Source organism: Erpetoichthys calabaricus, chromosome 2, assembly GCF_900747795.2.
Source record: "Erpetoichthys calabaricus chromosome 2, fErpCal1.3, whole genome shotgun sequence".
NCBI lineage: Eukaryota > Metazoa > Chordata > Cladistia > Polypteriformes > Polypteridae > Erpetoichthys > Erpetoichthys calabaricus.
In genome coordinates, this window is record NC_041395.2 from 98949663 (window position 1) to 99093841 (window position 144179).

Sequence of the window (144179 nt, forward strand, 5' to 3'; positions counted from 1 at the left end):
AGGAATCGGTGTAGCATATAGATGATGGCATCCTCCGCTCCCACCTTCTCCTGGTATGCGAACTGCAGAGGGTCGAGGGCGTGTTGGACCTGTGGCCTCAGGTGGTGAAGCAGCAGCCTCTCCATGGTCTTCATCACATCTGACGACAGAGCGACAGGCCAGAAGTCGTTCAGCTCACTAGGACATGATACCTTTGGGACTGGGGTGATGCAAGATGTTTTCCAAAGCCTCGGGACTCTCCCCTGTTCCAGGCTCAGGTTAAAGATGCACTGTAGAAGACTCCCCAGCTCCGATGCACTGACCTTCAGCAGTCATGGCGGTACTCCATCTAGACCCGCTGCTTTGCTGGCACGAAGTCTCTTCAGCTCTCTGCTCACCTGCGCTGCTCTAATTGTGGGTGGGGATGTCTCTCCTATGCTGCTATCAGCAGAAGGATGGGTGGAGGGTGCAGTACTCCGAGGTGAGAGTGGGTTAGGGTGGTCAAACCTGTTAAAGAAGTTTTATCTTACAGACAGACCTAAGTATGTGCGTCTCGGGAACTGCAGGTCTGACATTGTGGTCAGCAACACAGGAGTGCCGCAGGGGACTGTACTTTCTCCGGTCCTGTTCAGCCTATATACATCAGACTTCCAATACAACTTGGAGTGCTGTTACATGCAAAAGTTCGCTGACGACACTGCTATCGTTGGCTGCATCAGGAGTGGGCAGGAGGAGGAGTATAGGAACCTAATCAAGGACTTTGTTAAATGGTGCGACTCAAACCACCTACACCTGAACACCAGCAAAACCAAGGAGCTGGTGGTGGATTTTAGGAGGACCAGGCCCCTCATGGACCCCGTGATCATCAGAGGTGACCGTGTGCAGATTGTGCAGACCTGTAAATACATGGGAGTGCAGTTGGATGATAAATTGGACTGGGCTGCCAATACTGATGCTCTGTGCAAGAGAGGACAGAGCCGACTACCTTAGAAGGCTGGCGTCTTTCAACATCTGCAATAAGATGCTGCAGATGTTCTATTAAACGGTTGTGGCGAGCGCCCTCTTCTACGCGGTGGTGTGCTGGGGAGGCAGCATAAAGAAGAGGGATGCCTCACGCCTGGACAAACTGGTGAGGAAGGCAGGCTCTATTGTTGGCATAGAGCTGGACAGTTGGACACCCGTGGCAGAGCGACGGGTGCTGAGCAGACTCCTCTGTCAATCATGGAGAATCCACTGCATCCACTAAACAGTATCATCTCCAGACAGAGGAGCAGCTTCAGCGACAGAGTGCTGTCAATGTCCTGCTCCACTGACAGACTGAGGAGATCGTTCCTCCCCCACACTATGCGACTCTTCAATTCCACTCGGGTAGGGGTGGGGTAAACGTTAACATTATTCAAAGTTATTGTCTGTTATACCTGCATTTTTATCACTCTTTAATTAATATTATTTTTTATCAATATGCTGCTGCTGGAGTATGTGAATTTCCCCTTGGGATTAATAAAGTATCTATCTACCTATCTATAGGGAACATCGTGATTGCTAATAATGAGTTTAAAAATACCCAAAGGAAGTACATGGAGAACTTGTTGAATGAGGAGAATGAATAACATCATGATGTATGTTGTGAGAAAGTAGAAGGGCTGAGCCGTATGTTCGCAAAAGTTTAGGTAATAAAAATGTTGAAAAACATGAAGACTGGTAAAACAGCAGGCCCATGTAGAGAGATGTTGGAGATGATAAAGACAGTGGAAGGTCTTGGGAGTTGAATGGCAGACAGACATGAACAACATGATTGTGTGTTCAGGGAGAATTCATGAAGATTAGAATTGTGTTCATTCCAATTTGCACAGGGAAAGGTGGGACAATGGAGCTTTTGGAGCAGACAATGAAAGTGGTTAAGAGTCCTGGAAAAAACACTCAGGGACCATGTGAAAGGTAATGAAATGTGGTTTGCTTTCATGTCCAGGAAGGGAACCACAAATTTGACCTTTATTGTCAGGCAAATGTAGAAAAACATCAGGCAAGGGAAAATAAGCTTCATTATACATTTGTAGATCTGGACCAAGCATTTAATAAGATGGTGAGGTGGGCATTGAGAAAGTTAGGAGTGTTGAGTGTGACCTTTGTTTGTAGGAAATGTGTGAGGGGGTGCACAATGCTGATCTATATTATGATTATTAGCAATGAAGTTGTTGTGGGGAATGTAAGGAAGTTCTGTTACTTATTGAGTGCAGATAGAGGTGTGTGGACACAGCACTTGTAATGTAGGTAAGAGGTACATGGAAGAATTTGTGGGAGCTGTCCTCCATTCACGCTTCTAAAAGGAGTTTCTCTGGCACTGAAGGGAAAATTCTGCCCAAATGATTCCCAGGACCATTAGAATGGAGGAGAAGATTTGAGGGGCAATTAGTTAACCTGGGTAAACCTGAAAAATATCAGTTAAATCAATGACGATGATGATAAGAAATCTCTGGTAACGTTATTATCTCCTTCACTCTAAGGTTTTTAGAACAAAGCTTACTTACAATGAAATGTGCTCTTCTCTATCACAGGATTAATTTTCAATCTGCTGTAATAGAAGTTGTATCTGGACAACATTTTGGGATAGCTAAGCTAATACTTAAGTAAATGAGCCTGATGAACTAAATGGTCTCCTCTCATTTGTCAAATTTCTTACTTTCTTAAAGAAAAGGGCGTAGGTTTTGTTTATTTTTTGTGTGTTGTGTATTTTTTTTATTTTCTTAGCCATTTTCCATAGTTCCTCCCCACCAAAAAGTCCCCATTTTGTTTTCTTCGAATAAAAATAAAATTGAAGGCTGGCAGAAGGAGTGCTGGCCATAGTCAAGGGTCGTGGCCGAGGAGCTGTTCGAAGATGCGCCACTTCTACTTGCTGGTAAGGATGGAACAGAGATGGCCACTACTAACTGTTTCTCAATCACTTATGGCTATAGTTTGGGGATCCTTCCTAAGGCATCATAGCATATTAGTAGCCATGGTGAAGAAGTGACCCCTGCCAAGCTATTTCTGATAATGATAAAAGTTTCATGCCCTTAAGCAGAAAACCCAAGGGCAAAATGTCATTACCTCAGCATCTTCAGCATTTAAAAAGGAATCCCAGCATCCTGAAGGTTGAGTACTTGAGTCAATAATAATCTCATGAGTTTCCAGACTAACGCACCCAAGTCCCCGAAAAATTTCTGAAAACAACCAAACACCATATTGACTTCCTAGTGACAGCCTTGCACAAAATTGAACAATAATATATAAAATCATGATCCAAACAGGATGCAAAGCACTTCAGAAACAACAGCCTGGTTTGTAACTTGCAATGTTCATGTAACTCTTTGATTAAGAATTTCCTAAAATTGTCTTAGGGGAAAAAACAGTGTCTTCTGTTTTATATAGAAACAACAGATGGAATGAGGTAATGTTTATTGTTCTTACTTCAACAACCGGGGAAAGTAAGTATGACAGATACACAGAAAATTCCATCTCTCTGTATCTAAAGTGAGAGTAGCAATGGCTTTTCTACAGTAACTGAACCTCCATCACCCATCTAGAGCAGTGTTCATTTTATTCACCAGAGACGTATCAGTCTGATGTACTGTGTATTTGAACTTTGTTACAATAAATTGGTTATCTGAGTAAAAATTTGTACAAAAATGTTAAAGAGTAAGTTTAACTATTAAGAGCAAGTAACTAGAGAAATCAGAAAGTGGTCCTTAGTCCAATAGCTTTAACCGGGATTTCCAGAGAATGTTTGAAAGCAGGAGGGCTGAGACTTACTACTTTGTGGAAAATAAATGTAAACTACATTTTTCAGAAGCCAATTCATTTGTAAAGTGATGCAGAATGAGTTCTTCATTGTGCACTGTGCACACAGCAGACTTTTCAGGAGTAGGAGTAAAAAAGAAGAGAGTCAGAAAAGAGGCGATAAGAAGGGCTGGTATAAACCAAATTTAATGACTATATAAGTTACACTTTCCTGTTTTAAGTGACAATGCACTACAATTGGAAAATAAAGACTAACAAGAAACTTTAGGATTTCTCTTACCATGAGAATGAAAGGGTGCACTTTGCTTTCTAAAATATACCAGCAATTCAAAAAGTACATTAGCAGCTTTGTACAATTGCAAAACTGAGTAAACATTTTATGCATTTTCAAATTTTTTGAGGAAAATTGTAACAGTACCTTTTAGGTAAACTGTAAAACATATCTCAATATTGCCACCTTTTTCAAAATGCTTAAAAAAAGTCTTATGCAAATTTTATGTGGCAATAAAAAGACCTATAATGAAAACAGAATGTTCATACATTTCAATAGGTAACATCATGCAGTGCTACTAGGAGATTGCAGATACTTTTCATCTGGATTTGATAAATGTCATTTCCAACAGATCTTGAAGAAATGATTTGTTGCTTTACCTATAAAATTCCTACATATTGATGTCATCACAGTATAGAATACCTAGTAAACTAAAGGCATTGTGGTGCTTACAGTAAGTCAGATTTATGTTCTTCTAAATGAATTTCCTACAAAAAAAATCACGAAAAGTTTAATTTTCTTTCTTGTGCTTCTCTTAACATCCCCAACCTGAAAACACTAAAAAGTGCAGCTCAACTGGGCTATTATCTAGTGAACTATATATCAGGGATTGCTTCTATACAACATATTTTGGAAAACTATAGTGATGTTAGCTTAGTAAGGAAATAAAATGTATCAAATTGAAAGAGTTTTTGTCATCATTTTTAAAACAAGTATATGATTTTAAAATATGTGTTAGGTTCCACATTATAGATATAACAAAATGAAAATGTCAAAGCTTAAAATTATATATAAAAAAAACAAGTAACACCATATACACTTAAGAGTATTTACAGTATTTTGTGAAAGCTACAATTTGTACAGTGAAACAAGTCAGTTCATATAAAATTAATATTCTCTGTAGAAAATTTTGTATTTCATGAAAGAATTAAATGTACACTTTATAAAAAAAAGTTACAAACAATATTATAAGTTAATGTCAGTGAAAAGATTAAAATAATGAAACTAACATTTAAAAGGGGAAAAATATAGGAACATCACATTCAATGCAACTTGCAGAAGGCAAGTTCTTAAAAAGTCTGTGCAATTACCCTTCACAGTTTTTGTATTGCTTAACAGCACGGGAAAGTTATATTTAAAAGTTTTCAACAATCCTTTTTTTAACAAAGAACTGTTTCAGTCACATATGCAGTCATTCTGCATCTTGTATCAATGTCTAGTCATCTTGCTTCTTTTTGATATACACGTATAAAGGGACGGGACAGAGCAGCTGGCCTGGGTGCAAATATGCCTGTTGTGATTACTACCCCCATGGCATATACAGATTCATTATGTTAATAATGATATTTAAGCAAATCAGATGGACACTAACTGTACTTAATGAGTGTTTGGCTTCACTCACAATGCAGGTGGCAGAAATGTTTCTGTAACCAAGAGTTTGCAAGTAAAATCTGTTGAGCACTAAAACTGGCAGCAACAAAAGGCTTTTATGGTATTCTGTATATTCTCTTCATACTGAGATGGACTGTCATTTTCTGAAGTATCATAAACTTGTTGTCCTGTGAGGCATCATGCTGAAAAAGGTAAAACAAGAGTTAGAATTCTTTTAGCAGAAATACTAATACGTAAAGACTTATAAAACATGAGAAAAGAAAAAAGATAACTAGATATTGGGGCCAAGAATTTTAATATAAAAGAAAATAATAAACATAAGGCATCCGTGTACATGCCTGTGTGTACCCTTTGTTGGTGCAGAATAAAATAATTTATCACATATAACACATACAGTAAATTTAAAATAACTAGCTATAATTACCAGTTGTTACTACTTTGTGCACAAAACAATCTAAAAAATGTCTGCATAAGTTAATAGAATTCATTTATTTTACTGAAATGTAGCCAGGGTGTATGTGTTTTATAGTTTCAATTGTCTAGGTTGTGTCCTTTTGTGTTGTATACTTTACTTAAAACCTTAATGTTCCTCGATTGTCAGATTTGTACTTATTGCTCCCTATTTGTATTTTTGCACTTACATCAGTTTCTTCCTGTTTTTTGTAAACTGTTATTTTAAAAAGTTTTAGTTAAATAGTTTACATAGTACAGATGATACCATTTTATTCAATGTTAAAACTGATAATGATGTTGTGCGATGTATTTCACTACTTTTTTTTTTTTTTTTTTTTTTTTTTTTTTTTTTTAACTAAGAGAATTCTTCACTCTCATGATTTAGTTTAGAATAGTTATGATTAAAAGATTTTTACTTTTGTTGTTGTCATGGGATTCTTATTTTTGTAACATTCTAATAAATTGGTACCTGGATATTTTATAAGTAATCATATTGATTTAACTGCAATTCCATAAGCTAACTGTGTCAGCTTGTTGAATCCATTATCATTTGCAAGATTGTATATATTTTTTTAATTCTTCAGTTTTTATTTAACATGTTTACATATGTATCTGTGATATCAAAAATAGTTATAAATGCTCAAATTTTCATGGCATTATGTAGATTTTCTTGCCTTTTGCTATACAAAATAGGAGACTGCACAGAAAAGTTCTGCAGAAAATGTGGAGGAGTAGAACATATCTAAAGTGCAGAAAGATCAAAATGTATGAAAAATAGTAATGAGGGACATAGTAAAATAGAAACACTTATTATAAAACCATGCAGTTTTGGTCTGGTATTTGTAATGATGAATGGCATCAGATATATTTAGATAGAATAAACATACAAAAAGTCAGTATGCGTACAACAACCCTGCAGGATCATCCTTGGTGTGATCATTACTTGAAAAATCTAATTGATTTCATTTGGATTGCATGTTGTGATTTTATACCACCAGTGAAAAGACATTTAAAGGGTAGGAGAGACTCCTTGACATTTCCTGATGACTGTCTCTATGAGAGGTATACAGTAGGTTTGCAAAAAACAACCTTACAGCATATGCAATTAGTTAAAGACATACATTGCCAAGTCAGCTAGTCACAATAAATTCCTGGCCATTGTAGCCAGTTTGTGCTTCTTTGCTTCTGGCATGTTTCTGAACAGTGTTGGCAATGCAGAGAACCTTGGTTTGCAGAGTATCCCTTTGTGCTAAAGTAGTTCTTTAATATTTTTGTGGTGCTTTTCCTGGACATTATAATATTCATGCTACTAGGAAGATTTTTTGAAGTGGTTGCCACTTGTACTCGCAATCTCATTCTTTCGGTCAACAGGTCATGAGCATAGATGAAAAGAGTGATATAGATTGACTAGCAAACCAACGGTTTTGTGTTTAGACTCCACTCCCATTTCATCATCACAGACTGGTACAGTGCCCGCAGAACAGTCACTGATGCTCCAGTTCACATATCAGTCTCATGATTAACCAAAGTTTTATCAGTGATACTACTGTTCTATAGGCTTCCAAAACATTATAGATGCAAGTGTGAAAACAGAATTACATCACTGAATGTACAAGTAAGTAATTATAAAATAAGATTGCTGTGTATGTCCAGTTGAATTGTATTATCAGTCATTCTAATCCCGGAGCAAGCTCCACGATAGGATTGAGATTTGAAGTAGGGGATGTCCAGTTTTCTTTTTGGTTTCCAAAAGCTCAGCAAATTTTTGAATATAAATATACACTGTAGTAGTTTTGAAGTATGATCTTGTATTTTCAGCTGCATTTCACACCACTCATATTTCTACCAAATACATAACGTTGACATTGCTTTAAGTAAAACATTCACAACATTGAATTTTTACAATCAAACTGAGTAACTGAAAAGAAACCTTTTAACTTGAATAATGCTATCAACAGTTACTGTAATTATTTAATTACTCGGAACCATAACAGTCTGTTATAGACTGTCACAAAATCTTACTTTCTTAAAAGTCAATGCATTACCTTTTTTGAGTTATTACTGATTTATACTTTTTGTACAACTTAAACATTAGTCCTTGTTCATCTGCTAAAAAGACTGCCACTCTAACATTTTTTTACATATTGTATCGACAAATTAAAAAATAAAGCTTCAAACAAGACGATCTGAACTTATATTTTTTTTTTCAAACTATTTATTATACACTATACATCCCATCTTCACGCTTCACACCACATGAGTGTACACATAACTGTGGACTGCCAAAGTCTGTCTTGAGTTAACAAAAAACACTTTTGTTTGTGGAACCAACTGAGCCTCAATTGTAACAATAGGATACTTCATTTGAGACTTATTCAGATAAATTTCGGTTTTGTAAAGGTACTTCATGGAATACTCTTAGTACTGGGTACATGTCATAACTCCAGATTCATGGGGAACAGAATACAGACATTCTTTAGTGATGGATGCAATTAATCAACTTTAGTCATCTGAGAACATTGGCACATTCTTTAGTGCCAATTCCTCTTCCTTTTGAATCTCAGGATAGCATTGTTGCAGAATATATATATATATATATATATATATATATATATGGACAATGCAGATTTAAATTCTTCTTTTTCTTTTTGGGTAAACATGCTACCATGAACTGTGCTTCAAATCAACTACACAGTGTAATAAAAGCACGTGGGATAAAATGTCTTCCTTTAAAGCACACTGCTTGTCTTTTCTATTATGTACCGTTGTTCATCATTGATGAGAGAACTTTAAATAAATATATTCATAACAAAGGCAGTATTTCTATAATATGTGATTTTGGTAAAGATGCCCCACTTCCAAGCTGAACCTAACCACTTAGGCATTGACAGTGAATTTGGTTAATGCTTTAGAAAGAGGATGACCTTGTCTGCCTCACATAGTCCATTGCAAGGTTATTACATTTAACGAAAATTAAAATCAAAACCGACTTTTTCCATGCTCTCATAAATGCTAACAACTAGTTGAAATTGCAATACTCACTGGTTTTCTCTTAAACCTTTCAAATATTATTATGGCCATAATATTGGTAAACACTGTTCTAAACAAATCACTCTGTGGCTTTCAGAACAGGGAGAGAAATTTTTCTAATGTTTAAAAAAAAAAAAAAAAAGTTCATTAAAGTGTGCATGTACTGTATACTTGTGCTTATTATGACCTGTTATTCAATATGCAAAGCATATTAAGTACTTTATTAAAAGGTGTTTAATATCTTTGAATTTTTTATAAAAACATTGCAAACATTTGTCTGTTACATTGGGATGAATTAGATACAGTATGTCTTATCAGGAACAATTTTCAAGATTTTGTAGTCATATTACTTATTCAGTGATCTGGTTGTTTAAATCATTGCTTACTAATGAGCACACAGGTGTTATATAAATTAAATGGTTGAAGTAGCTGATTTATGTCATATGTATTGGTGTCTGTTCTGCGCTGTTAATTAATAATAGTATGCAAATAAGGAAGCAGAAAAAAGAAACAAAAAGAAGATTACAAAATAAACTTTAAAATAATAAAAAAAAAATCTTTCAAAATTTCCTACAAATGCAAATCTCACAGTGCAACACTTTAGAATATCAAGTAAAAGCAGAAAAAGTCTAGCTAATTTAACAATGAGATCAATTCAGTTCAAGACTCTGATTGCAAGACTGGTTGGAATAAAAATGTGCAGCCAAAGCAGTCCCTTAGGACTGAACTTGAAAATCATGGCTTTAAAATTTATCACTCCTTCCTACACTTGAACATAATTACCAAGGATTCAAAATTAAGGCTCTCTCAGAACTACATGTTCTCCTTTGCAAAAAGGAAATCACCTAAAAGATGATTATTTAGAAACCAGTAATGGCGTACTGCACGATAATGTGCAGTGAATACACTTGACTTGAGCATTCATAGTTTTCTTACTCTTTCTCTGTACAATTAGCATTTGTTTACTCAGAGGTTGATGCGCTTGCTGCTTCCTTAGCAGCTCTTCTTTTCTCCACCCTAGCGGCCCACTTCTTCTCTTCTTTCGTCGGCAATTTTTTGCGTTAAAACTGATTAAGTCAGTGTTTGTGTTGCAATTACTTAGTCTGTTTTCCTTAATTTTTCACTTAAGCTGGCACTTAAGTCTTCAATCTGACTCAAGAGTGATTTTTTTTTTTTTTTTTAACCGTTGTAAATACAGGTACAGTAGTCTATCACACTACCATCCTTTTCTAATATTTTTATTTTATTAATTTTCATTGTAATCATTCCATACAAACAGATCAATTTATAACCCAACAAATTTGAAAACAAATCAAACCCCACCCCTGAGAAGGAGAGCTTAGCTAAAGGAAAATTTCTTTAAGCTTTTTAATAAGGCAACATTAGACAAAAGAAGGGGAGAAGTAAATATCTATATAAATAAGAGATGGAGAAGGGAGTTAAATGCAATAATAGTTAATTCTCTTATTCCAAAATAATATTGATTAAATCCTGCCAAGTTTTGAAAAAATTTTGTACAGATCCTCTAACTGAAAATTTGATTTTTTCCAATTTCAAATAATATAAAACATCAGTTTCCCACTGACTTATAAGAGGAGAATTAGGATTCTTCCAATTTAACAAAATAAGTCTGCGTGCCAAGAGTGTAGTGAATGCAATCACCGTTTGTTTGTCCTTCTCCAATTCAAGTCCATCTGGAAGGACACCAAACACAGCTGTTAGTGGGTTAGGAGGGATTGTGATACTAAGGCTGTCTGAGAGGCACTTAAAAATTTTTGTCCAAAATGATGTTAGTTTGGTGCAGGCCCAGAACATGTGACCCAGTGAGGCAGGAGCTTGGTTGCAGCGCTCGCAAGTTGGATCCTGGCCTGGAAACATTTTGGACAGTTTTAAGCGAGACAGATGAGCTCGATATATAATTTTTAGTTGAATAATTCTATGCTTTGCGCATATAGAACTCGAGTGAATTCTCTGCTTTGCTACCTTCCACTCCTTTTCTGATATATTGATTAAGAGATCTTCTTCCCAATGTCCTCTTGGATCTTTGAAAGGTAGGGACTCTAATAAGATTTTATATATTACGGAAATAGTGTTTGATTCCTCGGAATTGAGCAGTATTTTTTCCAGCATTGTGGAGGGTGCAAGGTGGGGGAAATCGGGCAATTTCTGTTTAACAAAATTTCTAATTTGAAGATAGTAAAAGAAATGTGTAGCTGGGAGGTTAAATTTTGAATGTAATTGTTCAAAAGATGTAAATATGTTGTCTATATAAAGATCTCTGAGCATTTTAATCCCAAAACTTTTCCAGGTATTAAAAACTGGATATACTTGCGAAGGTTGAAAGAGGTGGTTCCCTTGCAGAGGTGCCACTGATAAAAGATTTTCCATCTTAAAATGCTTCCTAATTTGGTTCCATATTCTGAGTGAGTAAAGCACAATTGGGTTATTAGTATATTTGCGATAACTTTCATTTATTGGAGAGCAGAGCAGGGAATATAAAGAAGTACTACAGGATTTTACTTCTATTGCAGACCAAGCCTGTGTATGTGCATTTATTTGTGTCCAGGTTTTTATGGCTTGTATGTTTGCTGCCCAGTAATAAAACTGAAAATTAGGTAAAGCCATGCCACCTTCTGCCTGAGGTCTTTGTAGGGTCGCTCTTCGGATACGTGGGTGTTTTGAGTTCCAAATGAATGAGGTTATTATTGAATCTAACTGTTTAAAAAACGATTTATTGATATATATTGAAATGTTTTGAAATAAAAAGAGAAGTTTAGGAAGGATATTCATCTTAACAATGTTAATTCTTCCGGCTAGAGTGAGATGAAGGGTTGACCATCTATGCAAGTCTTGCTTAATTTTTTCCATACAGACGCCAAAATTTTGTTGATAAAGAGCTTTATGTTTACTTGTGATATTTACCCCTAGGTATTTAAACTGATCTGCTATGGTAAAAGGTAGGGTGTCTAATTTAATATTATATGCTTGTGAGTTCACTGGAAAGAGTATACTTTTATTCAGATTAATTCTAAGACCAGATATCTTTTGAAATTCTGTTAGTGCTGTTAAAACAGCAGGGACAGTGTTTTCTGGGTCCGATATATATAAGACCATATCATCTGCATATAGAGAAATTTTCTGTTCCAGTCCTTCTCTGACAATCCCCTTTATCTGATGAGAATTTCGGCAGTGAACCGCCAGTGGTTCAATAGCGATTGCAAACAACAGTGGCGACAAGGGACATCCTTGTCTGGTACCACGTTCTAGTTTAAAGTAGTCTGAGCAAATTTTATTAATACAAACTGAAGCTTCTGGACTGGTATACAGTAGTTTAATCCAAGCACAAATATTCGGGCCAAACCCAAATTTCTCCAATGCAGTGAAAAGGTAATTCCATTCGATCATGTCAAATGCCTTTTCTGCGTCTAATGATAGTAATATCTCTGGGGTGTTTGATTTTGCTGGTGAATATATAACATTAAACAAGCGTCGGAGATTTGAAGATAGATGTCGGCCTTTAATAAATCCAGTTTGATCTTGTGATATTACCGAGGGCAGCACTTTCTCCATCCTTCTAGCTAGGATTTTTGAGAGTATCTTAACATCATTATTCAGGAGTGAAATTGGTCTATATGATGCACATTGTAACAAGTCCTTATTTTGTTTAGGAAAGACGGTGATTAATGCTTGTCGAAATGTTTGAGGTAGTATTTGGTGGTCTTTAGCTTCTGTAAATGTTACCAATAAGAGTGGAGCTAGCTGAGTGGAGAATTTCTTATAAAACTCTACGGGGTAACCATCAGGGCCTGATGATTTCCCGCTTTGTAGTGACTTTATAGCGTCTAGTAATTCTGTTAGCGTTAGAGTGATTTAAGATATGAAGAGATAGGGGGAGTGACGGCGAAGGTGGTAGGGAATGAGAATGGCGCCTGTACGCATCTGCTGCACAGCCCTGCTGGCCGCTGCCAAGAGATTGATTCTACAATAAAATAAAATAACAATAAAAAGGAATAACCTTTGAGGTCAATCATCACCCCAAAAGCAGATAGTAGACTTTATGTAGTATATGTGTACCAAATTTCAGGTCAATAGTTCAAACGGTTTGCAGCTACAGGTGATTTAAAATCCTGGACAGACAGCCACGGTAGCATATTATATAAGAAGATTTAGGCTTCCTTATTTTCTGCACACTTTATTTTGTTGTAGATTTACTTTTAAATGAATAAATGTGCCATTTTTGCCCAGTAGTCCACACTCTAATGATAAAATGAAAACATGTTTTCAAAAATTAAAAATGTATTAAAAGTGAAAAATATGTAATAAAATTATGATAACCTGTTTGATAATGTTACTAGAAAATTTTTAGATGCCCCAACTTTCAAACTAGCTAATAAAAGTCTATAAACAAATCTGAATTTTATACCATATGTACATTTTCTTACTCGCAAATTGTGTCAGTTGTTTTTTTTTAATGTTTGTCAAATGTCAAATTATGGACTGCCACATATATCCAATATAAAAAAAAAAGTTTACTGACTTTAGCTAAGAATAGTAGCATTATGGTTTGCCATTCTAGTTTTGGTTTTGAAAAATATTTAGTTTGGAATGGAACTGATCTGAGATTTACTTCTGAGAGTAGTTTCAATTTATGATCCATGGAATAACTGTCAAATGTACCACACACCCGTAACTGCCTCTGTAATAAGACTTTCTTCAATAAAAGTTGTGTTGAGAATCAGATTTTTCACAAACTCCTTCCTTTCAAGAGAGTTTTCCTCCAAAATTTGCATTTGCAGTAAAAACCTTTCAGATTAGATAAATTGTTAATTATGTTACAGCAATATTCTAGAACTAAAATTAAAAGGCTTCATACATCATGTAATGTGTGAAATCTTGGAATTTACAGTGTAATATATACATACCATAGTCTTTTTTTTAGGTTAGCAAATTTGTGATTGAGGTCAATGTTTTTCACTTGCATTGGGACATCCGGAACAAACCAAGCAGCAATAAATTTGATTACTACTGCTACATGCTGCAAGAGATGAAGAAGTTACATTTAAACTTTAATCTAAAACCAATGACACTTTAATTTATACTACTAGAATTGATTATCAAAATCTGTTCCTTTTGTTTGTAAAATGACACTGAAATACATACTGAACACATTTAAAGAAAAAAATTATTTGTTTTTTATTCTAAATAAAAGTTCCCTTTGTTAAACACAGTTTAACTGCAGTTTTTCCAATGTAAGGGAGGAAGTATCTTACACTACATTTGTGATTTGATAAAAATAAATGTGTGTGCATGAGTGTGTTCCATGATGGACTGGATCCCCCATCCAGGACTGACAATTGCATTGCATTCAGTGTTGCTGGGAAAGGCTTGAACCAGTTTTCAGTATCTAGATTTAGATAGCAGATTAAGGTGTATTTGTATGCATTGTCAACATTGAACTTGAATAAATGAAATTAAAAATATCAAAGCTTTTTGTGTACATAAATACTTTTACAAAAATGACAACATATTGACATTACCTCAAACAGAAGTACAAAAGCGAAACGTGCAGCAAAGATTTCCCAAAACTGAGCAGTCAAAGTAAAGTCTTCTTCACTTCTGTAATCCCTATATCTGAAAAAAAATTAACAGAACAAAATTCCAGCTGTGACAAAACTAAGGAACAGTTTCAATTCAAGCAAAGATATACTGTGTATTTGGTCATTTTCTTCTGTTTTAATTTGAAGATGTAGTGTTTACTAGTAGTGTTTACCAACTATACAAAAAAATGCATCCTTCTAAAATAGAACATTAATAATAACCAATACTTATTGCAACAACAACAACATTCTGAAAAACACTTAATAAAACTTCAGTAATATTTTAATGCAGAAATGTTTTATCGCCATTAAGAAGCCAGGCAGTACAGGTTCTGGAAGACTTTTGATATTATGTGCAGGTGTGTGTGTTTTTTTTTTTTTTTTAAATTCTGCCACATACCTTTACATTAATAACTGGAAGTCTTATTCAGCCATGTTCTTATAATTTCAGAGTTATGCATTGTGCTTTACAAAAAACTGTTTAAAGAAAGTTACTTAGTAATACTTTCTATCTGTTTAAAGTGCAACAAATGAGATAGCCGGCATAGTGCAGGCTCTGATGATGTCTGTCCATTCATAGCTAATTCTTTCTAAACAACTGTGTTATTGTTGACTGTTCTTATTGGTGATATGCCACCAAACATACATACAGTATATATATTATTTATATATATATATATATATATATATATATATATATATATATATATATATATATATATATATATATATATATATACACACACACACACACACATACATACATACATATATATACATACACACATATATATACATACATACATATACTGTATACATATACAGTACTGTGCAAAAGTTTTAGGCAGGTGTGAAAAAATGCTGTAAACAAAGAATACTTTCAGAAATATAAATAATGATTGTTTATTGTTATCAATTTACAAAATGTAAAGTGAGCGAACAAAAGAAAAATTTAAAACAAATCAATAATTGGTGTTACTACCTTTTGCCTTCAAACCAGCATCAATTCTTATAGGTGCACTTGCACAAAGTCAGGGATTTTGTAGGATTATAGTCAGGTGTATGATCAACCAATTATACCAAACAGGTGCCAATGATCATCAATGTCGCACGTAGGTTGAAACACAGTCATTAACTGAAACAGAAACAGCTGTGTAGGAGGCTTAAAACTGGGTGAGGAACAGCCAAACTCTGCTACCAAGGTGAGGTTGTGGAAGACCGTTTCATGTCATGGCAAGAATGAGCACAGCAACAAGACACAAGGTAGTTATACTGCATCAGCAAGGTCTCTCCCAGACAAAGATTTCAAAGCAGACAGGGGTTTTAAGATGTGCTGTTCAAGCTCTTTTGAAGAAGCACAAAGAAACGGACAACGTTGAGGATCGAAGACACAGTGGTCGGCCAAGAAAACTTAGTGCAGCTGATGAAAGACACATCAAGCAAATTACCCTTCGAAATCAGAAGATGTCCAGCAGTGCCATCAGCTCAGAACTGGCAGAAACCAGTGGGACCCAGGTACACCCATCTACTGTTCGGAGAAGTCTGGCCAGAAGTGGTCTTCATGGGAGAGTTATAGCCAAAAAGCCATACCTCCGACGTGGAAACAAGGCCAAGCGACTCAAGTATGCACGAAAACATAGGAAATGGGGTGCAGAAAAATGGCAGCAGGTACTCTGGACTGATGAGTCAAAGTTTGAAATATTTGGCTGTAGCAGAAGGCAGTTTGTTCGTCGAAGGGCTGGAGAGCGGTACAATAATGAGTGTCTGCAGGCAACAGTGAAGCATGGTGGAGGTTCCTTGAACGTTTGGGGCTGCATTTCTGCAAATGGAGTTGGAGATTTGGTCAGGATTAATGGTGTTCTCAATGCTGAGAAATACAGGCAGATACTTATCCATCATGCAATACCATCAGAGAGGCATATGATTGGCCCCAAATTTATTCTGCAGCAGGACAATGACCGCAAACATACAGCCAAAGTCATTAAGAACTATCTTCAGCGTAAAGAAGAACAAGAAGTCCTGGAAGTGATGGTATGGCCCCCACAGAGCCCTGATCTCAACATCATCGAGTATGTCTGGGATTACATGAAGAGACAGAAGGATGTGAGGAAGCCTACATCCACAGAAAATCTGTGGTTAGTTCTCCAAGATGTTTGGAACAACCTACCAGCCGAGTTCCTTCAAAAACTGTGTGCAAGTGTAACTAGAAGAATTGATGCTGTTTTGAAGGCAAAGGGTGGTCACACCAAATATTGATTTGATTTAGATTTCTCTTTTGTTCATTCACTGCATTTTGTTGATTGATGAAAATAAATGATTAACACTTCCATTTTTGAAAGCATTCTTTGTTTACAGCATTTTTTTACACTTTCCTAAAACTTTTGCACAGTACTGTGTATATATACAGTACACACATACACATATATACAGTGCATTTGGAAAGAATTCACAGCGCATCACTTTTTCCACATTTTGTTATGTTACAGCCTTTTTCCAAAATGGATTAAATTAATTTTTTTCCTCAGAATTCTACACACAACACCCCATAATGACAACGTGAAAAAAGTTTACTTGAGGTTTTTGCCAGAGTTGGAAGGAGGAGGACGAAGTGTGGAGGAGGAGTGGTGGTGCCAGAGAAGAGTGTGTTTTAAGTGCTTTATTTGTGTAATGGGGACTGTGTTGTGCCTGTGGGGGTCACGGGTAAGACGTGCCCTACAGGTGAAGAAAATAAAAACTTCTTTTGTTTTATATGTGCATCCGGGTACGAGTCTGTGTCGGGTCAGGCGCCTATATAGCACCTTTTACAATATATATATCTCTCTATTATAAAAGGCTTGGAAGGAGACGATACATGATCTTCTCGGAAGACAATTTGACATCCTGTGAGAGACACTTGAACATCACGCGAGACAAGGCAGTGAGACAAAAGGACAGCTGTTGTTCAGGCTTTTAAATAATATACATATACATATATATATATACATATATATATATATATATATACATATACATATACTACATACATACATACATATACATATATACATATATATATATATATATATATATATACATATATACATATATATATATATATATATATACACATATACATATACTACATACATATACATATATACATATATATATATATATATATATACATATATACATATATATATATATATATATATATATATATATATATATATATATACACATACACACGCATATACTTTATATATATATATATATATACTCTGTGTATTATATATATACATATCACTTATATGTATTAAATATATACATATTAACTTAATTAACTTAACTATACATATTAACTTCATAAAAGTTCTTCCCTTTGTTGTTTACATTTCAAACTAAAGTGTCCTATTTTCTCTGCCATCAAAGTTGTCACTACAATATATTTACAGGGATAAAACCAGTGTTTGAAGTGGGCTGGTACGCACCAATTACAATCATTTAAGAAGCCTTCAAATTATAGTACCGACAGTTATTTCTTCCAATACAACCACTACAGAAAACAACCCCAGAATTAAAAAGTTCAATTCATTGCACCGCCTAAATGTGCAGCCTCTAAACGACACAGCTGCTTGTAATAATTTAAAGTACAACATAATTCAATGTTACAGCTATGTCTGACTATAGCTGGGCCAAAAAAAATATGTATAGAAGCTTGAACCTACAAGTAACGAAAAACATGAAAAGTAATGCTTGAGTGAATGAAATAAACAAATGAAAATCGTAAACATACAATAATAATAATAAAATAGTGAAAACTCCCATTTTTAATATTCTTACTAATTACCCGTTTCAATTAAAAGTTTCCTTTAAAGCTGTGTTTTGTAGGACCATCAACAAGGCTAGTCACTAGGAACAGGAAGAATTGATCAAAGACAGGAATATTTTAGTAATGTGCAAATGTATGGCATTTTCAAGAGTAAGGAGCTCCAGTGAACTAATAATATTAGCCCCTGGTGAAAAAGACTACAAATATTGTGTACAAAGAAGTACTCATTTAGTTACACAGTGATTATGATACATTTGATTAATCAACAGAGCTTTAATTGAGGCCCATTGTCTTTGGAAATGTCTCAGGCAAAGCTCCAAATAACAATGTTCAGAAAAAAATAAAAAGCATTATATTTAATTCTTAAAAGATTATTAAATAACAAAATTAAATTAAGGCCTACCTGCAGTAGGTGAGATTAACAAAATCGGAATTGTTCTGTAGATGTTTTGGGTTCAGATGTTCTAAGTTAACTGTAGACAAGCTGTTTTCAACATACCCAACCATGCAGCTGCAAAAGATATGAAATACAAACCTATTATATGTGTATACCTATATGGAAATGCCTTTCATAAATTAGCCAATTAAAGCTTCATTCTAATATTAAGTATATAATTTAAGAATAACACATAATTAATAAAAAATGCCGCAAGACCCTTATAAATGATTAAATGCTTATGCAAAGCACAACTACAAATTATGATTTATAAATGAGAATTTCTGGTTGAAATAAAACAGAAAAAAATTGTATAAATGGAGATTGTCGGGTCATTACTTAGGCTTATGATTTTTTATTTTTTAGTCAAAATTCTTCATGTTGTATGAAAGATGGCTGCATTGTGGTTCACAAATGGCTGTGCTGGTTTTAGTAATGTAAGAAAGAGTGACAAAAGCTGTCTTAGATACTTGATTACCAAATACATACTGTAACAACACTAACATTAAGATGAAAACACCCCATTAAGAATATTTTAAATTATAAAGTCAATAGTAAAGAAACTTAAAATTTAAAAACATTGCTCTGGATAATTAATAAAAAAGGAAAAACAAGGAGCAGTTCTAAAAATACCATTCTGATATTTGGTCTATAAAAAGAGCCTCTAACTCCCTTTATTCCTGATCAGAACAAACCAGGTATACAGTAGAAGATGGATGGAAAGGATTTTTATAAGATACAGTGATTACTATACATTGATAAAACCAATTAACCATAAAATGTAAATAAGCAAAAGGGACGTTTACTCAATATCTGTGGCGTTTGAATAAGCACAGGGTCCAAATCGATATTTATAGACCAATCGGGGTATAAAGTCAGACGTGATACCAATTACCAATCCATTGCAAATCACTGCCAAAACTCCAATGCCCTCCAGCACCTGTAACCAAATACCTATAATAAACATAAAAATAGTAAATACAAATAAACACTACCAGTCACAAATAAACAAATACAGTAATATAACCACGAATAAATTAATATGCAAGTAAAACTCTTTGAAAGTGATGTGCAAGAATATTTTGAGGTGCAAGAATAAACAAGAAAAATAACTTATTCTTTTCACTACAAATGACAATCTGTAGCTTGAACAAAAAGTTTTATCAAGAACGGTCTATTGAGAAATTCACAGATTTATCTACAGTCAGGCTGTGGTGTATAAATACCTTAGTACATCAGGAATGCACTTTTGCAAGTGAACTGTGACAGAAGCACTAACAAGGTCTACACATGAACACCTTGTTTTCAATGAATGGACAAGTATGTGCAAGGTGCTCATCAAAAAATTTCCTCCAGCGTAGGGCTGTACCTGCTCTGTTTTAGTGTTGGGTACTCCTTCCTGAAATGGTCTAGGACCATTTATTCTCTCAGAGGGCATGATGAATGAAAGGTAATAAAAAGCAATTCTGAGTGATGATTTTCTTCCTATGGTGGAGTATTTCTGTTCTGATGGTAGTGGAATCCCCTATGGCAACATTGTCCTCACCTACAGAACATTATCTGCCAATGAATGGTCTGAAAAGTATCGTGGTGATATGAAGTATGTATAGTACATATATCAAAAACCACATCTTCATGTCATTATGTACACATTAAGAAATTACGGAGTGACACCTGACACTACCTATCATCAAATCACCAAATGATGAAATTTCTCTTTCAAGAATGATTCTGCACTTCTGTATTTAGATTTCAGACACTTGCAGTGTTTATGCCACGACATGATTACTTTTAAATGGGAGTTCATGTTGAAAGATTATATGTAAACTTCCATACCTATATTATTTGTTTTAAGTGGGACCAATCTCCTCTCCAAACGTGTCATTTTGATGGCATCCAGGCGAATCTCAAAAATATTGTTAATCAAAGCCAGGAAAGGTGCCAGTGGAAATGCTGCCACAAATATTGTGGTAAAACTGTACTGGATGACTGCAACACAAAATTTCTTAGTTTACTAGTCCACTGAGTAAAAAATCACAATTTAAAGCTGCAAATCAGTATTGATGAAGTATTTGAAAAATTAAAACAGCTAGATTTGAATATACAGTAGTTATGGATAGATGATTACATAGCCGACATGAAATCTAATTAACCTTTGTAATTATTAAATTATTACTGTTCATAGATAATATACGAAAAATAAAAAAAATGCACCTCTTTAAAATGATCTTTTTTATATTTATACTTATGGCACATGAAAACAAATAATCATTTGTTGATTCTGCTAAGATTTACAATTAGCGTTTCCATTCATATCTAATTTAATCCAGCATAAAATGTGCAAGTAAAGGAATTCTGGATTTGTACACATCTTGTACCTACATAGACAGTTATGGAACACAAACTTCACATTTTTTCATCCTTGTTTTCTCTACCATATTCTCAGTTACCAACAGTTGTAATAACACCAAACACTGAATGGTGCTAGATTGTAAATGAGATATGAATCAACACGGGCACGACTTTAATTTATTATCCCAACTGCCAATGACAAACTTAAAAGCAAAATTTTATTTAGGACTTAACAGAATTACTTCTGCTAATGTCAGATGATGCCAGATTACCTTATTTCATGATTTGGAATGTGTCTGGTTTCATATGTAAAGAATTGTATCCCAACTATAAAGGTTGTGCCAAATTATGTAAGCAAAATACTTAATGTATTAACGGACTTTACAGACATGGTGTGTCTACAAAACAGTTTACCCTTAAAATCCTTGAAACAAGATTGAGGGAAGACATTATGTTTAAAATTACACATAACAAATGGACAGCATCTCTGAAAAGGATAATTCCTTATCGGTTTGTGTTAGACGTGCATTAATACACGTCCATACCCTTAATAAACCTCCCTAACAGAAGACAGGATCTGATTCCACCTGTAAGAAATATATTGGCTCCAGTCTCCTTAAGATGCAAAATTTAGGTTTGTTCTTATTTTAGTTTCAACTGGACATATTTTTACCATATTATAAGAGGTTTACAAATAGACATATTGATTGAACGTCCTTTTCTTATTGCCCTCTTTGGAACAATATTAGATGCTGCCATTCCTGAATGATCATTTTAATGTACATGTTGAGCATCCCTAATCTGACATTCCAAAATGCTCCAAAATCTGAAATGTTTTGAGCCCTGACATGACTCCACAAGCGGAATATTCCAAACCTGACCTCATTTGGTCATGTGGGGCTCTGTTGGTGCCAGTTTGTTATCAACCATCATCACCACCAGACCTATGTGCATTACTGTGTTTTTTGCCAATTCTCTGCGTACAGGAACCTTTTAATCAAAACACATCATAGGTGAAAAATGAAAGTCTGCCATTGTTTGTTGCTGCTGTTGTTAGCCTTAGGTTATGTGTACAAGATATATGTGAAACAGAAATACATTTTTTTGTCTTTAGACTTGTGTCCCATCACCAAGATATCCTATTATGTATATGTAAATATTTCAAAATCCAAAAACATCCAAGATTTGAAATACCTCTGGTCCCAAGCATTTCAGATTAGAAATGCACAATCTGTAGTTGCTTTTCCTAGATTACTAGGTTGCTGGCTAATTTTTACTCAGTTAAATATACTCTACAATACCTTCTATTATGCAGTGGTTCAGGTATGTAAAGACTAATTGAAACTTTAATAAATAAAGGGTTATCAACAAAAATAAAGTGGTTTTAATTTTTTTAGACTTCAGATCTTTGTCTTCTATTTTCTGTTATGTTATTTTGAGGAAATAAGGTTAGGGAATAACTTGCATTATTAACGGAAGAATTAAGCATAGCATCTGTTTATATATTGTACTAGCTGTCCACCGTGGCTCCGTCTGCATAGTAGTGAAACAGAACAGTGAGGAGGGCCCTGCCCGGCTCCATACTCCTGACGTCATGCTTCCCCCTCCCCTTAGTCCACAGCTTCTGTCTTGGATTAGCGAGAATATATCGTTCCTCCAAGCGAACTATGATTGTTAGCGCAATGAGAGAAGTCGCAAAATCAACTGGAATGTTCAAGCAAATTATAGAATAAAAACCCAATCTAAATCCATGAAGTATTTCTCTCAATTGCTAGCTAAGCAGAGATAAGGAATGCCCGAGGCTGGCGGGTGAGTGAGGAGGGCCCCACGCCCATCCCCCTGTATGTCTCTCAGAGTCACGCAAATAAATTGATACCGCAAGCGAACTATGATACACAGCACAATGAGAGAAGTTTTCTATAGTATATAAATCATTATCATCTATTATTACATTTCACCAAAAAAAAAAAAAATCAACAAAAAGATAAGAAAAATTATACAACATACAGACAGTTCTTACCCATCTCCAGGAACTCATTGAACACACTAAAGTAGGAGACATTATTCAAGTAATAATTTCGTAGCCAGTTATCTATCTCTCCATCTTTGTTTTTCTCTGAATGATACTTAATAGAATTAAATTTCATTTTCACCCAGCTGTAGATGTAAAACATATTGAAAAAAGCAAATCATAAGTACAAGTTTAATAAATTGTTCAAAAACAAAATAATGCTACAAGACAATAATTAAAATGTACATTCTTTTAAACAGAATCTTTAACTATTCTACTGAAAAACAACTGAATTACAGTTTATATAATACTGTTTAGATTCCAAATCACACTATGTCATAATTACAGCATATCAGACTTAGTTTTAAAATATATACAATATACCGTAAGATTCCAGTCACTTTTCTAAAGTGTAAAATGAGAACATCCTCAAAATATATATGTAATTCCATCCATTTTCCAACCCGCTAAAGCCGAACACAGGGTCACGGGGGTCTGCTGGAGCCAATCCCAGCCAACACAGGGCACAAGGCAGGAACCAATCCCAGGCAGGGTGCCAACCCACCGCAGGACATACACAAACACATCCACACACCAAGCACACACTAGGGCCAATTTAGATTCGTCAATCCACCTAACCTGCATGTCTTTGGACGATGGGAGGAAACCCACGCAGACACGGGGAGAACATGCAAACTCTACGCAGGGTCCTAACTGCGAGGCAGCAGCGCTACCACTGCGCCACCATGCCGTCCCATATATGTAATTTCGCCTTGTTAACTATGAAAAAATAACTATAATCAGGAGGTTTATTCCATTGAAAATAAGCTGTTAATCAATTAACATTACAACATTTTTTTATACCTTCAGCAAAAAAGTACAATTCAACTGGATGATGAGATAAAGCAATAATGTTTGGTGAAATATATTCCAAGTTGCAATAAGAATGAAAAACCTTCTGAATTAATGTTTTACCTAATATGTAACAAAGCAAAAAAGTTTGGAAATATTCATTAAAGTTCCGATGTATAGTAATATAATTAAAATGTAAAACTCACGGTGATAAAAACTCCACAATATTGCTGAGAGTTTGTTTCAGAATCATAATGATTGCCATCTGGATAAAGAGATCAGTCATACATCCACTGGGATGGCACTGCAAACAAAGAAAAACACAATGGATTTATCAAGAATATTGCTGGGTGAGTTTTTCAAATATACAGCCAAAGAAAGATTTGCTCAAAAAGTTTTTGAACAAAGTTGTATATTTTGGAACAAGACAGCACCACAAAGCATGACACCACTAAAAGGTGGGATAATAGTGAAGAAAAAAAAAGAAAGAAAACACACACACAATCCATTAGCCTGTCTTACCAGCCCATGAATGTACCAATAACATTTTAAAAAACACTCCTTTGACTTTGCAGTTCTTATAACTGATACTCATCACTTACTGATTAAGTTTACTATCAATATTGCAATATAGTGGGTTTACAAAAACAGTTATATGGACAACTGAACCAATTATCAGGCCTCCAGCAAAGACAAATCCTCCACAATGGTCTCAACCACTTTTAAATATGCATTTTGGTATAGAATGTGGATTTTTTTCAAATGATCTAAAGTGCAAGTGCCAATGGCGTTAGAAACAGAGGGCATAATGAAGGAAGATTTTCAAAAAAATCATTTTAGGAACAGTATAGAATTAATTCCTGCTGGGAAACAGCAAACACATTTTTATTTGGTGTTTATTACTTAAAATAAGAGTGCTCTGCTTTACTTAGATTCACTGGTGCTATATTTTATTTTCTTCTTTTTCTTAATAACACATTTTACTGTGTTTTGAATTGCTTTGAATGCTTTGGAAATTGTCTTATACATTTTAAAAATAATTTGTTTTTCAAAATCTATTTTACGTTTTTTTTTCCTTTTTGGACTGTCCCTTGACTTTTTGATGTAGCTTTTGTTAGGACATATATACAATAAACTGACTATGATAAGTGAGATCTGAACTCATGTTTGCCCTCTTAAGAGTCAATATGTGAGTTTTGTTTATCTTATTATGTAACATTTATAGAGAACTGATTGTCTGTGTATGTATAGTATAGCAAGGAAGATGAATATTTATAAAATTTATTTTAAGTGTGGTTTATTGATTATTAGCAGCAAATCCCAATTGAATAGATTGAAAATTCCACATTCAATAATAAAATGTTAGGCAAAAAAATATTTTTTGGAAGTAAGCACTACCATGAAAAAAATACTCTGTCAAAACACTATACAGAAAAATAAAAATTGCACACATTCTTGGACACAATTATTGAATAAATAACTGCTGCTGCTAGAAAGAAACCTCAAAAATGATACATGTCAGCAATACGCACATAAAATCTTGTTAATTAAACTAAATATATACACAAAGAAGTTTTGCACACAGTGCCTCTTCAATAGCTAACAGGCATAAAACAAACAAACAAACATGTTTATATTGGGCATAATGCCTATTTGCTGAACCACCAAGTATTTCAAATAATAATAATTTAAATCAGTGTTTCTCAATGTACTTCTTTATAGCCAGAGGCTTTTTTTGACCACTGAATAATTTGACCAACCAAGGATAGTACTAGGGTGTTTGTAAATTATTGTGGTATTGAACAAAAGTATTGCATTATTTCACAATGATAATGCATGCTGTGGCCTATAAAACTATGAATGCTTGTGCTCTGATAGTCCAGTGACAGATAATGAGTAAGAGGTTAAGTATGTGTGTAGTGACAATAACTGAACAGATGTGGTAGGTATACATTTAATTCTGCATGTTCTGATGGATAAATTTAATCTGTCCAGTTTGGGGTTACAGTAAGCCAACGATTATCGCCACAGCACTGGGTGTAAGGCAAGAAGCAAACAAGGGGATGGTATGCTAGTCCTTTGTAAGGCACAATCACACAGCCATTTCTGTGTGCAATCCAAAAATAGAAACCTATAAATAAAGTTGTTGTTTAGTTTTAATACAGGTATTTGCTATTGATATTCTGAAACAGTATGATTTGGTGATGCAGCAGCCAGTGTTCATATCACAAATCTTTGGAGGCTCGGGTTGGTGATGAAAAAAAGAGGATGGATGTTATTTACCTTACAGTAGACAAAGAACTAAACATATTTTGTTTATTGAGAAGTATTACTGACATACTATCAGTATTCAGTGTTAAAACAGGTAGTCATACACAGTTACACGACTTGTTGATACCAATCAATCCAAAAATGTATAGGGAGAACATGCAAATCCCATTTAAAACCTGAATGTTAGCTCTATGCCTTCACTCTGCCAATGTTAAAACATTAGTACTAAACTTACTAGTTCTTTAACCTGACTAAAAGTAAATGTCTAGAACTTTTACTCAGTTCCAGGTATTTAATTGTAAACTACATGTGTGCTTTATTATTCCCTTAATAGCTATCACTAGATGACTGAAGTATGCGCATGCACAATGTAACCAGCAGCAGCAAGCAATATCTTTGTGAAATATAATCCAATAAGTATTGCAAAATAATGAAATAATTTTGCAAAATAAAGCTATAATTTTTGAATGGCAGGAAAAAGCTTCTGTATATTGTGTAAATTACTGTCTTTTAAGAGAAAATAGAAAAGAAAATCTGCATGGTGATATGGTGTCACAGTGGTGGTGCTACTGCTGCTGCCTTGCAACAAACAGACCGGGGTTCATGTTTCAGGAGGTCACTACATGTTCTCTCCATGTCCACATATTTACTCCCACAGTCCAAAGACATAAAGGTTAGGTGAACTGGCATTGCTAAACTGGCCCAAGTGTGTTTGTGTGAGTGTGCTCACCCTGCGATGGACTGTCACCCTGCCCAGGAATTGTTGTTGCTTTGCACACGATGTTTGCTGGGATAAGGCTCCAGGTTTTCTGCGACAATGCTCTGGATAAGCAGGTTTAGAAGATGAATGGATGGATGAAAAATTTGGTATACAACCAAAACCAATATGTACGGAATTACACCGATAGTTAACACGTGTGTATCTTCAAAGAAGAAGCTGCACATGATCTCTGTGTAACTTCCAAATTACAGGTGTGATCCTAATAATAAGTAATTATGCAATTAAACAACTATACTTCAGTGTCCTTCAGCTGTAAGTTCTGAAACATCATATACTCCACTAATAATGGGGTAGAGAAAAAAATCTGACAAACTTAAAATTGAGCACAACTATTAAAAGCCTTGTATAACACATTTTCATAATTTAGTTCAATGTTGTGCAAGTTCAGCATCTATCTGAAATAGTCAGCCAACCACAGACAGGGTGTCAGTCCATTGTAGTGCTCATTCAATTATACAGTTATACTCCCAGGTGCAAATTTATAATTAACAATTAATCTAACATACACATCTTTGTGATATGGAAGGGAAAATTAGAGCTCCCAACTAAAAAGCTATGCAAGCTCTGCACAGACAGTTAGAAGGATACTAATTCAAAACCAGAAAACTGGATCCAGTGAGGCAGCAGTGCAAAAAGTAACAACACTAAGCATAATAAAATAATTTATTATGATTTTCTACACACTTAAAATCATTTTGTTGGAATATCTGAAGATAGACTGGGTAGCCAACTGGCCTTAGGCCAATTATTTTCTTAAAATGTATGCAACCATTTGTAACTTTTGGCATAAGCCAAAACATTACTTTCTTGATTACATTATCTTATTTTTTTATTATAATACCTTTGCAGCAGTCAAAGCCATTACCATTAAGAAGAGCATTACATCAAGTCTAGGAATATCTAAGTGTGATTATTTTAGTTTTCATAGTTTCTAGCACTTTATTTATACATATAACATGTAATTCACCTCTTCCAGCCGCCACTGCTGAGCAATCTTTACATATTCTTTGGGATGACCATTAATCCTAAATAGACATAAAAGAAAATTATGATGATTATTAAGGCAAAAACAAGGAAAATCATGAGCACAGCAATACTATGGATCTGACTAACCTTCCAAGAAAAAAAGCCACATAGAACAAGGATGAAAACAGGGTGAAGAATTGGAAAGTAAACATCTTCACAGTAAAGCTGCATTCCTTATCTTCAAAGAAAGGATTCCTCTCTGCAAACATAGCCAAGCACATGTAGGTTACAGCTGAACACAAACTTTGTTACAGAAAATGTTAATGACAAAAACCCTGAAAACTGCAACAAATCTAAATCAAATAACTTTACAAAGCGTTTTAAAACATACTAGAAACAGTATACTGTACATATAAAAATGTGTATTTCAGAATTAATTTCAAATGAATATAAAATTTGCTGCAAATGAGATGTGGTGTAAAGTGGCAAGGTTCACATCTGTTTATATGACTGACTATACTTTACAACTGGTTTATATGCTATACACAGTATACTGTATATATAAAATGTATACTTCAGAATTCATTGCAAATTAATATAAAATCAGCTGCGAATAAGATGTGGCGTAAAAGTGGCAAGGTTCACATCTGTTTATATGACAGATTGTACTTTACAACTGGTTTACATACTGTGAGGATTTTACATAAAGAGAAGCAACCATCAAGAAAAGAAGAATAGATGGATGTAGGCCTAATACTTAAATATTTAAAATGCATTAAATATTTAAATTTTAACACTTTAATACTTACATTTAAATTTAAAAATGGAATTTATTAAATTTAAATAATAAACTATACTGCAGTATGTGTAGTATGTATGTATGTATTGTCCATACAAAAATAAATTTACAGGGATTACATATAGCGAGTTGGACAATGGATGGATGGATGGATTACATAAGGAAGCAGTGAGTTTGCACTATATTTACCATTTTAAAGAATTACCAACATACCTATTTTACATAGAAAGATAGCTACCCATCTGTTCACCTAAAAAAAAGAAAATCTAAAAGTTATTTGCATATTTGATATAAAAGGGTAAATTAATCAACAACATAAAATGAAAGTAGTAGCAGAGATTTTAATAAACAGTGCTGAAGTAAATTAATTGTTAAATTTTTACCCATCTATCCCATTGCACCCTGTATACTTAATTTAAAAAAAGAGATCCTTCATTTGTTTTTTAGAACATAAAAACAGTTCTGACAAAAAGGGTAATTCAGTCCAACGTAGCTTATGAATTCCTGTTTAACCACCTTGTGCAAAATACCATCCAGCTGAGTTCTCTAGGTCTACAAAGTACTACTATCTAGTACCCTATATGTCCACGTAACTATGGTTCTCCAAGTCAAGAAACACTTTCAAACATTTGCACAAACTCTTAAACAGCTTGCTTACGAGTAGCTTCTATACACTTCTTGAATGCAGAGAGTGGCAGGTACAACTCCTCTTTAAGTAGTACTTTCCATATATACAATATCCATTGAGTATTCAGATCTAGCTTCCTGTATTTAAAAAGTTGCCTATTAATCTGCATTAGGGGGTGTACAACAGACTTCCATATTAGGCCTTTGTCCTAGCTGCATTTGAGTAGAATCCACATATATTCATTAAAATATCACAGGTCACTTTTCTTTTTTTCCTATTATCATTCAGTTAAAAATAAAGTTCAATATGTAATGAAATGGCTATGCTTAATTTTCTGTTTTACTACTTTGCAGAGAACAATGATACTTTGAATAATGCTGAGCTCCCATCTTCTGGGGTAGCTACATTAACAAGATCCTAGACTACTGTTTTTCTGTATGCTTTCTTCTGTGTGTCACCATCATGGTTAAACACTCAATGAGAATTTGTTAAACAAGACCTGAAGGAAGCGGTCATTATACAAATTATAGATGCTTTCCTTCCCTCCTTTCAGTATACAATATTTAAAATACAAAAGTACACAGAACAGAAACCTTCAGAGATTTGTATACTAAAAGCATATCTGCTTCCTTCATCACCAAAATATTTCTTCCATTACATTCAAATTGAACACTTCTATATAATAAGCTTTCCCTGTTTTATCCATTGTGGAAGCTCTACCATAAAGCACTAATATCGTTTTAAAAAAATCTAATGACTACACCAGTGTTTTCTAAAACAGAACAATACTGGATAATCTGAAACAACACTTCTAATTGATTACAATAGTCGACAGTTAAACTATAGATAGCCCTTTGACCGACCACATTCTTCCAGTTCACAAAACTGTCTAATTAGGTATTATAAGGTACATCCCATATTTGACTTGCACAGTCAAAAATATAACAGAAATTACACCTACTGTACTTGTCAAAAGATGTTTTTTCAAGCAATATCCACCCTCAGAAACATAGGTTCATCCTCTGCCTAAACCTTACTGGACTATAGTTTCAGCATACCTATCAGAAAGCTTCAGAATTATTACAAATCCTCCACAGTTAGTAGTTTGTTTGGGGGTATAGCAGATAGAACACTACAATCTTTGGTGTTACTCTGTAGTCATAACATACGCTACACTATTCTTTTATTTTTCTGCTCAATTGGAAAAATGAAAATCAACGTACCCTAGGGTAATGAAAAAATTATGTTCTATAGCACTTAGTGAGAAGTCAAGCAAAATTACACCTTTTATTGGCTAACTAAAAAGATTACAATATGCAAGCTTTCGAGGCAACTCAGGCCCCTTCTTCACCCCCGAAAGCCTGCATATTGTAATCTTTTATTTGGCCAATAAAGGGTGTAATTTTGCTTGACTTCTCACTAAGTTCTATAGAACATAATTTTTTCATTGCCCTAGGGTACGTTGATTTGCATTTTTCCAATTCAGCAGAAAAATAAAAGAATAGTAAATAATAGAATCCCAGAGAGGGATACACATTTTTCAGGAAGAACAGACAGAACAGAAAAGAAGGTGGGGATGCTGTTGGACAATAAGCCCCATCTTAGTCAGGACAAGTGGTTTTGTCTGAAAAGCATTAAGGAAAGAGGCCTTATTTTAGGAGCGTGTTGTAGACTGCTCAGTTCAGACAATAATTTCAATGTACATCTTTTTTCATAATATTAAAAAGGCAAGTTTACTGGGGGATATAATAGTCATGGGGGACTTTAACTACCTGAATATTAACTTGAATAACCTTGCAAATAGCGGAGCACAAGATCAGGAGTTTTTAAATATAATCAGTGACTATTTTTTAAAGCAGTATGTTAAAGCATGGGGTGAAGCCTGTCTAGATTTAGTATTTTATAATAATCAGGATAGAATTGAGGTGTAAAAGTGATTGAACCACTAGAGTAAAGTGACCATAAAATAGCACAGTTCTCAGTGTTTTGAGTACATACATATATACATATTTTATTTATATGCATTTACATACATACACACACACACACACATTTGCAGAGCACAATGCAATTCATAGCTCTCTGTTATATACCACTTGGTAAAAAGTACTAAAAGCAGTTTTAATGTTTGTGGTCCGATATCTGAACGACAACTGCGATTAATTTTATTACTAAAAATGTTTCGGATACGCCCTCTTTTGGAATAGCACTGACATAACAACTGTACTGCCACACACAGATACTTACCCTTTTATTAAGGTGGAATACAGACACATGCTCACACACACACACACACACATATATTATATATTATATATTATATATATATATATATATATATATATATATATCTTTAATTTTACAAAATAATGTAGTGGTGAATGAAAATATTTGTAAGTATTTGAAAGTATTTGCTTCAGATGTTTTTTTGAAAAAAATGTAAACATCGACAAGAACACTTTGAAATGCCCACATCATAACTTTTCATGGATCTTCGGACCCTGGCACTTAGAAGGTGCTTATTTAGTTTACTTCTGTCAATTTATTTATAAATGTGGATCATTCATCAGAGATGTGATACTAGCAACAGTAATCATGGAGTGCACAAAGTTGTGACACACTCTGGACAAGATTTTCATATGCAATTTGCATTTACTATGTTCCAATAACCAACTTTAAAATAAAACAGAATTATAGTAGAGGTGTACAACAAGAGACATATTATGGCAGAAAAAAAACAGCAAACAATTTTACCTTTGTCATAATAGTAATGGTCAAGTAGTGTACCACTGCCCCTAACATGACAGCTACAGTGTTGGCATTTTCTTTTAGAGGCTTCCATTCACTCTCTGACAGCACTACTGTTGCAAAAACTCGAAACACCACAAGACCCAAGGATAGGCCAATGAAAATAACAATCTGGGATTTAAATTAAAAAAAAAATTGTATAGCATGAAACAATTAGCACATCACTCTAAATGTCAGCATTCACATCTAACAAATAAACATCATTTACCAAACATAGATTTTTATCTCAAGAAAGAAGGAAAGGATTATGATAAAGAAATAGAAATGGATTGATAAGATAATGCATCAAACATAACATTCTCAAATTCAGGGCCATGGAGGCCTGGAGCTGATCAAAACAAAACTTGGCACAAGACAGGAAAAGCGGTGGGCAAGGCAGTAGCCTATCACAAAGCCCACTTGGCCCCATTATCATCTCCCTCCCTGTCCAACAACCCCACCTCTACCAATGCATGATCACACATGCACACACTCCAACACTTACACAGGGGCCAATTAAAAATCACCCATTAAAATATAGTGCAAATCTTTGTAGTAGTATGAAAAAAAAAACCCACACAGACAAAGGACAAAACTGTACATTCCACACAGATATGGGATTCCTTCTCAGGATTCTGATTCCATTAATGAACAGTGCTAGCCAGTGTGTACATGTCCAATAGAATAATACATCACTTACAGATTTAAAAATAGCACTTTCCTAAAATGTATTGCGGGAAGCAGAAGAAACAAACTTCTAAATCATTGTAACAAATTATAAACTAACCTGTAGCCTATTTAGAAATAAATTTAAATTAATAATTTTTTACATTTTTTTGTATCTTTCAGTATCTAATTAATTCAAAAAACACTTCATTGAATCATTACTCCATTGTCATTTCTGAAAAGTTGATACAGGTGCTGTGAATGCTCACCATGACAGAAACAAGAAACATGACAATGATACTAGAAATGTAAGAATGCTGGAATTTTTCAGGCATGACCTGTGGATTGTTGACTATTTCAAGAACAAGATCCTCCTATATATAAATAAAAAAAAATAGAATTAAATTCAGTCATTTCTAATACCACAAGGTGGATATTTTGTATTTCAACAAACAATACTTACAGAAGGGATACAAACTTAAAAGAGAAAATAAGACATCTCTCTTAAAACAGCTAATTGATTTCCCTTTTAGAAAATCTAACATTTTTATTCCTTAAATTGCATACAATAAAATTATTTGTCAAAACTAAACCCATTTAGTGCTTTTAAGTGCCATATTATGTTCTAGGTTTTAAACAAAGATACAAAAATAATAAATCAATCACAAAGAAGTTTATATATATAAAAAAGGTATACATACAGCCTAAAACTAAGGCATACATTAATAATAATGATAACACAAAAAAGTGCCTTTAAAGTTGTGCAACCTAACTTTCAGAACTACAAGTTTCAACCTAACTACAACTCTGGCATAACATAAGCCTTTAGCATCTTCTTGGAAGGCAAAAAAAAAAATAAAAATAGTTCTACCAGGATTATATTCCATTGATGAGGTATACTGTATATGCTGTGTGTTTGTCTGCATGGGCCTATAAAAGGAGCATGTGTTGATGGCAAAGAAGAAACGAGCATATCAATATGCTCAGAACTGAAGCTTGCTCTGCACTTTGATGCAATGTTTCCTGCTGCAGAAAAGAGATGCTCTGGTGGTGTGGATGTTGCTGGAATACATAAAAAGGACTTTGTCAGTTTTGCCAACATTAGATAGTGTGCTGCATTTGTTTTCTCACTATTTCTCCATTTTGCAATCTGCGCAATCAAGTAACATCTCGTCACGTATCAACACCATAAATGTGTTGTGCTTTACTAATAATCATCTGTGCAAAAAATTCTGAGCTTGTGGAAGGTGTAGTTACATGAATTAAACAAATCTTTGATGCAAAGAATTTACTTTGATGATTTTTAGTAGTCAAATTACTCAAGTGTCTCAAGGAATCATTTCAGCCCTAGTGAAAACATGTTAATATTAAATATCAAAAACCGAGATCTCTCATTCATTTTAAGTTTTCAGACCCTTAATTCAATACTTTGTAGAAGCCCCTTTGCCAGAAATTAAAGCTTAGAGCCTTCTTGGATAGGTCTCCATAAACTATGCACACCTGGATTTGGAAGTTTATCCCATTCTTCCTGGCAGATTCCCCCAAGCTCCATTGGACTGGATGGTATGTGACTGTAAACTGAGATCTTCAAGTTTCTCCACCAGTGTTCTATGGGATTGTCTTGGCTTTGACTGGGCCACTCATGGACAATAAGAAACATTGTCTCAAAGTCACTCCAGCATTGTCCTGGCTGTATGCTTCAATCACTTCAGTTTGTATGGACAAATATTTGAAGTGTGTCACTCTAACCTGTGAGGTTCAGTCCTGCATAGTACATGATTTAACTCAAAACTAAGGCCCTAAATTGACACAGCTGAAAATATCTAAAATGTGCAAACCAGCTGACAGGGAGAAACATTACTGCTATGTAAGCAACCTGACAGGGAGATGTGAAGAGACAAATGGAGACAACTCGGGCAAGATATTTAAAAGTGCTGATGTGCTCTTTATTTGTGGTCAATATTTTGGTGTGTGTATATATATATATATATATATATATATATATATATATATATATATATATATATTCAAGGGGCTACAGTCTGCTATTTAGAGTTTCCCTATGAATGAATTCCATGTTTGGCAAATGCATGTTCTTATTTTGGAAACAAAGACCATGAGAATATATAAAGCTCTGGCAACTGCATGGAACATTAGATCTCACCTACAGATGGATGGAAGACATCGCTCTAGCCCATTCCTAACAAACATGTCTCCAGCACTCTCTTGAACCAGGCCAGAGCTGACTGCAGCAACCCCACAACTGCATACATTTTACTAGTAGCTCTCCTTTGAAAATTGTATAATTGTGTGTGCCCAGCCGATATCAAAAGAAGTGGAGTGTAGTTTAAGTGGAGTTTAGTTTCATTTTTCCTTTCTTCATCTTAGAACCGCTGCCATAACACTAGAGAAGGCTATAATATTTTGTAATAAATAAATATATAGACTTTTACTTTAGTAAAAGATGCACTCTGTAACAAACATATTCCCAGGGAGCATGCACCCCTTGCTGGATGCAGTGTGTCACAATTGGAATCCAATCAAGTTTAGAAACATTTCAAGGAAATTTAAAACAACCTGACCACAATCTGTGCCACAGCAAAGGGATTGACTACATTACTAAATAGGAGATTTCAGTTTTTGATTTTTTTTTAATTTGCAAACCCTTTTGAAGACGTTTTTTTTTTTTTTTTGCACTAGAGGAGTAAAAAAAAAAAAAAAAAATACAAAGATTTACTACATACAAAACAATTTCCAATATTAAAAACAATTACTGTGGATTTAGAAAGTTTTCAGACCCCTTAACTTTTTTTTATTTAAATATATTTTTTTCTCTCCAAATCAAGCAACACTAAATACCCTAAAGCAACAAAGCAAAAACAGGATTTTGGACTTTTTTCCCCAAACATATTAAAACATTAAAAATAAAAAAAATGATATATCACATATCACAAGCATTTAGATCCTTGAATCAGAAGCACCATTAGCAGTGATTACAGCTTGGAGTCATCCTGGGTATGACACAACAAGATTTAAACAACTGAATTGGGAGATATTCTGCCATTCTTCTCTTCAGGTCTTCTCAAGCTATGTAAGGTTGGATGGAAACTGTTGGTGAACAGCTATTTTGAGGTCTCTCCAGAGATGTTTGATTGGGTTCAAGTCTGTGCTCTGGCTGGGTGACTCAAGGACATTCCCAGAGTTACAATACAATAACAACTTACTTTTTGTACAGTACTCTTCGCTGAGTGCATTCACAGAGCACAGTGAACAATTCTCAGTTAAAATGCAAGAACTGATACAATGGATTAAACATACTGTAAGTGGAAACCAAAAAAATAAGTCCATTAATTAGTTAATGAACTATGGCCAGTTGACAATGGTGGAGATTAAAATCATACAAAAGAACATCAAAAATAAAGTCACAGTCCTGGAGACCTTGGTCATCTGGCTGCCTACCCACTCCTGGATTTTCTATTGTCAAGTCTGTGCTGGCTGTTTACTCTGATAAGGGAATCTTAACAAATGATGATTGCATTGTTCCTTTAGCCATTATTACTTTTCCATATGCAGGAGAGTAGTGGCACCAAGTGCCACATCCAGATACTCACAACAGAACAGAATTGTCTCTGAACCACTTCTGTGTTGTCTTTGCTTTGTGCATTTATTGTACAGTCATTGTACTGTTGAAAGGTAAACCTTCAGCCCAGTGTGAGGTCCAAAGCACAATAGAGCAGGCTTTCATAAAGTACACTTTTATACTTTGCTCCATTCAGCTTTTGCTTAACCTAATCTAGTCTCCCAGTTCCTGCAACTGAAAAACAATCTCACAGCATGATGCTGCTAACACTATGCTTCAAAGTCGAAATAGTATTGCACAGTGATGAGCAGTGGTTGTTTTTTTCCCTAGACAGGACACTAAAGTTGGTTTCATCAGACCAGAGAATCTTGTTTCTCACACTCCTTTAGGTGGCCATACTGTAAACAGGCCCAAGTGGGCTTAATTGTGTCTTTTACTGAGTAGAGGCTTCTGTCTGGTCACTCTGTCATAAAGCCCATATCGGTGGAGTGTTGCAGTTATGGTTGCCAAACTGAAAAGCTGTCCCATTTCCTCACAGGTTTTCGGTAGCTCATCCAGAGTGACCACTGGGTTCTTGATTACTTCTTTTACCATGGCTTTTCTCCCACAATTTCTTAGTTTGCCTGGGTGGCCAGCTCTAGGAGGTGTTGTGGTTGTTCCAAACATATTTCATTTAAGAATTATGAAGGCCACTCTGCACTTGAGAACCGTCAGTGCTGCAGGAATTTTTGTAGCCTTCCCCTGATCTGTGCTTTGACACAATCTTGTCCCTATGCTCTGTGGGAAATTCCTTCAACCTTATGGCTTGGTTTTTGCTCTGATACAAATCATGAATCATGTCACCTATCTGAAGGGGAAGGAGCCTGAGCTAGTGCGCGAGGTTGAGAGGTTCTGGCTAGATATAGTCGGGATCACCTCAACGCACAGCCTGGACTCTGGAACCAGTCTCCTTGAGAGGGGCTGGACTCTTTACCACTCCGGAGTTGCCCCTGGTGAGAGGCGCCGAGCGGTTGTGGGCATACTTTTTGCCCCCCGACTTGGAGCCTATTTATTGGGGTTCACCCCGGTAGATGAGAAGGTAGCCTCCCTCCGCCTTCGGGTGGGGGGACGGGTCCTAACTGTTGTTTGTGCATTTGCGCCGAACAGCAGTCTGGAGTATCCACCCTTTTTGGAGTCCCTTGAGGGGGTGCTAGAGGGTGCACCTGCTGGGGACTCCCTCGTTCTGCTGGGAGACTTCAATGCTCACGTGGGCAATGACAGTGAGACCTGGAAGGGCGTGACTGGGAGGAATGCCCCCCCCCCCCCCGATCTGAACCTGAGTGATGTTTTGTTATTGGACTTCTGTGCTCATCACGGATTGTCCATAACAAACACCATGTTCAGGCATTGGGGTGTCCATATGTGCACCTGGCACCAGGACACCCTACGCCTCGGTTCGATGATCAACTTAGTGGTCGTGTCGTTGGACTTGTGGCCACATGTCCTGGACACTCGGGCAAAGAGAGGAGCGGAGCTGTCAACTGATCACCACCTGGTGGTTAGTTGGCTTCAGTGGTGGGGGAGGATGCCGGTCAGGCCTGGTAGGCCCAAACGTATTGTGAAGGTCTGCTGGGAATGTCTGTCAGTGTCCTCTGTCAGAAGTAGCTTCAACTCCCACCTCCAGCAGAACTTCGACCACGTCCCGAGGGAGGTGGGGGACATTGAGTCTGAATGGGCCATGTTCCGTGCCTCTATTGTTGAGGCGGCTAACCGGAGCTGTGGCCATAAGGTGGTCAGTGCCTGTCATGGCGGCAATCCCCAAACCCGTTGGTGGACACCAGCGGTGAGGGATGCCGTCAAGCTGCAGGAGTCCTACAGGACCCTTTTGTCCTGTGGGACTCCAGAGGCAGCTAACAGGTACCGGCAGGCCAAGCAGAATACAGCTTCGGTGGTTGCTGAGGCAAAAACTCGGGCGTCGGGAGGAGTTTGAGGAGGCCATGGAGAACGACTTCCGGACGGATTCGAGGAGATTCTGGTCCACCATCTGGCATCTCAGGAGGGGGAAGCAGTGCAGTGTCAACACTGTATATGGTGGGGATGGTGCACTCTTGACCTCGACTCGGAACGTTGTGGGTTGATGGGGGGAGTACTTCGAAGACCTCCTCAATCCCATTAACATGTCTTCCAATAAGGAAGCCGAGCCTGGGTAGTTGGAGGTGGGCTCTCCCATCTCTGGGACTGAGGTCACCAAGGTGGTCAAAAAACTCCTTGGTGGCAGAGCCCCGGGGATGAATGAGATACACCCAGAGTTCCTCAAGGCGCTGGATGTTGTAGGACTGTCTTGGTTGGCACACGTCTGCAACATCCCATGGACATCGGAGACAGTGCCTCTGGATTGGCAGACCGGGGTGGTGGTCCCCATCTTTAAGAAGGGGGACCGGAGGGTGTGTTCCAACTACAGAGGGATCACACTCCTCAGCCTCCCTGGAAAAGTCATTTTGGGGGGTCCTGGAGAGAAGGGTCCATCAGGTAGTCGAACTTCGGATTCAGGAGGAACAGTGTGGTTTTCGTTCTAGTTTCGGAACAGTGGACAAGCTCTACACCCTTGGCAGAGTCCTGGAGGGTGCATGGGAGTTTGCCCAACCAGTCTACATGAGTTTTGTGGACGTGGAAAAGGTGTTCGACCGTGTCTGTCAGGGAATCCTGTGGGGGGGTGCTCCAGGAGTACGGAGTACCAGACCCCCTGATAAGGGCTGTTCGGTCCCTGTATAACTGGTGTCAGAGCTTGGTCCGCATTGCCGGCAGTAAGTCGAACCTGTTTCCGGTGAGAGTTGGATTGTCACTGATTCTGTTCATAACTTTTAAGGACAAAATTTCTAGGCGCAGCCAGGGCGTTGTGGGGGTCCGGTTTGGTGGGCTCAGGATTGGGTCACTGCTTTTTGAAGATGATGTTGTCCTGTTTGCTTCATCAGGCAGTGATCTTCAGCTCTCTCTGGATTGGTTCACAGCCAAGTGTGAAGCAGCTGGGATAGGAATCAGCACCTCCAAATCCAAGACCATGTTCCTCAGCTGGAAAAGGGTGGGGTGCCCTCTCAGGATTGGGAGTGAGATACTGCCCCAAGTGGAGGAGTTCACAAGTGAGGGAAGAATAGAGCTGGAGATCGACAGGCGTATTGGTGCGGCGTCCGCAGTGATGCGGGCTCTGCATTGGTCTGTCGTTGTGAAAAAGGAGTTGTGCCAAAAGGCAAAGCTCTCAATTTACCAGTTGATCTATATTTCTACCCTCACCTATGGTCATGAGCTATGGGTAGTGACCGAAAGAATGAGAGGAGTTCTGAAATGTGTTTCCTCTCCAGGGCGTCTGGGCTTTCCCTTAAAGGTAGGGTGAGAAGCTCGGTCATCCAGGAGGAGCTCAGAGTAGAGCCACTGCTCCTCTGCATCGAGAGGAGTCAGATGAGGTGGCTCGGGCATCTAATCAGGATGCCTCCCTGGTGAGGTGTTCCAGGCACGTCTAACCGGGAGGAGGCCCCAGGGAAGACCCAGGACACACTGGAGGGACTGTCTCTCGGCTGGCCTGGGAACGCCTCGGAATTCCCATGGAAGAGCTAGTAGAAGTGGCCAGGGAGAGGGAAGTCTGGGCATCTCTGCTCAAGCTGCGGCCCTTGCGACCCGATCTCGGATAATCGGAAGAGGTTGGATGGATGGATGGACAAATCATGAACTGTGTGACCTTATATAGTCAAGTGTGTTCCTTTCCTAATCATGTCCACATATGAATACTTGTGTCAATGTGATATTTTAGATTTTGTTTTTAATACATTTTCAAGATTTCTGAAGTTTTGTTTTTGTTTTGTCATTCTGTGATATTGAGTGTTGCTTGATTTAGAGCAAATGCATTTAAATGGTTTTATTACATGGCTTTAACATAGCAAACTGTTAATAAGCAAAAGGATCTGAATACTTTCTGAATCCACTCTATGTACTAAATAAAGTATAACAAGTCTAAGGATAGTAAATAATTTTATAATTCTACTAGCTCACTCAGGCAATACTAGGTAAATTATTGATTTCAGAGTAAGCTGTATCAGTCATTACCAGTAGAGCTCAAAGTGTATAAAAGTTAAATTTCACACCATTGAAATTGCATAGGGAAGCAATAATAAGCCAAAATTGGACAAAAATATAAATGCATCAGACAGTTTAATCTATGATACAGAAGCACAGCATGGCAAAATAGCACTTGGGTAAAATATAATTTTTGTTGAAAGGGGTGTATTTTAGCTACTAAATTTAAATTTCCCTAGAATAATAAAATAAGGGATAACGCGGTTTTATCCTGGAAAAAATTGTAGTTGAGATCAGTACAGTTGCAGTCCTGTTTGATGCATGGATGCAAGGGAGCCCATTTTCTGGATGATCATAAAATGTTAGTTGATACACCACTTGAGACCAGGGTCAAAAAACATAGACAGCTTAGTCTATTAAGTCAGTGTAAAGCCTTGAGCATAGAAAACATTTAATTATACTACTAAGGGGGTTCTATACAGCTTAGAAAACGTAATTAACTTGTCTTTATCAATCAACAGACACAATAAACAAACAATGAGAAAGGCTAATAGGATGTTTGTCAATGGAGCATATCTAGCGCATATAAAACACAAGAAGACATTTAAGCATGAGTACGAGTGTGTGTGTGTGTGTGTGTGCGTGCATGTGTGTGTGTGCGTGTCTGTACTTGCCACATGTGAAATACCACATTTAGTTTTGGTGTCAAGGTTACAAAAAGGACTTCAACATGAGTTAGAATAGATCATTTAATTTTAGAATGGTAATATATTTCTTTGAGGGCATAACTTGTGTAGAATACTGGCAGCATCTCTTCCAAGAGCTACAAGTGCGGACACCAGGCAATAATTGTGGGTGATATTTACTCTGGTTGGTTCTAACCATCCATCCATTTTATAGCCATCCAGGGCAGGGTTGCAGGGCAGCTGGAGCCTATGCCAGTAATCATCAAACACAAGCCCAGAAAATTGCCTGGAGTGGGCATCACTCTAAACATTCTAAACAGAGGAATAATGATTTAGAAGTTGATCATCTTTTGGTAAAAATTCATCATTTTATGCTCATGGACATTGATAAACCAATGTGTTACCCTTAATTTTCAAAAAGGACACTATGACAAGATTAAGGCAAGAAATGGCAGAAGCAAAATAGATGTCACTTTTAGAAATTTTAGCCCTCACACTGTGTGCAAACTTCAGCAATTAAAGCTCAGATAATGAAAGGTGATTGTTGGTTTTATTCTGTGGAAATCCTTCAGTTGCTGAAAGATATAGATCAACATATTTGAACTCACAACTTCCAGAACTTGGGTTCAATTTGCACTGGCCATGGTCTGCCTGGTGTTTTCTCCGGAAACTCCAGTTTTCATGTTATGATTTTGGTGACTTGAAGTTGTACCAATACGAGAGAGTGTGAGTAAGTACATGAAGCTGACCTGAAATAGACAGCCGTCCCATCTAGGGGTGGTTCCTGGTTTGCAGCTGGTGGTGCTCCAGCTACTCATTACTACTCTATTATGGAAAGTTCAGGTTCATAAAAATGAGAGACAGATGGGTATGTGAGTGCAGTAAAATTAGAAAAAGCCAAAAACAAATAAAATAAGTTTAATAACAATTCAATTTTATTTTACAGGTAGAGACTTTTTAATAATGACTATAGAAAACACAAACTCGGGTGCTGAATTTAGAAATACTGTGATTTCCAGGCACTGGAAATCTCACATGTGGTTATGATTTGAAAGACTTATGCTGGTGATTATTGGAGACTGTTGACTGCAATTAGTCTGTTACACAGCAGCTCAACTATAGTCTTAGACGTAGACTTGTAGGAGCTGTGTCAGGAATTCCCAACACCCATTTGTGTTTCTTAATCAAATGCCAAGCCAAGCATTCTGGTTAATAATGATCTCATTTAATCATGTGATATTTTTGGAGGTATGTCGTCAAATAAGAAATTCCCAACTCTGTGTTATTCTCTTTTCTTTCAGAAAATCAGAAAAATGTTCAGTAAATTCAGTAAATTATTATATCCTTTCATTTCTCTCTTATTTACTCCTAAATATTGTATTCATACAACTACTGCACAGAATGAAAAACACACATAAATGTCAGTGTAGCTGCTTTACTGTGGGATCCCTTATTATTTAAACCTAACGTTTCTTACATTCTACCCTTTTTGGTTAATTCCAGTTTTCTGCCCACAGAGAATTTAATCCTTATTAAAGCAGATCATTTAAAACTACTGTTATTCAGAACAGGTATAGTTTGGAAGGATGTGGGTATGAAAATTTTGGTATGACTAAAGAAAAAGTTGTGTTAAAGGTGCGTTAACACTTCTTCATTAAAATTTGTCATCACTTTACATAAATTATTCCAGACTCTTCCTTTACCTTTATTATCTCTAGGTGCCTTCATTTAAAAGATACAATTTCAATTTTATTTTTATATGACATTGTGTTCTGATATGAATATTCCAGTTGAGGTTTTATAATTGTAGAATATTTCATGAGCAAAAACAGTTTGTGAAATGAGTGAAAGCTATAAACTTACCTCTTCCTTATCCCAGTTGTAAAGTTTCCAATGACAAGCTTCCCGAGCTCTGTGTCTTTTCCACAGCTCTAGAAATATTGTTGCTAGGGTTAAAAAAATAAAGTGTCACTTATGATTTTGTAATAGCCAAGAATATACATTAAAAGGGCAAACAATTGAATCAGTGTGACTGATTTCCCTTTCTCTTGTGTTTTTGTTTAAGAGTAATGAGAAGATAACAATGAGGAAGGGCACTTTTTCTGAAATCTGATAGTGTAAATTTAGGATTCGATGGCACCAAATATTTCTTGGTCCTTGATGCCTTTCATAAACTCTTTAAGCTTTCATGAAACACCAGTACAACCAAATCATTTTGATGCACATCATCTTGGTATGACTGTATATATTACTGGATTTTTTTCCATTTTTGATTGCAGGTGAATGAATATAGTAAACAAATCTGGCTTTATGAACTGACAAATAACTGCCATTTCATCTTGAAAGTTTTGCTGCATGTTTCGAGGAGAATTAACAAATGTTGAAGATAAAATGCATTAAAAAGGCTGCAGTGTTTTCTGTTGAGAATAAAACTGAAGTATTGTTAAGGTTTTGTCATTGCTTCTTTTACGATTAGAACTGTATCCATGATCACAGTGTGTAAACAGCAAAGGATACAAACTATGAATAAAGGATGCTCTTTCTAGTTTTTATTTTATTTGTCCAAAAAGTTATCACCTTTTTTCAACAAAGTGACATAGGTTTTTTAAAAATGTTTAATAAATGTTCTTTAACTGTAATATCAAAAGAAAGTTGAGGAGAGGCCTTTTGAGTTTTGGCACCCTGGAGCTCATGGGTGTCTTAATCTGGCCTTGCAAACAGTCAGTGATAAAACAATTTTACTTAGTGTGATCAAAAGGCTGGTAAACTGGTTTTGTTGTAACAGAGTGGGAAGTCTGGAGGAAAAAGACAAGGGTAAGAAAATGATCTGAAACCCATGTACAATAGGTTTTCATAAAGAATAAAAACTTTTGATCATACCACACTGTAAGCATGTCAGCAAAAGTCAAATTTCCTGTTTGCTTTGGGTCATATAGGCATCTAGTGACCAGACTGCTGATCTTTAGAAATATTAAAAGAATACAGAGAAACGTTTGTCATAAAAACAACATGCAAGGTGACTGAAGTTTTCTATGAAAAAAGCTTGTTTTTATAATAATTTATTGTATACTGTATTTACTTTTGGCACAGCTGCTTAATATATGTTCAACTACAAAGATTACAAAAATTTCTTGTTCAGAGAGTAGAAAAACCTTGTGATGATCAGTAACCGCTGAGGCGAGAGCACAAGATTATCGAGAACAGTGAAAAAAGCTCTGGCTCTTTACCACCTTGTCAGCAGTCATGATTTTTTGAAATCTTCTGTAAGAATGAAAATTGAAGTCAATTAAAGTATTTTTTTTATTTTGTCTTACTTTCATCATATATACTACATTCTATGAATGCTTGTTTGCTTCCCCTGTCCTCCCTGCGTGGAGTTTGCATGTTCTCCCTGTGTCTGCGTGGGTTCCCTCCGGGTGCTCCGGTTTCCTCCCACAGTCCAAAGGCATGTGGGTTAGGTGGATTGGCGATCCTAAATTGTCCCTTGTGTGTGCTTGGTGTGTATGTACAGTACTGTGCAAAAGTTTTAGGCAGGTGTGAAAAAATGCTGTAAACAAAGAATGCTTTCAGAAATATAAATAATGATTCTTTATTGTTATTAATTTACAAAATGCAAAGTGAGCGAACAAAAGAAAAATCTAAATCAAATCAATATTTGGTGTTACTACCTTTTGCCTTCAAACCAGTATCAATTCTTATAGGTACACTTGAACAAAGTCTGGGATTTTGTAGGATTATAGTCAGGTGTATGATCAACCAATTATACCAAACAGGTGCTAATGATCATCAATGTCACATGTAGGTTGAAACACAGTCATTAACTGAAACAGAAACAGCTGTGTAGGAGGCTTAAAACTGGGTGAGGAACAGCCAAACTCTACTACCAAGGTGAGGTTGTGGAAGACAGTTTCATGTCATGGCAAGATTGAGCACAGCAACAAGACACAAGGTAGATATACTGCATCAGCAAGGTCTCTCCCAGACAAAGATTTCAAAGCAGACTGGGGTTTCAAGTTGTGCTGTTCAAGCTCTTTTGAAGAAGCACAAAGAAAAATGGGCAATGTTGAGGATCGTAGACGCAGTGGTCTGCTAAGGAAACTTAGTGCAGCAGATGAAAGACACATCAAGCTTATTACCTTTGAAATCGGAAGATGTCCAGCAGTGCCATCAGCTCAGAACTGGCAGAAACCAGAGGGATCCAGGTACACCCATCTACTGTCCGGAGCAGTCTGGCCAGAAGTGGTCTTCATGGAAGAGTTGCAGACAAACAGCCATACCTCCAACGTGGAAACAAGGCCAAGCAACTCAAGTATGCACGAAAACATAGGAACTGGGGTGCAGAAAAATGGCAGCACGTGCTCTGGACTGAGGAGTCAAAATTTGAAATATTTGGTTGTAGCAGAAGGCAGTTTGTTCATCGAAGGGCTGGAGAGCGGTACAATAATGAGTGTCTGCAGGCAACAGTGAAGCATGGTGGAGGTTCCTTGAACGTTTGGGGCTGCATTTCTGCAAATGGAGTTGGAGATTTGGTCAGGATTAATGGTGTTCTCAATGCTGAGAAATACAGGCAGATACTTATCCATCATGCAATACCATCAGGGAGGCGTATGATTGGCCCAAAATTTATTCTGCAGCAGGACAACGACCCCAAACATACAGCCAAAGTCATTAAGAACTATCTTCAGCGTAAAGAAGAACAAGAAGTCCTGGAAGGGATGGTATGGCCCCTATAGAGCCCTGATGTCAACATCATTGAGTGTGTCTGGGATTACATGAAGAGACAGAAGGATGTGAGGAAGCCTACATCCACAGAAGATCTGTGGTTAGTTCTCCAAGATGTTTGGAACAACCTACCAGCCAAGTTTCTTCAAAAACTGTGTGCAAGTGTACCTAGAAGAATTGATGCTGTTTTGAAGGCAAAGGGTGGTCACACCAAATATTGATTTGATTTAGATTTCTCTTTTGTTAATTCACTGCATTTTGTTGATTGATGAAAATAAATGATTAACACTTCCATTTTTGAAAGCATTCTTTGTTTATAGCATTTTTTCACACCTGCCTAAAACGTTTGCACAGTACTGTATGTATGTGTGTGTGTGTGTCTTACGGTGGGCTGGCACCCTGCCCAGGGTTTGCTTCCTGCCTTGCGCCCTGTGTTGGCTGGGATTGGCTCCAGCAGACCCCCATGACCCTGTAGTTAGGATATAGCGGGTTGGATAATGGATGGATGGATGAATCTACAATAAAAATTGAAGAAGCTAGAGATCTTATTTACCTAAACAAAACATAAGCAATCCCATGCTTTTAGATATTATTAGTGACAGAAAAATTACTCTAACTCATAATACCAGTTAATAGGCATCTATAAAAGTTGTGTACTTGAAAGATAAATGCTCACCCCACAATGCCATGAATATGGCGAAGAATACTGTTCCTTCATTATCAAAAAGATTGGTAACCTTAAAAATAAAAAAATAAATAAAAAATGAATACCACTTTATAATAGTACAAAAGAAATGGATAACACTTCTTTAATCTAATAATACCTTAGCATACATGCATGTGTCAGACAGCTTCCAGAAGGAGCAATGTGTATCACACAGTGGACACATAATTGTGGTATTTGCTTCACAGACTTCTTTACTAAAATCACATACACAAAAAAAAATTTCATTGCAAGTTGAAGTTTTTTTTATTCATAGTAATCATGTGTATTTTAAAACAAAAATCACATTTTAATTTGTTTGAACAATGAAGTCAAAATCAGCATTGTATTATTAAATGCCAGAACTTATATTGAACTTACATAAGAGGACTCTTGTCAAAGAAAGCAAGTCCATAAAGAAAGACCACAATTCCTACCATTGCTGCTGGTATTAGCATATATGTATACCAACCAAGCCAGAGAAAATAAAGAGCTGCTTTCTCTCCCAAATAATTCCTGTAACAAACAAACACCTGAAGATTAAAGCCTAACCCAAGACATCCAAACAGTAAAAAAAAAAAAAAAAAAAAAAAAAAAAAAAATAATATATATATATATATATATATATATATATATAATTATTTAGTTGTTATTTGATATCAGACAGACCAAATGGTATAGTGCAACTCAAAACATTTGTTGCTATATTACATGAATCTACGTTAATTAAATCATGATTGTTACAAGCAATTCAAAAGGTATACATTATGTCATTTGATTTATATATATATGTATGAGGTACTGAATTCAAAAATGAAAACCATTTTCTACATAACGTTTTTCCACAAAACACATTTTCAACTGTCAATTATAGATTTTTTTATTGTTTTCGTACTACACTTAAATGTTAATATTTTATTTTAATCATAACAAATGGGGGAGGAGGCACTGGTGCACATATGTTGCTGCCGCTCCTCCCTGTCATCAACACTTAATTAAAATTCATATTAACCCTGCACTTTTTGCACTTCTTTAATTTTTTTTTTATTGTATGTATAGTTCATGGATGCAATCAATCCGAATAGCATAGCATTTGGATTTACTTTTGTGGACTTTGCCTTGACTGTGTTCAGTCTCGGGGACAACTGAATCTTTTTGTGGTTCACTGGACAAGGCTTTCTTTAGATTGCCTGCTCTTGCCTGATGCTTGCTGCACAACCATTTTTGTCTCTGCACCTTAGAGATCTAGGAGCTGGGGATATTCTGTCTACTTGATTATAGTGGATAGGCTGGATTGCTGTCGTTCCTCTCTGTTGACTGGGAATGACTGAGAAGTGATTTGATGTTTGCAGCCACCTGGCTTGCGGCTTTGTGGCAAACACGCCTGCAATATCCATAACTATATATATGTGGTTGTATACTGGAAGCTCCGGATTCTGGTAGCTATCTTTCATATGCAAATTGTAATATCTCCAACTAGGGGTGGGCGGTATGACCAAAATTCTATATCACGGTATTTTTCAAAATTATCCCGGTTTCACGGTATTCAACGGTATTTTTTTCCCCCATGCATGAGTGGATGTTAACCACATTTTCCACTGCAATTACTGGCTAAGAATAACCTATTCCACTGTCAAGAGCACTGTACATTGTACAAAAAAACCATTTTAATGTGCACACAAGTATTAATACAGGTTTGCATGGCCCCATAAAGTGATAGTTTTCAAGGGTGTGACACTAATGAAGAGAAGGAATCCCGTTGCATGACAGATGCAGTCAAAATATAGAACCTTTTTATTGAACACATTTTGCAAAAACTTAAACTATAATTTTGACAACATATTTTCAACCATCCAAAGAGGCATTTAGACTTAGTAAAATATCCAGAAGTGCTTGTCAAAAGTTGTATTGCACTGAACATGTCTTAGAAAAGGAATAAATAGTAAATATTTTTTGTAAACCAACTACACTTTCTGTTAATGTTAACAATCTCTGTCCACTGACACGTTAAAGTGACTTTTTAAACAACTTCACCATCATTAAACTGCATAATATTTAAACTAATAAATAATAACAATAAAATAAATAATAGTATTATTACTGATAGTTGCACTATTACTTCAAGGCTTCAAGCCCAGGTACATTACATAGTATTCACCAAATAAAATAAAATAAAACAAGTGCAACTTGGTGATGACATCTTTACCAACTAAACCATCATTTAGGCAAACTACATTAATATGGACTGCAACTTGCATTTATAATGCTATTTGTGGTATAGCCCTACGGAATCATATTAGGGCCATGGTGAAGAAAAAAACAAATGTTTAATTGACTAGATTTTGTCAAACCCCATCATAAGTTAATGCAGCACATTAAATGCTTTGTGTTAAGTGTTCCCCGACCCAGTTGTTAATCACTACGCTTCTTAAACTGACTTCCTCCACACTAAGATGAGACAGCGATCACCGCACAGAATCCATTCACTTCATTATATTCTTGCTTTCTGAAAATTTAGAATGCTAAGATAAATACTTGATATCATTTTCATGATGAAATGCATTAAAGCAGGTATTAAACATGCACGGTAGTGAGGTGGTAGTGCTGCTCCCTCGCAGTAAGGGGTCCCCAGGTGTATGTTCAGTGTAGAGAACTTTATGGCAGGTGTGACGAGGCTCCAAAAAACTGGATGTATGAATGGGTATCACACAGGTTTAACTTAAATATTGTGTAAATGTTGGGTTTGTGATCTGGTGGTCGGAGACATGAACACAGAATTCAATGCATGTTCTTCTGAGCGGGCTTTCTTTATTGCACGCGTGATGTCTCTATCTGACGTACCAAAACCCCAGTTCCTATCCTTCCTTTTTCTTTCTCCCCATAACCAATCACCACACGATAAACGTCTTTGTGAAATTAAAACTAGTTATAAACTTAGCCCACGGAGTGTTCAGAACTTTAAAAATATCTTCGTTATACATGTTTAATTATGCCATCCATTCAGGGTTGCGCCCATCCCTGAATGAGTCGCCAGTACATCGCAGGGTGAATACAAGCAAAACATACACTAGCAGGGTCAATATAGCATAACAAAACCCCACATCCTACATGACTTTGAAAGGAAACTGAAGCACGCCGTGTAAACCCACCAGAAAAACATGCAAATGCAAGGCAGGGTACATCCGAGACACCCTTGCTGTGAGGCATCAGTGCAACCTCCACGCCGCCATGCCCCCACATGATTAATGCATGCTTTAATGCATTTCACCATGAAAATTATATCAAGTATTTATCTTAGCATTCTAAATGTTCAGAGAGCAGAAATTATCATGAAGTGAATGTATTCTGTGTGGCGATCGCTGCCGGCGCCTCCTCTTAGTGCAAGAGGAAGTCAGTTTAAGAAGCTCGGGGAACACTTAACACAAAGCATTTAATGTGCTATATAACTTATGACGGGGTTTGAGAATATCTAGTAAATTAAATATTCATTTTATGATGAAGTTTAGTTTACGATGTTCTACTTTAATGACAAATTTCGAGAATAAAGTCAACATGTCGACTTTATTCTCGTCATAAGCGTCGAGATTAAAGTGGAAATGTCGAGAATAAAGTCAACATGTCATCACACTATTATACAGTACCCAGGTAAATTACACTGTATTGAAAACAAATAAAACAAGTACAACTTGGCTTGCAGTATTATCCAGTAGTATAGAAACAGTATTTACACATTTGAACATAATGGTCCACATCCGACCTTTTAAAACCAAAGTATCTCCAGGAAACGGACGTGATTCCTTTTTTTCGGCAAAAGTTCTTTTGTGTCATTATGTTCAACTTTATCGTCAGCTTCAGTTTCGGAATGTTCTCTGTCCATTTTCAGAGTGCAATACCTACACTACCACTACCTATTTAGTGGAGTAGCAGTGAAAAAGAGCCCTTGTGCAACAAATCTGTGTTTAGCGGTGTAGCAGTGAAAAAGGTCCCCACTTGAACAGTTTCCCGCTGCGCCACGTTCCGAATGTCGTTTAGGCAATTTAAACCGGTGTTGCGGTATAAGAAAAATCCTTATCATAAAAAAAATAAACGGTTTTTGGTATGAACCGGTATACCGCCCAGCACTATCTCCAACTATGCTTCTTCTGGATTTTTTGCTGCTTTGCTATCATCGCACATCTGCACCATCCCACCCCTCCTTGCCTGTCTCACCTTCTCTGCTGTGTTTCCCTGTATCTCTGCTACTACCAGATACAGTAGGTATTCCTCTATACTATACTGAAATATTTTTGTGATAAACTTCTTTATATTACACAGTTAGTTTAATATGAAGCAAGTGGTCAGACTTGAATGTCCTAAAAAACTCATGGCATTGTGTGACCCTCAAAATATTTACATTGCAGGTCAGGTTGTTGTCACCGCAGGGCGGCGAAAGAAAAGTTTTTTGGCAGCATTTACTCAGGAATACACTGTCCTACTCATAGCTTTGGAAATAAGAGTGTCACTGTGCCAAATTAAATTATCAATATGCTAAAATAATCTCTGGCTATGGATCTGTGCACAACAAACCCTCATCAGCTAATACTGCATTGTTTAATTCAAGATCTCTTAAAGGTAAAGCATTGGTGCTATCAGAATTCATTATAGACTCCAACCTTGATATGATATGCATAACAAAAATATGGCAAAAACAGAATGATTTTAGGTCTCTCACTGAGGTGACATAATCCAGATACATTGACTTCTCAGAGGCTTGTAGCTCAAGACAAAGTGGACAGGTCAGAGTAATTGCCAGACTGGAGTTAAACATCAAAAGACTCCCAATTTACGTCTATTGTCTTTCGAGTGTCTGGCTCTTAAACTAATAACAAAATCTGGTCCGGTCTTACTTATTGCTGTCTATCATCTCCCAAAATATATTGGGTCTTTCATATCTGACCTTACTGATCTAATAATCCACTTCAGTTCCTTCTCCCAGAGAGTCATTCTTCTTTCTGATTTCAACATCCATATTGACACGCCTACATGTAAACCAAGGAATGAATTCCTGTCCTTACTGGACTGTTTTTATTTGGTGCAACATGTTAATTTTCCAACCGACTCTGGTGGTCATATATTAGACATGGTCTGCACATCTGGCTTATCTGTCTGCAACACTTATAGCAGTGATTTGGGACTCCGATAATAATGCAGTACTTTTCACTGTCTCATTACCTCTCCCTCCTCTTACCTATAAACCTGTTTCTTTCAGAAACCTTAAAAATATCTGTCCCTCTATCCTTGCTGAATCAATCTCTGATATTTTCCTGTCTTCTCCTATTTCATCAATTCTAGATAGCCTTGATGACTACTATAACTAAGCCCTTCATTCAGCACTAGATAAAAAAGCTATGTTAAAACATAAGGAAATGTCCTTTAAGCATTCAGGTCCAAGGTATAAAATCAGAATTGTGGTCTATGAAAGCAGCTGGCCAACACCTTGAGATAATGCCACGTAACAGTGGCCTTACTGTGCACATCCAGGCTTTCAACAAAGACTAACAAAGGGCTTATAGGGATGCACTAACTACAGCCAAAAACACACATTATGGCAGAATAATAGAAAGTGGCAATAAGAACCCGAGGGTTTTGTTCTCTTAGTTAATAAACTACTTCAACCTGTATCTGGCCCAATTACCTCCCCCACTGAAGCCTGTGAAAAATTCTTCCACTTTTTCTGTAATAAAATTAAAGATCTAAATAATTCAACTAACATAAATCCATCATCCATTTATATCTTTCTCTGTCTTCCCACTCAATCCATCTCTTTTACTAAATTTTTACAAGTCACATCTGCATTTGTTAATGACCTACTTTGTAAGATGTGGTCAAATATTTGTGTACTGGACCCAATACCCACCACAGCTCTTAACTTCTGCCTTCATACCATAATCCTGACTGTTACAACAATATAAATACATCCCTTAACCCCGACAATCACTTAAATGATGCGGATAATCTTAATTTTCGACTCATCTCTCATTTACCTTTTCTGTCAAAAGTTCTTGAGTGTATAGTAGCCTCCCAACTCATCAGTTACTTAGCTTCTAATAATTTGATGGAACCCTTTCATTCTCAGAGTGCAGCACAGCTATGAAACTGCCCTGCTTCAAGTAACCAGTGATTTGTTTATGGCAGCAAACTCTGGACAAACACGCATATTAATTGTTAGACCTCAGAGTAGTTTTTGAAACTATCAGACATGACATTCTACTGTCCAGAATGGAGAATATTCTGGGTATCTCTGGCACTGCCCTCTGGTGGTTTAAGTCCTATCTGACTGAAAGGCAAGAGTTTGTTAGTCTTGGCAATAGCAGGTCCAGCTCTGCTACAGTCACACAAAGAGTTCATCAGGGATCTGTCTTCGGCCCTCAGCTCTTCTGAACTCCTGCAAACTGGCACTAAAGCACAACTTAAGAAAACAAGTTCCTTTCCAGTCACTCTTGGTGATCTCATTAGATCTTCTATTGCAAGAAATTTTGGTGTCATTTTTGATTCCTCCCTTTCTTACTCCACCCACATAAACCACATTAAGAAAATTTCTTACTTCCACTTCCATAACATATCCCATGTTCACTCTCTCCTCTCCTTTTCTAATGCCAAGAAACTTGTCCATGCTTTTATCACATCTTGCATCGATTATTGTAACTCTGTACTGGCAGGTGCCCCTTCAAATCTTCAAATTCAAAAAGCCCATCTCCAGCTAATACAAAAATGTTGCGTATACCCGTTTCCACGCTCACATCATGATGAATAAAAGCTAAACATGGCATAAAGCCACACACATTCTCATGGCGGCCTACCCCATTACATATGCATGTTTCTGCTCAGTTTTTCAAACTGGTGGCACCCAGCATCAAAGCAGTGCAACTGTTTCTGTGTGGTCTCCCTTTTTTCAGATTTGCATCAGTGACATCAGATTTATCAAATATATTGAAATTAACTGTATATCATTTACAAATTTAATTCACTTGATTGTAATCATTCTGTAACTATACAGTGGTGCACGGAATGAGCAAACTATTCCAAATACCATAGCTGCTTTAGCGTTGTAAATCTCAGTGCAATACTCAAGAGTATTTCAACTCATTGTATGTGTGTGTGGTATCATAGCTGCACAGCTGACCATAAGCTCTATTGTGGGTTGTGTTGACACTGCAGAGGATTATCGGGATCCAGCACTGGAGGACACTGAAAGCACATGCTGCCAAAAGAAAGCCACCAGCATCTACATGGATTCCACTCAACAATGCCGCAATCTATATGAACTTAATCCTGCCTTGATGTTTGCTGTGACTGGCACAAACCCTGGATGGATGGAATAAATAAACATATATAACAAAGATTTTTCAATGTTGTGTAAAAATTTTGAAGAATAGGCATTCTGAGCTTACAGCTGGTTTTATATGTAATGGGTGGTGATCGGTTACATGGAGAAAGAAAACGGAAGGATGGGAATTGGGGGTTGATATGCTTGATAAAGACAGTGCTGTTGCATTAAATTATTCCATTCAGGTTCGCACGTGTCCCAGCAAGCATCTTGCAGGAGGCAGGAACAATCCCTGGACAGGGGAGGCAAGAAAAATCCCTGAACAGGGCACCAGCTCATCACTACTGCTGCAACACCATGCCCCGACATGTTTAGTATATGCTTTAATGCATTTCATCATGAAAATGATATTAAGGATACATCGTACTATTCTAAAATGTTCAGAGTACTGTAATATTAGGAATGTAATGTATTCTGTGTTGCAATCAGTAAATTAAATCAAATTAAAAATCAATTTTAAGATGAAGTTTACGACGTTCTGCTTTAATGACAAAATAAACCATGAGATTAAAGTGGAAATTTCGAGATTAAAGTCTACATTTAGACTTTTTTTCTTCACAGTGTTCATCATTTTTTTCTCTTTTCTTTGTGTCTTAATATACTTTCATATAACACTGACAGTGGGCCACGACTTGCCTTTTTACCTCAACGTTGACATCTGACCACTTCTTTTTATATTTCAGGCACTTTGCGACTTTCTGAATTCGAACTTTCAAGTGTCCCCGCCATGCCATATCACTCTATTTACACTACTGCAGTGGAGACTGCCATTTACATAAATCAACTAGCTATGTAAGCCCGTGCTGTAAAAAGCCCAGGGTCCTAGAAAACTATTGAAATCGTCAGAAAAAAAAAAAAATGAAATGTAGAGATGTCAGGTAATTGAAAGGAACTACTCTGGGCATCTCTCTCCTAGGAGAATTTATTTTACCGACGTGCTCACATCACTTCTGCATTAGCGGCGGGAGGAAAAGAAAAAAGGGATACCGTTTTGCTGATTTCTCATCCTCAACAGCTGCTAAACGTACCACATTTTACAACATTAAACAGTGCTTACGGAAAGATGAGATCAGATACAGCCTCTTGTATCCTGCCAAAATGAAAAGTGAACATTCAAGGCAAGCTCTACATTTTTACTTCTATAGAGGAAGCAGAAAAAGAGCTAAGAAAACTGATCCCAACACTTTTTTGAAATTCAATCATGAGTGGCATCCAGTTCTGGCATGACAAAGAAGATCTTACCTGCTGTTTGATCGGCTTGCAGTGATACTGGTACCGTAATTATACATCCTATTTCCTTCTCGGCCACTTCTTGTTTACGTTTTAAATGTGTGTATATATGTATGAGTGATTTTTTTTAGGGGACTGTTTAACATCATACCCTTGGTTTATTGTATTAGGGCTTACTATGCTTATCCAGGGATACTGTTTAACATCATTCCCTGGGTTTACTCTCTCAAGACTATTTAGCATTATATTTTATGCTTATAGCATTTGGACTGTATTGTCAATAGATATTTCTATTTTAATCCTTATACAACACTGCTGGGGGCTTGTTTTGTTTTGGATGTGTTGTCTCTAGGTATGTCAGCAGACTTGGACTTTGTGAAGTGTGATCTAGTCTCACGTGGAGAGGTGGGGGTGACTAGGAGGAGCGAGAAAGAGAGCAAGCTATTTCTAATTTATCCTTTTAGACCTTATAAGTGCCAACGCAACAATAGGCTTGATGGCAATAACCCCTCGGAAAATTAGAATTTACGGTCGAAGCTGTCTTATCTTAAATTAAGACTACAAAATGACAACAAAAGTTCAGAAGCAATGTCTCCATGACCAAACAATTAACTTTGTGAGCTGGAATGTTAAAGGTCTCAATCATGAATTAAAGAGAAAGAAAATATTATATCAACTGACAGGTCTAAACGCTAAAATAGTATTTTTACAGAAGACCCACTTATTAAGCAAGGATCAGTTTCGGCTGCACAAAGACTGGACTGGACAAATATTCCTTTCCAGCTTTACAAAGAAAACTAGAGTGTGGGAATTCTTAAACATAGAACAATCTCATTTGTAGCATCAGATATAGTATCTGATCATGAAGGGAGATATGTGATTGTCATGGGCAATTTATTTAACCGTAAAGTGATTTTCATTAATATCTACACACCTAATGCAGATGACAGGGACTTCAAACAAACATATTTGCATCCATTCTCAATGTGAACACTCATAAAATTATAATGGCTGGGGACTTTAATTGTGTTTTAAATCCAGACCTAGATAGGTCTCCTGCCACAGGGGCAATGAAATCTAACATTGCAAAAACAATTACACGGTTTGTAACTGATCACAACTTATCAGAACCCTGGAGATTTCTAAACCCAAATTCAAGAGCATATTCCTTCTACTCACCAGTGGATCACTGTTACTCAAGAATTGATTATTTTTTTTATAAATAAATAATTTTTTGCCTACAATTAAATCTTGTAAGTATGATGCTATTGTTATCTCAGACCACACCCCTTCAATCATGGAGCTCAAATCATTATGCCCCACATACTCATCTCGCAGCTGACATCTTAACCCACGTTTATTAGCAGACGAAAACTGTACAGAATTTATATCAAAACAAATCGATTTTTTTTTAGAGACAAATACAGCCTCAGAGGTCTCTGCAGGAATACTCTAGGAAACTCTGAAGGCTTTCTTAAGAGGACATATTATCTCATGTTTCCCACAAAAATAAATTGGAAACCAAAATGGAGCACATGAATATGTCTGAAAATTATTAATCGTTATCATTAACCGATTAAAGTGCTGTGCGTCTTGCTTCACAGCCACAAGGTCCCTATAATTGCATTCTATCATTATATCTTATTGATTTTAAGGATTTCTTTACAACGAATAAAATTACCATTTAGTAAGACACACAGTTCTACATATTATTCCTATGAAAATCTATAATTCCTACTCGTTCATGGTGCATCTTAAGTGTGCAATTGTTTGGTTCAGAGTAAACAGGCGTACTGAGAGAGAGTGGGTATAAAAGTGTACCCGGTGATGTACTGGTGTGTCATTGCGGTTTGGTCCATGCCTTGTGCTGTGTACTGCTGGAATAGATGCAGACTCTCTGCAACTATATAACAGGAACACAAGTTCAATGAATTAGTTATACAACAAATTTTGTAAAATTGCCATTAGTATGGATTGGTATGATGCTCATTTGTGCTTTTTTTATTTTTTATTTATTTATTTTTTTAAGTTTTCCCTATCTTTGCTTGATTTTTATTTATGTATTCATTTACTGAATATCTTCTTTCTTCTTCACTGCCTTCATATACTGTTCTCACAGTGTATGGGAGCAGTGAATTATTTTTTAACCTTCTTAAAATTAGATTAAATAATGTATCATGCATCATTCTCATGTCACCTTTTCCTACTATACCACTGATTACTTTGGAAGGCTTAATAAGATTTTCATTTACCTCAATATGCTGTTAGAGGCACGTATGTCATAAGTCTGATCATTAAACCAATACTACAGAAAACTGACTTGAATGCAAACAGAATATACTCTAATTGTAAAATCAAAAATAATTAAAATTAAAGATTCAAATGCTACTCTAAGTAAAATGACTGGAGTGAGTGGATAATCTTACTTCACTAGGTCAATAGGTTGGGATTTATAAAGTGCTGTCCAACGTGCCCATTTTTCTGTTAGATGATCTTGTTGGGTTTTCTAAAAATGAATAAATGACAATAATTAAGTAAATTATGCATATATATGTAAAAGTACACACACACAAACTACTATACATTAACACTCTGAAAAAAAAATACAAGATGGTACCTGGTGAAGAGGAAAGGCAGTCTCAAAAACATTTTTCCTGAGTAAGTCAGTCAGTCTCTCTAGAACAGGAGCAAAGCCATCATCATTCATGGTGAATTTGATACATTTTGTAATTATAGTATAATAACAAAAGATAACTGGGCATTTTCAAATCCAAGCAGTACTGGGCACAAGGCAGAAAACAGACCAGAGCTGGGTGTTAGGGCATCTATGGGACCTTTCTAGTATGCGAGTGCGTTTAAAAAAAAAATTTAAATACATTTTCCATTATTTAAACGGTAAATAAATTAAAACATAGAAAAGATTTTTTTTTATTAATTTCCAAAGTATTTTAAGCAAAAGTGTTAAAATTAGCTTTAGATTTTTCTGAACTTGGCTTTCAAAGTCCTACTTTTAATCTTTTGAACAAATAAATTGTCTTCTTAATGCCTATATTTCTTGTGCAATGGAAACATGTAGTGTATATAGGTTATTTCACTTCTCTTTCAAACTGATTTTGCTGGTGGTGATTTCAGGAGCAAAAGGATGTGAAAAAAGGACCCGCTCACCCTATTCCTAGCAGCTATTTCCAGCTCTTCTTGACGAATTTCTCCTTTCAATTCATTCTTTTTTACAAAATTCATTAACTCTATTTGAGGGCTTTTTATGCACACCCTGATTTAAAAACACTCAGTTTTAATTTTGATGTCACAATTCCAACACAGTATTCATTTTTAAACCAGCAATGTTTTTCTTTGACATATTAGATCATTATCCCATAGCATAACTAGGCTCATCTGATGTTTTTAAGCATCTCCTTCAGTTTTATGTATCCAATCAAGAAAATGTCCCAAAACTCCAAGGTGGAGAACTACCCTCCACACTATTTGATGTTTTTTTTCATCTTTTTTTCTTTTAAAACAAAGCACACAAAGCTCCAATGAGAATTCCAAACCCCTTGTACCCTATCTCCCACCCACACCCTTCAATTTAATCTACGTCTACCAGAATGGTTGGAATAACCAGTGTCCTATTTGGTTTAAACTGTCAACCAAGTGACCGCCTAGAATAGTAAAATGTAGGTGGACTCAACAATACTTCGGTGTAAGCAAAGAAAACCAAAACTATAAGCCCTCAACAAACACTGTTCCACAGCAATGCCTAATGAAAATCACGTCTCCTGACCAAAACCTGTGAAACTTCACTCTATGTGCAAGTAACTCTACTGTTAACTCAATTGTGCAGAACTCATTTTCCAGAAGTTTTCCATTTCATTCATATGGTGTTTTATAATTATAAATCATGCAATAATGTTTTTAGAAGAAGTAGTTCCCCTCCTTGTTACCTTTCTTTCAAGCCTATAATTTTACTGATGGTGGACTCACAAAATTTGGCATCTTTTGTGAAAAAGATAACTACATATAACCTTCAGACATTTTGGAACTTCTAGGAGACTTATACTGTCAGACATTTAAGACAATTTAGTACTGCATTCTATTTGTAAATAATTTTTAGCATGGAATAATGGATTTTATATTGTTTGGAAATTGATTTGCCATCCTTACTGAACAAATAAGCAACTGTATTTTTAAATACAACCCCAATTCCAAAAAAGTTAGGATGCTGTGTAAAATGTAAATAAAACAAGAATGCAATGATTTTTAAATCATATAAACCCATATTTTATTCACAATTGAAAATAGAAAACATTTTAAACATTGAAAGTGTGACAATTTACTATTTCATGAAAAATATTAACTTATTTTGAATTTGATGGTAGCAAAATATTTTTAAAAAGTAGGGATGGGGCAATGAAAGGATGGAAAAGCAAGTGTTACTAAAAAAGAAACAGTAGGAGGTTAATTTTGCAGCTAATTGGATTAATTGTCAACAGGTCAATAACATGATTGTGTATAAAAGACAGGCTTAGACAGGCACAGTCTCTCAGAAGTAAAGATGGGCAGATATTCACCATTCTGCAAAAAACTGCGTCTACAAATTATGGAACAAATTCAAAATAATGTTCCTGAACATAAAATTGTGAAGACTTTGAACATCTCATCTACATCTATTTATTCTATGTTAATTAGTGTTCCCTAATTTTAATTCTTATTTATTTTGTCTTTTTTCTCTTTCTTCATCATGTAAAGCACTTTGAGCTATATTGTTTATATGAAAATGTGCTACATAAATAAATGTTGTTGTTGTTGTACAGCACATAATATTATCAAAAAATTCAGAGAATATGGAGAAATGTTTGAGCGCAAGGGACAAGGCCAAAAATCAATATTGATTGTCCATAATCTTCAGGCAATCAGGCGGCACTGCAAATAAAAACAGGCAAGATTCCGTCATGTAAATCACTGCGTGATCACAAGAACACTTCCAGAAATCATTGTCTGTGAACACAATTTGTTGTGCCATTCAAAAATGCAGGTTAAACCTCTACTATGCAAAGAAAAAACTATATGTGAACATGATCCAGAAACGTTGCCATCTTCCCTGGCCCAGAGCTCATTTAAAATGGACAGAAGCAAAGTGGAAAACTGTTATATAATCAGACAAATTGAAACTTGAAATTGGTTTTGGAAAACTTGGACACCGCGTTGTCTGGACTAAAGAGGAGAGGGACCACATGGCTTGTTATCAGTGCTCAGATTATAAGCTTGCATCTCTGATGGTATGGAGGTGCATTAGTACCACTTGAATTGGCAGTTGGCACATCTGGAAAGGCACCATCAGTGCTGAAAAGTATATACAGGTTTTAAAGCTATATATGTTCCCATCCAGACAACACCTTTTTCAGGGAAGGTCTTGCATATTTCAGCAACACAATGCTAAACTACATACTGCATCTATTACCACATTATGGCTTCATAGCAGAAGAGTCCGGATGCTGAACTGGCCTGCCTACAGTCCAGACCTTTCACTAATTGAAAACATTTGGCACATCATGAAACAAAAAATACAACAAAGAGGACTGTTGAGCAACTAGAATCATATATCAGACAAGAATATATTTATGATATGTTGTTAAAAGAGAGGATGCTACACAATGGTAAACATGTGTTGCTGCCATCAAATTGAAAATTACCTTGTCTGCTACGGGAGATGGACGTCTGAGGCGGAACTCCATAGCAGTGGTGTTATTTTTTCGATTTTTTTTTTTTTTATATAATTCCGAGGTATCCTGTATTTACTCAACCCGGGGGGTTCAATTACAATATATACAAGCATATATAAGCATGAGTGACAGAAAAAAAGACTCTGAAAGAAACGGAAAAGACAGCTAAAGCTTTATGTAAATCGAAACAGATGTCAAGTTCAAGCTCAAGGTACAGCCTGCCAGAGACTGACCTGGAACAGATAGGTGAAAACACAGATTTCCCGGGACTTGTTGATGCTGCTGCATCATTCCCAGCCGAGAGCGCAAGTGGGAGCAAATGTGCAAGTGATTCGGGCTGGGACAATTTGCCGATTCCAGAAGGCTCAGTGAAACTGAAAATGGCCTTACCTTCCGCGTTGTCATTTACCCCTCGCAAGCCAATAACATCGGCTGCAACTGGGCATGCTACCTTACCTGCGGAGTTCGGGGAATACCAAAATGATCTGTCCGAGTTGAAGGCAATGATCGCCGCAATGGCCACAACAACAGCAACATTTATTTATATAGCACATTTTCATACAAAAAGTAGCTCAAAGTGCTTTACATAATGAAGAAAAGAAAAATAAAAGACAAAATAAGAAATTAAAATAAGTCAACATTAGTTAACATAGGGCGGCACGGTGGCGCAGTGGGTAGTGCTGCTGCCTCGCAGCTGGGAGACCTGAGGACCTGGGTTCACTTCCCGGGTCCTCCCTGCGTGGAGTTTGCATGTTCTCCCCATGTCTGCGTGGGTTTCCTCCGGGCGCTCCGGTTTCCTCCCACAGTCCAAAGACATGCAGGTTAGGTGGATTGGCGATTCTAAATTGGCCCTAGTGTGTGCTTGGTGTGTGGGGGTGTTTGTGTGTGTCCTGCGGTGGGTTGGCACCCTGCCCGGGATTGGTTCCTGCCTCGTGCCCTGTGTTGGCTGGGATTGGCTCCAGCAGACCACCGTGACCCTGTGTTCGGATTCAGCGGGTTGGAAAATGGATGGATGGATAGTTAACATAGAAAAGGAGTAAGGTCTGATGGCCAGGGTGGACAGAAAAAACAAAAAAAAAAACTCCAGAAAGCTGGAGAAAAAAATAAAATCTGTAGGGGTTCCAGGCCACGAGACAGCCCAGTCCCCTCTGGGCATTCTACCTAACATAAATGAAATAGTCCTCTTTGTAGTTAGGGTTCTCTCGGAGTCACTTGATGCTGATGGTCATACAGATTTCTGGCTTTTAATCCATCCATCATTTTTGGAACATCATGGTACTTAGAGTAGATGGTACAATACATAAATACATAAAGGAACTCAATGATAATATAAAGAAGGATATAAATGATATAAGAAAAAAGGACATAAATGATATAAGGAAAGAAATTAAGGGCATTCACAAGACAAATGAGAAGCTGTTTCAAGATATTAAAGATCAGGAAACCCGTTTAAATAATCGCTTTGAGGCAGCTTTTAAAGGTATGCTAGAAAAAATTGAGGAAAAAATACAGGAAAATGCATCTAAATTTGAGAATAAGCTTAGAGCACTTGGTGCTCAGTTTGAAGACGTTAAGCAAACATTCAAGACTCCAATTGAAATAGCGGAACAACTGTCATCTACTGCTGATGAAAAAGCAACAGCTACAAATTCCGAATTCAAAGTGCTTGGAGACAGACTAGCTGCACTGGAAGATGGATGCGGAAGAAATAATATCAGAATTAAAGGTCTCCCTGAAAATCATGAAAGTCCAAACCCAGTGAAATACGTAGCTGAACTATTCTCTAAAATAATTGGAGAGGATTTCAGAGTTAAGAAAAATGATCCTGACACTTTTTGAAAGACGACCGTGAGCTGCATCATCTCCTGACATGGCAAAGAAGATCTTACCTGCTGTAGGACCCATTCGCAATGAAACTCATTCTGTAATTATACATTACATTTAATTATCTGCCATTTTTATGTTTTAATTACAATTATATGAGTGTATGTTTGTATGTATGTATGTGGACTGTTTAACATCATACCCGTGGTTCATTGTATTAGGGCTGGATAATGGATGGTGGATGGATCAAACATAACCTGCTTATCCAGGTCTACTGTTTAACATCATTCCCTGGGTTTACTCTTTCAAACTATTTAAGATTACATTTTATGTTTATATCCAACAATGATGGATGGATTAAAAGCCAGAAGTCTATATGACCATCAGCATCAAGTGACTCCGTGAGAACCCTAACTACAAAGAGGATTATTTCATTTATGTTAGGTAGAATGCCCAGAGGGGACTGGGCGGTCTCGTGGTCTGGAACCCCTGCAGATTTTATTTTTTTTCTCCAGCTTTCTGGAGTTTTTTTTTTTTTTTTTTTTCTGTCCACCCTGGCCATCGGACCTTACTCCTTTTCTAAGTTAACTAATGTTGTCTTATTTTAATTTCTTATTTTGTCTTTTATTTTTCTTTTCTTCATTATGTAAAGCACTTTGAGCTACTTTTTGTATGAAAATGTGCTATATAAATAATTGTTGCTGTTCTACTATTTGAACTGTACTGTCAATAGATATCTTTATTTTAATCCTCATGCTCAACTGCTGGGGGGCTTGTTTTGTTTTGGACGTGCTCTGTCTCTAGGTATGTCAGAGGACTGGGACTTTGTGAGGTGTGGTTTAGCCTCACTTGGGGAGGCAAAATGAGGGGGCTGGGGGACTAGGGGGTAAAGAAAGAGAGCAAGCTATTTCTTATCTATCCTATTAACACTAGAATTACCAGAGCCTACGAAAAAACTCGGAGATCCGGCCCACCTTAAATCCCATCACACCTCTCTGTCAGCGTCTTTTGTCCTGTAAATGTGCAGATAAAGACAAGCAGCCTACTATTCCATCACCCCACTGCCGCAGATTATCTGGGAGTGAAGTGCTGGAGTTTTAGAGTGGAAATAATAGATCGCTATTTGGAACACATGCATTTCATGTGTGTTCCGTTTCTACAATAATCTGTGTAAACACATTGTTAAAAAGGAAACATTTTTAACATTTTAGTAGTAAATGACAAAATGTTGGCATAAACTATATAATGTGTGAGGCCTGAAGTCCAAAGATCAAATAAACACTTTCAAAATAGGTTCAAGGATATGACAACAGCTTCCGTGGTGTAGCGGTAAGATTTGCTGACTTGTAATCAAGAGTCCCAGGTTCGATCCCGACTTCCTCCTATATCTGCCGTTTTAAGTAGCAAGCTGCTCTTATTGTTAATATTATACAGTACACACATACATTTGGTTTGCGTCTGTAACAGATGGTGTACTTTTATAGTACTTGTAAAAGTTACCTTTTTTTCACTTTTATTCTCTCAGTCATGATCATGATACATACTACATACAATGCCCTAGGGATCAGACGTTATTAGTTTTTATTTGAAACTGGGAATAACTGTAGATGTGAGTGGTGTTTTGAGGCAATGGAACTGGACATTCTCTGATCTGGAGGGATAAAAGCTGACACACAAATGCTGATCAATCTGCCTTATTTGTATCTCACCGTCACTTGATTTTTTTAATTCAGTTTTATTGAGTGCTCCTGCTCACACTGAATTAGTATGCACCTTATGGTCTATGATGTCAAAAAAAAAAACCAGAGACATAGGTATATATGATATTTGGAATTATTCATTTTATAACCTGTATAGTACATTTCAGACAATATTGTGGCATGGATGCAACATTATTCATATTCATTCGCATAACATCTTGCGGTTGTAATCAGTGACCGTATGTGTTTTTTTTTTTTCCCCTGACCTTGCCAGTTCCCACATGTTGCTATATGATGCCGTTTCTTTTGTACTCCGGGACATGCAGAGGAAAGAATAGTACAGAGAGGTCAGTTCAGCGCTATATGCAATCATCAAATTCAAATGTTAACAGTTCACACACACGCAAGGACCGTCCTTCCTACATTTACGACACACCAGTTGCAATGCGCACACTTCTCTCTATGCTGTGGTTGCTGTGGAAACTGAAGGCTTTCTTAAGAGGCCAGATTATTTCATATCTGTTCCACAAAAATAAATTGGAAACCAAGAAGCTATCAGAGCTAAATCAGTGAAATTACCAGAATAGATCAAGAACATGTGTCCAAATGAGGCACTTCATAGAAAAGACAGGCTTTGCATTCAGAACTCAACCTCTTGACAACTAAAGAAACAGAACAACTCATTTTAAAATCATGACATCATTACTATGAACAAGGAGAGAAAGCTAACAAGATCTTAGCTCAGAAAAATCCACAAGCAGGAAGTTCACAATGCAATCCCACCAATTACCAACACAGACAGAGACAAAATCATTGACCATAAAAATATAATACACACATTTAGAGAAAGGCCTTATATTCTACTCAGATTAAAGAAGACAAGACAAAAGGCGTTTTTTGGATGCATTACAGATACCACAACTAGATAATCTCAGTGCAGAAGAATTGGACGAATCAGAACTACTAGATGCTATGAACTCACTTCAGAGTGGTAAACCAGCAGGCCCTGATGGTTACCCAGCAGAATTTTATAAAAAAAAAATTCTCAATTAAGTTAGCTCCACTTTTATTAGCAACATTTACAGAAGCTAGAGACAATAAAATTGTACCTCAGACTTTTCACCAAGCATTAATGACCGTGTTTCCTAAGCAAAATAAGGACTTATTACAATGTGCATCATACAGACCAATCTCACTTCTGAATAACTATGTTAAGATACTCTCCAAAGCCCTTGCCCGCAGGACTGAGAAAGTTCTTCCTTCGATAATATCACAAGACCAAACTGGATTTATTAAAGGCAGACACGTAGCTTCCAGTCTTCGTCTCCTGTTTAATGTAATATATTCACCCACAAAGCCTAACACCCCAGAGATATTACCGTTTGATGCAGAAAAAGCATTTGACATGGTTGAATGGAAATACCTTTTTGCCACATTGTAAAAATGTTGGTTTGGCCAGAACATATGTGCATGGATTAAACTGCTGTATACCAGTCCAGAAGCTTCAGTTTGTATTAACAATATTATTTCAGACTACTTCAAACTAGAACTAGACAAGGATGCCCCTTCTCACCACTGCTTTTTGCAATCGCCATGGAGCCACTGGCAGTTCACTGTTGAAATGCTTATGAGATAAAGGGGATTATCAGAGAAAATTTCACTATATGCAATTGATATGATACTATATACAGCAGATCCACAAAATACTGTGCCTGCAGTTTTAACAGCACTAACATAATTTCAAAAGATTTCCGGTCTCACAATTAATTTGAATAAAAAGGGTGCTCTTTCCAGTGAACTCTCCAGCACACAATATTAGATTGAACATCTTCCCTTTAATAATTGCAGATCAGTTCAGATACCTAGGGGTAAACATTACAAGTAAACAAAGCTCTTTATCAACAAAACTTCGCTCTCTGCTTGGAAAAACTTAAGCAAGACTTGCATAGATGGTCCACCCTTCACCTCACTTTAGCTGGAAAAATTAACATTGCCAAGATGAATATCCTTCTTAAGCTTCTATTTCTATTTCAAAGCATTCCAATATACATCAACAAATCATTTTTTAAGAAGTTAGATTCAAACATAACCTCCTTTAGTTGGGAATTCAAAACATCCACGCATCCAAAGGGCGACCCTACAAAGACCTAGGGCAGAAGGTGGCACGGCTCTACCTAACTTTCAGTTTTATTACTGGGCGGCAGATATACAAGCTATAAAAACCTGGACATTGACACAAATGGATGAACATACACAGGCCTGGTCCGCAATAAACATAAAAGCCTGCAGCACTTCTTTATATTCCTTGTTTTGTTCCTCAAGTAAATATAAGTTATCGCCAACATACTAATAACCCAATTGTGCTTCATTCACTCAGAATATGAAACCAATGCAGGAAGTACTTTAAGACAGAGAATCTTTTATCTGTGGCACCTCTGCATGATAACCACCTTTTTCCTCCCTCTCAAACGTAAGCAGCTTTTAATGTCTTGAAAACATTCAGGATTAAATCACTTAAAGATCTATACATAGACAATGTCTTCGCATCCTATGAACAATTACACTCCAAATTTAACCTTCCAACAACATATTTCTTTCACTACCTCCAAATTAGAAACTTTGTTAAACAAAACCTGTCCAATTTTCCTCACCTCCCACCTACTTCAACTCCGGAAAAAATATTGATCAGTATCGAGGACTCAGGCAGCATTTCTGTAACATATAAGAACATTTAAAGTCCCTTTCAATGATCCCAGAGTACATTGGGAAAAGGATCTCTCCCTCAACATTTCAGAAAAGGAATGGAAGGCAAAATGCACAGAATTCACTCTAGCTCCATATGTGCAATTCATACAATCATTCAACTTAAAATCATATATCTATCGAGCACATCTGTTTAAAATTGTATAAAATGTTTCTAGGGCAAGATCCAACCTGCAAACGTTGCAATCAATTTCCAGCCTCACTGGGTCATATGTTTTGGGCGTACAACAAATTAACATCATTTTGGACCAAAATCTTTAAATGCCTTTCAGACAGCCTGGGTGTCACAATCTCTCCTAATCTAGAGTGTTTGGTGTACCTCCAGATGGGCTTAAAGTGTAGAAGGACAAACAAACTATAATTGCCTTTACTTCACTATTGGCACGTAGATTTATTTAGCTCAGCTGGAAGAATCCTAACTCACCTCTTTTCAGTCAGTGGGTAACCTATGTTATATACTACTTGAAATTGGAAAAAATTAAATATTCACTTAGAGGATCTGTGTAAAACTTTTTTAAAACCTGGCAGGATCTAATTAATAACATTTTAGAATAAGCATTTAAATTGAGGAAGCAAATTCTCTTCCCCTTTTAATTCTATTTATTTACTTACTTACTTATCTTTACTACTGTTAAAGTTTCACTATGTTGTCCCAGCTCTCTTTCTCATGGGCAGGGGTTGACTTGACGAACCTAGTTTTGTAAAATTTGACTTGCTTGTATGGAATGTTCGATTTTAATAAACTGAATAAAATGTTTTTTTTTTTTTTTAAATACCTTATTCTTTTCTTAAAATACAGTAGTATATTTTCTCAGTTTAAACATTTGATGTTTTCTATGTTCTACTGTGAATAAAATATGGGTTTAGGAGATTTGCAAATCATTGCATTCTGTTTATATTTACATTTCACACAGCGTCCCAGTTTTCTTGGAATTGTGGTTGCAGGTCAAACTTTAAAATCTTATAGTGGCAAATGCGGTCTTTTTAAGCACACTCCTGTGCACTATAGATGAATTACTAAATAATACATTTTACAATTAAGACAAATAATATAAACAGACAATGAATACCAACAAGCAATGTGGGGTGCTATGAAATGCATATTGGTCACTCACCTTTCTTAGAGTCTATAGTTTTGTTCAGTACAAAATCAGTAACTCTAATTCTTTAAAAAAAAAAAAAAAAAAAGTCACAGCAACTTCTTAAAATTACACATCCAAACTGTTACTAGAAATGTTATGTTAACATTAACAAATCAATTATCTTAACACTCTTCACTAAGATACTGTATATAGATTCAGTAATTCAACAGTCATTCAGATTAACTGAACCAATATATTAAGTTGACAGGTTGAGTCATTTTGGGGTAATACTCTTTTGCATACAAGAGGAAGGGAATTGTGATAGTTATTTAATTAACCTTTACTAACAGCCTATCAGCAATCCTCAACTCCATCTATAGTACAGAAAGGATATTGTCTCACCTGGTCCTCTCAAAGATAATTTCATCATTCATCAGATACTGATAAGTATCTAGCATGCTGTCAGGAGCTCGAATACCATAAAAGCATTTGTCAGATTCTTCAATTTCCTAATTCAAAAAAGAAAATTCATAATTATGTTGAATACCCTATAGGAATATAGTTGTATACACAAAGAGGTGCAGGTACTGCAAATCTTGGACCTAAAATATGTTTTTAAAATAAAAACACACACAAAAACAGCAAAACTTGTCAAAACAACATTTTAGGAACATAAAGGAATTGTTCATTATAAATTAGATAAAGTAACAATTTTTCTGCCTCGGATTGACATGCCCAGTGTGTACAGTTATATGGCTTCTTAGACCATTTAGACACAATAAACACACAAATAAATTTTATTCAAGCACTGCAGCCTCACACTATGTGAATCAATGTTTCTTTCCAAGCCTGGCTACTATCTTTGGGGAGTTTACATATTCTGCTTATATTTACAAGGAATTTTTTTAGATATGATTGTTTCCTCCCACATCCCAAAATTGTGTTTTTATTCTAACTAGTAACTCGAAATTGTACCAAAATCAATGACTGCGTGTGTATGTCCTGAGCCAAACTGCTGTCTAATCAGGGATAGTCCCTGTCTTGTTCCCAATTTATGAGTAATAGGCACTAGCTCCTCAAAAATCTGAAATGCACAGAGTGTTTACCACGCAAATAGATGGAGGCTTATTTTATAGAATGTCAATAATCCCTGTGTGCAAAAGTAATTATTTATTCCAATAATCACTTAGCATGTAGCTATGGCAACAACCAAACATTTCCTATAGTTAGTCTTCAGTCTCACATCTGCTTTAAGGATTCATCTGCTCTAGATCTGTTGGGGTTCTTGTATGTATTGCCTCACTTTGCTATAAGACTTGTATGAGGTTCAAATCCAAACTTTGAATTACAAGCATAATAGTTAATTATATAAATCCATTCTTCAAAAGATTGCCTGGATTGTTCTGAATCACTGTACTTCTAGAGAACAAATTTTTAAATCGAGTTCAACTCACGGAGGATGGAATTTATATTGTCTTCTAGGGTACTTTTTTATGATCAATAATTCATAATTCTGTTTGTAACATGATTGTGCTAATCCATGGGTAGGAAAGAAAACCATAAAATGCCCACCACGATTAAACATAATGACAAGTTATTTTACTGGCTTTAGTTCTCATATCATTGATGTGATACAATAATAATAAAATATTGTAGACAATTTAACAAAGTTAATAGCCTGAATATATTGTGGGCATTTCAAACTAACCAAGTCCTTTTTGAGATATTCTGCTACACACACACACAAAATATTCTGCTTTTTCCTTTGACAATTTAGACAATCAGATGATTGAGCCTAAATTGAAATTAAAAGAAACTTCTTGAGAGATAACAAGACAACTTTACCAGTATTCCTTTCAAATGAAGTGAAATACTGTAAAGAAATGACAAACTGTAGTCATCTTAAAAGTGGTTGCTAATATTGAACTTTAGACCCATTATCAGAAAAAAAGAAAAAATTAAATCCATAGATTGGCTCACCGTTAATGAAAAGCCTTTTTCACGCAGAGCTTCAATAAAGGTCTGTTGCTGCTTTTTCCACTTTGTGTTACCTACCAGAACATAGTCACATTCATTCTGAAATAAAAAAACAGATTTAGAAAAATAAAGCTTTACTCCATATACTATAACTTTCATTATAAATATTATACTTACTACTCAGTTAATTAAGAAACTCAAATTAACTTTTGCTCTTGGTATTTCTCTTAAATTCTTAATGGCAACAACCTGACAATAATAATTCCAATGCCATAACATTAAAATATAACAACAATTCAACACCTATTTTTTATTATTTAATATTACTAGGGGGCTCTGCCCCCTGCTCGCTTCGCTTGCCAACCCCTGTGTTTGGCTAATCCATCCATTATCCAACCCTCTATATTCTAACTACAGGGTCACGGGGGTCTGCTAGAGCCAATCCCAGCCAACACAGGACGCAAGGCAGGAAACAAACCCCGGGCAGGGCGCCAGCCCACCGCAGGGCATGCGCGCGCGCACACACACACACACACACACACACACACACACACACACACACACACACCAAGCACACACTAGGGACAATTTAGAATCGCCAATCCACCCGACCTGCATGTCTTTGGACTGTGGGAGGAAAGCCACGCAGACACGGGGAGAACATGCAAACTCCATGCAGGGAGGACCCGGGAAGCAAACCCAGGTCTCCTAACTGCGAGGTCTCCCTTTTGAAAGGCGCTACACGCTGGCTGTGGTATAGAAATTACATTTTCTATGTGAACGTCCAAATTTCTGCCTGTGGCAATGTGCCTTACTGGCATTACCAGCAATTAAAGAAAATTAGTTTTGTATCCTCTGCAGTGTTAAGAGAGAAAGGCTTTGGTTTGGGATAAAAGGAAAAAAGGTATAAAGAAAGGAAATTTGCCTTTTTCTTTTATATAGTGTAAAGAGACGTTTTCGCTGACGATATGAGCGCCTTTTGGGGAGCGTCACGGCGGGTCTCGTGTAGACTGGAGAGACGGCCCTGCCATTAACCGGACGGGATGGCACTGTCAGTCCTCCACTCCTGTGCGTGCTTCCCGCGACCTCATAACCCTATACGTGCAAAAGAAAGTGCGAAGCACCTTAATATTAGTTTGCCGCGGTCTAGAAAAGGGATCCCGTGTTTGCAGTTGTCTGGGCTATAGCTCAGGGGAAGGAGGAAAAAAAAAATTAAAAGTGCTTACTTTCACCTAAGGCAGAAGCGCAGTCACAGTTTCAAAGGCCGGCACAGCTACGCGAGCATGCGCGCGCCGGCTGATCAACTTTTATAGTATTTTTGCAGGGCAGGAGACGACACTTTTTGCAGACACGTTCACGTCATCGTGTGCCTACGGAGGGATGACGTGGAACAGGTTAACTGGTCGGCGCAAGGGCACCGAATACAAAAAGGAATTACAGCACCCGACAACCTTGCACTATGTGCCTGTGATTCAAGAGAAAAATTATTCTGATAAATGTGGACGCTGCCCTTCCATGCTTAATGGGCAGAAGGTCCAAACAATTCCCAAGTCCAACACTTTACATGAAGAAATCTGTACATCTTCTTAGATGTACACTCTCCATCTTCTTAAAATAATTGATTACAAAAGCAACCTTGAATGTTGCGGGGTTTTAGTGACCCGAACTCACCTTAAGGGACAGTAAGTAGTCGTGCAGGGCAATTTACAAACAGAGTCCTGCTTCGATGGCACCGATTACACTAATTCGCAAAGATTTCCACTCTCCCAGGAGCCGACGGGGCACTTGAAGTGTCATAAACAGTGCGAGAAGAGAGGACGCTGCCCGAAACTGTGAAGCTCTGGACCCGGCAGAGCAGCCCGACATTCCGTGCCTCCCAGCGTCCACTTTGTTCTCAACATAATTTCCATATCGCGTGGTCATACGTCATTTCCGTTTCATATGTAATTTCCATATCGCGTGGTCATATGTCATTTCCGTTTCAAACGCGAAAAGAATTTTACATATATAGATGGTCATGGACAGAAACATTATAGACTGCTTTTTTCCTGTCATCACTATTTTCTCCTTGTTGGTAAATTCAGACATATATATATGAAAATCGCTGAAGACATCTTCTTAAAAATTTTCAGTTTTGTCACTGTGTGTTATATGGTAGCCAACACTACTACCTCAAAGCACCAGAGTTTTGGTTTCAATTCTTGTTTTGTATGGAGTTTGCATATTCTCTCCATGTATACATAGATTTTTTTTACAGGACAATTTTGTTTTCTCTACACAGAAAACTCACAGTTATCTTAGCTGAAGTCCATACATTAGCACATTGCAGGATATGTTGAGTAAATTTGCAACGGAATAGGGGGTGTACATTAACATACAGTACCCCGTGATGAACTGGTGTCTAATCAAAGTTTGCAACTAATCTTGCACTCATTGCTGCCACAACAAACACTGGCTGCCTGCATCCCTCAACTGGCAAAATAAGTTACATGTATGTTTCACTTTAAGTAAAACAAATCCAAATGTGATAAGCAATGCCTAAATAAAGAATTTCAGACTCCTATATGTTATTTTTGACCTATATTGGAGGATGACAGGAAGTGTTAGAACTGCGCTATTATATTTGGCTACAGTTACAATTAGGCATTTAATAGCAGTCATATCACTTCTCCACCACTTTGATTATGCTCAGGATTAAAATGAATAATTGCAGTTTTTTCAAAAAATTTTATTTCATGTATATGCTCAATTTAATTGTGACCGAATGGAATAAAACTTTGCTTCTGTGGCATCACCTTAGTAACTCTGGTTCTTAAGCTTAGCCTATAAACCTAGCCTGCATATAATTTCTTTCCACTGTTGTTCTTCTATACAGTGCAATATTCTTCAGGTAATTCTGTGTCTTCATTCTATTTCATATCAGAACAGCCCATCAGAATTAATTCACGCAATACAACTTAAATTTTCTTTTAATTAAAAATTAACATTTGCATTTTACTTCATTCTTGCTTATCATTGTGTCAAAGAGTGACAACATGTTGTATAGTTTTGATGGCCAAACCATAATGACTACCAGGATTTACTTTCATTAGATAATTGAAGTGTAAAAGAAGTGTATGTTAAGGTCTTGTTACATAAAGAGTAAATGAGTTGATGCATTTTTTTCAGTACCTAGCCTTAAAGTGTTACTGTTTTTTTTTTCCTGTTAGTCCCATATATTAGAATTTCTCAACCTTTTCAGGGTTACTACCAACCACAGGAAGGTGTTCAAGTGGTGGAAACATAGACTTGAGTTTTTGTTTCTATTGATGCTTCAACATTTCATTTTTGTTTATTTCTCATATGTTTGAGAAATGCTATATGAATTTTTTTTTAATTTTCTAAAGGGTAGTGGACTCTTACATGGGAATGTGCTTAGCAAAAACAAACTGAACGTGTCTGTGTTTACAGAAAATAAGTTTGGGAGTTGCACACATCATGTAATTACTCAGAGCCTTTTGTCAAAGACCTGCATACAGTATGTGTGAATATGGCAATATACAGTAAATAGTGCACAAATGCATAACATTGTACATGTTGAAAGAAGTGCCACCCTGAATTACAGAAATTATCAATAATGCTGTTGCTGAGACTATGAAAGGTCAGATATATAAAAAAAATCTATTTTAGGCTAAAACTCTCTCCTTGCCAGCTGTAAATGTTTTAAAATTACTTTAAAAATATTTTTGCTTTCCAAACCAGATTAAGAGAAATAAACAGAAAATCATCATGTACAGTGGGTGTATCAGTCAGCTAGGCATGTTTTGCACTAGTGTATGTGCATTTTTTACATATTCTTTGGATTAACTGGAAATCTAATATTGGTTATGGTATACAAGATAACCATGCAACATAATAAGTGCATGTCATGTCAGTGAATGATATCAAAGTAGACTTTCTTTTATAAAAAAACAAACTTGTTGACATGACTTAGATGAGGAATGACAAACTTAGATTTTTTTTTCTTTTCTAATATTTTATTGAAACAGATATTGTGAGATGAACAGATTGGTGCAAATGGAGCAGAGTTAATTAGTCATATTATTATTATTATTTGGATGCTGACTCATTTGGTCATAGATAGGTAGCTTCTCTTCTGGCAGAACAGCCATTAGTTAAAAGCCATCTCTCATGGATGTCACCCTAATGCAGAAATTACACACAATAAAAAGGGGTGACATCGGAATCACAAATCAACCTCATGTGCTAGTTTTTGGGATTTGGAGAGAAACCACAGCACTCATACATAATCCATGAAGGTATGGGAAAAAATATGTCAACATATGATGCCTGACGGGCGGCACGGTGGTGCAGTGGGTAGCGTTGCTGCCTCGCAGTTGGGAGACCTGGGTTCGCTTCCCGGGTCCTCCGTGCGTGGAGTCTGCATGGGTTTCCTCCGAGCGCTCCGGTTTCCTCCCACAGTCCAAAAGACATGCAGGTTAGGTGGATTGGCGATTGTAAATTGGCCCTAGTGTGTGCTTGGTGTGTGGGTGTGTTTGTGTGTGTCCTGCGGTGGGTTGGCACCCTGCCCGGGATTGGTTCCTGCCTTGTGCCCTGTGTTGGCTGGGATTGGCTCCAGCAGACCCCCGTGACCCTGTGTTCGGATTCAGCGGGTTGGAAAATGGATGTATGGATGGATGAAATAAAATGTAACAGTACATTTCTAGCTGTGTCTGCATGAGACTTCTCTGGACACTCCTATTTTCTCTTAAAACCTAAAGATGTACATATTATGTTCCTTGCCAAATTTAAATTTGATATGTTTATGCAAAGATCCCCTGCCATGACCTTGTATTCTTACTAGAGGTTTCTGTCTTGTCTCAGATGTTGTCACAAGGCATAAACTCTTCATTATTTTTGCAACCAGAGTTGAAAAACTATGAGTGATCAATACAACACCAACCTGTTAGCCTTGCTGCTTTTAAAACACTTACGTTTACCATGCATGTATATATCTCAGAAATATACTGTACTCCAATACATAAATAACATTAAATAAGCTAACTGAGGCCACAAGCAAACAAAAAAATTCAAACAGATGTTACATTCTGAAGACTGTAAAAAGGAACCTCAAAAAGAAGTGTAACAGGTGTGATAATGGTAGTCAAAGAATGTGCTAAATTGATAAGAACAGATCCTTATCTATTTACAGCATTTGTCAAAGGAAAGCATATTTGGCTCATTCAATGTGTTTAATTTGTAGAACAGTGTCTAATCCTCATATAGTAATAGTCAACAGAAAGTATGTGGCTACTGTAATAGATATATAAAAGACACTTTCTGCCTTACTGAAGCTAAACCAACTAAAATAACCAACCAAAAAAACACCTTCTGGCTTTTGCCTAGGATAAAGGTCATCTACTCTTCTTCAAATATGGATGTATAATCTTTGAAGACTCCACTGAAGAACTATAAAGCATCTGTATTGTTAAAAGGTTTCTTAGACTGGTAATATACATTTTTGGGAGTTGAAGGTTGTATCTGAAATCAAGCTAAATATATCCTTTCTTTTCTGTTATGTTTCTCGCTTCTTAATATCTCAATTGTGGTTGCTGGGGTGGGATATATATGGTTTCAAGAATGGCAGAAACTCTAAAACATATTCCTAGGTAGCATGCAACCCCTGGATGGATACAATTCCATATTGAAAAGCAAGTTCAGAAAAGGCATAGATGAACACAACAAATTAATAGTGATAACCCCAAGATCTTTTTAAAGGTTTAATAAAAATGACCCTTACTGGATGAGGCTGCAGGCCATTGGTATTTCCAGAAGCAAAATTCAGTTCTCTCCTTGGCACAAGCTCAATGCGACACTAGAAGACAAAAGAGTTTACAGAAAAATTCATACATATGGGCAACAAAAAGTGAGTAAAAAATAAATAAAACAAAAAATAAAAAATAATAATAAAAAAATAAAATAAATAATAAGCATAAAATAAATACACCCAGTGGCCACTTTAAGTAAACCTATATGCTAATGCAAAAAGCCTGTTTCTCCACGCAGCCAATCATTGGGCTATAGCTCAAATTAAAGTTTATAACTTGTACAGTGTATGTATTCTGTTGGTTAGGTTGTTCTTTGACAATTAGATTTAGCAAAATATGTGACATGGCATGACTATCACCTTAAGATGTATGAAGTGGCTGTTCTAGAATCACAGAAATAACTGTCCAACTACAATTTTCATAAACTATAGTAGAGATCCTCAATCACAGTACTTGAGGGTTGCAGTGACTGCAGATTTTCATTTCAATCTCATTTCCTAATTAGAATCTAATCCTTGCAGAGTGTAACTTGATATTAATGTACGTATATGGCTTGTTAGTGTTTTCATTCTGCTAATTCAAACCTCAATTTATTACATTGTAGATTCTCCTTTTCTGAGAAAATTATCCATTGTGGGCCAAAACAGATTTATACTTCTTGGCATTTTCTTTGTCTCTCTCATTTCTAATCATTCAATTAAAGCAGATATTCCAGGACTGGCTGTGCTATACATCTAAGACAGGATGAAATTTACGTAATCAACAAAGACCTCAGTGTTGACATTTAGAGTGCACCATGCAATGCATATGTCCTTGTTATATGCCATTTGGTAAGGAATTCATAAAAACAGTGTTAATGTTTGTGATGTGTCATTCATTGGAATAACAAATGCAATACATTTTACTACTAAAAATATTTGTGATGTGCTATTTTTTGGAATGACAGAGACATAGCAACTGGACTGACACAAAGACAGACACATAGACCCTTATGCGCTTTTTAAGGTTGCTGCACATGTCCAGATTTAACTTAGACTTGACAATTGGTAGTTTCTTTGTCATTTGCATTTCATTAACAACTGGTGACTGTTTAAGTAAACTGGGAACAATTCAAACATGAATTTAAAACAAAAATTTAAAACAAAATTAAAACAAAATTAAAAAACTGAATTGGGGACTCCAAATGATAAAATGTGATGCAACTAAAATTAAGTCCAATAAGTATATTTCTTTAACAGCAATTACAATGGTTTAAATTAAGATACAGGTTGAAGCTAAAACCTGCAGCCACTGCCACCCTTCAAGACCATGATTGAGGTCCCCTATATTATAGTCTTGAGCTGGGGTTTTCAACCCTTTTTCTTGGCACACCAACCTTATAAGCATGTATTAAATGTATTCATTTACGGGCTGTGTCTAACTGAAAAATAAACACTACTTAAAACCAATACTCTGGTTTGTCAGGAAATTACTTTATTTCAGGTTTGTGACACTTGCTGTTGTGAAACTGCTTATGCGTGGAGCAGAAATATTGATAACACTTATGTGAGTCAAATTAACTTTAATTTCAAATGTCACACACCTCATGCCTTAATTTAGGCTACCTTTCATTAATAAAATGTGTTATTGAAATTAAATCGAACTTGTCAGTTTGAAGAGTATCATTATTTCAGAATATCCCTAATAAGTCCTATGCTTGTTTGATTTGTAACTGCTTCACATAACTGATATAACTTTGCTATTACATATGCCTGTGGACTAATCCTGAATTTGTCACTAAACTGGACAGCTTGAGGCAACATCTTATTTCCTCCCATATAATTCAAATATGTGTTGTTTGTGCTTTCACCATGTTTGATACATTTTAGTTGTTATAGTAATGAATATTAGTTTGGTTGGAAAAAAAAAACCAATGAAGAACTGAAAGTAGTATTTGCTAATTCAGTTTCAGTAATTAATCATTCTGTTTTAGCAGCTCCACTACACATCTAAGGAGATTATACACTTCCTTTAACAGACTGCATTACATACTATATCACAAGAATGTATGGGAAATGTGGATGTTTTGAAACACCAACTAAATAAATTTTATATTTTAAAGGAACATATGGAGTAAATCACGTCATCACTGTTGTAGACAAATGAGTGCAAGGATGGCACCCAACTATACTGTACTTATCTCATGCCTAGTGCAGCCTGGATAGGCACCTGCTTCTGATGATCCTGAAATGAATAAATTGCTTATAAAGTGAATGGGTGGTTGGATACACAACTGTAGACATGATCATTACAATCACATGATTAATGGTAAACCTTCATTCATTGACAAGGGCTTTTGGCAGTGAGGTCCTTTCTCACTTTCTCTCTCTCTTTCTTCCTCTCTCTTTTTCTGTTTTTGTTCACAGTTTCCACTCCTGACTTTTTTTTTGTGTTCCCTCACATATCACCCCATAATTTCTCCTGTACCATACTACAAGTTGAACCCCTGGTATGGAGTTTACAGAAAATAGTGCAATAAATTAAAAAATGTCCAATAAGCACGGAATGACTACTGAAAAAAAATTGTTTTCTGGTTTGGTCAATTTTTATTTCTGCTGTGATATACAAATAGTAAGGTCAGAAAATTGTATAATGAGAATTAGCATATGAATCCATTCTGACTTTTGTCAACCATACAAACTGGTGTTGGTAGTGCAATGTCATTGGAAATGTTTTTTTGGCATAAAACAGGCTTCTTAATGCTGTATACAATATTATAAAACAGGCACATTCTCAACCTAGTTCCAAAAACATGACAGTGACATTTGTTTACTCCAATAGTTTTGGATCTTGTAGCCATAAAAAAGAAAGATAACCCAGAACTGGTTAAAATGGTCAAGTTAGCCTTAACCAAGAATGGCAATGAGTTTTTTTAGCACCTTGCTGAATTTATGCTTTGAAAAATGCAGGCTTTTCTGGAGGTAGAAAAAGGGGCCTACCCACTACTAGATAGGTTTACAAAATAAAATGGCGATGGTATATTCTGAAAAACAAATGGGCAACAATAAATAATTACTAAATTTTAAAACAGTATAGTTTAATTAATAAATTAATTACTTTTAAGTCACTTTTAAGAATTACATTCTGTAATCATACAAGATTACTGCCAAAGAGTTATTTTGTATGCAAATCATGGAGTGATTGGTTTATGCAGAAACAATTAGCTCTAGAAATCTTTAAAAATTAATTCTAAAAGTTAAACTTTAAAACACTATTATACTCATCATAAACAATATTTAAAACACTTTGTAAACAATGAAAACTTAATTCTAAATATATTTGGATTATGGGGTAAATCAGAAAAGCACACATATAAAAGGCAGAAAATTATAATACAGTTCCATCATTACTGTTGTTTCTGCCCTAAGAAATATGTTGACTATAAACAACACAAATATTTTATGTAATGAGATTTATCACAAAATCTTCCTCATGGGAAACCAATGTATACCCCATAGAATTTCTTCCTCTTTTATCTCCTTAGTGTTATGTTTACCCAGGAAAAACTCAAAAATGTTGAATTTTCCTTAACAAGAAAAAAAAATGTGAGTAACAGAAGCATGTTAACACCAAAGCGGCAACATAAATAAAGCAGAAAAGGTTTGTGTAGTGTCTACTGCTGTACTGATGCAGATTTAGTACACATCCTTCATGTGACATGTTTTAAGACTCTCACCAAAACACAGCCCAACATCGCATTGGGGACAGTAGAAGCACATTTCTTTGAGCACTTTTCTAATAATATTTTTTCTGTTGCCTGTGCATGGGAGGGTAGGAGGCGAGTGCCTGACCTACATGATGGAAATACCCATTGTGTTATTGTAGACTGCCACAGTGCAGGGTTTATTGACTTCCAAATTTCCCCTGATACGAACATTGACAGTTGCCACATTGTGAACAGTACTTAAGGAGATGATGTCTTTCTTGTCATTCCACTTGATTACAGTCATTTTATCTTTTTCCCACACTTAAGTTTCACGAAACTGAATTCATCAGGCACATCACGTGCCATATGTATCAGTTCACAATCTGTGTCAACTTCTAATGACCAATTCACATTGTCATCACTATCACTTTTTTCAACTAATGGTTTGTTTTCAGTTTGTTCTAAAACTGGCTTTACATGTCTTCATTTATACATGATTGTGTGTTTTGGTTGAAGGACCTACCCCACTCATCAATATTGATAAGTTACCACAGAGGGGTAAAACACATAGAAATCTTCATTATTTTTTTTTGCAAACTATGTTATTTTATATAGTAGACAGCAGTAGAATACTGTCCAGTGAGGCTGTTCAGTCTTAACTGCGCACATGCAAACACATCTTAACCAGAGAGACACCTGGACCAAACCATAATTGCATAGCATTCCAAGCCCAAGAGACAGTTAGGGTTAATGCCAAGGAGGTTAAAAAATTACATCCTTACATTTCGCAAAACACATTATGAAAAGATGCTGTACAATGCAACCAAAGAATTATAACATGTAGTTGCTTAAATTTAAATTGTTGTCGCAATTAATTGTATATCAAGAACTCTGCACACTGTCCTGTATGGCAAGTATGAAAAATGTCACTAAAGAGAAACAGTGATCTTAAGGCCTGTATTTGCCAGAAAATACAACAGTCGCATATATCCTGTTTAAAATATACCCAGGGCAAGATCTAACCAACGACCATTGTCATCTAGGTCCAGTATCGCTAGGCCATATGCTTTGGGGAACAAAATCTGTTTATTTCTCAGATAGCCTTCAATTTAAAATTATTCTTAATGTATTAATAGCAGTATTTGGTGTACTACCATATGGAATTAAAGTATGTAATGAGAAATTAGTTATAATATTTTATACTAAACTGCTAGCATGTAACCCAGCCACAGGGGATGCACACACCAGTGTGTTTCTTCATGCCGGTCCAAAGCCCGGATAAATGGGGAGGGTTACATCAGGAAAGGCATCCAGTGTAAAAATTTTGCCAAATCAATATGCGGACAACAATACAAATTTCCATACCGGATCGGTTGACACCCGGGTTAACAACGACCACCACCAGTACTGTTAGCCAACAGGGTGCTGGGCTACTGTTAGCCGAAGAAGAAGAGGGGGGAGACGTGTCCGGAGGCAGGAGAAGAGGAGGAAAGTAAAGAGAGTGGAACTGAGGGTAGGAATTTTGAATGTTGGCAGTATGACTGGTAAGGGGAGAGAGTTAGCAGATATGATGGAGAGAAGGAAGGTTGATATATTGTGCGTGCAAGAGACTAAATGGAAGGGGAGTAAGGCCAGGTGGATCAGAGGTGGATTCAAATTGTTGTATCATGGTGTGGATGGGAAGAGAAATGGCATAGGGGTTATTCTGAAGGAACAGTGTGTCAAGAGTGTTTTGGAGGTGAGAAGAGTGTCAGACAGAGTAATGATTATGAAGCTGGAAATTGGAGGTGTGATGATGAATGTTGTTAGTGCATATGCCCCGCAAGTTGTGTGTGCGATGGAGGAGAAAGAAGATATTTGGAGTGAGTTGGATGAAGTGATGAACAGTGTACCCAAGGGACATAAAGTGGTGATTGGAGCGGATTTCAATGGACATGTTGGTGAAGGGCACAGAGGAGATGAGGAGGTGATGGATAGGTATGGTGTCAAGGAGAGGAATGAAGAAGGTCAGATGATAGGGGATTTTGCCAAAAGGATGGACAGGACTGTGGTTAATATGTATTTTAAGAAAAGGGAGGAACATAGGGTTACGTACAAGAGTGGAGGAAGATGCACACAGGTAGATTGCATCCTATGCAGAAGAATCAATTTGAAGGAGATTGAAGACTGCAAAGTGGTGGCAGGGGACAGCCTGTAGTTAAGCAGCACAGGATGGTGGGTCTGTAGGATGACGTTGGAGATCAAGAACAGGAAGAGAGTGAGGGCAGAGCCAAGGATCAAATGGTGGAATTTGAAAAAGGAACACTGCAAGGTTGAGTTTAGGGAGAAGGTGAGACAGGCACTGGGTGGTAGTGAAGAGTTACCAGACAGCTGGGAAACTACAGCAGAAGTAGTAAGGGTGAGAGCAAGAACAGTGCTTGGCGTGGCATCTGGACAAAGGAAGGAGGAAAAGGAGACCTGGTGGTGGAATGGGGAAGTACAGGAGAGTATACAGAGGAAGAAGCTGGCAAAGAAGAAGTGGGATAGTGTGAGATGCAGGAAGTAGACAAGAGTTCAAGGTGATAAGGCGCAAGGTGAAGAGAGAGGTGGCGAAGGCTAAAGAAAAGGCATATGATGAGTTGTATGAAAAGTTTGGACATTAAGGACGGAGAAAAGGACCCATACCAATTGGCTAGACAAAGGGACCGAGCTGGGAAAGATGTGCAGCAGGTTAGGGTGATAAAGGATAAAGATGGAAACGTACTCACAAGCGAGGAGAGTGTGTTGAGCAGATGGAAAGAATACTTTGAGAGGCTGATGAATGAAGAAAACGAGAGAGAGAAGAGGTTGGATGATGTAGAGATAGTGAATCAGGAAGTGCAACTGATTAGCAAGGAGGAAGTAAGGACAGCTATGAAGAGGATGAAAAATGGAAAGGATGTTGGTCCAGATAACATACCTGTGAAAGCATGGAGGTGTATAGGAGAGATGGCAGTGGAGTTTCTAACCAGATTGTTTAATGGAATCTTGGAAAGTGAGAGGATGCCTGAGGAATGCAGAAGAAGTGTACTGGTACCGATATTTAAGAATAAGGGGTATGTGCAGGACTGTAATAACTACAGGGGAATAAAATTGCTGAGCCACAGCATGAAGTTATGGGAAAGAGTAGTAGAAGCTAGGTTAAAAAGTGAGGCAATGATTAGTGAGCAGCAGTATGGTTTCATGCCAAGACAGAGAACCACAGATGTGATGTTTGCTCTGAGGATGTTGATGGAGAAGTATAGAGAAGGCCAGAAGAAGTTGCATTGCGTCTTTGTGGACCTGCAGAAAGCATATGACAGGGTGCCTCGACAGGAGCTGTGGTATTGTATGAGGAAGTCAAGAGTGGCAGAGAAGTATGTAAGAGTTGTACAGGATATGTACGAGGGAAGTGTGACAGTGGTGAGGTCTGCAGTAGGAGGGATGGGTGCATTCAAGGTGGAGGTGGGATTACATCAGGGATCGGCTCTGAGCCCTTTCTTATTTGCAATGTTGATGGGCAGGTTGACAGACGAGTTAAGACAGGAGTCCCCGTGGACTATGATGTTTGCTGATGACATTGTGATCTGTACAGATAGTAGGGAGCAGGTTGAGGAGACCCTGGAGAGGTGGAGATATGCTCTAGAGCCGGGGTACTCAATAGGCGGACTCCGGTCCGCATCCGGACCCAAATACGGTTAAATCTGGACCGACGCCAAAACAAACATGCAAATTTAATCATAATCCAAATGAGTTCTCAATGAAGTGCGCAATTGTGATTCCGCGCGATATATCTTTGAGGTTTCTACTCGGTTTGGTTGCTTCATCTATGTCCAATCACAGCAGTTGTAACAGTATCGTTCCCACTACTCCCCGCCTCCCCCCCCCCCCAATACTCGCTCGCTCATTCACGGCAGCCAGATTTATGTACCGGTCACGTGCTCTGGGTCAGGCCGGTGAACAGGCAGTCTCATCACTCGCAGGCAGTGCAAATTTCGATAACTGAATTTTTTTTTTGCTGACTGAAAGTGAAGATGGCTGGCTCAAGACAGTACATTGATAAGAAAAGAAAAGTTGATTTTGAAAACCGCGAATTTAAGAGTGAGTGGACAGAAAAATATGCGTTCGTGCTCCCCGTGGGAAGCAGAAAACCAATGTGTTTAATCTGCAACGAGACGGTAGCAATAATCAAAAGTGGTAATGTGAAACGCCATTATGAAACCAAGCATGCACATTTTGAACAAAATTACCCTCAGAACTCAGAGGTAAGGACCATAAAAATAAACCAGCTGAAATCATCATATGAAGCTACAAGCAGTGTAATAGTTAGATCAGCCACACAACAGGAGCGGGCAACAGAAGCCTCACTTAGAGTAGCATGGGTCCTGGGAAAAAACAAGAAACCCTTCTCTGATGCTGAAGTAGTCAAAGGGTGTATGAGTGAAGTGGTGACTGCTCTGTTTGAAGGGACTCAAAAGGATGAAATAATCCAGAAAATAAACCAAATACCCTGTTCTGATTCCACTGCTGCAAGACGAGCTGAAATACTCGCTGATGATTTGCTTGAACAACTTAGTTCTGCTATAAAAAAAGCCAAATTCATTTCATTGGCTGTGGATGAATCCACAGATATCACGGACAATGCACAACTCATGGTCTTTGTCAGATTTTTTGATGAAGAAAAGGGAGAATTTCATGAAGATGTTTTGGGTCTCACAAACCTCCATGGACACACAAGGGGGGATGATATCTATGAAGCAGTGACACAGATGCTTAGAGACAGAGCGATAGACCTGAAGCATGTTGTTTCCATTGCTACTGATGGCGCACCATGTATGATTGGGAAAGAGAGGGGATTAGTGTCACGCTTGAGAACTCACCACCCTGACCTCATGGCATACCACTGCATAATTCACCAGATGGTTTTGTGTGCCAGCCTTGGAGAAAGGTACTCAGAAGTAATGACAACAGTCATGAAACTAGTCAATTATCTGAGAGCATCCTCTGCTTTGCAACATCGTTTATTGCGCTCATTTCTAATAGAGGTGAATGCAACATTTGACGATTTGCTCCTTCACAACAATGTCCGGTGGCTTAGTAAAGGCAAGGTACTGGAGCGTTTTTGGGCACTGCGGAAAGAGCTGGAGACATTTCTGTTGGATCAGAAGAGTGCAAAAGCCAAACCGTTTGTGGATTTCATGAAGAATGACGAGAAAATGGAAATTGTTGCTTTTCTAACGGACATTACTTCCCATCTTAATGACCTTAATATGAAGCTCCAAGGCAAAAACAGCACAGTGTGTGACCTCATGTTAGCTGTCCGTGCTTTCCAGAGGAAGCTGGAGGTGTTCAAATGTGACTTACAGCAGGACCTGCTTCACTTCCCAAGACTTTTGGATCAGACTGCAGGAAAACATCACCATCACAGTTATGCTGAATTCCTGGACAAGCTGATTAAAAATTTCCAAACTCGCTTTGAAGATTTCCCTTTGGGAAAACAAGTCTTGCTGTGCATCGAAAATCCATTTCTTGTCAAAAATATTGCAGAATTCTCAAATGAAGCCACAAAAGTCTTCCAATGGGCCAGTGTTTTGCTGATGACATTGTGATCTGTAACGATAGTAGGGAGCAGGTTGAGGAGACCCTAGAGAGGTGGAGATATGCTCTAGAGAGGAGAGGAATGAAGGTCAGTAGGAACAATACAGAATACATGTGTGTAAATGACAGGGAGGTCAGTGGAATGGTGAGGATGCAGGGAGTAGAGTTGGCGAAGGTGAAGGAGTTTAAATACTTGGGATCAACAGTACAGAGTAATGGGGATTGTGGAAGGGAGGTGAAAAAGAGAGTGCAGAAAGGGTGGAATGGAGAAGAGTGTCATGAGTAATTTGTGTTAGACGGATATCAGCAAGAGTGAAAGGGAAATTCTACAGGACGGTAGTGAGGCCAGTTATGTTATATGGGTTGGAGACGGTGGCACTGACCAGAAAGCAGGAGACAGAGCTGGAGATAGCAGAGTTAAAGATGCTAAGATTTGCATTGGGTGTGACAAGATGGATAGGATTAGAAATGAGGACATTAGAGGGTCAGCTCAGGTGGGACGGTTGGGAGACAAAGTCAGAGAGGTGAGATTGCGTTGGTTTGGACATGTGCAGAGGAGAGATCCTGAGCGTATGGGGAGAAGGATGCTAAGTATAGAGCTACCAGGGAAGAGGAAAAGAGGAAGGCCTAAGAGAAGGTTTTTGGATGTGGTGAGAGGGGACATGCAGGTGATGGGTGTAACAGAACAAGATGCGGAAGAAGATGATCCACTGTGGCAAGCCCTAACAGGAGTAACCGAAAGAAGAAGACTAAACTGCTAGTACGTAGACTTATTTTATTCATTTGAAAAAAATCCTAGTCACCTATTATAAATCAGTAGGAAAGTATTCTTCTATATTATCTTAAACTGGCAAAAAATGAAATTCTCTTTAAAGAGGAACTGTTTAAAATTCTTTCAAAATATGCCAAGAATTCATCAATACAATTTTAAAACAAGCAAGGCAGGCCTATGATTAACTCTTACACTATTAGTTGCTTTATCAAATATAAAAGACTATTTTAGATGGGGCTCCTATTCATGTGGCTCTCTTTTTTTCCTTGGAGTGGGAAATATATTGTGATTCAATGAATGAATGAATTAAAAAAAAATCATAACAGTTAACCAGCCAAGTTTTAGGAATATTGTATTTGTGCACATTTAACACTACCCATGTCCTAAAAAATGCAATCCATTTAGTGTGACAGCATTGTGTGATTTTAAGGTCACTTGGGGTTTATTCTCATCTTCTGAAACTGGAGTGAAACCAGAGACCAGGAGAATGTTGTAAGGCTCTATAATAATCTAAAATAAATTAAGTTTAGTAATATGTTGCCTTTTCAGTAGAACCATGTCCCAGGCACATGCTAAAAGCAACTGTAAAAAGATGAATACCCTAGTGTATGCCCAAAAAAAATTCCAAACTCAAGGACACAGAAAATTTGTGGCTTGATTTAAAAATGTAGGTTATACTAATGATGTTACTGCCAACCAGTGTTTAAAGCTGGTAGACACCTATCAAAAAAGGCCTAAACTTTTAAGTGTCTCCCAAATATTAATGTGGGGTACCTAAATACTTCTGCAACAAAAACTATTTATTCCATAGCACAATTTCATAAAAGGCATTTAGTTCAAAGTGCTTTACAAGATGTCAAAGAAAAAAATTACAAAAAAAAAAAGAAAGAAAAGCAGCCCATTAAAATAATTAGGTAAATAAATTAATAAATGAAATACCAAAAATAGTAAAGAAGAATAAATCAATAGGAATTTAAATAATACAGATACACAAGTAATAGATAAAGTAGGGTCCTTAATTATGGATTTGCTTTTAAGCCTCTCATGATTATAATAAGTCCAATGCTCTGGTCAGATGGCCAGAAAGGTGGAAATATGAAGGAGGAAAAAATCTGTATGTGTTCCTTAGGAAAGAGTCGAACTTGCATTCTTAATTTTTTTTCACATGAAGATAACTGTTGACGAATGAACTTACTAATTTTGTATTTATGTCTGCATGCAAGTTTGCAGTAAAAATATATGCTGGTACAAGATTTATAGGAATCATTCATAATCTAGCAATGCTTGAAACCAGCTGAAGGGTAAATGCTTTTGCACAGGACTATTTTTAACTAAACCAATAGTTATACCAATATAAGTCTCATCATATAATGGACGTGCCTCTGACTGTGTAGGAAATGTGTCTGGAGTCTAGATGGGTAGGCTTGACCTCAACCTGGTTTGCAGATTGTTTATGTTCTGTCTACAGGTCATGCACATTCAACCCATGCTCCATATGCATTGCCATTTGCCTGCTCTGATTACCCCATAATATTATGCTGATAAGTTACTCTATACTGACCTCATGTGAGTATCTTTTTAGTGCTCCCTGTGATGGACTGGTATCCCAGTCAAGTTTAGTTCCCACCTGATGTTTGATGCTGCTTGGATTGATTCCATCACACTGCAACCATAAATTTGATTAAACACTCTTGAAAATCAATGGGCAGATGTTGCAGCTGAAGGAATGAATCTTCCAGTGACATATTATCTGCTGTATGTTTTTCCTAGATCAGCCAATGGATATAATAGGCTTATTAATATCTTTGACAGTTTTGTAACTTTTCTTGTTTTCAGTATAATAGTAATAATTCTTTATATCTCACTTGTCCAAACACTTCCACACAGGGAGGACCTTGGACATGAACCAATGATCTCCTTACTGTGAGGCAGTATAAGCACATCTTATACAACACTGCTACCTAACAATCATTTTTATCTGCAATGGTCTATTTGTCTAAAAATCACAGCCTATTTATACTATTTTCCAAGCACATACACCTGATGAAGCCTGAACAACCAAAATATCAGGCTTTTAACACTTGTTAGTATGAAATTTACCTTAAGCATTTTCTTTTTTTAAATTGCTGGAAGCATGTTTGCAGATGCTTCCACTAATTGTGGTTCAGCCATTTACCCAGTGTAAGGGGGCAATCCTAATTGAACAGAGAGACTTTAGATGCCAGTTTCTCCATCAATACCCATACCTACTTTGTTCAATGCAATAGCTGACAGAACCTGTTTAAACAGCTTTGAGTGTGAAGCAGGAAGCAACCCTAAATGAGGTTTCGGGCCAATGCAGATTGCACTCATGAACACACCCATGTTTACTTACACAGGACCTCTGTCAGTTGTAGGAGAAAAAAATATTAGTCTGAGAAAAACACTTGCAGATATGAGGAGAATGTACAAACTCTACACAGACTAGCTCGGCATGGGACTGAAGTCTCCTGCCAGTGTAAAGCAGCAGCAGCTCTAATTCTTGATATTTAATTTTGTATCATCAAAACTTAATTTTTTGTCAAAAACATGCAAAACATTCTGAAAATTAGCAACCTGGGAGAATACTTTTTTTAGATCAGAGTTTATAAGGTATAAAATGAGTGATGCAATTACTTAAGACTTATATGGTTTAAAATGACAACTAAACATAAAATACAATATTTTTCTTTACATCCTGTTGATATTTCCATGACTTCCTGTTTCTGTTGCACTTAAGACTAAAAGGAAACTGATCTTGCTGTACTTTTACCATGTAATTTTTTTTTTAAATGAATATCAATGTCATTTCAGAATAATGTACCTGTTAAAATGTCTGTGCTTTATTCAGATATTGTCTGATTGGTTGTTGTGCCACAGTTTAAAAAAGCAGGTGAAAATGGCTCATAAAATAATGAAACATTACAACACACAACCTAGACTCAATTCAAAGTACATATACTACTGAATACCCTTGTAACAGTTTCACTTTAAATTTTATTACTCACTATGCTTAATCAGATAAATAACTTACAGCACTGCTTAAACATTTTTCTTTACAATTTTATAGTTTAGTTACTGCATTTAACCTTGGGTGATCTTCCCTTTTTTTACTTGCATTACATACAAACTCAGGAAACAAACCACAATGTTCTTTGAGCCGCTTTTTAAATAATTGTTAAAGCGATAATTACACAAGATATCATCATTAATATGACCACCTCTGTACCTTTCCATAAGTTTATATTTCCATTTAGATATCAAATGAATTACTTTCATGCTTTCAAGAATTTTCTGTTATAGCCACCACCTAATGTATATTTTACTTTTATAATAAAATACCACACATTATTTAACCACTGGTTGAAAATCTTATCCTTCAGGAAAGAAGAATAAAAAAAGAATACATTTCCATGTATTGCTAAGTTAAGGAAAGTAACAAAGGCTTTAAGGTTTAGATGGAACAATTACAGAACAAATGCATCAGTCTGGTTAGATAGAAATCAAACATGATGTTATTTAGAAAAACGGATCATATAGAAATGAGGTTTAAATACTGTGTAGGTTTGTTCTGTCCACCTTCTTTTATGTCAAGGAAGAATTCAAACTGAAAGCAAGTGACAAAAGTCTGCAGCCAGTCACGACGTACAGGAGCTAAGGCACAACACATAAGCCTGCTATAGGGCTAATAACTCTCACTTGACTCCCTGCTTCTTATATTTTACTACCTTCAGAAGCCCTCCAATAGGACTCTGAAAAGATGTGGGCACTCTTAACCCAGTGACTACATTGCTCTCATAGTTCAAGATGGTTGCTGCCTGTATGGATTAAGTTAGAAAAAAAATGAAAGGATGGCAGTATACAAAGAAAATTCTTCTCACCATAGGACAATAATATACAGTCATATGAAAAAGTTTGGGAACCCCTCTCAGCCTGCATAATAATTTACTCTACTTTCAACAAAAAAGACAACAGTGGTATGTCTTTCATTTCCTAGGAACATCTGAGTATTGGGGTGTTTTCTGAACAAAGATTTTTAGTGAAGCAGTATTTAGTTATATGAAATTAAATGAAATGTGAAAAACTGGCTGTGCAAAAATTTGGGTACCCTTGTAATTTTGCTGATTTGAATGCATGTAACTGCTCAATACTGATTACTTACAACACCAAATTGGTTGGATTAGCTCATTAAGCCTTGAACTTCATAGACAGGTGTGTTCAATCATGAGAAAAGGTATTTAAGGTGGTCAATTGCAAGTTGTGCTTCCCTTTGACTCTCCTCTGAAGAGTGACAGCATGGGATCCTCATAGCAACTCTCAAAAGATCTGAAAACAAAGATTGTTCAGTATCATGGTTTAGGGGAAGGCTACAAAAAGCTATCTCAGATGTTTAAACTGTCAGTTTCAACTGTAAGGAATGAAATTAGGAAATGGAAGGCCACAGTTGCTGTTAAACCCAAGTCTAGCAGGCCAAGAAAAATACAGGAGTGGAATACGTGCAGGATTGTGAGAATGGTTACTGACAACCCACAGATCACCTCCAAAGACCTGCAAGAACATCTTGCTGCAGATGTTGTATCTGTACACTGTTCTACAATTCGGCGCAATTTGCACAAAGAACATCTGTATGGCAAGGTGATGAGAAAGAAGCCCTTTCTGCACTCACGCCACAAACAGAGTCGCTTGTTGTATGCAAATGCTCATTTAGACAAGCCAGATTCATTTTGGAACAAAGTGCTTTGGACTGATGAGACAAAAATTGAGTTATTTGGTCATAACAAAAAGCGCTTTGCATGGCAGAAGAAGAACACCGCATTCCAAGAAAGTTATGCAGGGGTTGGATATTCCAACAAGACAATGACCCAAAACACAGTTCGAAATCTACAAAGGCATTCATGCAGAGGGAGAAGTACAATGTTCTGGAATGGCCGTCACAGTCCCCTTACTTGAATATCATCGAAAATCTATGGGATGATTTGAAGCAGGCTGTCCATGCTCGGAAGCCATCAAATTTGGAGAGATTTTGTATGGAAGAATGGTCAAAAATACCTTCATTCAGAATCCAGACACTCAGCAAAGGATATAGGAGGCATCTAGAGGCTGTTATATTTGGAAAAGGAGGCTCAACTAAGTACTGATGTAATATCTCTGTTGGGGTGCCCAAATTTATGTACCGGTCTAATTTTGTTATGATGCATATTGCATATTTTCTGTTAATCCAATAAACTTAATGTCACTGCTGAAATACTACTGTTCCCATAAGGCATGTCATATATTAAAAGGAAGTTGCTACTTTGAAAGCTCAGCCAATGATAAACAAAAATCCAGAGAATTAAGAGGGTTCCCAAACTTTTTCATATGACTGTATTTATTCTTTTTTCAAAGCTGCACAATTTCATAATTATTATAAAACATCCATTCTTCTTACCACCCATGCCTGCTTAATCCAATTTACAGAAAGCACTTTTTGAATTTCTTATATATAAAAACATATTAAAAACCATATCTGTCAGCTGGTCTCATTATTTCCGATGTAACAATACTTCTGAATACAATAAAGTAACATATACATATGCAGCATTTGTCATTGCTACATATTCGATTTTGTATAATGGTATGGAATATGGATATTGTCATATTGTTATTCAGGGATCTCCAGCCCTAGTCCTGAAGGGCTATAGTGGCTAGAGCTTTGTGAACCAATAGATCACCACATTAGAAGCCAGTTCCTGCTATTGTAAGTAGTTATTTAATTCTTAGCCTCATTAACATTCTTATCCTTCCTTTTCAGGCATTTCTGATTGCCTAGTTGTTGTTCATGTAGAATTGGCACATTTTTCCCTTTTCTGTGTGGGTTTTCTTCCATGCGCTCCTATTTTCATCCAACATTACAAAAGACATGCTTGTTAAGTTGACTGGTGAATCCAAACTGACCCTCTGTTAATACAAGTGTGGGTGTGTATGTGTGCAAGTAGGCCTGCAAAGGCTGGCATCCTGCCTAACGTCCACAGCTGTTAGGGTACGCTCCAAGCCTACATGACATTGATTTTGTGGATATGAAAGTAGCATGTTGTTTCATTATGCTCCTTAATGCTGAAGTGCCATGGTGGCATAATGGTTAAAATTACTATTTAATGGACTACATACCCTTGGTTCTAATCTTGTATCAGTTGTCTATGTGGAGTAGCTCATTCTTACCTTACCTGCATGGGGTTTTCATCTCATGCTCTATGTGTTTTAGGTTAATTGAATATTATAACCTTGCCCTGTGGGTTTACGTATGTATAGGATATTTACCTATGATGTATTGGGGCCTATAACCCCCACTGTCATTTTGAGTAGTTATGATACTTAGAAATACAGTCAAAATTTAAAGATTAAAAAAAGTTTTCAGTACTAATGATTCTTAACTCTTCACATTAAAGCATTCTATGTAAGACCATCCTTCCATATTCCAAAACTCCTTACTCTGAGCAGGGCTATGGGTAAGCAGCAGCCGATCCTAGCAAGCATTGGCTTCAATGCAAGAACAATCCCTAGACAGGGTGCTAACTTATTACAGGGTGAACACCCACACATATCAGGGGCCAAAGTAGCACTGCCAGTCCTCCAAGTCTGCATGTCTTTGGACTACGGAAGGAAACCTGGGCACACGGAGGAAACCTAGGTTGATACAGGGAAAACATGCATATTCAACACAGGGAGGGCCTGGGACTTAACCCCCAGTCTCTTTGCTGTGAAGCTGTGGCCCCCTTGTACCATAACCCAGTGCTTCAGTGAAGGAGGGGAAAAAAAAAAACGAAGTGGTGGGGGGAAAAGTTTCTACATTGTATAAAAGAGACGTGCGAAGAACAAAAGGAAGGATTCATATCAAAAAATATTTATCATATATGATTTACAATTTCTTAAAAGATGCATTGCTTAATACGTGTTCAGATTCAGCACTGCTAAATCTGACTAGCCATGTGACATTTGCTTTTACCATTTACTTTCATGACCTTTTGGTAAAGCTTTTTAAATGCTACCTTTAGAACAATGGAATGATGTAAATGTGGAGCTAGAAAAATAGAACCTGTATTGTGAATCTGATATTGTAATATTACTTTAAATACATTCTTCTTAAGCTATTACTGCTTTGTTTGTCTTTCATGTTTCTGTTGCGCAGGGCAGATGGTGGATTAGCCCCAAGCTAGTAAACCTCAGTTAGTATTACCATATATGGATGACATGAGTTTATTTTATTTTATTTTTTTTACCAACTTTACCCGAGTAAATGTTTGAAGCAGGTATGAACTGTGTGATGTAACTGTAACTTTGGACATACCGTAAAAAATAAAAGTGTGTGGGGAAAGATACAGAATATTTCAAAGCTTTGTTTAAATCTATCACTATAATATACTTTATGGTGGACCTTCTTTTAATTTAAGCAATATCCATGGAAAGCAAACAACTCAAACAAAATGTTGATTTAAGGATTTGATGAGATCCGTGCACCTCAAGCCACTCTAATTGTGGCAGAGAAGCGTGAAATTTACACGAACAGTATTACACACCCTGTACATATACTTAATCAGTTTTTCACTATTACATATTTTAAACCATATCAGAAGGAAAAACACCAGTAACATTTTTCAAAACTCAAGGTAGAGCAAGTCCATTTTTGAATTGTATCTCCAAAAATACAAAGTAAAGAAATCTCTTTCTTAATGAGACATAGTTTATTAGTCGTAATCTGCTCCTTCAAGATTTATAACCTTTCAAGAGATTCTTTAAATCATTCTTTCCAAAAACATTATGTAATCTGCTCTTATAGCACCACCTATTAAAACTGGAGAAGCAATGTGTCACATTTTACTTTAAAGAATAAGTATTATTACATTTTATATTGATCCTAGACATTTATTCAAACATCACATAATGCTTTTGTGGACACCTGTCTCTTAGAAACCCTAACCTAGCTGGTTTTCTGGGTGTGTCTAGTAACTTTCAAACTTGAATCAAACGCTCGACTAAAAACATTTAGTACAATTGCCTAGTGCCGGTTAATCAAAGGATTTTTTAAAATATGAAAAATTACTTACCTTTAACCATTTTTAGAAATGACGTGACTTGCAGTTTGTACTCACTTAGGAGAATTAACATGCCCAAGACATTTCTCTTTAAAACCATGTGCAACACTTAATATTTCATAGTATTAAAAGAGATAATGGTGTAAAATGATAAGTGGCTTGATGTGAAACAGTTGTTATATAATATATATTGCCATTTTAATAGGAGATAAAATTTAAAACTATAGATGTATTAAATAGATTAGACAGACATATAAGCACAAAAATGTCTTCATTTGATAATGAACTTTGTATTAAAGTATGTGGGAATAGCAATCATCTTCTCTATCAATGTGAAGACAAAGCCTGGAAGGAGATGACAATTTATCAATGGTAATTCTGCATTAAAGGCCTGTATGACACAGCATCGCCAGATATTGAGCAAAAATGTAAAAATAAGTTAAATTACAAAGGGAAGATTATTATAATGTTTGTAACAACCCTTGGCTTTGTTTTCATAAGCATTTTTTCCTCAATTTTACATTATATGCCTAACGAAATTACTTATTCTGAAAAGAAAATATTGCTTCCTGTAGTTTGTGGAATTTCCTTTGTGCTGGGTGCTGCAAGCCTATTTCCAGCGAATGAACTGGAACAATTAGCCCTGCAGTGTTCCCTACACCTTTGGGTATATGTATACATATCCAACCTAAACTTTTCAGTTTAACAATTGTACATGAAGTTCATTGCCCATATTAAAATGGCAAACATCTGCAGTTGTTTTTGTTTAGTCTTTCTAGTTGATGCCAGTGCCATTTGTACCTATAAAACTAGCCACAGTAACTTGGGAGTTAAATAAACAAATAAATAATCTTTATTATTCCCCCATCAATGAGGAGGACCATGTCACCAAGGAAGCCTGTTTGTATTCCTTTCAATTTGTGCAAAAAAGCAAATGGTATGATGCTCCTGTTTCAAGGAAGAGCAGAGTCCTGGTACGGAAAGAACAGGTATGTCTATAGAAAATTATTTTTGTCAATTATTTTCTGGCCTATGCTGACCAGAAATCACCTGGCCACATGGTAGTTAGCATTGCTACCAGATGTGCAGTGTGTGGTTCAAGTCATGCAGTGTGTCTAGCCTGCATATTCTTTCCATGTTGTTGAGGCTTGTCAACTGTCATTACAAAGTTGTTTGATTCTAAACTTGAGGTGTTGCCATTTCAATATAGGCAGTACTACAGCCAATATATTTCCCAGTAGGTGGTTGTGAGGCTCTCATCACTTTTAAATCTCTTTGGTTGTACTTTGACAGATGATGATGTCAGAGGGTATCACAATGACCTGATGCCAATCGAGTCAAGCAATGTACCAGCATCCTATTGCTTTATTGATTTTTTTTTTTTGTGATATAAAACGTGCATGAACGTTTCATAGAGAGAAAGAGAGAGATATTAGTTAATTTATTTATAGTAATGTTATAATATGTTTTATAGTCTCACCAGAATTTTTCATGATAAAAAAAAAACACCACTGCAATTTACCAATATCGACTGTTGCACAAAGTAAAATTACCCAATGAGCAAATGTAATGAACATTTCTTTTACTTAACTCTTTAATTAACCCATACCCATTATCATTAAGCAGTAAAGTATACCAATGTAAATATTTTTGGAGAATCAGTTGGTCTAGCCTTCATACTCAAATGAAAGGTTGCTACTGTAAACGAATTGGATGCTGCTGCGAACAGGGCGTCAGAATTTTACTTGTTCTTGCTTTTGTTTTGTTAATAATATGCTCGGTCTTAACAGAGTAAAAATTGATACTTTTTCTGGAAAAAAAAATACCAGAGGGCAAACAAACAGTAAATATCACTTTTTAGCTATACAGAAAATAGTTATTTGCATCTGTCTACTTGTGATTCTCCCAGGTAAGCACTCTGGAAAACCACCGCCCCTAAGACCCCCACCCCCATAGCGCCGCCACCTCTATCTACTGAGATTATTATCTCTAGAGATCTTAGAAGTTACTACTGTAGGTAGGAAATCCAACCACGCTAGTGATGAGTTATTCAACTCTACAATAGTTGAGTGAACAGGATAAGATGACTTAATTTTGGTGCTAATTTGTTGACCCAATGTAAATGCATTTTAAAGTAAACGCAACTTGTGTGTTAGGTTTTTAAACCTTTCTCTTTAGTGGTAATTTGTGTCGTTTGACTTTCCTTCCCTTCAAATTTTGTGTTTGTTTACTTCTACAAGGATGTAGTAATTATTTGGTTTTAATTTTCTCACAGATCCTTTGTGCCTCTTCATGCCTTCTCATTCTCAGACGCACTTAATCTATATACTGTAAATTAATCTCCTTACCATAACTAAATAAACTTAAAATTACCTAAATTACTTTGGTCGGATTATCGCGAGTGCCTACTGTTTCCCCGAGTCATATACAACAAATTCCGATGTCCGGTACCGCAAAAGACAGAGACCACTTAGAGATAAAATAATTATAAAAAAATAAAATAACTTATTTCAAGCAAAACAAAACAAGCAAACAAGCCATCTAAATACCGTCATGTACTCCTTTATGTCGATAACCAGTCAAAGTAGGGCTCAGTCAAACCAGAAATACAGCACCGTGAACGAAATCCAAAATTCAACATCTTCAAACTTTTTGAAAGTTAATGAAAAGTACCCACCTCGTCTTCGTCAGCAGCGGCGCTCATGATGACTGAGGGTTCAGTTCCATACATTCATATACCGTGATCGGTTTTGTCCCGTCGAGTAAATCTTTTTAGATACTGTCGAGTATGCAGCACTCACTTCCGCGTGCACCTGAGGAGGTTTAGCCCAGGCTTCCTTCGGTCGGTAGGTGGGCGGGCATGCGCGTCCGCGCGCTCACCTGAGCTCCGCCGCTCGCAACTTAATAAAAGGAGTCGCTTTAGCGCGCTGTTTCCTGCGCGTACTGCACACCCACGCAGAACTGAAATTCGGCGTCTTGTAAACGAAACTTGGTTTTGAAACTTTTTTTCGTTGTCATGGGAACTTGTAAATTTCTTACAGTCACGTGCATCAAAAACTTATGAAAACACAAATGTTTGGAAAAAAACGGGTGAGCTCAACGCCGGTCAATTTCGTTTTGAATGATAACGAGAAAATAGTCTAATCGAGGTAGAAAAGTCTCCGAGTTGCTGTTTCGGATTTACAGCGTTGCCTTTTACTCCAGAAGCTACTGCGCTTTCTATGAATCTGACTCAAACATTTGTGTGGCATTTGCCTTTAAGCAACATCCTTCACAGCCACAGTGTCCTTAGATTCATTTTGTTTTAAACGAACAGCCGGCACCCGCCATGCTTCCTCCCATCATATTCTTAAACATATTTGACATAACTAAGTTTAGGTCCTCAGTGTCCAGGAATTGCCACAAGGTAGTGAGCATTCAACCCCCAGGGCGCCAGGCCTTTACAAGTCACACTCACACACTGGGCAGTTTAAATTCTTCGTTTAACATACACAGATCAGCCATTAAAACTACATAGGCCTACCTAATATTATGTAGGTCGTCCTTTGACCCATCAAGGTGTGGACTCAATAAGACCTCTGATGGTGCTCTGTGGTTGGATTCTACTTGTTTTTCCAGCACATTTCACACTTGCTCGATCAGATTGATATCTGGGGAATTTGGAGGTCAAATCAACACCTTGAAGTGTTTGTTATGTTCCTCAAACCATTTTTAAGCAGTTTTTTGCATTATCCTTCTGATAGAGGACTCTGCCATCAGGGAATACCACTGCCATGAAGAGATGTATGTGGTCTGCAACAATCTTTAGGTACTGTAGGTGGCATGTGTCAAAGTAACTTTCACATGAATGCCAGAACTCAAGGTTTCCCAACAGAACATTGCCCAGTGCATCACACTGCCTTTGTCAGCTTGCCAACTTCTCATAGTGCATCCTGCTGCCATCTCTTTCCCAGGTAAACAACACACAACTGTCCACATGATCTAAAGGAAAACATGACTTTTCAGACCAGGCCACCTTCTTCTATTGTTTCATGGTCCAGTTTTAATGCTCAAATGCCCATTGTAGTCACTTTCAGTAGTGGACAGGAGTCGGCATTGGAACTCTGACCAGCTACAAGAGGACTCTTAAAGTCCATGACGAGAATCTCAAAGGTCTTCATTATGTGAGACATAAGTGCCACTGTAGGTGAAGAGGTATCTGTCATCTTTGGAAAAGGAACAATACAGGACATTTTCCACAGCAGTGGCACTTTCTGAAGCCTTAGGGACACACTGAACAGGTGACAGAGGACACCAAAAAGTTGGTCAGTACTGGCCTTAAGAACTCGAGTGCTGACTCCATCTGGTCCCACAGCTTTTCTTGTGTGTAGCTCCTTCAGTTGTCTCAAGGACTTGTTTGGAATCACAGGAAACATCACATTATGCAACTCTCTTATGATTTTCCAACACATTTTCAAATGTCCAAAGTATCACAAATATTTTTCCTGATAGTGCTGGAGCCTGTACAAATATATTCACGGTATGGTCAGTTATGACACAGTCCTGGCTCTTTTTTTTCCTTTCTCAATTCTGTCATTGCGCAACAAAAATGGGACAGCAGACAGAGAAACCTATGTTTTGTTTGCACAGTCTAGAACTCCTGTGTTTCTTCTTTCTTCATGGTGGCATTGTATGTCTGAGTGAACATTCATTTGTTTTCAGATCTCACACACACAGGAGGCCACCCATAGATTAGATTAGATTATTTATTTATAAAAGCACATTTAACACAACAGAGTTTACGGCAAAGTGCTGTACAAAGAAGCATTAAAATAAACACAATGCAAACAATCATGCAGAACCAGATTAATAAAACAACCAATTATAACATCCACCACAATCCCATTGAATATATTGAAAGGCGGAATAAAACAAGAAGGTCTTAACCCGATTTTTAAAAACCTCAATGGAGGATAAAGAATTGATGTGAAAAGGCAAGTCATTCCAAAGCCTAGGAGCAATAATTGAGAAAGCTCTGTCTCCCCTAGACTTCAGATGAGAATTTGGAACTACAAGGAGTAGTCGTCCAGATGACCTCAATGCTCTTGGTGCCACTTAGGGGTGAAGGAGGTCACATATGTATTTTGGAGTTAAGACCATACAAGGCTTTAAAAACAAACAAGATTTTAAAATCAATGCAATACCTCACCAGTAGCCAGTGCAGAGAGGCTAAAATGGGGGAGATATGATCCTTTTTTCTTGACCCCATTAAGAATTTAGCTGCAGCGTTTTGAACCAGGTGAAGGAACGACAGAGTAGATTTGGCCAGTGCCACATATAAGGAATTACAATAACCTAGCTGAGATTTAATAAAGGCATGGATGACTGTTTCCAAGTCCTTCAGTGAAAGAAAGTGTTACAGTTTAGAAATTTGCCTCAGTTGGTAAAAACTGGACTTTATTACCATGGAGATTTGTTTTTCAAAACTTAGTGATGACACGAAGATAATACCTAGGTTTCTGACATCATTATGAATCATTGCTGCCAAGGAGCTTAACTGAGTGCCAATTTCAACTGCAGATGTGGTAGGACAAAAAATAATGACCTCTCTTTTATTTTCATTTAACTGTAAGAAATTTTGTGACATCCAAGATTCAATATCCTCAAAGCATTTCAACAGCTTTTTTACAGATGAAGTGAAGTCAGGACTAACTTTGAGGTACAGCTGTATATCCTCAGCATAACAATGATACGCAACATCATGTTTGTAAAAGATGGCCGCCAAGGGGAGCAGATAAAGGGAAAATAGAAGGGGAGCCAGGATAGAACCTTGAGGGATGCCTTCTGTGAGAGGAGCTGGCTATGAAAAAGTCCCATCTATGTTAACAGACATAGATCTACCTTTAAGGTAGGACTCAAACCATTTCAGTGCACAGCCTTGAATGCCTACTTCATCCTCAAGCCATTTTAACAGAACTCCATGGTCCTCTGTGTCAAATGCCGCACTGAGATCCAGTAAGACTAAGATTGCAGAATAGCCCGAGTCCAAAGTTAATAGAATATCATTTGTTACCTTCAGCAGAGCCGATTCAGTACTATGAAGTTTTTTAAAACCTGACTGAAATACATCACATACATTGTTATCCACCAGATATGAAATTAACTGCAAAGAAACCACTTTGTTCATAATTTTGGACAGAAAATGGGAGCTTGGAAATAGGCCTATAGTTTGAAAGAGCTGTAGGATCAAGTGTGGGCTTCTTCAGCAAAGGCTGAACAATTGCATGTTTAAAGTTGTCAGGAGTTACACCAGATTTTAAACAGTTGTTTATAATAGCAAAAACGATTGGACTAAAAGCTCTGAAAGTATCTTTAAATAGGCGTGAGGGTAAGATATCTAGCGGATAATATGAAGGTTTCATATGCAGGATTATATCAGCTAGCTGAGAAGAAGAATTAGGTTGAAAGAAAGTAAACTGGCTGTGCACTAACCTTAGAGGGACTGGTGTCAACCCACAGTGATCAACACCTGGTAGAGTAATGCTGGAACAAATGGCTAGGATTTTATTTATTAAATAGTTGAGAAAAAGCTCACAGATCTCAGGCATACTCTCAGGGAAGACACTGACAGGTGGATTTAAGAGAATGTTTATGGTGCTAAACAGGACCCTAGGTCTTGAGGCAGCATTAGCAATTATACAAGATAAAAATCTGATTTTGCTGACCTCACAGCCTCTTGACAGGACTTCCAGTGAGTTCTGAGAGTTTCATAAGAGACCTGTAGTTTGTCCTTTTTCCAACTACTCTCAGCCTGCCTGCATTCCTGTCTGAGTGCATGAGTGGCGTCATTTAACCAGGGCTGAACATGGTCTTTTACCTCGGCTCTCCTTAACGTTAAGGGTGCGACCAGATCCAGAGTATCCTTACAAGTGAGATCAAGAAGTGTAAATATATCAGTAATATCCGAGCACATGGAGAGGGCTTCTAGCACAAAGGGTAAATGAATGACAGTGAACATATCACAGAATTTCAGCAGTGTGTCAGCATTTATAGTATATACTATATACTATGACTTCATAAAAAGCGCTCTGGTTTAGTGAAATTGATGGGCGGACACAAAAACTTAATTTCAAAAACAACTGCAAAATGATCAGAAATGCCGGCATCAGAGATCTCCAGGTCATTTGCAGAGAGGCCAAGTGTTAGAATTAAGTCCAATGAATGTCCTCCCTGATTTGTGGGACTTGACACCACCTGAGTAAAATTAAAAGAGTCCACAAGACCTAAAAAATCTTCAACCAGGGCTTTTATCGGACAACAAACATGAATGTTAAAATCTCCCAGAATCAGCATTCTATCAGCACGTGACACCATGAAAGAGAAGAACTCTGAAAACTTCTGGACAAAATCCTTATTATATCCAGGAGCTCTATAAACCAGTGCGCACAGTACAGGATTTGTAAGATCAATTTTAAACAGCTAAGCCTCAAAAGTGGAGAAACTGTCTACAGTGAAAAGTCTACATTTAAAACCATAGCAAGCCCACCATCTCAACCAGCGATTCTAGGTGAGCTAAAAAAAGGTACAATCAGGAGGGGAGAGATCATGGAGAGAAACTGAGTCGCCAGCACGTAACCAAGTCTCTGCCGTAAATGGAAAATTCAGGTTGCAAGACGTAAAAAAGTAATTTAACATAAAAGATTTGTTGGCTCTGCGGTGGGTTGGCACCCTGCCCAGGATTGGTTCCTGCCTTGTGCTCTGTGTTGGCTGGGATTGGCTCCAGCAGACCCCCGTGACCCTGTGTTCGGATTCAGCGGGTTGGAAAATGGATGGATGGATGGATTTGTTGGCTATGGACCGAACATTCATTAAGGCCATCTTCAAGGAGATGTTTGAAGGTGTTTCAAAGTCTTTTTGATTGATCCTTATTATACGTGAGTATTGATGTGAGCGAAGGTTATCAAAGATAACTCCTCTGGCCCTTGCACTTGATCCACAGAGAGACAATCCAGTAGCAGAATAGATGGTAGGAATTAAATTGACAGTCAGAGAACCGAAGGGCATACTCCAGTACAGCCTCCGACGAGAACCGTGATGTATAAAGTGGGGCCATCTAAAAATTCCTAGGGCAACATTGTTATTATATAATCCAGTTCGTAGGCAAGGCATCCAGTTCAAACTCCTCAGCTCAACAGATGAATAAGCAAGCGCCATGAAAATGCATACGCTTTATCCCAAAAGCTGAAGAACAGGGGATCAGATCCAGAAAAACTGATATAAAATAAAAACTAGTCACTCTTCAAGCAGCCACCTGCTCCCCAACATGCCACCCTTGCACAAAGATTCAAAAACACGTTAGCCAGCCGGCCCCACGGCAGAACGGACAGACAACCGAACAAAACCCGAAAGAAAGTTACAACTTACTCACAGTATGCCGGGTCAGACCGAAGTGTCATGAGCAAGTGAGAGCTTGTGCAAACCCTAAGATAGCCAGTGAGATCTTAATGAAGGCAATGGAACAACTACAGGTAGACATCCAAACAATTACAGGTCTCCAAAAAGTTCAGGAGAAAAAATAAACTCAGAAGGTCCCAATCAGGAACACGAAGAAAGATCCCGCAACAAACACAACAAAAACAAGAACAGGCAGTGGCAGACAAAACATGCCAGGGTTTGCCCACCCAAATTAAGACTGTTGTGATTACTCGCACAAAATAGTCAAAGTGGTGTGAGGCCTTCAAAAATAGCTAGGGAAGCTGGCCTGACTTCCACCAGCCAGCCCAGAGTAGGTGCACTTAAAGGCAGCATAGTTTTCAGTTGAGTGGCTGGCTTTGGTCTACACCTGGCTAAAATGTGCTTAACTCTCAAAGTTAAAAAACATATTTTGAACTGCACAATATTATAAAAAAAAACAATGGAAAACAAGGAATGATAATGAAAAGAAAACAAAGAAGACATGTGTGATGTGTTAAACATCCCTCTGTGTTGTATGTTTTTCTATTATCTCATTGCTTGTTGGAGCTTCTGTCAGTCAAATGAATGACCTGAGATATGAAGCTGATATGATGTGGGGGATCTGTGAAAATTTCATGACAATTCACAGGCAAGTTTTAATAGAAGGCTGTAGTAACCCAAGGAATATGTTGGTTGGGGTGAAGAAAGAGCTATTAGGAGTGAATCTCATTGGCATACAGATTGCTGGTACATCCATCAAAACCAAATATGAGTAATCTAGATCACACACTTTCCACATTGTTCAGTGGTAGAGCAATGTTTCCTCTAATTGTTTGTAGTGATTATTGAATGTAAATAACATATGAGCTGGTACTTACCGTTTAATGGTGCAAAGCACAACTACACAAATGATGAGTTAGAGGATTGGGGGTCTCATGGAGTATCGGGCATCACGAAGCATAAACACACGGCTGGGTTGGGGTTGGTGGTCCCTTGTGGAGTTTCGGGACTTACAGCTGTGTGGCACTTTCAAAATGTTGCATGGGAGGGAAAGTGAGCCAGACAAAAACAGCAGTGTGACAGTTCCAAAGTGCTGCACAGCATCCAGTAAAAAGGTGTCCTGCTGTGCACCAGCGCAGGCTAGACGGAACATAGTGGTGGAGCAAGCTGGCTTGATGGATTAGGCTTCAGGAAGGTCAGTTGTAGCTGGATATTTTTCATCAGCTCCACTAGTAGGTCAGGACTGAGTGAACAAGCAATTTATTGAGTGGCTGAGCTGGATGGTTTTAAAAGACATTCCACTGGAAGATTTGACAGGGATCTTTATTATCTGCACTGGAGCAGTTTGTTTGGTTGCAACATAAACCAAATGGGATTGCCGCAGTAGTTATGCTCCTGATTCAGATTAACCCGTGAGAGTCTAGAAAGGTACTGCACTGAGATCAAGTTATTGGCACACTGTGAATATCGAAACTGAAAAACGGTTCTGTGGACTACACAAAATGTAGAAGAAGGCCATAAGTCCCTGGCCCAAAGAATGAAGACTAAATTATTTATTGTTTTAAAAAAAGAAAACTTTAAAAAGATATCAGGAATTCTAAGATACCAAAATTACCAAAATCCAAAAAAAAGGCTCTTTAGCAAAGCTAAATACTAAAGGTTGGATGCCCCCCAAGGGAGGGAGAAAACTACATCTGAAAAAACAAGAGCCAACAGCCAGGAAACAGTAAAATATTTAAAAATTATAATCCAAATGTAATGGTCAAAAAACCAACAAAACATATAATTAATAAGGACTATCAAAAGGGGAGCCAAACAACATTATCAGGATCAGCACTTGCCAGTGGTAGCATTTGCAGAGTCAGGAGGCCACTTCCCCTTCTACTTAAACACAGAAAGAACAAGAAGTGTAACACAGCATGTGACAAACTATAGGAATTACAAAATGATTAACAAACAAGAAAATGCTAAACAAAAAACAATACAATACAAAATGAAAAAAAAAATACAACAAAAAACAACAAAATAAACAGAAGGAAAATGAAATTAAAGCAAGGGAGGAAGCCCTTACTTAGACAGAGTTCTGCTACACCCTCAGCGGCCGCTGCTGCTGTGTTCCCACCTCCATGTCCGCCCACCTGTAGGCAGAGTACAATACTTGTGGACCAGAGAAAAATCTAAAAGATCCGTGCTGCCTAGAGAAAACATTTAGACTTCATTGAGGAAATGCAGTTGGGAAACACCAGAGCCCCTGTTTAAGTAGGACAGCATTGGTCCCAACAACAAAGAAAAACAACTAAGGTGTCCTCTTATACCTTGGGGATGGGAACAGCTGCCACCTGCATATCTGGATCAGGGGCAGGGTACTGAAGACATTAGTGAACACTGAGGTTATGGTTTTGATCATGTAGTGGTCCTCCACAAAATCGGTTAACTGCCACAAGTTAGGAGAGGCTGTGGTTACCCCATACATTGGCAGGCAACAGTGGTTGCACAGAGTCTGGGTTGTAGCTATAATACACCTCTATAAAGAATAGGTGGACTAGATGCAGCAGCTTGCAATCTGACATGACTTGGTTTAATGCATCATTCACTTTCCCTGTTGCAGAGGCAAAAAATATCCTATGAACACCTCTCAATACAGTCATCGAAATTGTTGCCATCCCCTTGCACACTACACTGAAAACGTCCCCCAATTAAAACAGCACATTGGGGTCTTTGTGGGACATTTAACTGTAACAGTTTAGCAGGTACTTACTAATCTATCACTAGAATACTACAAAACATTTGCTACTTCCCTAGAGGACCTGTGCAGTATTATTTGACCCAAGTGATGCTCACTCTCTATAAAGCTATGCTCCCCAACACATCCCTTTCAGTTGCCAAGTGATCAAAGGCAAGATCATCCAGGGTATATTAACAACAGAGATTGGAAGCCTTTGCAGTCCTCAAAGAGGACTATAGTAGAAGGTTTATGTGAGGACTAAAGTCAAGTCCATGACATCTCCCACAAAGACTCATACACATTTCCCTATATAGATAAAAGTTTGGACATCATCAAAAGAGTGAACTAGTTTTCACTGTTTGAACTCAGACGTGTACTGTACTGTCTTCAAGGAGATGATAGCATTTATAAAGGGGGATGAATTCTGGAATTTTTCGGAGTTATGCCATTTATTTGTATAACGCATCAGGCCCCTTTAAACTGCTAATGGACAAGGTACTGGATGGCTTACTATGCTTGTGGAGCCATGTGTATTTAAACAATCTGCCATTACATGTACAGTCGTTTACCCTGCACTCACTGAGAATGGTGGTTCAGTGGCTAAGAGAGGCAAATCAGAAGCTATAATACACTGGGGTGCAACATTCTTAAGCCATCCAAGAAAATGATTTGCAAAGCTAGTTATCTGTTCATGAAAACATTAATAAACATTGATACAAAAAAGTATAACAATGTCTTGTGAAATCAGTGTTTTGTGTGGCCCCCTTTTGAATGCAAAACCTAAGTACTTTATTTTGGTAAATTAGTGCATACATTTACTTTTCAGGTAGTTCTATGGTAAATCCTTCGGCACTCCTTTCAGGATTTACCATAAATGTCATTTTGACTTTGACTGTGCTATTCCTTTCTCTGTCAATGTTATCCCACACAGCTACAGTTCTGTGTTGATCTATCTAATACTGTTAGTGTTCCCTCTACAGACTTATACACCAAGTAGGCCTTAATTGTGTTTGCAGTGTATTTGGAAGTCATTACCTTGCCATAATATTGGCAATAAATGTTTTCCCGAAGGGACAGTATGATGAGTCAAATTCTTTATATTTCTTTGGATTCTTCAATCTGTTGATTTTGACCTAGTCTCACACGGCCAGATGTGGCTTTCAAATAAGAATACACACCTGGGGACAACCTGTTAAAATGTTTGTAGCAAATAGCAGCAAAATCCAGCACTGCAAAAGATACATCCACAGGGCTTCTTCCTAAAACCCCCATCTCTACCACCCCAATTCCTCCTGTCCGTGAAGTTTAAACCTCTGGGATTTCAAAGAGAGAGCGAAAAAAAAGAGAGAGGAAACAAAAAGCTAAAAGTGTTGCTATCATTTCAGTATCTAAGTAGCAGAAGGGCACGCACACACCATCACGACTAATTTTCTCTACATTTGAGAAGTACTTCTGTCTACTATATTATCTTTCTGTCATTTTACCTATATGTCATAACAACAGCAAACAGAGCTTAGATAAGCATTGTTAAAATGCTACAGAGTTTCTGCCATGGCAGGTTTGCGTTTCTAATTAGACAATAATGATTATTTCCTTTACTTACTCGTTTAGATGTGCAGTCAGAAGGTGGGTACTGTGCAGCCTCATCTGTGCATCTGCTTGGATCATTAGGCAGATTTGTTAATTCAGGTGTTCTGTGTACAGAAATCTGCATCTCCTGTGACTCTCTTTTACCAGTTTACTTAAAGGGTTAGGCGTTGGGGTAGGGGATAAAAGCCCAAAGGCACACCTGGGCACATAGATCTCACAAAATAAATTTAAATTAAAAACTATACCCTTCCTAAAACCAGTATAAAATAGATTAAAAGTGTATGAAATACTCTTGCACCCCATAAAATTGGTCCTAAATCTGTCCAGAATGTAGTTAAAAGTGATCTATAAAATTATCCATGAAAAAAACACTAAATACAAATTGCAACTAAAATAAGGGTTCAAGAAGTGGTGCCCCCTACTGGTCGAATTAAGATGTGTTTAAAATCCGGATAAAAAAATCAATTAAATACTATCAAATTTAGACACTAAAAGGACATATAAATAGAGGTAAAAGGAATCTATTAAATGCACTACGATTATGTTATAAAAGAGCAAAAATCATAAAGATTATATTAAGACACTAAAATATTTTAAAATTGGAGGCTCATTTAAGGGATAAAAATAGTTTTAAACAGAGTAAAGGACAGTTTTTAAGGTTGGGCAAAGAAAAGAAAGGATTTAAGATTAGGCATGGGTGTTTAGAATATATAGGAGAATAGAGGGTTATTAAGTTTAGGGTTTATAGGAGGGATTGGGGAATCTAATCTAATAGGGTTACTAAGAAAGGATCTTAAGATAAGGCAAGGGTTAGAAAAATAGACAGGTAAACAGTGGGGTTAAGTATAGAATTGGGGCTAGGGGTAGGGGATCTAATCCCATTCAAAATACTTTCTAGGATTAGGGTTGAAGAAAAGAAAGGAATTTAAGATTAGGCATGGGGAAAATGAATTACGAGGAAAACAGAGAGGTTAAGTTTAGAGTTGAGGAAAGGGGCAGGGGGATCTAACTATATGGTTAAAGATAAGGGCAGAAAAGAAAGGAATTTAAGATTAGGAAAGGGGAGGAAAGAAAAGTAAGGGAAAAAGAGGGAACAGATAAGAATGTGAAAGATAGGAAAATGGAATGATATTTTAAAAAAGAAATTAGGTCACCCAGTCTATCTTTGTAGCCAGTACTTGATCAAAGTTTCAGCCGATCCCTTTGTTAAGAGCAGTGAACTTCAATTAAGACGTGATAGTTTTTCTGGGCAGATGGGGAGAAAATCAATCGAATCCCCAAGTACCCGTTCTATCTTGTCATTCACCGATCTCAAAAAGTCCAGCTGGCAGTGCCCTGCAACAGGAATAGGCGCCAAGTGTAATTTAGCTTTTGGAAAAATAAATCTCAAAGATGACATGAGATGGTACAGGCAATTTAGGTTTAGATGGCAAAGAGAGATCCCACACCCCAACCAAGGCAATAACTTGCCGTACATGTGGGCATCGTGAACATTGCCGTAATTTCAATGCCAAATCAGGTATGGTAACATTTGGTACCACCTCAACTTGCACATCTGTCCAGGTACAGTAAACACCACCCAGCTCCAAAAAGTTATTGTCAATCAAGACGAGACATGGTTCAACAAACTTGGGTCCCAAGAAGAGAAATTCCTAACTATATTGATTTGATTAATCTTTTGAGAATTATCTTTTTCACTAAGGGGAATATCAGAATTGGAGTCTGGAGCTAAAACAATTTTTTCCAAATCTCCATTCACTTCAGACCCCTTAGTAAATTACTCTTTATTCTTTATAGATTTTGTTGGAGACATTGTTGAGATATCTTGGGCCCTAGAGTCTGCCGAAGAAAGTATACCATTAGCATTCTCGCCTGACTGAGATAACGAAGATGTCGAGAGAATCGACTGCTCACCCCAGTCCGCCTGCGGAGAAGAACTGGCAACCTCTGGTTTTGGCAAAGCCTCTATTTCTGTCTGTTGTAGCTGATTCAAAAGATTATTCTGAGATGTCAAAGATGTGTCATTAGACAAATAAAGGGCTACCAATTCCCTAAAAGAATTTAAAATAAGGGGTTAAATTTATTAACTTATTTTCTTTTACAATTGAGCACAGCTCTATGCAAAGCAGTTTCATCTAGTTGTGGTAGTTGATCTATCTGACTAGCAATAACCCTTCCATTGTGGTCCCTAAGAGCTTTTACTACCTGTTTTCTCCAATCTTGTGTTAAATTAGCAATAATTTGTAAAAATTCAGGATTGGGACAAGCAGGTTTAAAAAACTGTGAGGCTCTATTAAAATAGTTAAAAATACCTTTTAGATGGTCTGATCTATTCAATACCTCTTCATGATGTTTTGCTTGAAGCAGTTTAAAGTAGATTTTCTGTGCTGATTTAGACGTACTAGATCTAAAATAATAAATACTAAAAGATTAAAAAGAGAAGAGTCCTAAACAACAATGCCAATAGCAACACCAGGCCACACTTGAGGCCTACCAACACTTCTCCATTAAAATAAAGGAAAAAAAGGAAAAGGAAAAAATGACATTCACTAACCAGATGGATTGAGGCCAAGGACCCAGGACAACTGAAGAAGACCTAAGGTAAGTATTTAAGGTAAGTGAAAGGTCAGTATTTTAATCCTTATATATTTGTGATATTGTGGATTGGGTGAAAGATTGAAAAAAAAAGGGGCCAGTAAAAGTCAAAAAAGACAGGTAAAAAAAGTTAAGTAAAAAAGTGGAGTAAAAAAGTGAAACAATACTAAAGTGAAACTTGAAAAATTTGAAAAAAGCTTACTTAAAGGGTTAGGTTTAGAATTAGGTAGACTTTATTATCCTAGAGGGAAATTTGTTTGCAGCAGAAAAGTACAAAAACTGAAGACATTGTTACAGAGATCCAATAGATAAACAAAGACACAACATTTGACAGCCAATGTTACTGAACAAACACACACTCAAGATCAATACAAAGAAGAATAATTACTTTCAACAGTACTCAAAATAATAATGCAGAATTTAACATTTAGCAGTATCCCTACAAGTAACAGAAATTAAAATGTATATACCTATAGGAATCAAAGAGATCTTAAATCTGTTGCTCTTTACCTTTGGAAACCTAAATCTGCAGCCTGATGGCAACAGCTGGAATTTAGAGCAAAGAGGATGGCTACTGTCTGAAAGAACTGAGTTGGCTCAGAAATGCAGCCCTTTTGAAGAAATGTGACACATTGTTCACTTAAAATGCATATTTTGCTGTTCATATTTTCATGAATATAGCTGCCAATTCTTTCAACATTACATCGACTCCCACACTATCGTTGTAACTAAACAACAGAGAGCACACACCTGTGACAACATACCGTTCACATTTACTACTCGTCCATTGATATTTTCAAATGCCCATGTATACTCTAATGCTACAGAAAAGGTTGTTCACTTGCAACAGGTTATGTTTATTTTTAAAATGTGCAATGCACTCTCTGCACATGCAGCATACATTTATATGTCTAATAGGATTCACTGTAAAAAAAATAATGTTAAATTTACAGTAAAATACTGGAAGCTGGGGTCGCCAGAATTTAACTGTAAAAAAGAAGGTGACAATATTTTTTGGTCTATGGTTCACTTTAAAAAAAATGTTAACATTTACGGTAAAATACTGGCAGCTGGGTTGCCAGAAATTTACTGTAATAAATAAGGTGACGATATTTTTTAGGTCTACAGTATAATTTTGTAGAAAAACTATTTGTTCTTTGCAACAAATTCCAACTAAAGGGAATGTTTAATCATAACCAGAAATTCATGTTGTGTAATATATATACCAATCAATAAACAATATGTATTGTCAGGGTCAAACCCAAGTACACAGTTTGCATCAGTAAAGTAACAACAATCAATAACAAGCATGTACCATTTGATTATACACATTGGAAACAATGCAGTGTTTAAGGAAGTTATGGCACGTTGTCTGGTGGGGAAGTAAAGTTTGCTTTTGTGGTGTATAGTTTCTTATCGAATACAACCCACCATAAATCAGCTCCCATAACCTCAAAAAACCTTCAGCACGCAGGGAAAAATACGTCTGCTAACTTGGTTTAAGTTTTTTTTCCCTACTATTCAAAGGTATGCGGTTAATCAGTAACAATATGGTAAAAGGGGGTGTGTCCTTATGCAAATATCGTAACCAGTTTTACTGAAACAGCGCTTTACCGTTTTACATTTTACGGTTGTTTACCTTTGCTATTTAACAGTTTTACACGGTAAAATTAACAGATTTTTTCAGTGTAACTGTAATGCATCAATAAACGGTATTTAGCATATTTTGAAGGTAGAAAAATATCGATTTTACAGAACTTGGCTGTAAAAAATAATGAAATGTATTGTTTAAGATATACAGGTAATTTTCAGTAGAACATAAGGTAACTTTCCTTTTTTTCAGAAAAGGTCTTTTACTTTCACCATTTAGAGTATTTTTATCGTTAAATTTACTGACATTTTTTACAGTGTTGTTATTTAGAAGACTTTGACTGTTGATGGTTCACCATAATCAGAAGTTTGCTGTCTGGGTTAGGGTTAGGGGCACTGGAGTGGTTTAGAAATGTGACACTCAGTGAGTTGTCTAATTACTCCACCCTATTTTAAGCAAATTCATTCCTGGTTATTCTCAGAGGTACGTACAGTATTAAACATCTGGTTCAATAAGACCAGTTTTGACAAATCTATTTTTCGTTTCCTGTGTTCAGCTTGCTTAGTTTCTTAAAATGTCTTTAGGGCAGCCTCAACATCACATTTTAGAAATTCAATTTGATGTTTAATGTTCACAGGACTATATGACTGACAAAGCAAGTTAGTTTAACCATTTCAAAACTTCTCTTCAACACCCCATTTTATCTGTGTTTACTGTTTACTATTTAATCATTCTATTCTAGGTATTTATTAAATTGCACCAATAGCAAACCCGGTTTCACTATTCACTGCCTGATTCATTTGAATCAAGTGTTCTGTTGGCAGAATTAAACACAAGGAATATCAGGTTATCTCAAGAGAGAGGTCTGGGCACTATGCCTGTGCTGTCTCTAACAAGACAGCGGTAAGTTTTCAGAAAACATGTGGCATTTTTGTTAAACTTACTTGTATCATTAGTTTATTTTCATTTATTCTAATCAAGTCAAATTTTACTTATAGAGCACATTTAAAAACAACATAAGTTGACCAAAGTGTTTTATGTAGCTTTTTCACAAGCAAATACACACTTACTTTCCAGATAACCTGCTTTAAAAACAATTTACTTGACTGGCCTAAAATGTTGGTACACTACTATAAAACTGGGAAAATGTCACCCTTTCCATCAAGATGCCTTATTTTTGGACTACGGTATAAACTGTGCAGCCTTGGATAATGGTCCTGCTTTTGGCATGCTAGGCCACCTCTTGATGCTATTGTTTCTCAAAGATCAATGCGTTATATCTGAAGACAAAAATATTGCACTCACTAAAGGAGAAAGACAGAAGCAGGTATAAAGTAATAAACTTTAACAGGTCCTTTTTACTGAGGTCGTTGCTGAGCACACGTTACACCAAATGTCTCACCACAGATGAGATTGAGTGATTCCTTGCTGGTGACAGCACTACATTTTCCTTTAGTTGTCAACCACTGATTTCTAAAATGTCTCGCGCTCCATCAATACAAATGTCCAGGGTTAAGTAGCCTATCTGTTAAGTTACAATCTGAAACAAAAATCAGCCAAAAAATTGCTATTAAGAAACAACCAAACCTTTAAAAGTGAAGGACAACCAGATCTGAAATGATTAACACGCCACATTCAAATGTTAACCCACAGTTTCTAAACCTTGAAGCACCAAACTCTTTGATCATCCCTTTGAGTACAAGAGGTCCACTCCTTCAGTTCTCTTACATTAATGACTACATCCTAAAACTGTCTAAGAAAAGAAAACAAAAATTTGTTGAAATGTGTTGTTTTATTTTATTCTTTTTGTTCCTAGCTTTTTGCTACAAAACTTGCAGAGATAGATCCATGATCACACAAAGATCTGACAAATCAGCTCTGCCTGTCACCTGCTTTTAGGAAGTCACTACCATGGTGCATCTCAAGATGTCAGCAGCACACTAAACCACAAGCACAAGAACTCATAAAAGAAGAATGAAGAAAACAAAAGAAATGTAAAAAAAAAAATGCCAGAGAAATCAAAACAAGACAGACCACAAATATGAGCATGTGTATCCAGATCACTCTTGTCCAACTGCAGCTTTTTGGTTAGCTGTGTGAATTTGTGGTTTTAGCACATACAATAGCTGTGCATCACATTAAAACATAATGGCTGATTCCAATGAGTGGGTAAAAAAATTCCTCTCGTTTGTTTAAATGAGTGTCAAGAATATTTTTTTGTTGAAGATGCAGAAACTTCAGTGCAGACAGTATCCAAATGGACATTGTTTCCATACATAATTGAACTCTTTCTGAGACTGTAGTGGGCAGACAACCCACCAGTTGCCAATGAATGTGGCATGAAGCAAGAAGAGCAAATATGAGCTGTTCATTCAAGGGCATATGGTCTCAGGTTGAAGCTTATAGGACTGTGATGTTCCTTTAACATAACTTTCCAGCTTTTAAAGGGCATAACAAGGCCCATCAATGCTAGCGACCACTAAAGGGGTTTCAGCTTATAGCATCCCATTAGTAATTCTGTGGCTTGAACGCAAGCTGGGCTAAAGTTGCCTTAGGGCACCTGCACTCCAAGATAGATCAAGTGCCACTACAGACACCGTGAAGAGAAGCAAACTGAAAAGACTTAGCATTGGCTAATCAAAAACAGTTAAAAAACAATATACTGCAGCACCTCTAACATGTGTATGACGTGCTGAAATAATGCTGAGAATGATGGGGCTTCTATAATACTGGTAGGCAGAAGGCGCCCGTTTGTGAGTCAGAGCGAGCAGCAAGAAGCACCTATTTACACGAGGTAGTTATTACTGAGCAGTGTGAGAAATACCCATGGTTATTAGGAGTGCCATCAGTGCTCCTGTGTTGGCTAAACACCAGAGTCTTACTCTGATACTGTGGAATATTAGCTGCATACAGTGCTAGGAGTTAAGATAGGACTACCATAAATAGACTGATTGCATCATACTTAGATCAGATACGCAATCTGCCAATAAACGTCAAGGCACTTGTGCATCCGACCAGCATCACACAGAATGGCTGCTTTTCATGACACAAAAACACTCCTGTGTGCTAGAGCCAAAGCCCCCAACGCTGTTCTTGTAGTGCTGCAGCTCGCTTCAACAACATAGAAACTTACTGTGATTTTCTATTCATGACATTTTCATTGCTTCATTTAATTATTTTTTTAAGTACATCTAAAATTTATGAGCAGAGAACATTGTTTTCTTTTCATTCATTTCAAAGTGGAGTTAAACTATTACATTTTACAGATTAAGGTCACTGGGTATTATGACCGATTTAATACAAGACCCCCTACCATAGGCCAGCGCTGCAGCTGCAGCTAGTTAAGAGCACTTCCGTCATTTTGAGGGTAAAATGAGCTAAAATAAAAGGAAACCCCCTACCAATGAATTCGTATTTGAACATATTTTCTCACAAACCCAGTAACGGTCATGGAGTGATTTATAGCACATAACATGTTTTAAAATTTATATTCAGGAGCCTCCCTTAATTTAACAGTTTTGTATGGTGATAAAGTAGGAGGACTTTGTTGCTGTAATTGGGAATGTTTTGAGAATATTTCTACATTACTTGAGTATAAAATTTTCTGTATACATTCACTTTACAAACGGCTACTTTTACACTGATACATTTTGCTGGATACTTTGTAATTTTAAAACAGAAAATAAATGGGATACAGATGTATTTGCACAATGCTTTGCTCAGTTAATTATGTAAAATACAGACTTTCCCTGCTTTAGGAAAATTCATTTATATGAATAATTTTTAAATGCATGTGCTGGCACTAACTCCCTGTTATCTAAGCAGTCTACAGAATGGGACTGGACATTGTGGAGGCACAGTACCTGCCCCAGTCATTCTCAGGGCGGATGCAGAGTTCAGACATTGTTCTCACGGCAGCCTGCCAAACAGGGCGGAGCTGAATGACTGGATTTTGATGAAGCACAAGATTCGGTCTCGGTCATTGTCAGAGCAGATGCCACTGCTTACTCACAGAGCCCTGCCAAACAAGGTACAGCTGATCTGCAGGCTGCCATGAGGAGCACTCAGGGGTTGTGGTTCACTCACCATGTGACGTGTGTTGCTCACATGTCTTCCACTTTGTCATGGTCATCACGGCTCCAAAACAGTTCATGAACCTGTGGGAAAAGCCCAAGAAAAACAGAAAGATCACTCCATTGAATCTGAAACTTCAAGTGATAAAGCCTACATAAAGAAGTTCATTATTCAATGAGGGGCAATGCCTTGTCATTTTAAAAGCAAATATTATTATTAAACTAATTCTGCCTGTTTTCATGCACTTTGGTATTATTTGAACAAAAACCGGGGTAACTTTTGGAGTGAGGAAACGTTTAAAAATATTTATTTTATTTCAGTTAATTGTAATTGATGTTCATTTTATGATAATTCTCTTCAGAAACAGACTAGCTTCTCCTTAAAGCTGACAAAGCTTGCAAGCCCTTCTTATTAGTGTCTACCTCACTGAATTAGTATTAAGATGTCTGCACTGTATCAGGGCACACTCCCAACCTCAGCCTTAGCCTCAACATGCAGAATGTCACTGCCTCAAGGTGAAGTTACTTCAGTGATTGTAATACAAATTCTATGCAAAAAAGGTAGCCTGAATTATTTTAACTTTGTAAGAACTCTTTTGACAGTGTATAAAATAGAGTGAGATCCTACATTTACTTGTACTTTTGATATTTAAATACACATCATATCAGACACTTTAAATCTTCAACTTGAGCAGTTTTCTTGTGGTTAACTTTTACTTGAGTAATTTTCCAAATCTATCTCTACTTTTACTCAAGTACGACTGTTGTGTACTTTATACAACATTTCTATTTAATAGTGTTAATTAGGGGATTCCAGATTTTCCTGAAAACCCCCCAACCACTCCTCATTTTTTGCACTTTCTTATAGGGTGCTTTGTCCAACTGTGGAGGTACAGCATGAACACAATCATGGCTCCTTTTAATGTTTATGCAAAGGTAGACATTTCATTTCATACATGATTAAGCAGCAGTGATAGAGGTTTAAATCCTATGGTTTTGTGATACCAAGTACTTACCTCAGCTGCAACATTTATGTCTCTGGTGACTCTTCCTATGAAGTCAATAGATGGACTGGGAGAGCATGTCGGTCTTGAGGTCACTGGAAAGGAGTGTGTGGCACTCCCGATATCTATGCAAAACGACAAAGGCCCAAGTTTTTAAAGTCCTGGTGCTTCCTGTCTTGCTATATGGTTGCAAGACATGGATGCTATCCAGTGACCTGAGATGAACACTGGACTCTTTCGGTACTGTGTCTCTTTGGAAAATCCTTGGGTACCACTGGTTTGATTTTGTATTGAATTAGCAGTTACTCATGGTGTCCTGAATGAGGCACATTACCTGCATTGTGAGGGAGCGTCAGTTATGGCACTATAGCCATGTGGTGTGATTCCCCAAGGGTGATCCAGCTCGTAGGATATTCATTGTTGAGGACCCGAGTGGCCAGGCCAGGCCAAGAGGATACCCACATAGCACCTGACTGTGGCAGATTGATGGTTGTTTCCAGAGGAGGGTACTGGATCGTGTGCCTGCTTGGGGGGTTGCCAACCGGGATCTCAAGCTGTTTAGTCGTGTGGTGGGTGCGGCAACACGCTGTACCAGTGTATGCTTCCCAACTTTACCTGACCTGACCTGTTTTGTGATGCTCTGATGATCGCTAGCTATGGCAGTAAATGTTGCATGTAGCCTAGACAGGAATGCAGACCTTAGTTATTCTTAAGCAAACTGGTGTGAATTGGTGGGATAGAAAGTCTGACATTGAGCCATAGATGTTCAATGTCCAACATGATTTCTGCAAGTATCATGTCCATAAAATGTCATAAAGAGACCAACTCTACTGTGGAGGCCATGCGGCTTTTTTGATGATCCCAAGGACTTCCTTGATACATCACAGTGTATGGGCATCCCCCTCTGAGATGATGCATTCATTCAGCCAGTCATTCTCAGACCTGCTTGATCCAGGTCCTATCCTGGCAGCAGTGGCCCTGTACAGGGTGCCAGTCCATCACAGGGTCCAGTCATGAACACACCTACACTCATACAGGGTCAGGTTGTATTAACATAAATTTCCCAACTTTAGGGATTTGGTTTGAAAACCTGAGTAACTGGACAAAAATCTAATCATACAGCAAACTTCACGTGGACAAAGACTGGAGTGCTTGATTGAATTAATTCCAAGAAAAAACAAATAAAGTACAATGATTTTCTACCACCATGGAAGTTTTACGCATTTCTTTCTTATACTACATGTTGAATGACCTCTTAACCCCTGAAGAGGATTAAAACATTTGAAAATGGATTTTTTTTTTTTGCTTAACTTATGGCATTTGAGTGAATCAAAATATCTGCTTCAAATCCAACCCCAAATGAACCATCTACCCTCTCTGGCTGAGAAGTTAACTATAGTTTTCTAAAAATACACAATTTCACAATCATTTTATTTCCTTCCCTTTTGCACAACCAAGTAGAATAAATAACTTTAACTTCCTTTGAAATATTCTTCAGTTTTTTTTTTTAAAAAAAAGCAGACTCCATATCTGCCCATCCATGCATTTTCTAATTTGGTTCTATGGTTTAGGGTTACATCTTCAAGCTGGAGTTTATCCTGGAAACATTTGGGAGTAAGGCAGCAACAAACTGTATGGGTTGCCACTCCACTGTAGGGCATTCTCACACAGGGCCTCTTTAGAGTCTTCAGTTAGTCTAACACACACACACCTCACATACTGGCATTTGGAGACTGTCCAAATTTCCTATGGGCAGGGAACAGGATCCAGGACCCCAAGTCAGGACTCTGGAACTTCACAACAGTAGTGCTAACATTCGCTCCCTCAAATTTTTCCAGCTGCTTCCCGACTTTGCCTTTGGATCACAAAGGTATTTTGACAAAATTCCACAGTCATAAGCCCCGTGTTTTACGCTATCCTTTATTAGTGCTGAGAAGTTTGTTTTACTTTGGGAGGAGAAGACACTCTGCAACGGCCAAGACTTCTGATGCACTTACCTCTCAGGGTAAAAGGCAGGAATAAGCAAGCTTCAGTTCAAGCTACTCACCCGCTGTCTTATTAACTTCCAAATGTATTGCTTTATGCCTTTAATCCAAAACAAGTGACAATTACAGTCAGGAGCAGAGGCATCACGCCCACTGTATGGCACTCCCATGCACACATCCAATGTTGAAGAAATTTAGAGATACCAACTGACCCAGTCTGCACTTGTTTGGGATGTGAGAGCAGATTCTTGAGAAAAACCCACACTACCACAGGGAGAACTTGCGAACACCACACAAACAGTGCACAGACTGTGATCTGAACTCAGGATTCTGGAGCTGTGAGGCAGTTGCACTCATTAATACTCCTTAGCTTTATAGACTGGGGAACTATGTGGAATAGTGTTTAAGGTGTTGGACTTCAAACCCTGAGGCTATGGGTTCAAATCCTGCTACTGACACTGTGTTGCCATGAGCAAGTCACTTCACTTGCCTGTGCTCCAATTGGAAAAACAAAACAAATGTAACCAATTGTATCTCAAATGTTGTAAGTCACCTTAGATAAAGGCGTCAGTCAAACCGTAATTAATAGACCCGATCAATGAAAACCTGATCTAACCTATAAAGAAATTTGTACCAAAAAAAAAAGTCTGAATTCGCGTTTGTCATCCTTATTCACAGCGATCACAAGAATTGTGATTATTTGCTTCATGAAGTATACAGTAAGTATATAATAAACAAGAATAGTTGTATCAAATATTTGAAATTTTAAAATGTGTGATTCACTTCACACAGGTGGCACAATGGCAGTGATGCTGCCTCACAGTAAGGAGGGCATGGGTTTGCATCCTGGGTCTTCCCTACATGGAGTACTTTAAGTAGTGAGGAAAGCGCTATATAAATGTAAAGAATTATTAAAGTTATTTTTGCTAAAGAAGCCTATTGTTTTACTCTTTTTCATAAGGGTGTAACTTCCTGCATATAATAAGATCCAAAAAATGGCCTACAAATGAGGGTTTTGGGGTCTAGAGGGACAAAAATGAAGGTACTACAAAAAGCTTGACATCTTGCATAACTAGATATCAAGACGAGTCTAACAGTATATTATTTGTAAGGTTTTTGAATTGCTCTTATGTAGTTTTTAAGAACACCATACAGTATTTGGTTCTGACGATTACAAGATAGAGAAACATCAGTCTTAAACAATACAAGAGTACGTCATGTGGCTTGGATTCTTTCCTAAACTATAGATTTCAAAAGTGGTCTTGATCTGGCCCCTTTTTCATCAATACATAATTTACATAAACACGTGGCCCAGTGGTTTGTACTGCCGCTGTCGCGTGTCTCCTGAAGACTCTGTTCAAATCTGGGCCTGGAGACTTTCTGTGCGGAGTTTGTATGGTCTTTCTGAGCCTGTGTGTGCTTTACATCATGTACTCTGCTTTCTCTGCCACGTCCGATAGATATGTACTGTATATCAGGTTATTTGACCTGAATTAGATTAAGAAGCCATACAATGGATGAATGTGTGGTGGCAAATAACTAATCCAGTAAGTCACTCCATAAGCAAATTATATGTACAGGAGATATGAGTTCAGCATATCAAAAGAAATACAAGGCTATTTCAGTTCATTTCATACATTAAAAAAAATTATCACAGAGAATGAGAATTGCTAAGCTTATCTAATTGCCAAGGTCATTCTCAGTAAAGCAAGTCTGTGAAAAAATGAGAAATCTCACTTATTCTCACGGCCACAAATAGCTAAATAGTCAAATAGTTTCAACCTGCAAGGTCAAATGAGGTTTACAACACAGTTAAATAAATGAGTAACCACATCATTCATTGTACCTTTAACAAAGAGCAGGGGAATCATTACAGACAAAAGCATTGTCAATTCACATATTCATAATGAGATCCAATTAAAGGGGGACACTATAGCACCTACCACTGCAGCATCATGTTTTTAAGAGTCTGGCTTGAGTCCCAGCTACTCCCATTCTGTGTGGAGTTTGCATATTCTCCCCATGTCTGTGTGGCTCCTCCCACATCCCAAAGATAACCATGATAGGTCAGTTGACTGCATGTTGTTTAAGGGTGTGTGAAAATGGATGGATGAACCAATTAAAGAAAGAACTACAGATGACATTAAGTCAAGAGGATTGACAAATAACTTAGAGTCAGACACTGGAAATTCCCAAAGATGGTTCAGGACAGGATTATGGGTAAATTTTACAAATATATTTAGAAAACGTTTCTTTGAACAGAGTCTTGTAAATACAGGTACAAAACAGTACATTTATAAGTAGCACTTGGAGAAACGAAATTGTGCCATGCTGATTGGTCTCATGTCATCAAAACCTGCTCTTGTGTTTTTAAAAGGTGATAACACAATTAGTTTCTCTGGATTGTGCAGGACTGTTTGTAAGAAGATGGGACCTTTCATACAAACAGAACTTCTGCATGTTGTTCTGGTAAGTGTTGAACTATTTATAAAGCAGTCAGGAGATGTGTTTTAAAGCTGGAGTATAATTGGACAAAATTTAGGACCCTGTAATGCTTATTACATAGCACATCGATGGAACTGAATGAACATGCATTATGCAAAATGAGCTTTAAATTAATTCAAAGTGTTACGGATGAAGGAACAACCTCTAAAGCACAATCCGTTTGTTCTTTACAAAACAGTGTAACACAATAACAACATGGAGATACCAAAGTGTTGGGGACCAATCAGGACTCTGTTTAAGCAAAAGAAGCCAAGATGAAAAGAAATGTCCAGAAGATCATGGACATCAGGTGTTTTTTAATACAGGAAAGAAGATCTGGATCTCTTGGACAGGGCTGGAAGTGATGTCAGCATCCATCGTAGGACTCGTACTGTGCTGTATAGGTGAAATGAGAGGATGTCAGCAACTACACTTCCCCAGGTGCTGGTGTCATCGTGCTTGTCTTAGTAGTGCTGTGCAGATGATCCTATTACACTTGTGCAGCAACAGATTGGCCTTTCAATTGGCCACACAGGTACATCACACCATATGTCAGGTTTCTGATTGATAATTATGACCTGAAGCAGCCTGGGATTGGAACAAGTGGCAAGAAATATCACAGTGTGATTCATCAACTGAGAAAGACCTTGCAGGTTGTGATGGTTAGTAATCTTGCAATTCTTTATCTACTACTTTTAACCTTTTCTATAACCAATTATAAACCTCATTGCTTTTGTGATTGATGGTGGTCACAGTCTGGGGTTATACAATTTGTCCATAGCCTCTTAAAATAATGGAGACTTGGTTTTAGAAGAATTTGGTTGTCACATTATTTATTAAATTTGATGTGTTTTTAAGAGGGCTGAAAGTGAATTTGGTTGTCACGTTGTTTTTTTAAATCAGATGGATTTATAAGAAGGTTGAAAATTAAACATGTTGTCCTGTAGTACCATGCTGTTTTCGTTATAGGTGGTGCTATTTTCAGCACCTGTAGTTATTGATGCATTCATGGGTTGCAAGACCACACCTTGGTAAGGCTGTGCCAGGTGACAGCATCAGCACAATGACTAAGCCAGCAGGACAGAGCATGAGCACTCATCTTCTAAGACTCTGGATATAATCCAATAACTACCATTATTGTTTAACACTGAAAAGAATCTATGGTTTCCTTTGTTTCATTTTTTCCATTAATCTGTTTTCTGTCTTTCTTGCTTTGATTCTTGTTCTGAAGTGGAAAATCTTTAATTTTTTTTAAAATGAAGACTGATTGTACTAAATTTTAATTATTTTACTAAAATGAATCAGGAGGTTAGGCTTCATCAATGATGGTAACAATAAAAAAAAATCAGTATAAATTTGGTACTTTCTTTACCTTACCTTTCTCTATTGTAGGATGCAGATCTCCAGCCTTTAGACTTGTATCAAGGTAACTAAAGCATTACAGAAATATGATAACTGCATATTATATACTATATATATATATATATATATATATAGAGAGAGAGAGAGAGAGAGAGAGAGTACACACACATATAACAGACAAACATATAACATAGAAAGGCTGGCAGATTACTAGTTATTTTGAGTTCTAATTTATCTTGGCAAAGATAAATAACTTTATGATACCAAGGCTTTCAAGATGATGCCTGACATTGTGTAGAGTTGTTGTGTTGTTGTTGCTCTGCGTTCAAGTGGAGGATTCTTCTTGTGTTGGAGACATTAGCAAATTTGCCTGTAATTTGTGAAAATGCTACCTGTGTATAAAATCACTTCATTTGAATCAGTTCTATTTCCCGTCAACTTATTTGTATATTGGCTAATTTCTCTTGTCCTTTTTTATTTTTCTCCACTTAAATCTTAATCATATCTTTTCACTTCCTACTTAAGTGTATCCAAGTCAGCTCTGCTGCTTTCTTTTGACCACCACTGAAGCCGTTTAGATGAGCACAATGCTGCACATTAAAGGTATATAAATTCACAACCCAACTCCTTCTACATTCTACAAAGCTCAAACAACCCCTCATAACCCAACTTATTATTATTGCAAATACTGAGAAAATGCAAAATGAATTCTTGGCCCAATTCCATTTACACAATATTCTCAAACTTACTTAAGCCATATCAAGAGTTGCTGGGTGTCAGTGTCTACTCTGGTAGCACTAGGCAGAAACCTGACCAGTTCTTCATAGTGCTCACCTACAATAACATACGGAGCCACACCAGAATCAGAAATCATCCCAATGCAGACATGTTTGCTGCAGGATTCATTTCCAGTATGCTGGACCTATGAGGCAGTAATGATAACCACTGCACCACGTGCCACTTCTTCTACATTTTAGACCCCACATTCTACAGAATTTGATTTGAGAATTATTCTAAACTGGTACATGTCACTTATTTACTAGTCAAAGTAATAGAATATAGAGTAATCTGTCTTTGTGTGTCTAACCAACATGCAATACATCATCACTCTCTGGCACCATGATAAATCTCAACTTCAATTTATAAACAAAATACATAGTGAAACAGAAAAATAAAAATAAGATTTTTTCTCCTCTCCATATTTTTCATGAGTATTCTAGTTTGGTGTGTCTAGTCACACCAAATCTGGTGTGTCTGTGTGTGACCCACAGAATCATAAAGGTCATGTTATAAATGACAGATGTGCTCTGAGCTTTGTAGAAAATATAAAGAAACAAGGTAGTGAGAAAAACGTGCTTTTGATCACTCGTTTGGCTTGAGAAATGCTGGGTTTGCTTCAGAGAATTAATTTATTAAATACTCTCTTAGGTGATATGTTCTTATTGCAGGAGGCTTCTTCATCCTTTACTTCCTCATTCATTTTTTCTGTCAGCACAAAGATGTACATCTTCAAAGATTTTCACCTACCTTTAATCCCTTTTAATTTCTATATACTGCTCCAGCTGGCCCCGAAAATCTTAACTGAAACCTGCCTTTAGTTTTATATTTCCATGCAAACCCTACCCTTTTGTTTACTGTCTATTGCAAAGGGTCCATTGCTAATTAATAATAGCATGGAAGCATGATCTTACCAGTGATGTGACTACACACACCAAAACATTTTTGGTGCTCTAAAAACTTAATTATCTGTCCATTCATTTTCATTACAAAACCAAAATGGCATCAGACTCTTTCTGTCACCTTTGCTTTCAAGGCAGCACAGGCACTTTTCCATACATTTTGGCTTGTATCCTCATCTCTTCTTGACATAACCTCTGAAGCTTTCATTCTACACTTGCTTCTGCCAGGATATCATTTTTTAACCCATAAGAGACATTATCTTCACTTCCATGTGGAAATCCACTGAAGCAGTAACAATCCACCACTGGGAAACCTCTTTCTGTATCTCAATGACCCTGGTGCTCTATGTGGCAAAGTAAAGGTTTCCTTGGCAATGTACTTAACACTCATCCATCTTTTGTGATGGAATTTTTCATTGAAGAGTATCTTAGGAGAGGCTGAGCAAAAACATCAGACTTTGAAATACACCTTTGGTTTCTGCATTTTATATTACGCTGCTGTAAGCAGACAGCTGGGAAATTAAGATATATAAGAAATACATACGTGTGATGACCTGTCTTCCCACTTCATTGTGTCCACATGAATTTCTGGTTGGTGTTTTATGGGTCACTGCTGATTTGCTACTTTGACTTCAAAACATAATATGCAATATATATAAAAAATTAACTTAGCTCATTAACCAAATTTTGAAACATTCCAAATCCATTATGAACACAAAAATGCAATTTTTCCTAAATCTCATCCTACTGATTGAGGTGAGAAGTCAACGTTAAAACTCTTGATATTACAGGTAACTTGGTCCCTAACAAATTGTTATTATGGCAACAACCATTTTAAATTGCACTTATAAGAAAGTTCTCACCAAAATCACATTTTCTGGCTGTCCCATGCCAGGTATACAAACCACTGCAACTTTGGTTGTTAGACACCCTTAGACTATACAGATCACACTTTACTGCTCTGATGGACAGTAAAGTGTTTATCAGAATAGTAAAGTTCTTTGGTAGCAAATTTTATCCATGCTAAATTCACTTATATTCAGAAGCTTTGATAAGACCATCTACTATTTAAAAAAGCGTAATCTACATTCAATTCATTGACAACAATTTCTGAAACAAGAATTAAATGTTTCATACAAATGATTCATATTATATTGCACAGTCTCCACTAAGACTTCCTCAAATGTTTTATTGAAAATACAGGGTGAGTCAAAATTATGTTAACATTTGAATGGCAGAAACAATTTATTCACAAAACATACTTCTTATGTGTAAGATGATTTACAGGAATGTCTCAACCTGTTTGCCATCATGGTCAACACATGTACCATATGATGCACATAAATTGTTCAAAAAATTATATATAAGTATATACATAGCAGTAGCATTAGTGTTAACCTAATTTGGCTCACCCTGTATTGGGAAACTTACAATCTGAACAGCAATCTGACCAATATGCCTACAAACAGTGTATGTAAAAAATGCATACTATAAGGCAAAATCTACTGAAGCACTTTTGCTCAAAAAATTAGCAGGCTTCTAGCATTTTAGAGTGCTAATAAATATGCCAACATTGACTCAGTCTGAGTGATTAGGTTCCAAGATATCATGTTCACAGACTTACATCCTGTCTCTCACACAGAGACATCACTATGAAACTTGTCAAGCTGTGTTCAGCAATACCTAAAATATGTAATGTGTATCAGTAAAAATGTCAAAATTCTGACCCAAGCACAGTGGGGATATATTAAAAATTTAAAACCACACTATGTAGTTTTAATTTGCATTAATTAAAATGATAAACAATAGATATCAGCAACAATTTAGGATCAAACAGAAAATTATTTTTTGAAACAGATGTTCATACAAGGAACGTAAAGTGTGTAAGTGGTTTTAATGATGTCTCTGAAGATATTTCACAGTCTTGCAGCAATTTTAAGCACAATGTATTCCTGCAGCAAAGAAGCATTACAAAAATAAAGCATAACTGAAAACATTAACATTTTTGCCAGAAAGTATACAAAAAAATATTCATTATATGTATACAAATACTTTAGTTACTTGCTTTGTGCATTGCAACATTTTACAATGGAGCAGTGGCAGTAAATGTTCTTGCTTCAAACAACATTTCTGAGATATAAACTTGTAGGGACTGAAAATGTAGTAAACGTCTAGTCATAAGAAAGTGACAATAAGTGGAAATCAAGAATTATTCTTCCAGGTTGTCTTGCAACTGCTGACTACATAATGATCATTACCACTTATTTTTCAAACCCACACATTTCAATAAAGGTTCATGCTAAAACAAAAACAATTTTGGGCATCCTAATGAAGAACTGACAAACCAATCCAGCATGAAATGTCACTCCATAGATGACTGCATTCATACTCAACTGATTTATGGTTATCAGTCAATCTAAATATATATGTATTGGGGGTGTTGGTGGAAACTGGTATACACATAGAAGCACATATAAAATATCTGAGGGGATGAAAAACTATTCATCTATCTATCTATACAAATTCCACGGTATAATTCTGGAGCAGAAAAAAAAGTTTACATTAACTAAAAATTTCAGAAAAAGCAAATATGAGAACACTACTAAAGGAAAAAATATGTTTAATAAACACTGACACAATTGTGGGTCAACATAGGTCTTTGATTAAAGATACATTTAATAAACAAATTAGCCCACATTGGAGAGTGCTTCTATAGGTAAAGGATGTTTTTGCTAGTCTTCATCCTCTTCAGATTCCTGTCTTCTAATGTTTTTTCTGTTCATTTTTCGGCCCAAATGAAATCCCACTGTTTCCACTGCCATTTCATCTTCAGCCTTCCTCTTCCTTATTTCCAGTTCTGGCTGACTTCTCTCCACACTGCCATGCATGCTCTCCTCCTGTTGATTTTCTATATGCAGCAATTCAACCTTCTTCTTTGAATCATCTCTACCATGGTCAGACTTCCTAGATTCACTTTCTTTCTCATCTTCTTTCTCAGTGTTAACAGGGGGTTTACTGCGTTTGGAAAAGATGACCCTTGAACCAGATGCACAATGATGATCTTTTTTAAATGAAGAAGGTAGTGACTGAGGATCATCACCTGGAGCTTGTCTCTTCTGGAGACTTTCAATAAACTCATGGGCTACCATAGCATTTTTCCTGCAAGAGGTTTCTGAGACACCTTCTAGACTATACTTGGTCCACCGTTCTGGGTGTGTAACATAATCCGGAACTGAATGAGAATATTTCGGTTCCGTATTTTTTTTAGCCTGGGGTAAAAGTGGACGTACAAAAGGACCATCAACAACATTGTCATCTCCCAGTGAGGGAACTTTGATCTTTGCAGCACTTTCTAAACCATCAAATATGTTTTTGCTGCGAAAGGAGAATCCGATACTGGTGCCTTGTAATTGAAAAGGCTTCTTCACTCTCTCAGCAGAGCCTGATTTGGACAGTGCTTGGTCACTAGCCAAGCATTCCCCATCTGAAGAATCAGAGGAGGAGTTCTCCACTTCTGCACCATAGTTTGGAGTAGTGTCCTCTGAATCAGAGTCACTCAGGGAAATGGAGTCTGGGAGAATGCCTTCAATGTTCTCCCTAGGAAAAATTTCCGCATCTTGAGTGTTACCTTTTCCATCATTCATTATTCAGTTGGTAGGGCTGAGCTGCTGAAAATATTGACTTCCAGATTTCCCTGGACTCTACAGCCTGCAAGATAAACACACTTAAGATAACAAGCCAATTGTTCTTATAACTCTGAAGACAGGAAAGAGTTAATAGTTATAACTAAAACCAGAGGTTGTTGATACATGGTAACTAAAGAAAGGCAAAGTGGTAAAATTGCAAAATATTCAATGGAATAGTGCTCAGAATCTCATATCAGACCAATATAAGAAAAGTTTAACAAACAAATTACAGACCTTATCTTGAGACTTAACTAATGAACCTCCCTCTGGATCAGTAAGGTCCACTAAAGTTCTCAGCTCTCTCACTCTGAAAGAAAGGATATTTTTATGAGTGAATAAAAACCAAAGACGTGCAATTTTCCTTTCAACAACTACAATTTCTATGTTTAATGGCTGATGTAAACATGATATTTCTAAGTATACTCAGTAAAAAAGAAAGCATGCATGTATTTATACACAGAAAAAATAATTTATCTGAACTTTTCATCCTGAAAATAAACTTTTAATGTAAGTGCAGGTCCATGAATGAGCAGTGAAGCACTTGGAATTTCTGTTAAGAACAATCAGAAAGAGACAAATACTAGTGGTTCTTTAAATGTTATATAGTCCTCAAAATTAGACACCTTTCAGGCTTAAAATGTGTTTGGTGAGCCATTTTCCACAATGCAAATTGGTGTTTTGTACTTTTAATAGGACAGGATATATGGTGCATCCAAATGCTGAATTAAATTATGCGATCCCAGACATTTCACTACAGGAAATGCTTAGTTACCTAAAACGATGAACTCCAGCATTTTATTAAAAATACACTTAGATTTTTCTCAGTCATATTTCTGCTTCTTTTCATACAGTGCAATGACCGATGGCTGAGACCATTTTTTTGTGTTTTTACTGCTTCACTACACTATTGAAAGTTAGCATGCTCAGCTAAGAGATGTACAACCCACAAGCAAATGTCTCATCAAAACTATTGTGCTAAACATCTTTGCTTTAAATCCACCAAAACTTTTTCACTGAAAACTTTACACATTGCACATGCTCTTAGCTTAACATACTTTACATCACAAAACTGACAGCCAGATTGGCCAGTTACAAGCTGATTGCCCATTTCAAAACAAGTCAATTTTGATCTAAGACATTCCTAGCCATTTTCATAATAAATTCTTATTTCCATAGGTGCTATGACAAAATATTTGCCACCTTTTTAACAACCTTCTATAAGTACTATTTTACACAATGAATGATTTCAGACCTTTAGACAAAAGGCAAAATTTGAGAAACGGAACACAAGGGAACATATAGTTTTTAAACTCATTCATTTTTTTTTTTTCTCTCAAAGAATACTCTACCCATCTATGTGAAAAATTATCCCTAAAGTTTCAAAACTTTGTTGGAGCACCTTTAACAGCACTAATAACCATTAAATGCATCCCATAATTTGATTAACAACACTATTGTGGAATATTAACACATTCTTCTTTGCAGAACTGCTTTAATTCAGATAGACTGGTAGTTCTGCCAGCATGAACAGCTCGTTTCAGGTCCCACCACAGCATCTACAGTATGTTGGGTTTAAGTCAGGACTTTGACTAAGCTGATCAAAAACTTAAGTTTGGTTTCTCCCGAGCCATTCAGTTGTTGATTTGCTTGTGTGCTTTGGGTCGTTGTTCATTAGGCATAAGCCACTTATGCTTTATGTCATGAACAGATGACTGGACATTCTCCTTACAAATATTTTGGTAAGGTTCAGTATTCATGGTTCCTTCAATAATGGCACATCTTCTAGGTCCTGAGTCAACAAAGCATCCCCACACTATAATACTACCATCCCCATTTTATATTGCAGTAACAGTGTTCCTGGTTTTATGGCAGACATAGTAGGATCCATATCATCCAAAGTGTTCTACTTTTTACCTGTCTGTATATAGAATATGATACAAAAAGGCCCTAGGATCATTCAGTTTTTTCTCTGCAAATGTGAACCAAGAACTGATGTTACTCTTCGATAACAGAGGTTTTCACATTGCTAATCTCCTATGCACCTCATTTTTAATCAGTCTCTTTTTTTGTGCTGTCATGAGCACTGATGTTAGGGGAGGCTAGAGATATTGGTAGTTCTTTGAATGTTCCAGTGGACTCCTCTTTGACATTCTGAATGACACTCTGTAACACCTGGAGGTCATTTTGGCAGGCTAGCCTCTCCTGGAAATATTCACCACTGGTCCAAATGTTCTGCCATTTGTAGACAATGGTTCTTATTATAGTGTGGTGGAGTCCCTGAGCCTCAAAAAATGGATGCATAGTCCTTTCCTATAGTAAGTTTCAGCAAATTTTTCCTTATATTTTTATAGTAATATTATTGTTAGGTCACCGGAGCGGCTTACTTTTGAACATGCTATACACAATTGTCCATGAGTAAAACATTCCTGTTGTTGAACAATTTCTGCTTTTCCTTGTGATATGGCTTTTGTTGATGGTCATTGCATGATACATTTTATGAGTAAAGTGTATTCTTTTGAATTGAAATGGGTAATCATCAGGAATTATGTGAAATTTCAGTACATATTATTAATATCTGATGTTCACTCAATTATTTGTTTTCATGTTTGTCATCAGTTATATGTGATCCCACTTTAAAATACATATTTGTGAATGTATATTTAAAACAATTTCAGGGAAAGGAGTAGTGGGACATCCCTGTTCAAAGTACGTAGGTGTGCATGTAAATGTAAACTATTTCTGAGGGTGGAGTCCCCTTTACAAAGTCTGTAGATGCAAATGCATGTTGCAGTACATACCAGGGGGACCAGTTAAGTTTAAATGGAGGCTGTGGCTCACGGCTTGCCTTAGATCCGAGGACACCACTTCTGCTTCCCCTTCTGTTCTTGCTTCTAGTGGAGCAACACCTATGCTAACAGTCACAGCGCCTGGTACTGGCACTTGAGGTTTGTGGTGTGCTTGCTAACCATGTCTTCATTTATCATCTGTCCACTCCACTGGTCAATGGTGCTGTCTGCTTGGTCCACTGATCACTTCTACTGTAGCCTTCATTTGCAATACCCCCCTCTCACAAAGGTGCAGAGTATGTACATTAGTATACAGTAGCTACAGTTATTAATATTAATAAATAAAACTCGGGTTGGGTAATTTTCCTTTTTCTATAACATCAGCAAATTTCAATCATATAACTGAAAGAATCTGAGATTTTTATTGAAGGGGTTTTTACTCCTAAATACTGACATATCCAAATGGCTTTTCTTAGCAGGTGTCTACTGACAAAGAAGTATAACCATGCCAATTTTTTTTTTTTTTAAATAACCAGAAAATAGTGTTTTTGTTAATTAACTCCAATCAGCAACATCATTAAAATCATTGACAGGTGAAGTTAATAACATTAACTCATTTCAGTGGCATATGTTAAGAGGTTGGATAAATTACGCAGCAAGTGAACAGTCATTTCTTGAAGGTAATGTGATGGAAGCAGGAAAAACAGGCAAGTGTAAGAATCTGAGCAACTTTGACAAGGGCCAACTTGTGATGGCCAGATAACTGAATCACAGCATCTCCATAACAATAGGTCTTGTGGGCCATTCCCAGTATGCAATAGTTAGTACCTACCAAAAATGGCCCAAAGACAGACAACTGTTGAATCAGCAAGGTCAAGGCTTATTGATGCGTGTGGGGAGCGAAGGCCAGTGTGTCTGGTCCAATCCCACAGAAGAGGTACTGCAGCACAAACTGCTGAAAAACAATGCTGGCCATAAGAAAAAGGGGTCACAGCACAGTGCATCACAGCTTACTGCAAATGGGACTGTAGCTTGCAGACTGGACAGAGTACCCATGCATATCCCTGTCCTTTGCCAAAAGCACCTAAAATCGGCAAGTGAAAGAAGGTGGCCTGGTCTGATGAATCACATTTTCCTATAGATCATGTGGACAGCTGGGTGTGTGAGTGTATGTCATTTACCTAAGGAAGAGATGGCAGCAGAATGAAAAAGAAGGCAAGCTGGTGGAGGCTGTGTGATGCTCTGGTCAATATTCTGCTGGGAAACCTTGGGTCCTGGTATTCATGTGAAAGTTACTTTGATAATTTGCCACCTACCTAAACAACAAGAACATTTATTTATGTAGATAGATAGATAGATATATAGCACATTTTCATACAAATAATGTAGCTCAAAGTGCTTTACATGATGAAGAGAAAAAAAAAGACAAAGTAAGAATTAAAATAAGACAACACTAATTAACATAGAATAAGAGTAAGGTCTGATGGCCAGGGAGGACGGAAAAAACAAAAAAAACTCCAGAAGCCCCCTCTAAGATTGCTGCAGATCATAAACAGTATACCCCTTCATGACAATAGTATTTCCTGATGTCAGTGGCCTCTTTCAGCAGGATAATGCACTGTGCCATACTGCAAAAATTTTTTCACGAAAGGTATGAGGAACATGACAAAAAGTTCAGTGTGTTGATCTGGCCTCCAAATTCATTAGATCTCAATCTGATAGAGCATGTGTGGGATATCCTATCCTTGGAACCACACCTCACAACTTACAGGACTTAAACAAGACACCTTCAGAAGTCTTGTGGAGTCCATGCCTTGACGGGTCAGAGCTGTTTTGGTGCACGAGGGGTGTTTACACAATGTTGTGGCTTACTGGTGTATATATTAGGGTTATCAAAGTTAACATGTTAATAATGCATTAAAGCACTCTAACTTTACTTTAACGCCGTTAAAAAACTTAGTGCTGTTAACGCAGGTTCTTTTTGACCCTACGAAATTCCCGTAGTTCAAGCTGAGCCTGCAAACTGAATGCATGCCACTCTAGCCTTCATGTTATTTCTCATAGAAGTCACTCCATATTCCTAATTGTTGAGCGATGGAAAAAGGTTCATTTAACGGGAAGTTCAGTTTCAAAACTTCAAAACTGTATTGATTACAGTCATCGATATTTTAAAATAAACTGTATAAATAGTTTTATTTTTCCATTAACCAACAGGTTAATGTAAGCATGGAAGAAATATCTAAATACAGTATGTACGCTAAACATGATGGTACAATGTCCCTCATTGCTGCCTCACAACTTCAGGAAGCTTGGTTTAACAGCCAGTATCAGCGTGGAATTTGCATAATATTTTCGTGTTGAACAAGGTTTTCTTTTCACATCCCAGCAGGGTTGCCATGTACTACAGTCAAAATACCCTTTCCTTCAGTAAACCAAATCCCCCATTTTGAGAATCTTTTCCCAATCTGAAAAAACCTCTTAACTATTATTCAATAATTTATATGTTTAGTAAACACTGTACCAAAAAAAAAATGGAACAATAGCTGCATTTCTACTGCAGTTAACCGCAAAATAGTAGCGACACTTTTGACAAGTCAACAAAACATAAATGCGAATTGTCTGTTGCCATTAAGTGATTTTATGTGAAAAAAGTTTGTTTTATCACCTGAAATTAAAAACCGATATGATGAGTGTTGGTTCTTATCTTTCAACTATGTTCACAATCACCGTGTTTGTTTTTAATCGGAGGCGACAAGATTGAGTGAAAACAATAAAAGGAAAGCGAACTCCCTATACTTGGCAGAGGCTATGTATTAGGGATTTCTTTTAAATCATCTGCCGTGATTTTACTGAGAAGCTGTGGGTACAAAATTTTAGGATGAGCAGTTAAACATTCATGAAATTATGCAGTGCAATATGCCCTCTTGTGTCCCACGCCACAGCATACAAAAAAAAGCCAGTCCGGGTGGAGAAGCGCATAGCCATCGTGCTTCTTTAACTGTCTAACCGTGCGGAGTACAAAGTTGTTGTAGAGAATTCCATGTGAGCAAACACACTATTCACAGGTGTGTATATGGGGTGTATGAAGCAATACACCACTTTACCTGATGTGGAAGGGGCATGGCAGATTCTGCAGCGCAATTATGAGGCACACACGCAAAATACCTCGGGTGTATGGTGCAATTGACAGCTCACATATCCCTATTCATGCACCAAGTGATGGGTATCGGGATTATGTTAAAAGGAAAGGGTGGATATCTATTGTTCTGCAGGTGGTCGTTGGCGACAGATTAATGATCTGGGACATTTGCGATGGGTCATCTGTTAGTGGCTCATGATGCTACTGTATTTACATCACATTTGCAAAGAAAGGTATTTGAAAACTTACATCATGTCATGTGACCTAAATGCAAAAAAAAAGGTGTTTCCATTGCAGTTCTGCCTATTATTGCTTTGTCGAATCGCTAGAAAAACCACCTCATGTGAGCATATAAAAGTTTTTGCTAATTTTGAGTGTTTTTTTTTCTTCAAAATTCACGTCTTCATTATTTTTTTGTTTCACAATTTCAAAATGCGCATTAAGGAGGTTAATCGAAACGCGGCTACTGTTCTGTTGTAAAGAAAGGGCTTGTCGCGTGTATAAGTAAATTATGGTGCCTGACCTAGGGCTAATATTGTACAGTAATATGTTACATTATTACAAAAAAATCTGACTTTCAATATGCATTTCTATGTACCATCTGCAAAAGAATGGCATATTTTGGGCACCTTTTGTAGCCACAACAGGTCCAAAAATGTGACTTTATTAAACAATTAAACATTTAAAAAAAACTGAATGTATTATTTAGTGATATCACAAGTTTAACTAACTTACTGTATAGAAATCTCTCATTGGAAACACCATCTTAAACATGTAAATGCAATGTTCTATATTGTGACATGAGTAGTTTAATTTTAAAACAGAATGTTATTCATACCAAATAATATGGTATTACAATTTCACTTACAAGCCAAAAATGTTTTAAAGCAAAGGTAGACATTAAAATAATGAAGACATTTTTGCGCCCCTCTAGAAACTCTTCTCCCAATTTCTCCCAGATTTCCAATTAAAAACCGGGTTTATGGGGGGGGTTCTTTCTTCCTGACCAGCCAACCCTTCTGGCGCATCGCCAATGGTTAAGGGATGGACTGTATCTGCTTGCGTGTTTTGTGCCTTAACTACGTAACATATCCTGCCACCGGCGACACTGTCATAGGAACCATTGTGTACTTGTACGCTTGTAGAAAACTGTGAGGGGGGAGAAGTGTCTCAGTCGTTAAGAGGACTCACAGATTGCGGGTGACTGTCTGAATGCTGATTAGCTCCGTTAAGATCTCTGATCTGCATGCGAGGAAGTCCGATTCAGAATGGGCCATCGTCTTCAAATGCCAGAGAATTAATGTCCTGCTCCTGTGCGGTGTAAAATAAAAAAAAAAAAAAAAAACACTTCAGTTCGATTACTTGAAAGCACCACTACGGAGTTTTACTGCAATCACGTGACAGATATTTACGTACACAACGAAACGATACAAGCTCTAACGCCGAAATGCTATTTACTTTCTCAAAAGCCACTGGCCACTTCATAAAATTTTCCGAACGGACCTGTAACATGCCTAGTAGCCATGTAGGGTGCATTGCGTAGGCTATAGTTGTATAGTAAGTTAAAGTGTGTATGAGGCCCAATTCCTTGCTTATGCAGCGCTTACCTCCACGGTGCAGTTCTTCCCCCGTCAGGATGTAAACATCGATGGTAATATTGTTAACGCTATTACGCTTTGGTTCAAAACTCTTCCAACAACACGGAAGGCTTAGAACGAAGAAATAATAATAATACACTTCAGAAGTGATTATCACTACCTATTCTCAAAAGATCAAGTCAAATAAACATCTAACCCCGCGTACCACCCATTCACTTCCGTGTCATAACGTCCTACCAAAAAAGAAGTTCCGCGGTATTGCGCGTGAGCAAAAAAAAAAAAGGCGCATTTCTGTACTCAAGTGAAGTGTCTGCATCTGGATTAAAGTCTCCTGAAGTCTATGTAGTTTACTACTAAATTAATATAGCAATGAGTATCTAATTACTGTGCGGAAATATACAGAAGAAAAGAAGCCCATTAAGAACTTTTAAATAAACCTCGGCTAGTGTCTGTTGCCTCTTCTTTACTTGTTCTTTCTTTCGCTAATAGCAGGCTGCAAATCGCGTGGAAATACCGCCACCTACAGAATTTGTGGTAGTCTGTATTTAGATTTCCAGATGAATGTAGAGAAAAGCCAAGCAAAATGACACCTTTTATTGGCTAACTAGAAAGATTACAATATGCAAGCTTTCGAGGCAACTCAGGCCCCTTCTTCAGGCAAGAAGGGGCCTGAGTTGCCTCGAAAGCTTGCATATTGTAATCTTTCTAGTTAGCCAATAAAAGGTGTCATTTTGCTTGGCTTTTCTCTACATTCATAATGGCTAACACGGTACAACACCCTAGTACTACAGATTTCCAGATGAGAAAAACAAATCAATTCTCAATCCTAATAGTTATCGAAATTCTTTTCTCCGAATGGAGCTTTTTTGAAGATCATAACAACTCCCTCGGCGCCTTCTTACTCTACAAGTGTCCTACATGACGTTGTTGTCAAATGATGTATTGCTTATAAATTAATAAATCAATTATGACACAAATCACATATTGATCATCCAAAAGGCTGAGCCGTCAGCTTTGGCCAGGATCAAAGTGCAGAAAATTCCAGTAATCTAAAAAAATCGAAATAGTCCGTATATGTGAGAGGCAAAATAATTCTTACAAAAAAAAAGATTTAAAAGTCAGGTTCGTTTTAGAAGACTTTTCATACTTAAGGAGATTGATCTTAGTGAGAAGTCAAGCAAAATGACACCTTTTATTGGCTAATTAAAAAGATCACAATATGCAAGCTTTCGAGGCAACTCACGCCCCTTCTTCAGGCAAGATGTAATACAGAAACTGGAGTTCCCTGTGTTTATATGGGCACCAGGACAGATACAACACTGGAAAACCTTTAAGTGAGACATCTTAAATGTAAAAAATTAATAGACCTCTTCATCTTTGAAAGCCCTGAAATTAATTTCTTGCTTGTTTTTGTTAGGGTATCTTCTGGCTCATCTGCTATCTTGATTAGACTGTAGCCATGATTCCAAGAGGCTGCTCCTCCACAACCCCTAAGCCCTTATGCAATGTGCTACCTTTGCCATGACCAGCATATATGTGCTATTGTTCTTCAGACAACTGACTGGTAATGCTTCAGTTGGGGAATATCTCACAAGGGATCAGGCAAGAGACAGCCCATCACCCGATCCACTTCTTTGCTAAAGCCTGTGTGGCTTATCTTCCTTTCATGTCCAGTTTGTACTTTGCTACCTTCTGCTTATGTGTTATCATGTACTAAACTGCAGGTTAGCCTACTCACTGGTAGACTCCCAACACCTCTGCCTCCTAAGATATCAGAGACAGCAGGTTGCTAATCTTAGGGTCAATGATTGCCTCCTCACTTGCCAAAGGATGTTTATTGTTTATGATTTTTTTTAAATTTAAAGTTCCATAAGCAGAAAACAATCAAGAATCACAGAAAAACAAATCATAACCACTGCACCACCACAGCACTCAACCCAAAAGTCTTATAGGATTAAAATTTACTGATGCCCATGTTGGCCAGTGAGGGAGGCCAGACAGACACAGTGAGCCACAGAGGAGAGAGAGAAATAAGAAAAGGGAAGAATTAAGGATTAAGATTATTGGCTTGGAATATATTCCCCTGACCCGAATGCACAGCAGTGTGCCACTTCTCTGTATTACAGCCAGACTAAACAGCACTGAAAGTTCAAGTAAAGTTATATTATAGAAAGACGATTTCCAGATGTTTAAGGAGAGTGATTCAGGAGATTTCCAGTTAAGAGTCTAAGATTACTTCAGTAAAGATGGTACACCAACCAAATAACCTCCACTGGATAGAAGTCAAGGTACGAGAAACAGAGAAAATATTGGATATATAGCCAATTGGAAACTTTCATCCAAAATACAGAAACTGGAGGACAGTCCCAAAATATATAAAGAAAAGTGCCAGGAACATTTAAAGGACACAACTCTAAGGATATAACATTCAAAGGATATACTGTACCTCTAGGTCTGGGAGAGATGCCCTGCCCTCAGATTTATCACAGATTGAAGTGGAGTGCTTATTGGAAAGTCTCTTACCATTCCATAGAAAGGAAGAAAAAAATGCATCTAAATTCTGACCAATATTTTATGGGCAGACAGAGGGAGCACAGCACTAACAAAGATAAAATGAAGCACTATATTCATTTTAATAATTGGCAATCTAGAATGAAAAGACAGTAGAAGAAAAGACCATGAGGAAAGGGATTCCTTGATACTCTTAAAAACATGGAAGTAATTAGATGGTATAATGTCCTGCAGAAAAGATAAAAATTAATTCCCTAAATATTTCAGTTATTTTGAGTTAACCAAAATACGATGGATAAATTGACTTGCTTTATAGTGAGTTTAGTGGAAGGAACTCAATTCATTTTAAAGTTGACAGTGTTTCAAGTGAACTAAATAAACCAAGGATGTCAGGCAAATTAGGAGGGGCATTACCAAGAGCAAAATATAGATAGATAGATAGATAGATAGATAGATAGATAGATAGATAGATAGATAGATAGATAGATAGATAGATAGATAGATAGATAGATAGATAGATAGATAGATAGATAGATAGATAGATAGATAGATAGATAGATAGATAGATAGATAGATAGATAGATAGATAGATCTTTATTGTCATTGTTACTTTTACAAAGGAACAACGAAATTGAAGGTGCAATCGACTCAGTGTGAGGAATAAGAGTTAAAAAGACAAAAAGACAAGAAGAGAGAAAATAATAACAAACCGAATAGTAATAAATATACAAATTGCACTTGTTGACTTAAGGTCTATATTGCACATTGGTAGAATAATATGGAGCAGTTTTATTCTGAGTTCAGGGCCATGATTGCTTTCGGATAAAAGCTGTTTTTAAGGCGGTTTGTCCTAGTTTTCATAGCTCTGTATCTCTTGCCCGATGGCAAAAGCTGGAAGAGGCAATGACCGGGATGTGATGAATCCTGTGAAATGTCTATTGCTTTTTTGCGGCTTCGGGATGTGTAGATTTGTTCCAGAGTGGGGAGGGTACAACCAATTGTTCTCTCTGCTATCCTGACGACCCTGTGGAGCGCTTTCTTTTCTGAGGAAGTGCAGCTGCCGTACCACACACACAGTCCGTACGTGAGCACACTCTCGATGGAACAATGACAAAAAGCAAGGAGCAGATTTTTTGGGAGGTGGTTCTTTCTGAGAATTCTCAGAAAATACAGTCTCTGCTGCACCTTCTTTAGCAGCTCCTTGGTGTTGGCGCTCCAGGTCAGGTCATCCTCCAGCTCCATACCCAGAAACCTGAACACTGGGACCCTCTCCACACAGGCCCCACCAATGATGAGTGGCTGGATGTCAGTTTTGTTTTTCCTAAAGTCAATAACAAGCTCCTTTGTTTTTTTGTTGTTGAGGAGCAGGTTATTGACTGTGCACCACTCTGACAGTCGCTCCACCTCGTCCCTGTATGCTAGCTCACCCTCCTTGCCCGAGATGAGTTCGACCACTGTCGTGTCATCCGCAAACTTTATAATCTTGTTGCTATGGTGAGTGGGGACACAGTCATATGTGTAGAGGGTGTAGAGGAGCGGGCTGAGCACACAACCCTGCGGCGTCCCAGTTTTGAGGCTGAGAGCAGTGGATGTGTGGAGACCCAGCCTGACCCTCTGGGAGCGACCCGACAGGAAGTCCAGTATCCAACTGCAGGTGAGTGATGGAAGTCCCAGATCTGCCAGTTTGGACACCAGTCGTTGTGGGAGGATGGTGTTAAACACCGAGCTGAAGTCTACAAAGAGCAGTCTGGCGTAACTCCCCTGCTGCTCCAGGTGGGTCAGGGCAGCATGAAGGGCTGTGGCCACAGCATCCTCCGTGGATCTCTTTGCTTTGTAAGCAAATTGAAATGGGTCCAGGTCTGCTGGCAGGCAGGCGATGATATGATTCCGCACCAGTTTCTCAAAGCACTTCATGATGACAGATGTGAGTGCCACTGGGCGGAAATCATTCAGACTGTTCGTGTTGGATTTTTTCGGCAGCGGAACAATGATTGAGGACTTGAGGCAGGATGGGACAGTGGCCTGGGACAGGGACTGGTTGAAAATCCTGGTGAAGATTCCGGCCAGTTGATCTGCACAGTCTTTCAGCACCCGTCCAGCCACACCGTCGGGTCCTGCAGCCTTCCTCGGGTTCACCTTCCTCATCACCCGCCTCACCTCACACTCTTCCACTGTGAGTATATTGCTGTTGTGAACAGGCTGTTGTGATGGAGCTGCTGTTGGTGTCGCCTCAAAGCGGGCAAAGAAAATGTTCAGCTCCTCTGCCAGAGAAGCGTTTCCCTCAGCGGCCAAGGAGTTGCTGGATTTGTAGCCGGTGATGTGCTGGACACCCTGCCACACCTGCCTGGTGTTGTTACTCCTCAGATGGTCTTCTATCCTCCTTCTGTATGCTGCCTTGGCCTCTCGGATGCCTCTCTTCAGGTTCGCTCTGGCTACACTGTAAAGAGCCCCATCCCCAGACCTGAAAGCAGTATTCCTAGCTTTCAGCAGACTCTGGACATCCCTCGTCATCCAGGGCTTCCTGTTAGGATAAATCCTTATGCGTCTGTCCCTGGTGACGTTGTCCGTGCAGAACCTGATGTAATCCAGGACTGCCGTAGTGTGGTTCTCCAAGTCTTGGTGATAGAAAACCTCCCAATCGGTTCTCTGGAAGCAGTCCTGCAACTGTTGGGAGGCCTCCTCGGGCCATATGGTAACAGTCCTGGTCATAATGGGAGCTTGTTTCCTGAGGGGAGTATATGCAGGGATTAGAAGCAGAGATGTATGATCAGACTGGCCAAGGTGTGCTAGGGGTTTAGCCCTATAGGCCTGTCTGATGTTTGTGTACAACTTGTCCAGTGTTTTTACTCCCCTGGTTGCACACTTTATGTGTTGATGGAATTGGGGGAGAACTGCTTTCAGATCTGCATGATTAAAGTCCCCAGAAATGATGTGAACAGCTTCAGGATACTTGCTCTGTTTACTTCTGATGGTGTCATGCAAAAGCCCCAGAGCCGAGTTAGCATTAGCATCTGGTGCTATGTACACAGCAGTTAGCAGTATAGCATTGAATTCACGGGGGAGGTATATGGGTCTGCATTTAATTGTCATAAACTCCACGTCTGGAGAGCAGTGTCTGGTGACTATGGTGGAATTTGTGCACCAGCTATTGTTCACATAAATGCACAGCCCCCCTCCTCTCTTCTTACCGGAGTGCTCTGTCCTGTCTTGCCTGTGTGCTGTGTGGCCTGCTATCTCGATCGCCGTGTCCGGTATGAGTGGATTAAGCCACGTCTCCGTGATCAGCAGGATGCAGCAGTCCCTGATGATCTTTTCCGTTGCAATCCGCAGCTGCCACTCTTCCAGTTTGTTTGCCAGAGACCTCACATTTGAGGAGAAAATGCTTGGAAGCGGTGGTTTGTGTGGCTGATTACAAGATTTTATTGTATGAGCTATGAGCTGTAATAGGGGTGATCAACTCAAGACTGCGAACAGTCATGGCAAGGGGTTCATGTGAGATATTAAAAAGTAAAGGAGATAACGGACAGCCTTGTCTGTCACCCCGATTGCCAAAGGGCTTGGAATTTTTATCCTTCATTAATTTGCTGTATCTCAGAGGTCGATTGTATATCATCCCCAAGTAGAACAAGCTCTCTTTCAGGTTCAGGACATAGCCGCTGTGCACATTCCTTGGATCAGATGTCTTCCTTCCTTTGTTAAATATTAGGAATATTTCTGCAAAGCTTATTTTACAGAATCTAACTGATTCAGTTCACAGAGCTCTGGGATAAAAAAGACTCTAGTTGTCTTTTTCTGTGTGATTGGTACCTTTGGCCACTAGAGGGAGAGCATTCAACACAAATGCCTTGCTATAGCTTGGCTGCGATTTATAAAAATGTAAGGCATTAGCATGGATAGGTATTTTCCTTATAAGAAGGCATTGGCACAAAGAAGGCCCTGCTAGTAGAACTTTTGGGACTTGGATGCAACACTATGAGCCCCAAGGGAACTTCTCGGACCTGTCGTTAGTGCTGCCGCCACACCTATTTAGCTAATTGCTCGTGACTGCTCCAGTGAGGAGGCGCTGCTAGGTAATGGGCCACATGGGGATGAATGGCTTGGGTTTTATGTGTTGGCTGGTTTCACAGTAACTGGCAACTGATTTGTGTTTATGGAGACTAGGCAAATGGCAAAATTCACTAGAGTATGTATTGTTATAAGTTGGTTTGATAACTGGGCTGCAAAGCTAATAGACAAAGATTGAAGGCTAGGGGCATGCAGTGTGATTGCTTAGTAAAGTCACAGCTAACAGTCTCTATAGAGTGCGGTGCTTTTCCCTGGGCACACCTTAGTACAGCAGTGTTAAACACCTATAAGGAGAAATAAAGTGGATACTGGTTCTTATTCCAGCCGTGTGGTCTTAATGAAAGGAGCATATTTACTCCTTTAATCAAACTTCTCCGACTAATTAGGCTCTTCAGTTGTCTCATCCTATGCATTGCCTAAGGCCTGCAAACATACTGCAAATTAGGTAGATTTAATGAAGGCAGGATCCTGATTTTTTCCATAATAATGTGACAAAGTAAATTATCATGCAAAGAACAAGATGCTCATGAGCTACAACACCACCACTATTTTTATATCATAGCCTTTTTTTAAAATCAATCAAATATGGACAGAGCAGGTTTAAATTAGTCCAGGTGTTTGTAAATGGTGGAGTGAACAACAGCAGCAGCCATGCAAAAGTTTTCATCACTGACAGTTATTGCTAGACACCTAAAATTGACAAGGTTTACAGCAACCACCAGCTTTCCATTTCAAAAAACATTTTAAGATCTCTCTTGTTTTAGGAAACAGGGATGAAATTAGATCATCCAAAAAGTTGCCCCAGTGGTGGTTTTATGTTTTTGTTTTATAGTGTACTTCACCTAACAATTGCTGTCCCTTATAAAGACTTTAGCCAAAATTTTTTAAAAAATTAAGAAAGTATCTCACTATGAGACATTTCTTAACATATTAAAACAATGGTCAGATTTTCCACTTTGAATAACTTTTTCTTTAATTATGTAAGAATAATTATAAATGAATTCACAAAAAGTGCAGATGGTTACAAAAGACAGTGAATGGTGTGCATATAAGTACTGTTGTAATTTAGTGACTTACTGCTTAAAATGGAAAAGGAGAGCGTTTTCTTTACAGGCATATTGAAAAGACATTAACAATTGTGAAAATCATGTGTATTAAATGATTTGCTATACATTTCGCATGTATTTTAACTTTCTAGAAGCATGGATGTGTTCACTCATGCTCTCTTTTACAGCTTAATTGCTTGCATTTTTTGCTCATTATTTTATTTTCAGCTTAAATTTTTAGTCATTATTGTTAGATTATTATTTCTTCTTTATTTTTGTTTGTTTCACAATTGTTTAGCTTTTGTGGTCTGCAGGGGCCATCCAGCTTCCCAAACCCAACACAAGCAGGCACAGGCACAAGTTTTACATAGCACACACACATTTTATTTGTGTGGGAAACGCTTCCCAAATAATTTCCCACAACACCAATGCACACAGCACATTGTAATAAATGTATTCAGCACATTGTCTTCTTTCTTTCTCTTTTCTTTTCTCTGTCTGACGTTGCCTCCTCCTTCCTCCAGCAATCTTCATCTGCTCCCTCCCGACTCTGGCTCCTGGAATTAAGGCTACAGGCTTCTTTTATGCCACACCCGGCAGTACTTACAGTGGCCTTTTAGTGTGGTCCCGAAGCACTTCTAGGTGAGGCAGAAGGCCAATAAAGTAGGGCTTGTCAGTGCCTGTAGTCCCACCTTGGGGCACCCCCCAAATCCAACAGAGCTGAACTATCAAATTACAACTCACATAAAGCCCTGTAAGAATCCATGGTGCTGCCCTTCCTGCCCTGGTCCTTCCATAAAGCAAGACAAGGGCTCTGGCCGTCCGCCACACTTTGTTAAAGTATATTCATAGTGACCTGTAAATTTCACTTTATTGTGATTTTAAAAGCTGAAACCAATCTGCTTAGTGAGTGTAACAATACAAGGTTGTTGTATGGTCATAATTTAATCATTAATTGAAACAAACAGTGGAAACTATATTATATCATGTTCTTCCCTTAGTAGCTAGGATGCAACTTTATTGACCAGCTTAAATTGCTGAAGTTCAACAAGGCCTTACTACCTAGCAGATGTTCCTCATTATGCATTAGAACTGCTGGACATCTTCCTCAGATCTTAAAAATACATGAGCACATGGTTGTGTCCCTCAAACTGCCTCACAATCTATCATTGTGGTTTACATTGTGGGGGCAGACCTGCTATGAAACTAATGAAGCTTAAGCTTCCCCAGAAGCAGTGTTGTGCATGAGCTACTTCAAAAGAGTGTGTTCATTGAACAAGCTAATTTTTCTAAGAACGGTGAACTTAACGTAACGTATTTGCAAGTGAAGAACCTGAACGTGAGCTAGTTCAGTTTTATGTGACATTCTGGATCTGGTTTAGGTCAAGATTAAACGTTTTGCCTTACCCTGTAATGTAGGGGTGGAGCCAAATCCGAATCTGATATTCAGATAAGCACAAATAGTGGATTTTTATGAATATTTATTTCGTATGAATTTTTTGCCAAATTATTTGTATTTGGAAAAAATAACGTAAAATCAAATAGACACTGGCTGTGTATGCCTGCTTGTGCTTAAGCTGCATCCCCACTGACACAAGCACACGGTAAAGCTCTGCTTTCGCTTT

The 144179-nt window shown here is 37.3% G+C and overlaps 2 protein-coding genes across 3 annotated transcripts; both read right to left on the reverse strand.

Moving 5' to 3' along the window:
* Positions 1 to 3407: 3407 nt before the first annotated feature.
* On the reverse strand, positions 3408 to 97192 carry LOC114646171 (anoctamin-9). The gene is made up of 24 exons (XM_028794200.2): positions 96880 to 97192; positions 76036 to 76110; positions 70260 to 70355; positions 68682 to 68788; positions 68313 to 68362; positions 57808 to 57866; positions 57617 to 57696; positions 46976 to 47110; positions 46716 to 46812; positions 46568 to 46628; positions 43033 to 43115; positions 33129 to 33233; positions 32161 to 32325; positions 28992 to 29028; positions 28127 to 28238; positions 27981 to 28038; positions 24168 to 24265; positions 23119 to 23255; positions 20583 to 20735; positions 19553 to 19700; positions 18714 to 18821; positions 14440 to 14533; positions 13825 to 13937; positions 3408 to 5601 (listed from the first exon to the last, which is right to left on the reverse strand). Exons 1-24 carry the CDS (start codon positions 96931 to 96933, stop codon positions 5571 to 5573), a joined length of 2256 nt encoding a protein of 751 aa, XP_028650033.1. The 5' UTR covers positions 96934 to 97192; the 3' UTR covers positions 3408 to 5570.
* Positions 97193 to 126326: 29134 nt separating this feature from the next.
* On the reverse strand, positions 126327 to 135177 carry tssc4 (tumor suppressing subtransferable candidate 4). Of its 2 annotated transcripts, XM_028794201.2 has the most exons (4): positions 134942 to 135177; positions 134526 to 134645; positions 127644 to 127716; positions 126327 to 127431 (listed from the first exon to the last, which is right to left on the reverse strand). In XM_028794201.2, exon 4 carries the CDS (start codon positions 127365 to 127367, stop codon positions 126456 to 126458), a length of 912 nt encoding a protein of 303 aa, XP_028650034.1. In that variant the 5' UTR covers positions 127368 to 127431; positions 127644 to 127716; positions 134526 to 134645; positions 134942 to 135177; the 3' UTR covers positions 126327 to 126455. The 2 variants fall into 2 exon arrangements, with proteins under 2 accessions (XP_028650034.1, XP_028650035.1); XM_028794202.2 differs by lacking the exon at positions 134526 to 134645.
* Positions 135178 to 144179: the final 9002 nt, after the last annotated feature.

Bases quoted from the DNA above. Each gene is read 5' to 3' on its own strand.
- LOC114646171 (XM_028794200.2), bottom strand. From the start codon at position 96,933: ATGTATGGAACTGAACCCTCAGTCATCATGAGCGCCGCTGCTGACGAA. The intron at 70,356-76,035 runs GTAAGGGTCATT...TTTTTATTTCAG, and splicing joins ATGGCCTGCAGCCTCATCCA to AATGAATGTGACTATGTTCT. The intron at 33,234-43,032 runs GTAAGTTTATAG...ATTTATATATAG, and splicing joins ACAACTGGGATAAGGAAGAG to GAGGATCTTGTTCTTGAAAT.
- tssc4 (XM_028794202.2), bottom strand. From the start codon at position 127,367: ATGAATGATGGAAAAGGTAACACTCAAGATGCGGAAATTTTTCCTAGG.